The sequence below is a fragment of the Ursus arctos genome, unplaced genomic scaffold (genome assembly GCF_023065955.2).
Source record: "Ursus arctos isolate Adak ecotype North America unplaced genomic scaffold, UrsArc2.0 scaffold_19, whole genome shotgun sequence".
Lineage (NCBI taxonomy): Eukaryota > Metazoa > Chordata > Mammalia > Carnivora > Ursidae > Ursus > Ursus arctos.
Window position 1 is genome coordinate 46,612,385 of NW_026622863.1, and position 128,399 is coordinate 46,740,783.

General features: G+C 52.3%; 8 protein-coding genes and 1 long non-coding RNA gene across 17 annotated transcripts in view; 4 read left to right on the forward strand and 5 right to left on the reverse strand.

Annotated features, from left to right (window-relative positions):
- The window catches only part of CADM4 (cell adhesion molecule 4), a 13,920-nt gene extending 11,016 nt beyond the window's left edge, over positions 1 to 2,904 (reverse strand). For both annotated transcript variants that reach the window (XM_026482149.4, XM_057314432.1), the window contains exon 1: positions 2,812 to 2,904. In XM_026482149.4, coding sequence (XP_026337934.1) covers positions 2,812 to 2,875 — 64 coding nt within the window. In that variant the 5' untranslated portion in view covers positions 2,876 to 2,904. The remainder of the gene's footprint in view (positions 1 to 2,811) is intronic.
- Positions 2,905 to 10,217: 7,313 nt separating this feature from the next.
- PLAUR (plasminogen activator, urokinase receptor) lies at positions 10,218 to 22,810 on the reverse strand. Its single transcript, XM_026482148.4, has 7 exons — positions 22,240 to 22,810; positions 20,505 to 20,615; positions 19,262 to 19,405; positions 14,124 to 14,282; positions 13,392 to 13,526; positions 11,856 to 12,002; positions 10,218 to 10,766 (listed from the first exon to the last, which is right to left on the reverse strand). Exons 1-7 carry the CDS (start codon positions 22,295 to 22,297, stop codon positions 10,513 to 10,515), a joined length of 1,008 nt encoding a protein of 335 aa, XP_026337933.1. The 5' UTR covers positions 22,298 to 22,810; the 3' UTR covers positions 10,218 to 10,512.
- A 6,268-nt stretch (positions 22,811 to 29,078) lies between these two features.
- Positions 29,079 to 43,597, forward strand: LOC125283313 (uncharacterized). Of its 3 annotated transcripts, XM_057314496.1 has the most exons (10): positions 29,079 to 29,295; positions 31,328 to 31,459; positions 32,482 to 32,583; positions 32,864 to 33,010; positions 35,371 to 35,514; positions 37,557 to 37,697; positions 39,256 to 39,387; positions 40,579 to 40,743; positions 40,999 to 41,145; positions 42,819 to 43,597. In XM_057314496.1, the coding sequence occupies exons 1-10, from the start codon at positions 29,250 to 29,252 to the stop codon at positions 43,046 to 43,048; spliced, it is 1,386 nt and encodes a 461-aa protein (XP_057170479.1). In that variant the 5' UTR covers positions 29,079 to 29,249; the 3' UTR covers positions 43,049 to 43,597. The 3 variants fall into 3 exon arrangements, with proteins under 3 accessions (XP_057170479.1, XP_048079958.2, XP_057170480.1); XM_048224001.2 differs by lacking the exon at positions 29,079 to 29,295 and having other exon boundaries at positions 31,352 to 31,459; positions 35,368 to 35,514; XM_057314497.1 differs by lacking the exons at positions 29,079 to 29,295; positions 31,328 to 31,459 and adding an exon at positions 31,662 to 32,294 and having other exon boundaries at positions 35,368 to 35,514.
- Positions 43,598 to 55,926: 12,329 nt separating this feature from the next.
- On the forward strand, positions 55,927 to 57,321 carry IRGC (immunity related GTPase cinema). Its single transcript, XM_026481721.3, has one exon. The coding sequence runs from the start codon at positions 55,927 to 55,929 to the stop codon at positions 57,319 to 57,321; it is 1,395 nt and encodes a 464-aa protein (XP_026337506.1).
- Positions 57,322 to 59,598: 2,277 nt separating this feature from the next.
- Positions 59,599 to 62,507, forward strand: LOC113243244 (interferon-inducible GTPase 5-like). The gene is made up of 3 exons (XM_026481751.3): positions 59,599 to 59,763; positions 60,597 to 61,242; positions 61,852 to 62,507. Exons 1-3 carry the CDS (start codon positions 59,599 to 59,601, stop codon positions 62,505 to 62,507), a joined length of 1,467 nt encoding a protein of 488 aa, XP_026337536.1.
- A 1,556-nt stretch (positions 62,508 to 64,063) lies between these two features.
- On the reverse strand, positions 64,064 to 83,771 carry SMG9 (SMG9 nonsense mediated mRNA decay factor). 5 transcript variants are annotated; one of them, XM_048223955.2, is made up of 14 exons: positions 83,498 to 83,771; positions 80,764 to 81,319; positions 78,285 to 78,359; positions 77,931 to 78,195; positions 77,742 to 77,839; positions 76,002 to 76,114; positions 72,348 to 72,459; positions 70,427 to 70,522; positions 69,908 to 69,993; positions 67,214 to 67,320; positions 66,397 to 66,504; positions 66,097 to 66,225; positions 65,635 to 65,779; positions 64,064 to 64,586 (listed from the first exon to the last, which is right to left on the reverse strand). In XM_048223955.2, exons 2-14 carry the CDS (start codon positions 80,911 to 80,913, stop codon positions 64,508 to 64,510), a joined length of 1,563 nt encoding a protein of 520 aa, XP_048079912.1. In that variant the 5' UTR covers positions 80,914 to 81,319; positions 83,498 to 83,771; the 3' UTR covers positions 64,064 to 64,507. The 5 variants fall into 5 exon arrangements, with proteins under 5 accessions (XP_048079912.1, XP_026337930.1, XP_026337929.1 ...); XM_026482145.4 differs by having other exon boundaries at positions 65,635 to 65,815; positions 83,498 to 83,754; XM_026482144.4 differs by having other exon boundaries at positions 80,764 to 80,919; positions 83,498 to 83,751.
- LOC113243487 (uncharacterized) lies at positions 83,744 to 87,652 on the forward strand. 2 transcript variants are annotated; one of them, XR_003312140.4, is made up of 3 exons: positions 83,744 to 84,034; positions 84,628 to 84,680; positions 85,434 to 87,652. It is a non-coding gene; the product is annotated as an uncharacterized LOC113243487 (long non-coding RNA). The 2 variants fall into 2 exon arrangements; XR_008960152.1 differs by having other exon boundaries at positions 83,744 to 84,680.
- A 4,443-nt stretch (positions 87,653 to 92,095) lies between these two features.
- Positions 92,096 to 107,763, reverse strand: KCNN4 (potassium calcium-activated channel subfamily N member 4). The gene is made up of 10 exons (XM_026482143.4): positions 107,684 to 107,763; positions 104,266 to 104,474; positions 101,158 to 101,253; positions 99,504 to 99,931; positions 97,580 to 97,715; positions 95,357 to 95,467; positions 95,086 to 95,204; positions 94,673 to 94,742; positions 93,311 to 93,478; positions 92,096 to 92,890 (listed from the first exon to the last, which is right to left on the reverse strand). Exons 2-9 carry the CDS (start codon positions 104,422 to 104,424, stop codon positions 93,314 to 93,316), a joined length of 1,284 nt encoding a protein of 427 aa, XP_026337928.1. The 5' UTR covers positions 104,425 to 104,474; positions 107,684 to 107,763; the 3' UTR covers positions 92,096 to 92,890; positions 93,311 to 93,313.
- Positions 107,764 to 118,050: 10,287 nt separating this feature from the next.
- On the reverse strand, positions 118,051 to 122,082 carry LYPD5 (LY6/PLAUR domain containing 5). Its single transcript, XM_026481720.4, has 5 exons — positions 121,990 to 122,082; positions 120,259 to 120,387; positions 119,580 to 119,756; positions 119,208 to 119,354; positions 118,051 to 118,854 (listed from the first exon to the last, which is right to left on the reverse strand). The coding sequence occupies exons 1-5, from the start codon at positions 122,045 to 122,047 to the stop codon at positions 118,595 to 118,597; spliced, it is 771 nt and encodes a 256-aa protein (XP_026337505.2). The 5' UTR covers positions 122,048 to 122,082; the 3' UTR covers positions 118,051 to 118,594.
- Positions 122,083 to 128,399: the final 6,317 nt, after the last annotated feature.

Here is a 128,399-nt window from a genome sequence, read left to right on the forward strand (position 1 = left end):
GGATCAACAAGCCCCCCCCCTTCTACAAAGCCCCCTAACTCTTAACAGTCTCTCGGTCTTGTCTTTGTATCTTGATATCTGTTTCCTCTGCTCCTTTCAGTTCTATCCAATCCCTGGCCTGTGGGTCTCTGGTTCTGCCTGCGTGCATCCGACCAGGCAATGTATCTCCCTCTTTCTCACTTCCTCTTGCCTGCCCACCCTGGGCCCTTCTTTCCTTTGGCATAAATCTCATCATCCTTCTCCGGTATTCTTGGCAGATGTGTAAGCCAGGAAGGAGAGAATTCGCTTTTGAAAGGGCACAAAGCGACCCCATCTCCGTCTCCATTCCTGCTGGCTGGCCAAGGAGAGGGAGGAAGGGGGTGATGAAGAGGAAGATGAGGTGGGGACCATGGGCAACCCCTAAGATCTGGTGGCCAAGGTCATTCAGAAATATCCAATGAGAAGGAAAGCAGACAGGGCCTCTGACACCGTGTGCTCCAGCTCCCTGATGCATGCTGTACAGAAGGGGAAAGCAAGGCTCAGGGAGTGACAGGGCCTGGCATAAAATTACACCAGAGAGGCCTGGTCCCTCAGCTCCCAGTCCAGAGGGCTCCCCATGACACCCAGCTCTCTCCCAACTTGTAAAGCCCTATGCGCTTAATTTAGAGAAAGTTTACAGAAGGGATTAGGGTGCCAGGAAGCAGTGACTTTAAAATGAAACAAGCCTATCGAGCTACCTCCCAGGAATGCTGGAGAAAAGATTCTTGGGCTGGGTAGGCAGTCGTCTTAGTCCACCTTCTGATTCTGAGAAGCCATCCCGTGACAGTCTAAGCTGTCAAGATTCTAGATGTCAGAGGTGTCAAGATGCAGGATCTCCCAGAGGTCAAGATCTCAGAATTTTAAAGATGTCAAGAGGCTAGAATCCTAACACTATCAAGGTTCTAGAATTTTAAAGGTATCAAGATTCTAAAGACTTTGGGATTCTAGGATCCTGAAGATGTCAATGTTTTAAGATACCCTCAAGTTCTTTGTTTACTGGACTCGTTGGTTCTAGGATTCTATGAACCTGGTTTTGGGGCCTAAAGAAGAAAGAAGGAAAAATAAAACCGAATGGCAAGGTAGTTATGGTACCAAAGCGCTCGTCTGGAAAATTGTGGCATGTCTGCTGCAAAGAAAGGAAGAACTGAAAGTTCTGAGCAATGGCAGAAGACTGTAGAATAAAGCAAGGTGCAGGGCGAGAGGTCAGCTTTGCCCTTCGCCTGCCTCAAACCCTGCAGGGGCGGAGTGGGGCGGGGGGGGGGGGGCACGTTGTAACTGCACCCAACTTGCCAGAAACCCCTTGGGAGATCTGAGCTGGAGTTCCCTTTCAGGTCACTGAGTTCAACATCCTCACTTTACAGAAAGGGGAACTGAGGCCCAGAGACAGGAGGGCGGTTGACATCCACCACTGGGGCAAATGGCAGGGGGCGGGATTTAAATAAACCCAGGCCCCCAGCCCTGTGCCATCTGGCTACACGTCTCTCCCAAATCTCTACACAGCTTCCCGTCCTTCTGCCGGCCGCTTCCCAGTCCTCCACTCCTAAGAGCAGCCTTCCCCACTGGGGAGGGGGTGACCTGTGGTAGGTTCGAGGCACACGGGGTGTGAGAGTGTGTGTGTGGGTGACGTTTCCTGACCTTGTCCCCAGCCTCAGGGTCACCCTCTCCTGGAGGTCTCCGGCTTTTCACAGAGTGTGATGAGGCTATGGGGACGGCTCCCTGGATGTCCTGGAGGGGGGCTTCTCTGGAAGTTATGGCCTGGGTGTGTGAATGGTTGGGGAGGGGCAGCGTTTGCGAGGCATTTGCTGAATCCACGTGTGTGCCCACATGCCAAGGTTCCTCACACACTTCCCCACACACATACACATACACACACATTTCCCTCCAAGGCCCTTCAGGGTGCCCTGTCTGACTCAATTCCTCTCCAGGGGCACAGAGGGATGAAGGGATGGAGGAATGAAGGATGGAGATGGGGGAGGTTGTAAGGGTAGAGAGGGGAGGCAGAGAGACAGGGGACAGGGACACCCTGGGACAGAGTGGGGGGGATAAATGGTGGGGGGAATGAGGAAGAGAGGTGACAGAGGGGGCTAGGGAAACAGTCAGGAAAGATAGGAGACCGAGACAAGGGGATGGGACAGATGGGGGACAGAGAAAAAGGGACAGAGAAACAAGGGTGACAGCGAGACAGGGACAGAGAGGGAGAATGGGGGCAGAGAGGGAGGGTAGAAATACAGAGGGACAGAGAAGGGGGAATAGAGAGGATGCTGGGGGGACAGAGTGACCCAGTAAAAAGGGACAGAGACCAAGGGACAGAGGTGGGGGACAAAGACAGGATCGAGAGGTGGGGGACAAGGAGGGAAAGAGAAAGGGGGACAGACAGGGGGACAGGACTTCCAGACTGAGGGACAGAGGACAAGGGTAGGGGGACAAGTAGAGAGACTGAGGGACTCAGAGACAGGAGGACAGAGGGACGCAGAGACCGGACAGAAGGACAGCGGGACCGGCCCGGAGAAGGCGGGCTTGTGTGTGTGTGGGGGTGGTCTCGGTCCCTTTGTCCCCGCCGGGATCAGGGCCTGTGCAGGGTGGGGGGACTGCGGCACAGCGGCCGGGGCCCGCGCCCCCCTCCCCCGCTCGCGGCTCCCGGCTCCCGGCCCGCGCTGCGCTTTGTCCCGGGGAGGGGGCCCAGCCCGGCCCCGCGCGCATTGTTCGGCCTCTGCGGCCCCGCGGCAACCGGGCTGTCACCGCAGCGCTCCCCCCGCCCCGGCCCGGCCGGCCGACCCCGGCCCCCGACCCTACCTGGCCCCGCCGCGGCCGCCCACAGCAGCAGCAGCGGCCACTGGAAGCGCCGGGCCCGGCCCATGGTGCCGCCGCCACCGCCGCCGCCGCCGCCGCCGCCGCCGCTCGCTCCCGGCCCGGCACCTGCACCGCCCGCGCCGCCCGCCCCGCCCCCGAGCCCCGCCCCCTGCCCGCCCGGGGGCGGGGCGCCGGGGCCGGGGAGGGGCCCAGGCCGGGGCGGGGCCCAGGCCGGGACGCCGGGGGCGGGAGACCTGGGGGGCCACGAGACGATGGAGGGGGAATGGTGGGGGTGCGACCCCCAAGAGCTGGGGAGAGGTGGGGGGGCGTGCAGGGGCTGCCGGAGAATGGGGGGGTGCTGGGTGAGGGCAGAGGTTGTGGGTAATGGGTGAAGAGGTGAGTGTGAGGGTGTTGGTGGAAGGGTGCGCGGAAGGTGCAGGTGTTGTGTGAGGGGAAGGGGTGAGGGGAAGGTAACTGTGAGGGGTGTGTGTGAAGGTTTGGGTGTATGCGGAGGGGAGTGTTGTGTGAGGGTGTGAGCATTGAGGGTGGAGGAGTGTTTTGTAGGAAAGGTGAGTGTGAGAGGTGTTCTGTGGACAGGTGAGTGAAGGTGAAGGTGTCACATGACAGGTTGTGAACTGAGCCACCTCGAGATCCGATCCGGGAAGGCAGCGGAGTGATGTCTGGGCAGGCCCAAGAACTCCCAGGGCAGGGCTGGGTGGGGCTGGGGTCAGGCCCCACCCTTCCAGACCCGGGAATCCAGTGTTTCCACATTATGCATCATTCTCCCAAAAGGGGCCCCTGGAAGTGAACCAAATGGAAGGAAGCCTGAGTCCTGAGCCCCAGAGAGGGAGAGGCTCCTGTGGACGCCAGGCAGGCCCTAGCGACCAGCTTCCCCATCCCGCTTCCCTGGTCTTCCTGCCCCAGTCTCTTTGTGTCCCCCACTCTCTGTGTGCCCTTCCCATGTCTCTCCCATCACTGTTGCTGCCTCACTCCTCCAGACTTGGGTCCCTTCTCCCTCCTGGGGAGCAGGTCTCTCTGAGCCCCCTTCTCTGGGACCTTGTAGACCTGGTCCAAGTTTATCACCCTTAGGACCCAGGAAGAGTGAGAAACCATGGAAGGTAGGAGATCTCAACCTCTCCCATGCCCTTTTGACAATCAGGGAAACTGAGATATGCCGACTATGAAAATTCTTGCTCTTTATGTCCGTCACTACCAAAATAGTCTACATCCAGGCCCACCAGGGGACTTCAACTCCACATACCCTTTCTGTCCTCAGTGTCCAGCTCCCAGCATCCTGTCTGTCTTTGGGACCCAAACTCCCATCAACCCCCAAGTTCTTAGGACCTCTAGGATCTTCACTGTCCTTGGAACCAAATCTCCCATCAACCTCTGTGTCCCCAAGATCGCAGCTCCAAGCAACTCCTTTCCTTTCCCATTCTCAGTTTACTCTTCTGTAAACCAGGGAAAGAGGCCTCACATTTTCTGTCTTAGGATAGGTGGAAGAGAGGTGTCTGACCTGGATGTGGGATACTGGGTTAGGGCATAGGTAGCTAATAGTTGTCTTTCCCCCAAGAACCTATAGGTCCCGTTGCCCATGGCTCTAACCAATGTCTCCTGCTCCAGCTGAAAGCACCCTGGGGGGCGTTGGTTTGCTTCTTCTCTGCCCTCTTTGGGACCCACCATTTCTCCCTTCGGAGGACACCAGGAGACTGGTGATCCTGTCCCCATCCCGTCCTACACCAGGGTACTTTAACCATTAGAGTTTTCATGTGGGTGACAGCAAATCCAACCCAAGTGGCTTAAGAGAAAGAGAATTGGGTCACATATAAAAAAGTGTCAGCATGGCCTGTCTGTTTCTCTGTCCTAACGGTAAATGGCTGCCCTCATGTTGCAAGATGTCTGGCAAGTATGCCTGGGGCCACACCTTTCCTTCTCATCTGGAGAGGGGCAGAGAGAAAAAGGCAAGACAGATGGAGAGAGCCAGACTGAAGGAGACTGAGGGGAGAAGAAAGAAAAGGGGAGCAGAAGCTTTAAGAAGCTCCTTCAGCAGAGTGGGGAAATAACTCCCCCCAGAAGCTTCTAGAACCTTCCATTGGGTTTCGTTGGCCCAGATGATGCCACCTGCCTATCACTGAACCAATGTGGATGGCCAGGAGATGAGATTATGCTGATTAAATTAGACCTAAACCACAGGCTTCCCCCACCCTCAGGTGAGAGGTGAAATCAGCTCTTTTAAACAGAAATGATATTGGGGAGCCCACTGCTGGGCCTGCTATGGGGGGGTGGGATGGGCACATCATAAGTTGACCATTCTTGAATTTTTAAAGTGATGGGATAGTGCAGACTTCATTAGTTGTTTACTCAATATCATTCTGAGAAATACTAGAAATTTAAAGATTTTTAAAATTTATTTGTTAGAGAGAGACAGCCACCAAGAGAGGGAACACAAGCAGGGGGAGTGGGAGAGGAAGAAGCAGGCTCCCAGTGGAAGACCCTGACGTGGGGCTCGATCCCAGAACTCCGGGATCACGCCCTGAGCCGAAGGCAGACGCTTAACAACTGAGCCACCCAGGCGCCCCGAAATACTAGAAATTTATATTTGATCTCTGCCCCTTGGTCCTGGCACAGAGCTCCTGAAATCCATATAATCTCCTGGGTGATAAGAGTGTCTTTTATTTTAATGAGATGACTCTGGGTGGGCTTCTGGCCGGCTCCTAGATGACAGCTGGTCACCAGAAGGAGCAAGCCGTGATGAGAAGCTTGGCATTTTCAGCCCTGCCCCCCATTCTCTTGAGAAGGGAGAAGGGTGGACAATGGAGTTAGAGAATAATTATGCCTATGGGACGAAGCCTCCGTAAAATTGCAAAAGTTACAAGGCTTGGGGGACTTCCAGGTTGTTGAGCCTGTGAAGGTGCTGGGAAAGTGCTTCCCCTTGGAGAAGCTCCACACCCCTTCCCACATACCTTGCCCTCCGCCGCACTTCTGTCTGGATGTCCATCCATATCCTTTGTCGTATTCTTCTATAATAAACTGGTAAATGTAAGCAAACTGTTTCCCTGAGTTCTGTGAGCACCCTAGCAAATTAATCCAACCCAAAGTAGGGGCCACAGGAACCTCTGATTTTTAACCGGTGGGTCACAAGTACAGGTGACAGCCTGCACTTGTGATTGGCATCAGAATGGGGAGAGGAGTGTGCTTGTGGGACTGAGCCCTTCGCCTGTGGGATCTGACGTCATCTCCAGGTAGATCGTGTCAGAGTTGAGTCTAGTTGTAGGACACCCAGCCCATGTCACAGAGAATTGCTGGGTGTGGAAAAACTCCCCCACATCTGGTGACCAGAAGTGTTGTGAGTGTGGCAGTGAGGGTAAAGGAGATGCACAGAAGAAAGAGACAGTGCGAAGAACTGGGTCTTTCCATCTTCCGACTGGGTGGGGTTTTTTTCCTAATACACATTCCTCCCCTTTTTCCTTTTTTTTTTAAATTAATTTATTTTATTTTTTAAAAAAGCTTATTTATTTATTTGAGAGATGGATAGAGAGAGAGCACCAGCCGAGGGAGAGGGAGAAGCAGACTCCCCGCTGAGCAGGGAGCCCGATGTGGAACTTGATCCCAGGACCCGAGATCATGACCTGAGCTGAAGGCAGACTCTTAACTGACTGAGCCACCCAGTCGTCCCTATTTGTTTATTTGAGAGAGCGAGAGCGAGAGCGAGAGAGAGAGAGAGAGAGAGCATGAGCAGGAGGGGCAGAGGGAGAGGGAGAGAGAATCTGAAGCAGACTCTGCTTTGAGCGCTAGCCCAATGTGGGGCTTGATTTCACGACCCTGAGATCGGGCCCTGAGCTGAAACCAAGAGTCAGACGCTTAACTGACTACACCACCCAGGCACCCCCCCCCCCACCTTTTCCCTTTTTAAGAGAATCCTGATTTCGTTTAAGCATCTACCTTTCTTTAGTAGCCAGATGATGTGAGAGAAGCCTCAGGAGTGGGGTCTGAATATATTTTGCTCAATATCGTGGTTCCATGCCCCCTTCCAGGGATTGTTGTAGGCATAGGTGTATGAAACAAATCAGGCAATAAAATGTGAGGGCAAGTCGGCTTGGAAGTGTTGGCTTAAGCTCTCTTTGTTTTAAAGAGACCCAAGAAGAGATGGCCTTTTGTTATTGCCTCTAAATGTGGGTGTGATGTCTGGAATTGCAGTGGCCATCTTGGGGCCATGAGGTGGACAAGCCTGAATGGATCCTTTAGGACATAGCGGAAAACATTGAATTAGTCAACTCAGGAACTGCCCTAGCTCATGATCTCTTGTCATTTAGACCATCAATTTCTTCTTTGTTTCAACCATTTTGAGTTGGGTGTCCTGTTGCATACATCCCTGGCCTCTGTGTTCCCTCTGATTCATATAGAACATAGGGAGGCAGCCCTGCTTTCAGATTAAAACACTCCAAGTGACAGTTCACATTTTCAGTTGGTCGCCCGACCTTGTGGTAGGATCCCTCTCACGGAGGTCACTTTCCCAGCTCTGGCTGAGTGGGCCACATACCATGAGAGCTGCAGGAGCAGTGGAGGCCTGTTCAGGACCCAAACAACTGTACCAGCTCCCCGACTTAGCTGTGAACTTCCCTGGCTGTAGCAGAGAGGGTCCAAGGCAGAGGTCTGACCCCAACTAGACCCCGCCAGAGTCTGTCTGCTAGCTCGAGTTTTAGAACCGGGACACAAGGAGTTCTTGGGACTTGACATTTCAAGGGCATATTTGGCTACTCTGTGTGAAGCAAAGGCAGTCAGTCTGTGGGGAGACAGAAAAATAAAGTGGAAGCCCACGAGGGAAACCATACATTCTGAGGGAGAAAGAGAGAGACAGACAGAGACAGAGAGAGAGAGAGAGATTCTGCAAAAGGGAGACAACCTTGATTTCACACAGCTTTTCAATTCTGTTTCTTGTCCCTGGTGAGGCCCAGAGACCTAGCTCTTGCTTGGATTCTAAACCTCCAATAACGTTGTCGTTTTGCTTAAGTCAGCTTAAATGGATTTTATTTCTTGCAACCGAAATCCCTGAACAAAAACTTGGGAGCCATTAACGATGAGGTCCTGATCACAAGCTCTGGTGTAGAACATTATGAGAAATGTACCCTGAGCCTCAATATCTGCTGTAAGACATCGTCAGACATGTATTTCAAACCTCTGATCCTCACCGGGGGGCATGCTGGGAGATGTAATCCTAGCCCCAGATCTCTGCCATGGGGTCTCATGGGAGATGAAGTCCTAGCCTGCATTCCTGCTGTAAGGCATCATGGGAAATGTATTCCTAGCCTCCAGTGTCTGCTGGAGGGCATCGTGGTAGGTTGTAAACCTAGCCTCCAACCTCTGTGGGAGGCAATTATGGCAAAGGGGAAACTACCCTCAATTTTAATTGTAGAGCAGCTCAGGAAGTGCTATCTTGGCCTCATCTCTGCTGTAGGGCATCATGACAGATACAGCCCTAACCAGTTTTTGTTGTAAGATACTAAAGAAGATGAGATCTTTCCTTCCTTCCGTCCTTCCTTCCCTCCTTTCTTTCTTAATTACCTGCCATGTTCCAGGCATTATTCATCTCGGTACTGCGAAGACAGTGGTAGCGAACAAAAAAGGTCTTGCCCTTTATGGAGATTATAGTGGGGCAAGTTAGCAAATTACCAAACAAATGACTATTCCCAGTAACCGTTGCAGCATAGCAAAATGCCCCAAAACTCAGTGGTGTGAAACTATAACCTTTTTATTTTACGATTCAGTGGGTCAAGAATTTGAGTGAGGCACAGCAGGATTGGTACTTATCTGTTCCACAATGAACTGGGGCCCAAATGGGCTCGCTGGGACAGCTGGAGGTGGGTGGGATGGTTCATATGGGGCCATATATCTGAAACCTTGGCTCTGGCTGCTGGCTGGTGTTGTGGATTGAATTGTGTCCCTCTCCCCCACAGTATATTGAAGTTCTAACCCCTAGGACCTATGAATGTGACCTTATTTGGAAATAGGGTCTTTGCAGATGGGATTAAGGTGAGGTCACACTGGATTAGGGTGGGTCCCTAAATCCAGTGAGTGGTGTCCTTGTGAAGAGAGGAGAGATTTGGAGTGGCACAGCCACATTCACTGAGAAGGCCACGAGAGGACAGAGGCAGAGATGGAGTAGCGTGGCTGCCAGCCCAGAAACACCAAGGATTGTCAGCAACCCCCAGAAGCCAGAAAGAGGCCAGGAAGGATCCTTCCCCAGCGACTTTAGAAAGAGCGTGGCACTGCCAACACCTTGATTTCAGACTTCTAACATCCAGAACTCTGAGAGAATACATTTCTGTGGCTGGAAGCCACCCAGTTAGAAAGTTGGTAGTTACAACAGCAGTCCTGGGAAACAAAAACAGCTGGGCTTCCCGACTCTACTGTGTGTTACGACTCTCCTGCTGGGGTTGTGACGTCTAGGGCCGCTCCTTCGCCCACTTGTCTGGTGTCTGGGCTGAGATGGCTGGAACATCTGGGGGCTCTCTCCCCACGTGGCATCCATGCAAGAGTAGTGTGGGCGTCCCCGGAGCACAGCAGTCTCATCATCACAGGAGGATTTTGACATGACAGCTGGCTTCCCCAGAGCCAGTTTCTTAAAGCCTGGGCCCAGAACGGTGGCATGGCATAACTGCCACCACATTTGATTGGTCAAAGCAGCCCCAGAGCTACTCACATTCAAAGCGGTGGAGATACTGGGGCCACCTCTTTAAGCCACCACAGCGACCCTCGGTTGTATGTGATTTGAGGAGGTCCTAAAAAGAAACCCTGTCCCTTCCCTGACCCCCAGTATTATGGAAGATGTCTTATCCTTTTTTTCATTAGCCATAGGGTCCTGGGGAACGTAATTTTGACTCTCGGGGCTTGCTTCAGCAAATCATAGGAAAACATGAATTCTTCAATATTGTGTCCCTAGAGTGCCATTGAAAGGAGAGTTCTGTCCTTTTCTCAGTCAGTCTGAAGGCATCCTAGGAAAAAGAGCCCAGCCTTTCTCTCCTGCCACCAGGGCATCAGGGGAAATGTAGTCCGTCCTGATTCCTCACTACAGGGCCCCCAGGGAGTTCTGGCCATCAGATTATCCCTCCCATACATCTCCGTCTCAGAGCCCCCTAGGAAATGCAGATACCTCTCCTTAGAACAACAAAGTAGTCTTGACCTTTGGAGCTCAGGAGAAGAGATGGAAGGTGAGTGCTTGGGTGAGTGAGTTGGAGCCCAGAAATAGATGTGGAGGTGGCTTAGGATGGAAGCGGAACTGCTCCCCAGGCTGGGGCCCCCAATGCCTGGGTCCTACAATGTGACCCCTAATTCTAGGAGCTGGACAAAATGTGCCCCACCCCATTCATCCTCCCAGAGAGATGCTACAGAGAAGGGAAGATCAGGCCTTGTTCACTAGTACAAAAATCTTTATTTAAAGTATAAAATATTAAATAAAACAAATATTAATTAATAATAACACCAATGGTACAACAATGCTAACATAACAAGACCTCTCCTGCTGGCCTGCAGTTTCTCCAGTTTTCTTCCCCTGGTTCTGCAACTCTGTGAGGCAGCTGGGAAAACTGAGACCTAGAGAGGACAGCACACTGGCCCGAGGTCACACAGCAAGTCTGCAGGGCTGGGAGCTGAGGGGAGGGCAAAGGGCTCCCCTGGATCCAGCCAGGGAAGGGGGAGTGTGGGGGGTCAGGTCCAGAGGAGAGTGCCTCCCCACAGTCTGGCAGTTATAAGCAGGGTGGCTGTGAGGCTGAGGTGGGCAGGACCAGGCCGGGGGGCACTGCCCATGCGGGGCTGGCGGTCCTGGGCTGGGAGGTTACACCCGTTTCCAGTACAGCATGAGACGTTGAGATGAGTCAGGCTGAAGGCTTCAGCCACGTGGAGACTCTGGCACCATGACGGGGTCGCACAGCCTCGTACTGTGTAGCTCGGGTCGCCCAGCCCTGAGGAGAGAGAAGACTGCGTGAGACTCCCAGCTCCTGGCGTCCACCTGCAGTGCTCACTGGGTGACCTGCCACCTTGTGGTGGACACTACCTGAAGAAAGCAGCAGTTTCAAGTGTGGTCCCTCAGACCCTTCCGAGGGAACCGAGAAGTCAAAACTATACTCATAATAATGCTAAAGCATCATTCGACTTTTCCATTCTTATGAGTCTACAGTGGGGGTTTTCCAGAAACCCTGGGACATGTGATCTTGCAGCCGATTGAATGCAGAAGCCGATATGAGGATCCAGCTGTCTTCTATTAAGCCAGACATGAAAGAGATTTGCAAAATGGTAGAAGGAATGCCAGTCTTCTTGTTAAACGTTTTCATTTTGGAAAATGTCATTTTTTTAAAGTAAAAAATGTTATGTTCACATGGAATGAGGTTTTATTTTATATTTTTATTTTAAACTAATTTATTTTAAAATAAATTAATAGGGGTGCCTGGGTGGCTCAGGCAGTTAAGCGACCGACTCTTGGTTTCAGCTCAGGTTATGATCTCAGGGTTGTGAGATCAAGCTGGGCCTTGTGCTCCATGCTGGGCATGAAGCCTGCTTAAGATTCCCTCTCCCTCTCTCTCTGCCCTTCCTTCCTCCACTTGCAGGATCGCTCGCTCTCTCTCTCTCAAAAAATAAATAATAAATTAATAATTACTACATCTCTTAAAATATCTCAGTTTAACTTTAATGCAGTAAATATCTATAGATATAACTGACACAAGAAATAATTTTTAAGAGCACAAAGGAATTTTGAGATGAAAAGGTTTGAGAACCGCTCTAACAGAGAGACCTGCCCAGGACAGTACAGGATGGAAGACCGCCATGTTCTCAGGAAGTCCCACCCCCCTGTGGGAAGTCCCTCCCCCAGAGAAGTCCACATTTCTGTGGCTGGAATGCCCATCTTAATGAAGTCCTAATTCCTGATGACACTTTGGACCCTCCTGAAGGATGTCCTACCTTTTCCACAGAAAGACCCAGCTCCGTGAAGTCGACTTATGGCCGACAACCCTCCACCCACAAGTATCCTCTCGCAGCGTCTTAGAAGGGCTCACCATTAGTGCCTGTGGCTTCCAGACATTGATTCATTGAGCCTCGGCAGGCGGTCAGGGAAGTCTCTTCTGAGGAACATCCATGGGTGCTGTTCCCCTCACAGCTGTAACACTCGAGGCCATTCAGAGGCAGGTTTTGAAGCTCCAGGACTTGGGAGAAGACAAGTGACACAGAAACCAAGGAAATTAGTATGGGGGTGCAGGCAGGTGGGGTGGAGGGCTGTCCTTCCTTGTATTACCTCCCCTAGAACTGTCAACTTGCAGCCAGAGATGTCATGGAGCCACCTTGTGGTCAGGCATTGGAACAGCACTGTCTTGGGGGGGGGGCGCTTTTTTTTTTTTTTTTTTTAAGATTTTATTTATTTTTTTGAGCTAGAGAGTGCCAGAGAGCACAGCACGAGCAGGGCGAGGGGCAGAGGGAGAGGGAGAAGCAGGCTCCCGTCTGATCAGGGAGCCAGATGTGGGACTCAATCCCAGAACCCTGAGATCATGACCTGAGCTGAAGGCAGACGCTTAACCAACTGAGCCACCCAGGCACTGCTTCTAGAGGGTTCTTTATAGAACCTGTGAGAGAAATCCCACCTCACTGCTCCTCCTGAGCCCCTATCTGACCAGGCACTGGGCGAGCAGCTGTGGAAGACAAAACAGTCCCTGTCCTACAGCACTTACCACTTAGAGCTACACTATCCAATATGGTAGCCACTAGTCACCTGTGGTTGTTTACATTTACACTGAAATGAATTCGTATTAAGTAAAATTCAAAGTTCAGTTCACATTTCAAGGGCTCAATAGCCATATGCTATATGGACAGTACAGATATAGAACATTTCTATCACTGTGGAAAGTTCTGTTGGGCAGTACTGATTTATAGAGACAGAATAACACCAAGGAGCGAGATGATGGTGGAGGGGAGGGACAGGGAATGTTTCCCTGAAGACGATACTTTGAAGCTGAGACCTAATAAAAGAGAAGTAGCCAGCCAGGTAAACTCTTGGAGGAGATGTGTTCCTGGTGGAGGGTACTGCATGTGCAAAGGTCCTGAGGCAGGATGGAGTTTGGTGGATGCGGAAACTGAATGTAAAGCGTGAGGCAGACAGGTGCTGGACTACACAGGGCATAGGATGGTCTTTGGATTTTATTCTGAGAGCAAGGAGTTGCTGCAGTGCCTGAGGAAGGAGAGTGACGTGCTCTGGTTTACATTTTTAAGAAAGCACTCTTGCTGCTGTGTTGAGCACTGGCTGTAGGAGGCAGGAGTGGAAGCAGGGGGACCAGCAAGAAGGTTATCACAACAATCTAGGCAGGAGCTCCCGGTGGTATGGGCCAGCAGCGTGGAAGGATTCAAGGAAGTATAAAGCACGGGTCTTGGTAAAGGTTTGATGGGCTCATTCAATTTCCATACAAGCCTTCTTTGAGGAGGGGCTTTCAGAGGCGACGGACACCTAGAGAGGAGGGGTGGCCTGCAAGTGAGGGGCAGAAGCCTGGGTACACCTCCCTGCCCCGACGCCCAGCCTCATGCTGCCTGGTTCCCTTGCCCCTCACCTGGGCCCGCATTGCATTTGGTGGTGTTGCAGCACTGCAGGAAGTGGAAGGTGTGGTTGTTATGGAAGCCGGTGGGGCCTGGGCAGCCCGGAAGTTTGCCACAGCCGCGGGTGTGGTGCTCATCCCTTGGACTGCCTGTCGGGGGCAGAGGAGAGAGGTCAGATTGTTCAGGGGCTGACACTGGCTTTGCCCACCACCACAACAGTCATTTGCCCATTTCCTGCCTCACTGTTCATTATAGGACCTTCATTTTATCTGGAGCAGCCATATATCTAGGCCAAAAAACCCCCAAAAAACCAACCACATTTTCCAGCTTCCATAGGTATAATCATGTGGCTAAGTTCTGGCCAATGTGATATAAATAGAAAAGTGTTATGGGATTTCCAGAAAGGAGAACCCTCACAAAAGGAGGGGTGCCTATTTTTTTGTTCCTTTTCCTCTTTCTCCTTCCTGAAACTTGGACATGAGGTTTGGAGCTCTGGCAGCCATGTTGGACTATGAGGCAATCTTGAGAATGGAAGCAATATACAAGAAATGAGAAGGCATCTGGGCTCCTGGGGCTGTAGAACTGTCCTAGTGGCCCAGGACTTCCTAGCACTAGACTTTTTGTGCGTGAGAGAAGTAACTTTCTACCTTGCTTAAATCCTTGTTATTCTGGGGTCCTTGTTGTTAAGGGCAGCCTTGGGGAGGAGCAAAGCAGGGGGGAGGAGCTGCTGACAGGTTGGAGCTCACCTTCCAGGCTCCGGTGGGTCACCACTTCCACGCACTGTTCTGTAGGGCTGCGGCATTGCAGGCTCTGGTCCCAGCCCCTCTCACAACTCAGATCTGATGAGGCGCAGGAAACACATTCGAGGTAACGGCTTCGGATTCGGGGAAAGGTGGGAGGCCGACCTGTTTGGGGAAGGGCAGGAGGGTGAGACTACATGGGGAGAGTTTCGGAAATCTAGCTCCCTTGAAGACTCACTTTAGCATCAACTCCTCCTTATCTCACCCTTCAGCCAATCATCAAAGCCCTGCCTATCCCACCTCCTGAATCTTTCTGGCATCCATCCCCTCCTTTCCAGCCCCACGACCAGGTCAGAACTCCTTCAATACCAGGTTCCTCCCTGGCCTCCTGGTTTCCATCCTTGCCCCCAGCCCCACCCAGTGCATCCCCGCATGGCCCTAGAAGGATGTTCTAATACTCAAATCTGAGCCTACCTCTGCTCTGCTCAGAACCTCTCCATGGCTCCCCAGTGCCCTCAGAATAAAATCCAAGCTACTTAGCGTGGCATTCAAGGCCCATCAACATCTGGGTCCTGGCCCCCTCTCCTGCCTCATCCCCCTCCACTAGCCCCTCAGACTCTACTTCCCATGACTTCCCACAGTCCCTGAACGTACATGCTGACTGGCATCCAGCCTTTGCCTAGAACACGCTCCCCTGGCTCCCTACTTTCCCTGTCTCCTCCTACTCATTCTTCAGGCAACATCTTCTCAAATTTCACCTCCTCTAAGAAGTCCTCCCTGACCTCCCTCTGGGCTCCCCAATCCCAGCCACACGCACTCTGGATCATTCCCCTGTCTGACTGGACTCTGAGCCCCAGGAGGTAGAGCCAAGGCTGTCCTGATCATTACTGTGTCCCAACACAACCCGGCACAGGGCCAGAGCCAGAGAAGACATTCAGTAAATATTTGCTAAATGAATGAATGAATGAAGAATTGCTTAAAACCCTGCTATTGTTCTCTGTGGTAGCCAACCTCTGAGACGGCCCCCAGTGACCCCTGTTTCCTGGTACACACGCTCAAAGAATAGGGCTGACCTGTGTAGCTAATGGGATATTGCGGAAACGATGGTGTATGACTCCCGCGCTAGATCATAAAAGGCATCGAAACTTCTTCCTGGCTCTCTCTTGGATTACTTGGTCTGGAGGGAGTCCAGCTGTCATGTGGTTAGAAGACTCAAACACCCCATGGTGAGGTCTACGTGGTGAGGAACCGAGGCCTTTGTCCAAGCTAAGGGAGGGGACCATCCATGTGACTAAAACTCCCTTGGGAGCCTTGGGATGACGGCAGCTCCACTGTCATCTTGATTGCAACCTCACGAAAGATCCAGAACCACCTACTTAAGCCACTTGCAGATTCTTCAGAATCTGACCTTCAGAAACTTCATGAAATAACACATGCTCATTTTTGTTTTAAGTTCTGGGACAATCTGTGATGGGGTGATAGATAATTAATGCACTACCCGATTGTGTCAGGGATCCAAGCCTCGCTTGACTGATCTGTGATAATACTGCCTCTCATTACCTGCTGGTCCAAGCCAAGGGGCTGAATTATTTTTCCCTGGAAACACTAGAGTCATTCCTCCGGCCAGGTCTTGGCTCACACCACTCCGGAGCCTGGCATGCCCTCCCCTTCCTGACCCCAAATATCCAAGTTGAGTTGGGGCCAAGTCCTACATAAGGGAGAGGGCTGTCTCAGCCACTCTCTCAGCTGGCAGGCCAGCTGTTGGAATTTGGTGAATCATTTACATCAAGGCCAAATCTTCCCCAACCCCGAAGAAAAATAATTAAAATGCCAATGACCCTTGTCTTCTCACATGAACTTCCATGAAAATGGAAACATGGATTGCCATCACCACCATTATACCGTCCTCGTGTCCCCTAGTGACCTGTTCTTCTTATGTTGCTCTTCTAAATGTGGGTCACCCTCAGGGTTCTGTCTTAGCCCCTTTTCATTTCTCATGGTGCACACCCTCTCCCACGGGAATGTTATCTATTGACCTGGCTTCATTTCCACGTGTCTGCTGGGAACTCACTGCAGGCAGGACTTCCTCCGAGCTCCACACCTGTACACCCAACTGCCTCCTGGAGAGGCCCTCTGGCTGTCCCTCAAACACCTGAGTCTCTACATGCCCCAAAGGAAGCTCTCTATCTTCTCCATCTTCTCTAAATTGGTCCTTCTCTTCTGAATTCCATATCTCTGCGGTGGTCCCATTCAGTTCCCCGGGGCAGAGACCTGGCAGGTTCCTTGATCCTCCACATCTAGGCACCAATCTGGAGACTTCTCCTGGCCTGACTTCTAGTTCTTTAATCCTTTTGCCCCACTGCTTCTGGTCAATATTAAGCACATCTATTGAGTTCTTAATCTCAGTCACTATTCTTTGTTTTCTGTTTGACTCTTTTAAAAAATGGACTCCACCTTTCTGCTAAAGTTTATCCTTTCCTCTATTTTTTTGGACTATATTGATCGTGGCTATTTTAAATGTTCCTGTCTAATAACTCCACTATCTGAATCATTGCAAGTCTGTTTCTACTTTTGGATTTTTCTCTACGTTTCCTGTTAATTGGTCCATTCAGTTTTCTTTGGTGTACCTTGTAAGTTTTGATTAGATGTCAGACATCATAATGAAAATTTGGAAAGGCTCTAAATAATGTTATTTTCTTCCCAAGAAGGTCAGGTTTTCTTCCTGCTGAAGATCAGATGTAGGCATTTTTAGGGCTGGTCTCTTTCAGTTTTGCCCTTACGCCTACGGTATGGTCTCAGAGAAAGCTTGGAGTGGTTACCAAGGCCTCTCTATCCAACTTGGCAACTTTTGTTTCCTCAGCATCATATGCCTGCTGGAATCCTTGTTCAGTTCTGTAGCTTCCCAGATACTATTTTCTGCTGAGTTTCTTGGAGTCTCACCCTGTGCATGTACAGCTTGCCAATGACTTAAAGGAAATCTGCAGATTTGGGGACACCCTTTTCTGTGGTTCCATACATTCCCAGCCTCTACCTCTCATTTTCCAGACACTCTGGGAGCCCTAGACTCTAACCCCTGTCTTCTCAGTCTAGCAATGATCTCTCTTATTTGGGTTATATCTCCCCTTTGCAGCAGTGATTTGGAAAGTGCACTCAAGCATAAAGCCAGCTTCCTGTATTTCTGTGCTTCCCTTATTTCAAAGATCGTAGCAAACTCAAGTTCCTCTCTTCATTAGCTGCTCTCCAGTGACCTCAAGTAATTGTTTATAATTTGCCCGGCTTTTCTGGCTGTCACTGGCAGATTAAGATACGTGTGACTCCATCATGACCAGAACAGCAAACCCACCCCCTTGTCTAATCCACCAGTAAGTTCTCCTCGTCTACCTGCTACATAGTTCTTAAAATCCACCCACTTCTCTCCATGTGCATGGTTGACATTCTAATGCAATCACTCTCTTCTTCATCTGGACCACCTCACCCACCTCCAAGGTGGACTGCCCTCATCTACTTTCCCTCCATCATTGCTTTCGTCTGAGGTCAGAATAATTGGTTTAAAAATGCAAATCTGATCATGACACTCTCTGCTTACAACCCTTTTATGACTAGGGCGTCTGGATGACTCAGTCGGTTAGGTGTCAGACTCTTGGTTTTCGCTCAGGTCATGATCTCATGGTTGTGGGATTGAGCCTCCCCCCCTCAACCCGTTGGCTCCACATTCAGTGGGAAGTCTGCTTGAGATTCTCTCTCTCCCTCTGCCCCTTCCCCCACTCATTGTGTGTGTGTGCTCTCTCTCTCTCAAATAAATAAATCTAAAAAGCAAACAGACAAACAAACAAAACTCAACCCTTTTATGACCTCCCCCTGTTGCCAGTATGGTCTATATTCCTCACCACAACCTAGAAGGCCCCATGTAGTATGACCTTGCCAATTTTGCCAGCTCCTCTTGCCCTGTTTTTTCTTTCCTCCAGCCATACTACTTTCAGCCACCTTTGGGCCTTGGTGTCTGTTGCTTTTCCTAGAAAACCCTTTCCACTGTCTTTTTAACAGTCTGATTCCTGCTCATCCCTCAAGATCCAGCTTAGTTGTTGTTTTCTGTAGGAAAACTTCTTTGACCGGAGTCCAGTATCTCCCCTAGGGTCCCACAGCTCCTACTCTTCATTCATCCCAGCCCTGATCACTCTGTCCTCTGTTTCCCTTATCTCAGCCCTGAATATTCTGGACTGTGCTTCCCGACTACAGCTCTGACCCCTCTAAGACCAGGGGGTCTCATGGTCCTGACCCCTCTGCTTGTGCTTCCCCATCCTGGCTCTGACTGTAATCTGAGCAGTCACTGTCTGGTGATGGGTCTGTCACCCCCACTCCCACCCCACTGACTGTAAGCCCCTGGTAAGGCCCAAAGCTGTCTTGGTCACTTCTGTATCCCCAGTATCACATAAATACAGGATGTGGTTTAAGCAACTATTCCAGTAATCACAAGTAAGGTAAAATGGCCTTAGAAATGGGGCTAATAATCGCTTTATCACTTATTAAGTTACTGAATTGATAGCTGTTGCCTCAAGCTTGCTGGTAAACCCCTGACCACTCCCAACTCTCTCTTTAGAACCCTATGTCTCCAAGATCCATCAGCTAAAGAGGGGGCTCTAGGAGTATTCCAATTGGTCAATGCCTTCTGCATTGACTGATATTGTTAAATCTTCTGAATATTATCTAGGATTCGAAGAATTACTTAGACTCGACTATCAGTGTTTTCCTTAAGCACATCTAACAGAAAGCTAAAGCCAGCGTCCCCTCTCTTGTCACTTCCTTGAAAATAAACATCTGATTCAGTCTCCACCTACAGACGAAAGTTTGAGGTCAGCATGGATGAACGAGAAATGGTGAAAACATAGGTGCTATGCTTACTGATGTCATTGGGACTGGCCTGGCCTTAACCAATTTCCTTCCTCGCCAGGCCCAGAAAGAGGAATCTACAAGCATGACTATGCAACATGGATCCATTGCTTCCCACCCTCTCCTGTGGGAACTGGAGAACCTGAGTCTTTCTAAGTCTTTTTGTTAAACCGGCATTTGAGAGTTGGGGCTGGTGGGGACAGGATCAGGAGAATGATGGTGGCAGGGTCGGGGATGGTGAGGGCTGCCCAACTCACCAGGGATGGGTCGGTTGCACAAGTCAGTCCCGCACAGGGTCTCCGTGAGAGTGATGATCTGCATGCCTGTCCGATAGCTCATGGTCCTGTTCCTCTTCTCCGGGTGGGCACAGCCTCTCTCCACCACCTCCAGCTCTTCACCTCCTGTGAGGAATAGATCTTTGTCACCCCAAAGGCAACCCTGGGCCCAACCAGCGTCTGACACTCTTGGTCCTAAGGTCACCCACTTCTGGGGCTGATCCTTGCCAGGCCTCTTCTCTTGGGTCCAGCCGTCTCCCCTCCTCGCCCTCCCACCACAGGGAGCCTACTCTCTCTTAGTGACCCACTATGGCTGAGGCCATCTGGATCCATCTACCCCTCCCTCCCAGCTTAGTGATTTTAGCAGGGAGATGCCTCTAATAGGACTTTTTTAAAGGAAAATGTTACAGGCTTCCCAAAAAGCATAAGAGAATGATACAATAAATACTGTGCATTCATCACCAAATTTTATAAAATATTAGAAAATTTTGCTGTATTTGTTTCAGATATTTTTTTCGAAGAACTTACATTTAAAAGATAGAGTTAACACCTCCTGCCCACTCCCCAAATCCCATTCCCCTTATGCCCTGTCCGGAAGCAACCACTGGGGTAGGTAATTCTCACACTAGGTACGCATCATAATGTATATTACTATTTCTTTATACATTATTTATGGCATATTGTTAAATACTATTTATATTAAAGCTGTCATACCATGCAACACGCTTTTTTCCCCCTCAACCTGATGTTTTTGAGACGTATCCACTTTAATACCTACAGCTCAAATTCCTTCATTTAAACTGCTGTGGAGCATTCCATTGTGTGATTACACCATCATGTTTCTCCTCCACTGATCGCTAATCCATATCACCAACATCACCACTAAGAACATTCTTATACATGTGTCCCTGGGCACGCGTGTCCAAGGTTCTCGGGGGTTTCTATATTCCTAGAAGTTGAACTGCTGGCTGGAGGGTATGCTAATCTTCATCTGTACTAGAGACTTCCAAATTGCTCTGTGCAGCGGATGCACGAATTTATCCCCATTAACAGGGTAGCTCCACGTCTCGCCCATCCCAGCACTGTCAGATTTTTAAATGCTTGTCCCTCTGGTAGGTATGAAAGAGGGTCCCCTTGTCTTTTTTTGTTTGCATTTCCCTGATTACTGGTGAAATACGTTTTCTTGGTCACTTGCGTTCCCTGTCATGCTGTAGTGGGGGCTCACCTTCCCATATGCGCAAGATCGTGGTCCTGCAGAGGTCCTGGTCACCGGCACACTCTTCCACCTGGCACTTCCCGGTCCTCCAACACAGCATGCACTGTAGGCTCCAGGAGCCTGGGGAGAAAGAGGGAGGAGAGGAGAGATTGTTACAGCTCCGAGCCCTCCTTCATGCCCCAGTACCAGGATCAAGTCTCTAGGCCTTGTGCACTCAGGTTCGCGCTCCCCATTCTGCCCACCTCTCACCTCTCTGCTCCAGCCCTGGGTTCGGGTCAGCAGTACTTCCGGTCTATCTCTAAACCCCTGTTTTCTCTACAGTCCCTAAGCTAAAGTTCTATCTCCTCCCACAATCCTTCCCTAAAGTCCCGCCCTGGCTCATTTTCCCTTGAATTCTGTTACAGTGCCAGGCCTATCCTGAGTCCAATCCCCACCCTCTCCGTCCATCTGAATGTTCTAGCCCAGCTCCAATTTAGGTCCTTTCCCCATTCCACCGGCCCTCGGTCTATTCTATTCTGCTTCGAAAGCTCCCCTAAGGGCGTTCTACCCTCACCCACCTGCAGCTGATCTTCACGTTCTACCCCAGTTCCCAGTGACCCTCACTTACTATCCCCCCCTTTAATGCCCCCAGACTCTGCTCCTTTCCATAGCTTCTCCCCAACGTTCTCTCCCGCCGCCGATCAACCCAGGCCAAAGTTTTAACTTCGCCCATCAGCCCACGGGAAGTTCTAACCCCAACTGCTGTAGCCACCCCGCCAGGTTCTCTCCCCTCACCCCAGCCCCTCCCCCAAGTTTCTCTCCAGGCCCCCAGCTCCTCCCCCGAGATTCTCGCTCCGCCCATTAACTCTCTCTGAGGTTTTAGCCCCGCCCACTCTCCCCTCCTATGGTTATAACTTGGCCCACTAGCCCCGCCCCAACGCCTCCCCTGCTGGGGTCCATTCCCCACCCCAAATTCGCAGTCTTCTGGGGTCATTACTCATTCTTGGCCACGAAAGATCCGGAGACCTTTCCGGGTTATTCATGGTTGAACCGCCCCTCAAGCCCCTGCTCCCCCTTCCCTGCCCCGCCCTGACTCAGTTCCTTCTCAATTTCCTCTCGCAGTTCAACCCTCTCCCGTACATTTCCCGGGAAAGGAGTTGAGAGGGTAGCTAGGGTATAGTGAAAGGGAAGGGTCCTCCAGCGACAAGCCCTGGCTTCCCCAGCCCCTGTCTCTGCGACGTTCGGCCTCTCTGTTTAGATCTTTTGTAAAACGAGGCTTCGTTCTCCGGGTCTTTCAAAGGGGCTGGGTCGGGGCGGGGGCGGTGGGGAGCCCCGACCCAGCGCGGAGAGCTGGGGGACGCCCCTGCGGGGCCAGAATCCCACTTACTCAAGGACGGGATGTAGGTTACCTCTCTGAGCCTGTTTCCTTCTCTGTGAAACAGGGTTAAAATAGCTGTGGCCGTCCAGTCTGAAATCGCAGGGCAGGAGCGTAGAGGAGCGGCTGGAGTACGGAGCGCACTCCTTCCGCGGCCGCTGCGGCGAACTACCTGCGCTCGACTAGTATTTCCTGAGCCCCTCCTGCTGGCCTGGTACTACTGTGCTGTGCGGGGCTGCAGGTGGCTGGAGGATTATTATGTGAGGGGAAGGGCTGGGGACTGAGCCCCCCTCCTCCAGCTCATCCGCCTCTGAGCCCCCCGCCCCTCCCCCTCTTCCCTGCGGTCAGGACCCAGTGCCCAGCGCAGGGGTTTGGACGCCCAGGCCGTACCTGGAATGCAGGTCTGAACCGACAGCAGCAGCAGCGGCAGCAGCAGCGGGCGGCCCATGTCTGGCAGCAGCTCCTGTCCGTGTGGCTTCCCCCACCTCTCAGTCTGGCCCGGGGAAGGAGACAGTTTTGTGCCCCCGGGGCTCCTCCCAGAGATTTTGCGAAAGAGCTAGTCAGCCCCAGAGGCGTGGGTGCTTCCCCCTCCTCCCCCATTCACCCCTCCTCCTCAAAAACTTCCTTTGCCAGGGCGCGGCCAGCCAGGAGGAGGGGGGATAGGCTCTGCTCTGACTCATGTGGCCGTGGTCACAGCTGTCTGCAGGCTGCCGAGGTGCTAACTCAGTGGCCTTTCACAGCTCACTTCCCAGAGCAGGAGTCCCAGCAAGAGGCAGGGCGGGCTGACGGACACCCCGCAGCACCAAGCGAAGTCCCCGTGGCCGCAGCTGGCGTCGCGGACAGACAGCGCCAAGCGATGACTGCCATTATCCGGCACGTCTTCTTAGTGTTGCCCAGGATCGCAGGGACGCAGATGTGCGGCCGGGTTCGTGGGCTCCCAGCAGTCCCGACCCGCCGCCGTGGACTTTAGCCGCGGGTGCTGAGCACGCCCCATGGCCTTCCTGGGCCTTCTTGTGCTACTGTAATTGAAATGAAATAGATTTTGTTTCATGAAAAAAAACAAAAAACAAAAAACCAAACAACCCAACAAATTCCCGTTCTCCTTCCTCCTGCTATGGGACCTTGGGCAAAGGACCTCAGCACTCTGATTAAAGACTTATCCTGATGGAATCAGAGAGGGAGACAAACCATCAGAGACCCTGAACTCTAGGAAACAAACAGGGTTGCTGGAGGGGAGATGGGGCGAATCAGGTAACTGGGTGATGATGGGCATTAAGGAGGGCGCTTGATGTAACGAGCACTGATGTAATTATGTGAACTGGTGAATCCCTGAACTCTACCTCTGAAACTAATAATACACCATATGTTAACTAATTGCATTTAAATAAAATTTAAAAAAGTTGTCCTCATGGGACATTTGTGGCTGATCATTAGCTGTTGTTGGGATTTTTGCTAGTTTTGTTAGGAGGGATAATGGTGGTGTGGTTATGTGGGGAAATGTCTTTATCATTAGAGATGCACACTGGAATATTTGGGGGTGAAATAATATACTGTCTCTAATTTACCTTCAAACACTTCAGCCAAAAAATAGACATTGCTGTTATGAAAATGGTTTTGTGGTTATGCGGGAAATTGTTCTTCGTTTTTACAGACACTCACTGAAATATGTCGAGGTGAATGTCATGGATGTCTGCATTTACTTTAAAATGCTTTAGGAAAAAAGAAAGGCAAAGCACTTGTGTCAGTTACATCAGGGTAACTTACATGCCATTCCTTCTCCTTTTTCTGTGTGTTTGTAAAGGTCCTCATTAAGTTTTTTAAAAAGTAAAATAAAATGTAGAGGTGCCTGGGCGGCTCAGTTGGTTAAGTGTCTGTCTTGACTTCTGCTCAGGTCATGATCTCAGGGTGGTGAGATGGAGTCCCCACTGGGTTCCGTGCTGAGCATGGAGCCTGCTTAAGATTCTCTCTCTCCTGGGGCGCCTGGGTGGCTCAGTCGTTAAGCGTCCGCCTTCGGCTCAGGGCGTGATCCCAGGGTCCTGGGATCGAGCCCCACATCAGGTTCCTCCGCTGGAGGCCTGCTTCTTCCTCTCCCACTCGCCCTGCTTGTGTTCTCTCGCTGGCTCGCTCTCTCTGTCAAATAAATAAATACAATCTTTAAAAAAAAAAAAAAAGATTCTCTCTCTCCTTCTCCCTCTGCCCACCTACCTTCTCGTCACGTATGCTCTCTCTCTCATTTTCTTAAAAAAAAAAAAGTGAAATAAAATGTAAAAGATAAAATCATCTAGTCTCTCAGTCTCTGCATGCTTCTGACCCATCAGAGCAATTTAATGCAGGTGAAAATGCCTGAAACAGTTCCTAGCCCACAAAAAGGGTTCAACAAATTCCTTCAGCGTTTACCAAGAAGCTACTCTGTACCAGGCACTGGTCCAGGAGGAGCTGGGGACACAGCAGGAAACAAATCAAAGTCCCTGCCCTTGACAATGAAGAGTAAATATGTGTTATTTAATCTATGGCTGTCAGGCAGCGATAAGTAAAACAGAGAACAACAAGTCAGGAGGCAGGAAGTACAAGGGTATGAGTGAGGCATGGTTGGTTTTAGGTGGGGTGACGCTGTCTGGCTTCCCCGAGCAGGTGAAAGTTGAGCAGAGGCTGAATGTGGTGAGGGCAGAAGTTGGGTGGATGATCCAGGAAGAGTTCCAGGGAGAGGCAACAGCCAGTGCAAAGGTCCTGAGGTGGGGGTGTCCTGATGAGCTCCAGGAACAGCAGAGTGGCCAGTGTGGCTGGAACAGAATAGGGGAGAGAGAGGACAGCAGGCAGTGAGTAAGTTGTAGCTACCCCTACCACTATAATAATGAGTATAGTATTGTTCTTACTGATTCATTGAAGACTAAAGGTAATAATTTTAAGGTAAAATAAGAAAAGTCCCAAAGAAATTCTCTCTTCCAAGAGGAAGTAGAGCCTAGTGTTTAAGACACGGGGGCTGGCACCTGACTGGGAGGGTTCAAATTCCAGCTACGCACCGCTGTGTGGGCTTGGGCAGGTTACTTAACCTCTCTGTGCCCCCTGCTCCTTCACCAGTGCCTCTCTCCCAGGGCTGGTGTGCTGCGGGCATAAAACAATGCACCCAGGTGCTTGCCACCGTGCCTGGCGTGACGTACGTGCTCCCTAAAAGCCGCAGGCCTAGACTACTCCTTGGTTACCCTGGGCCAACAGATGTCTTCCCTTGCGAGCCTCGGTTCCCTCATCTGGAAAGTGGGGCCCCTCTTGCAGTTGGCGTGAAGACCGACTGAGGTGGGGAAATAGAAAGTCGGGGTGTTGGTCCCGGCGGGCTTGCCATCCAGCTTCCTGGCAGGATGACCTCACTGCTCTGAGGTCATCCCCCTCTATTTGTTTTTTTATTTAAAGAACGAGGGGAATATCTTGGCGCTCGCCCAACCCCACTGCTCTAGTGTCTCAAAACCCGTCTGCTGTTTCCCTCCTATCTGTCCATCCGTCTTTCTTTTTTTTTTAAAGATTTTATTTATTTATTTGACAGAGAGAGAGACAGCCGGCGAGAGAGGGAACACAAGCAGGGGGAGTGGGAGAGGAAGAAGCAGGCTCCCAGCGGAGAAGCCTGATGTGGGACTCGATCACTCGATCACTCGATCCCGGAACGCCGGGATCACGCCCTGAGCCAAAGGCAGACGCTTAACGACTGCGCCACCCAGGCGCCCCTCCAGCCGCCTTTTTTCTGTTTTGGTCTTTTTCTTTGTCTCTGTGTCTGTTTGTCTCTCTCAATCCCTCTCTCTCTTTCTCTGTTCCTCTCCCTCTCCCTGTCTGTGTCTCTGTATCTATTTTTCCTGTCTCTTTCTGTCTCTCTCTCTGCTTCTCTCTTTTCTGTCTCTGTTTTTAGTGTCTCTCCAGGCCTGTCTTTCTGTCTCTCTGTCTCTGCCTCCCTGTGACTCGTTCCCTCTGTCTCTCTCTCAGGTGACACACACCTGTGAGGTCCAGTGACGTGTCTCTCGGGAGGGGGCGGGCAGGAGGCTGGGCCCGTGCACAATCCCAGAAAAGCGGCAGGAATGTCCGCTCTTTCCTCATGACTCACCTGGGCCTCGCCCGGCTCCTACCTGCCTGCTGGGTCCTGAGGGAGGCCCACAGGTTTCGGGGGCTTCCCCGGGCTGAGGAGGGGGAATCTCATGCAGAGTCAGACAGGGAGAGAGATCCAGAGAGACAGAGAGGGAGAGACAGCAAGAGAGAGAGAGGGACAGGTGGGGGAGGGGGCAGAGACCACCAATGAACTGACTCCAGGGCAGTCAGAGAGGGAGAGAGATCTCTCCACCTGAGAGAAGAACAGAGACGGTGAGAAACAGAGGGCCAGAGACAGAGGCAGAGGGAGTTGGAGAGAATGACCCCTGATGGCCCTCAGAGAAAGCAAGTAGAGACACAGAGAAATTGAGCACGTGAGAGCACATCCATCTGGGACCCTCCTTAGCCTCCTGCCACCTGCCTGAGGAGGGGACCGCCTCTGGCCTGGCTGTGGGCGGGGGCGCAACTACCACCATTTCCTCCCCAGCTCCAGGGGACACTGATGTGGCCTTCCCATCCTGGCCCGGCCACCTCCCAGATGCATGGACGTCTTTTCTCAGGGCCTCCCTCCACAAAAAAAAAAGGGGGGGGGGACAAAAGAGGAATCTCCCCCAGGGAGTGAAAGAGCTGGAAACCCGTCAACTCCACACCCCTGTTTCCCCATTTTCCAGGCAGAGAAAATGAAGCCCAAAGGGGAAACTTTAAACGAGGCTCCCCAGCTCACTTTTATTGAGTGCTCGTGCTCTGCCCGGCACTGTTCTGAGTGCTTTCTCTGGATACGCTGGCGCAGTCTCACACTATCCTATTTTTTAAAAGATTTTATTTATTTTTGTGTGAGAGAGACAGAGAGAGCACGGGCGGGGGAGGGAGGGGCAGAGGGAGACGCAGACTCCCCACTAAGCAGGGAGCCCGATGTGGGGCTCCATCCCAGGTCCCCGGGATCATGACCTGAGCCGAATGCAGACGCTTAACCGACTGAGCCCCCCAGGTGCCCAACACAGGAACCTATTTTACAGTTGAGGGAGCTGAGGCTTAGCGAGGCTCGGTCGGCTGAATACTGGCCCCCAAAGAGCTCCAGGTCCCAAGCCCTGGAAACTGCGAGTGGTACCGTATGTGGAAAAAGGGTCTTTGCAGGTGTGATTCAGTCAAGGATCTCAAGACGGGGACAGTATCCTGATGATCTGTGTGGGCCCTCCATGTAATCATAAGTGTCCTTACGGAGGGAGGCAGGGGGCATGTTTGACTACAGACAGAGGGAGGAAAGCAGGGTCAGAGAGACAAGACCTTTGCCACTGGTTTTGAAGGTAGAAGAAGGGGCCAAGAACAGAGGGATGCTGGGAGCGCCGCTCTAGCTACTGGAAAGCGCAAGGTGACCCTGCCACCTAGAGTCTCGGGAGGAAGTGCTGCCCCACTCACACCTTGATTTTGGCCCCTTAAGACTCATTTTCGATTTCGGACGTCCAGTGCTGTAGGAGAATACATTCCTGCTGTTTTAAGCTGCTAAAGGATGCTCATATGTTACAGCGACCGCAAGAAAGGAATACAGGAGGCGAAGCCACTTGCCTGTGATGGCCTGTGGGCATAGAGTCAGGATCCGGACCCAAACAGTCTGGCTCTAGGGCCAACACATGCATAACTATCACCCCGAGTGTTGCAGCTCTGGGGAGACAAGAGCCAGGAGCTAGAAGCCCCCAGGCCCTTTCCACACGCTCCCAAACAGGTCCCCTTGGCCACGCCTCCCTCTGGCTTCATGGGGTGGAGCTAACTTGGGAGAGGAGGGGATCCAGAGGAGAAAGAATTTGTGCAAAGAAGAAAGGTTTCCCCGTCTCTCCAGCCCCTTGCAGCTCAAGTTCCAGCACTAAGCTGCAGTAGCAGAAATCATCATTGCAATTCAAGCGCTGATGTCGCTGATATATAAAGAGCTTTGTTTAAGGGTTGAATGTGTCCTCCTGCACTTCCCCAAACCCCGCCCCCAGACCAAAAAAACCCAATAGAGTGAGAGAGAGATGTTGAAATCCTAATTTCTAGTACTCAGAATGTGACCTTACTTGGAAATAGGGCTGTTGCTGATGTCACTGGTTAAGAGGACGTCACAGTGGGGTAGGGTAGGCCCTTAATCCAATGTGTCTGCTGCCTTCCTGAGAAGATGGCCGTGTAGGGGACGCATGGCTGGCTCAGCCGGTCAAGTGTCTGACATCAGTGACGTGTCTGCCTTCGGCTCAGGTCACGATCTTGGGGTCCTGGGATCGAGCCCCACGTCGGGCTCCCTGGTCAGTGGGGAGTCTGCTTCTCCCTCTGCCCCTCCTGCCCCCTGCCCTTGTGCTCTCGCACGCTCTCCCTCTCTCTCTTGTTCTCAAATAAATAAATAAATAAATAAAATCTTTTAAAAAATAAATTATTAAAACAAGAAAGAAGATGGCCATGTGAAGACAGAGATAGGGAGGAGGCCATGAGGTAGTGAGAGCAGAGACTGAAGTTAGGGAGCTGTTGGCCAAGGAAGCCAAGGATGGCCAGCAAAACCACTAGAACCAAACCCGGACGGGTTTCAGAGACAGACATCCTGCCCACACCTGGGTTCTGGATTCCCAGGCTCCAGACGTGAGACAGCACATTTCTGTGGTTCTGAGCGGCCTGGTCCGGGCGCTTTGCCGCGGCAGCCATGGGAAATGCACGCAGCTCCCATGAATCAACAGAAACAGCACAGGACAGAAGAGGAAGCACGAATGACTCGTATGAAAGTCGCCTACGAAGCTATTTGCGTCAGGGAGCTCGTGCTGGGTTACACCACCTGGAAACGCATGACACCTCAAGGTTCTGGGGGTTGGCAGGGGCCTGGCTGGTCGAGGTTGGCCTCCCTCATAGGTCCTAGCCCGGCTGGCAGGGAGGCCCAGAGCCTCCCCCTGCGTGGTCCTCCCTGCTGCAGGAGGCAAGCTCATTCCCACAGTAGCAGAGGGGTCCCAGCGAGGCGGGGACGGCGATCCAAGCCTGGCTGGGCGTCGAGGGGAGGGGAACAGCTTCCATCTCTGGTTGGCGTGAGCTACCCGGAGTTCAAGGCCATTGGCGTCCTGCCACGCCCCTTTCACCTGCAGGCTGGTGAAAATGCAACAGTGGGATGACACCCAGAGTCGGTGAATCCGGTGAATCCAAGCGGAAGCAGACACGCCCTTAGGCAGCTGGTGGGACTGTGAGCTGGTACCGTCCCAGGAAGGGTGATTCTGCAATTGCTCCCCAAACTGACAGACGTAGGAAAGCCTTTTGATGTGTAAAACCGCTTACCACTTGGGGAACTTGGCACACGTCTCAAGTGATAGCGGCACAAAGCTCTTCATTGCAACATGGCTTGTAACAGCCCGCGATGGGAAAACGCAGAACCCCACGAAGGTACTTTTATCCCCCCGGGGCTGGGAAAGAGGAAGCTGCAACTCAGGTTGCATTGTTTTCAAGCGGAGGATTTTAGGGGCAGAGCAGGGCTTTCCCGTATGCTGCGGTTTGCACCTGCGACGGGGGTGCGGAGGCCCAGAGGCCTGTCTGTGTGCAATGTAACCCCTCCCACGGCCCCTCACCTCCAGGTTTCAAATTAAGGGCAAGGACACGTCCTTTGGTCCTTTGCCTGCCTCCCTACCCTTCATACACTTCACCTCGTGTTTGTGTGGCTCCCAGCCTGTTTGCCCAGCCTGAGTTATCAGCTGACCTTTGAGGAGCTGGGCTTCTAGTCGCAAAGCACCAAGAGCTGCTCCCTCCTCCCAGGCTCCAGACTCCACTCGGGTGGGGGACTTACTTGTTCCCTCTTTGTCCCACTTCGCCTGGACCCAAGAGCTCTGGGTCCACCCGGGAAGGCGGTGGGCCTTCTCCCTAGATGTGTCCCTGCCATAGCACCCCACAGGAAAAGCGACCCCCAGGCTCCCACCTCCTTTAGGCACAAGCTCCTTGATTGTACCCGCTGATCGAGCCCCCCCCCCCCCACGGAAGTCTGGGAAGCCCCGACAGGCCTGCGACTGCCCTTGGACAGGTCCTTTCTCTTGTTTGGGATCTCTCCTCTGAGCCAAGGGGAGAGGCCAGCCCCAGCCTTGCCCGGCGCGCTGCTGAAGGATGGTGACAATACAGGGCACTCCCCGTCCTCGGCGGTCTGCATACATCAACTCATTTAATCCCCACGGTGGGCCTCTGACACAGGTCCTCCTACTTTCCTTGTTGGACGAATGAGGACACTGGGGCTCTGGGAGGTGACTTGACTTGTCCCAGGTCACCGAGCTTGAAGTGGGCGGAACTGGAACTTGAACCCAGGCCATCTGGGTCCAAAGTGCTCATTCTCTTCTGGATGGGGGTGTGGTTTCCTTGGAGTCTGAGCATCACTAGCACGAACGAGTCCTCCAACACGCACACAGCCGCCACGTACCCAGCATCAGCGGTAGGCCCTGGGGCCAGTTCAGTGGACGGATCTACTGAGGACCAAAGCAAGGGAAAGGATAGCCCCAGAGTTATACCTCAAAGGCGAGGCAGGTGGGGAGTCAAAGCAGTGAAGGGGTGACTTTGACGGAGACCAAGCCCTGGGGTGCTTGAGATCAGCTTTATTCCCATTGAACAGATGTGCAAATCAAGGCTGCATGTCTAGTGCACATTTAGTCCGAGGCGGGGGCAGGAGAGAAGTGCAGGCCTCCTCTGGCTGAGGCGGGCCATTTTCCAGGGAAGGGTAGGGGGCTGTCTTCCCTCCTCCTTCTCAGTGAAGCCCGCCAGTCAAGTTTGAGAGGCCTGGGTTCCAATTCTGGTTATGCCAATGTCTTCACTTTGCAGCTTTGCAGTCGGGCCTTCGTGACTCTGACCTTGGTTTCCTTCCCTCTACGATGAGGGTAAATTCAGAGCTCATTTCAGCTATACCAGCTGTTAAGATACTGAAATACTTCCAGTTCTGGTTGGTAAAAATCTGCTATCCCGAGACCCTGAGTTCCCCCCTCCCCACCGGTGGCCTATCTGGGTGGCCCCAGGGCACCCCCATGTTCCAGCAATTCAGAGTGAAACACCAGATCAGTGGAGACCGCCAGCTCACCGTCCAGCTGTTGGGCAGAGCTGTTACTGACACATAGCCTGGCCTGGCCTGACGGACAGCAAGTATTTGGAATACTGTCTCCCTCCCGGGATGAAGGGTGATGGCTTGTAGGACTCTGGTAAGGATTTAGAGGGTTAACATCTCTCTGGAACCATCAGGAGCTTGTTAATAATAGCAATAATAATACCAGCACGCCTATCTGTCTTTCTTTGGCCTCAGAAGTAGCTCAGATTTCTCCCACGTGCCTCTCAGGACTCAGTTTCCCCATCTCCATGCTCCCTAAGCCCCCGCCCCCGGCCAAGTGTCCCAACGGCCAGGATGGCAGGTGGGGCTGCTATCTCCCTAGGCTGTTTGCTCTCCCTCTTCCAGGGCTGCTACCCAAGCCAAGGCCCTTGAATAAAAGGCCAGGTCACCTGTGTCCTGCTTCCTCTCCTCTGGCCTGGATCATGTTCCAGCTCCTCACTGCTCTGGCGCTCTTGGGAGCGCTGGCCGCCCCAGCAGGTAGGCACACTGCGTGTGGTCCCCCGAGAGCAGGACTGAGAGTGAGAGCGAGAGCGAGCTAGCCAGAGAGACCATCCAGGTTCACACGCGTGAATCCAGCTTCAGAGTCTGAGGCCCAGCCCCTCCCCCCTCGGCTTTCTGTCTAGCAGGTGCAGCTGAACTGTGCTTGAGACCGTAGTGCTGGAGTCAGGCTGCCAGGGTTCAAATCTTGGCTCCGCCACTTCTTCGCTAGGTGACCTTAAGCGAGTTGCGGAACCTCTCTGTGCTTCCGTTTTCCCATCTGTGAAATTAGGGTGATGATGACCCTTCTCAAAGAGCTGTTGGGGAGAAAAAAAAAGCTGCTGGGGCCACCCATGGAATTAATACGTTTGAAGAGCTTTTTAAGAGCTTAGAACAGTATCCGGCCATATGTAGCCCTGTCCAAAGGGAATCTTACTGAGAGCCGAGAGCCGTTATTTTTCCTTACTTTGCCTACCTGTCTCCCCTTTGGTTCTAGTTCTGCCCCCGTTGGCCCAGGTTGGGGATCAAGTGACCTGGCACTTGGCCAGGATCTCACTGTGTGATCTTGAGGGAGACTCTGAGCCCATCTGCTCTCAGTTTCCTCGTGGATCCATCTATAAGCGGCAGGTGTATGAGACGAGGTTCGCTGTTTTCAAACTGTGCTTCTTCGAGCCCCGAGGTTTCTCGGAAGAGCCCCAGGTGCCTCTCTGCAGATCAACAAGAAGGCTGCCCGGACGGACACAGCTGTCCCCAGCCTAGCCCAAGAAGGGACATTCCACTTTTATCTGTTCAACTCCCGGCTTGCGAGGGAGGTGTTTGGAGAAAGAGTTCCCTGGTGAGAACTGCAGATGAACTGGAGATCGCCAGCGGCTCCGGCTTAGCGATGCTGATCCCTGCCTCCGAATAGCCCAGCCCTTAGTCCTATTCTTGAATCTTGTGTGTGTGTGTGTGTGTGTGTGTGTGCGCACGCCTGTGTTTTCCTCCTTACATCGCAGGCTCTGATCACTCCTCTCTCCCCACAGGGACCGCCAAGACGTGTCCAGCCTGCTCTCTGCTGGGAAACTGCACCGAGAGAACCTGTCCTCCCGCCAAGGAAGCCTGCTTGTTTAGCCAGATGCAGCTGGGTGGGGGGCCGGATGGGTGCTGGGTGGAGGACCGACAAAGCGGGTGGGCAGGGGTTGGGGTGCGGAGGGGGAGGCATAGAAGAACCACCCTGGGACTGGAGACCACAGGCTTTGTCTCATAGCTCAGTTCGGGGTCCCTGGGATGGGCGTGGGGCTGCGGGGGCTTCCATGCCAGCTGAGGACCTCTGGGGACTGCTACGGACGGGACTGTGGTCCGGGGTGGGTGTAGGGGGGGGGGGACAAGAGTCTCTAATCTCTCCTCCTCAACCTCTATTGCCAGAAAATGGGATTGTCATCAAGAACGGGTCATGTGTCACCCCTGGGGAATGCCAAGAAGGTGTCTACACCCTGACCTATGGCCCCCACTCGAGTCTCTGGGTCAGCACGGCCTGTTGTGAGAACAACTGCAAAGGGGCCACCCGACAAGGTTTGTTGGCAGGACTTGGGGGTCACAGCCCCAGGAAGGGTGCTGTGGGAACTTGGCCTCGATTTCCAGCTCTGCCTGGCTGACCGGGGCAAGGAGAACCTCAGTATTCTCATCTGGAAAATGGGTGGGAAATAAACTTGGCAGGGGGTGCCTTCCAGCACAGGGCTGGCCTGTAGCAGGCACTGGAGCAATCGTAGTGGCACTCACTCACTTACTGGAGGGCTGGGGAGGAGCCCCAAAGTTTTATTTCTCCTTAGCAGAGGAGCTCCCCTGAGGGCTAGCCAAGCAGAGCAAGAAATGGAGGGATGGCAACAGGCCCCGTCTAGGGTGAGGCCGGCGAGGCCCCAGGGTGCAGAATTGACAAGGCATTCGCTTTTAGGCGCTGACTCTGCACTTGCATGACCTTGGGAGGGAGCGTCTCCTTGCTGGCCTGGCTCCAGACCTGGGTCTGAGCGGTGATAAAGATCACGTTTTGTTGCTCGGTGATTTTTCCAAAGAAGGAATTAGTATCTGGCAGGTGTAGCAACGGGGAGGCGGGGGAGACCGGAGACAGCTCCACACTGGGGGCTGCTAGCCACGCTTTCAACCACCGGGGATTTCCCTCCTCCTAAAAACTGTGCCGCTCACCAAATAAGACCGCCAGTTCCAAGCTGAGAGGCAGGCATGCCGTGCGGTATATAAAATGCCGGTACTGATTACAACTGCGTTAGACAAAATTCCTATGTGTACACAGAGATCAAAGGGACTATCTCGGAATGCTCTGAGTAATGGCTTTTGCTGGGGCAGCGCTGCCCGGTAGGAATGCCGTGCGAGCCACACACGTAATGAGCGGTTTTCTAGTCGCCACGTTCAACAGTACAAAGAAACAGGTGAAATTAACTTTGAGAAGGTATTTTATTTAAGGTAACACATTAAACTATCCTTTTGACATGTATGTAATCAACAGAAAATTATTAATGAGATATTTTCTTTTTTTGCTTCAAACTAAGCCTCTGAAATCTAGGGTGTGTTTTATGCTCACAGCACATTCCAAAGGGAACGTACCAGGTTTCTTTTCTTTTTTTCCCCTTTCCTTTCCTTTTCCCTTCCCTTCGCTTCTTTTCTTTTCTTTTTTTATTTTTTAAGATTTTATTTATTTATTTGAGAGAGTGAGCAAGAGAGAGAGAGAACACAAGCAGGGGAGGGGCACTGGGAGAGGGAGAGTGAGGCTCAAGCAGACTCTGTGCTGAGCGCAGGGCCTGATGCAGGGCTCGATCCCACGACCCCAAGATCATGACCTGAGCTGAAATCAAGAGTTGGAGGCTTGGGGTGCCTGGGTGGCACAGCGGTTAAGCCTCTGCCTTTGGCTCAGGGCGTGATCCCGGTGTTATGGGATCAAGCCCCACATCAGGCTCCTCCGCTATGAGCCTGCTTCTTCCTCTCCCACTCCCCCTGCTTGTGTTCCCTCTCTCGCTGGCTGTCTCTATCTGTGTCGAATAAAAAAAAAAAAAAAGAGTTGGAGGCTTAACTGATTGAGCCACCCTGTTACCCTTCTTTAGCCAACTTTTCTGTTTGCCAATGTTGCAATATAAACACACATGAAAACGATTGGTGGCTTAGTTTTGACTCAGAAAAAATATGCTTGAGCAGTTTTCTCTTAAATGTTTCAGATCTCTAAGAAAGCTCTGGAATTGATCAGGTGGTGGAGAGCCCAGAGGCCACAGCTCTGCTTTTTGGCAGAACACCACAATACCTTAAAACCTAAAATAACACGATCACTTTTTCTTTTTTTTCTTTAAAGATTTTTTAAATTTATTTATTTGACAGAGATAGAGACAGCCAGCGAGAGAGGGAACACAAGCAGGGGGAGTGGGAGAGGAAGAAGCAGGCTCATAGCGGAGGAGCCTGATGTGGGGCTCGATCCCAAAACGCCGGGATCACGCCCTGAGCTGAAGGCAGACGCTTAACCGCTGTGCCACCCAGGCGCCCCAACACAATCACTTTTTCATCACTTTTGGAATTCAGTGTGTTCACGGGAGGGCTTTTGTCTGTGCGGTCAGCGCTGTGTTTCCAGAACAGGGTCTGGCACACAGTAGGTGCTCAAGAAATGTTTGTGGCATGAATAAAAGAACCCACAGGATCCAGCCCGAAGGTTCGTTTAGGACAAATGACCAGCGTGGGGCAGCCTCACCTCTGGCTGTTTGCTGCTCTTCAGAACACGTCTTCAGGGGTTGGCAGGAGGTGCTGAGACCAGGCCGGTCCCACTTTGGAGGAAAATGCTCTGGATTGTGCTGGGGGGTGGGGCGGGGTGAGAACAGGGGGCTGCGGGGGAGGGGGGTTCTTAGCCTTCATCCCACCCTGACCTCACCCACTCCCAGCAGAGGCGGCGCCCGAAGCCCAGCTCAACGGAGTGAAATGTCACTACTGTTTCGGGGATAAGTCAGCCTTGTGTGACTCCCGTTTGGTCATGAACTGCACCGGTGATCAGACTGTGTGTCTTACCCTCAATGGGACATGGAGCGGAGGTAGGGGTTCCTTCCCGTCAGGGGGCATCTGGGTGGCAGGCCTCCCTCTCACCTGCATGAATAAGTCTCAAGGTTCATTTGCATGTGCGTTCTGGTTACCCTATTGCAAATCACTCACAAATGCAGCGGCTTAAAGTCATGGCCATCGTCTTATTAACTCTTCTAGCTTCCGTGGGGTGGGAATTGTGGAAGAGCGCAGCTGCACAGTTCTGAGTCTCTCGTGGGATCCCAGGCAGAGGGTGGCCCGAGCTGGAACTGCAGGTCCGGGAGCAACTAGGGGGCTTGCCGAGCATCTCACACGCATAGACTCTGGGCCTTTCCAATGTGGTTGCCCCACATTGGGTAGATTGGGCTTCCCCACATCATGGCTGCCGCCACCTTTCCATGGTGACTGAAGACTTTAAGAGTGAGCATTCCAGCAGACAAAATGGCATCTGCGTGGTCTTTTATGACCTGGCCTTGGAAGTCACACAATGTCATTTTCCTGTGCGTTATTGGTTGAAACAGTCACAGAAGTCCATCTGGTTTCAAGGGGAGGAAGCCTAGACCCTCACCTCTTCACGTGCCCAGGAGTTTGCAGATGTATTTTAAAATCACCATTATGTGTTTGCAAATGGTTGGGGCAGAGGCTGTTTGAGTGAAAGGCTTGGAATAGAACCATACTGACCAGAGTTAAGCCAACAAAGTGACAGAGAGAAACGGTCTGGGCTTCTGCTCCTGGCAGACTGGATCCTCTGAAGGGTCTTCCTGCTACTAACAGTGGCATACAGGGAAGGTGTGTGAGGTTGGGGGTGTGGGGGGGACACAGGTGGTGGGACTAGTCTGCCCCGGGGGACTGCCATTGTTTAAAAATGCTGGAATATGGTGACTAAAAAGAAGCAGATTGATATTTAGTCATTTTTATTATAATTTTTTTTAAAGTGAGCTCTATGCCCAACACGGGGCTTGAACTCAGGACCCGAAGATCAAGAGTCCTAGGCTCTACCAACTGAGCCAGCCAGGCGTCCCTAGTCAGTTATATTATTGTCTTTATTTTTTATTTTTATTTATTTATTTTTTAAAGATTTTATTTATTTATTTGACAGAGAGAGACAGTCAGCAAGAGAGGGAACACAGGCAGGGGGAGTGGGAGAGGAAGAAGCAGGCTCCTAACAGAGAAGCCTGATGTGGGGCTCGATCCCAGAACGCCGGGATCACGCCCTGAGCCAAAGGCAGACGCTTAACGACTGCGCCACCCAGGCGCCCCCAGTCATATTATTGTTTTTAAATGCGCCACAAAGAGTCTACCCCCTCAGAGCCGGCTCCCATTAGTCTCCCCCTCAGTATGCCACTGTTTACCGATGAACTGGATGTTGTACAAAAATACTTTCCCATGCTTTGGGGGCTTATAGGAAGTTAGGGGAATTTCCACGGGTCCCCAGACACAGTGAAAATGTGAGCAGAAATCAGAAGAAGAGCAGTAAGCAAACCTGAAAAGCACAGTGGCCCTGAGAAGAAATGCTGATTGCACCCTGCTTGGGGTGACTAGGTCTTGGGTCCATAGCATGGCTGGAGAGCGGACTCCTAGAGTTCCACCTGTCAGGGACCTTGGAAGGAGACTGAAATGATCCCTGATTGGTAGTGCCTCTTAGTTCTCAGGATAAACAAAGGCAAATCCTCTCCATGAAAAGCCCCCAGGAGCCCCCCACCAACATCAACCAAATACGAGCTCAGTCAGAGCTCATGAAATGCGCAAGAGGACAAGTCACCATGAGTGAGAGCAGAGGCAACAGACAAGAGATGTGGGCTCATGAGGAGCTCAGCTCTTATAATTATCAGCTGCAGAACATAACTGTATGAGAAGTAGTCGAAGGAATAAAATTAGAATCGCAAAAAGGAGCAGGCATCAGGAGGTTGTAAGAAATGACCGGGCAGATTTGAAGATGAATCATATATAGAACTATCAGGAGACATGGGAACTTTCAGACAGAGAAAGTCTGAAAATCAAGGTGGGAAGGCTCTGGCTCTGAGTCTCCCCCTGCTGCTTCCCCCTGTTTCTGCAGGGGGTCCCCAAATCCTGAAGGGCTGTGCTACCCCAAATGTCTGCCACCTGCAAGTGAACACGACCCTGGGCCCGGAAGCATCTGGATTTCATCTCATCAGCAAGCCTGAATGCAACTATGTGGCTACTCCCACCCCACCAGGTGCCTTTGAACCCTGACTCCCAGAGATTCCACCTTCTCTGCCCTTCCCAGATCCCACATGCCCTTCCCAATCCTATGTGTTTCCAGGGTATCCCCTCCCCCTACCAATATGCTCTCAGGGAGCGCAATTACCCATATAAGAGCACACACCCACAGACCCACAAACATCGACATCTGTATCCCAGCGCCCAAAACACACCGACAGAGGAACACACAAGTCTAGACACAAGCATCCTGTCGTGTGCGTGAGATTAGACATACAAGCTCTGTTTCAACAAGAAACCTCATGGTCTTTTTCTTTCTTTTTTCTTTTTTCTTTTTTTTAGAGATTTTATTTATTTATTCGACAGAGATAGAGACAGCCAGCGAGAGAGGGAACACAGGCAGGGGGAGTGGGAGAGGAAGAAGCAGGCTCATAGCGGAGGAGCCTGATGTGGGGCTCGATCCCACAACGCCGGGATCACACCCTGAGCCGAAGGCAGACGCTTAACTGCTGTGCCACCCGGGCGCCCCGGTCTTTTTCTTTCTTTCCTTCTCTTCCTCGCTTGCGAGAGAAGACAGATTTGCCAACAGTCTTCTTTCGGCTTAACAAAGAATACGGACATTAAGTTTTGTCTTCCAGAAAAGAGAGGTGCTAATTGAGATTGTATTTACCAGGGCAACAGTTTTTTAAGTGAGACAACTGAACAGGATCAGAGACGTTTCGGAGGTGAGAAAGGCAATTTTCGAAGCTGGATAGAGCAGCCTTCCCTCAGCTCCAGGGACGTGGAAGCCCCTTTGGTTAGAAACCGTACAGCGAAGACAGATCTGTGATGCAGGGGAGAATCCATTCGCACCTTGGCTTCTTCCTCAGATCACCAGCTGTTGGAGTCCAACTTTTAAAAACTAAACAGTGGATGAAATTAATGATCGCAATGAAGGGGAAAAAAGGTGGACCCAGGAGCTCAAAATGTACGATATGTAAAGGGCCAAACAGGGTAACTAACAACCGGAACACAGGACAGGGAATCTTTGCATATACGGTCCCTACGGGCATGTAACCCATCCAGGCAGGGACTCCTCCCTTGTCGGGTCCGTGCGCACGGACAGGGGAAAGCACACAAACATATAAAAGTACAACACGCACACAGACGTGCGGAAACACTTTACCAACATTCTACAGAGATGTTCACATCTGTAGTCCAACATCTGTATCCAGGCGCCCTAAACCTTGCTGGAAACCCAGACACACCCGGACACAGAAACATGCTCAGACCCACAAAACCAGCCTTATAAGTATCCACATAGACAGGTGCTCTGTTCACACAGAGACGCACCTAGACCCCTTCTCACACAGGGGCCCATGGAGCCGCACGCAAACACCCCCACCCTTCCACAGAGAGTTCCAGAACACACAGAATTCAACATAGGCCCACACAACCACGTGTGAACACAGGGACACAGGCCTGCGTGCTTGGCATGCCGACTTCATCATTGCAGACACACACACACACACACACACACACACACACACACACACACGTGGTTCTCCAGCTGGCTTATCTTCCTCTCTCCCCAGGTCCCCCTGCAGCTACAACTCTGACCAAGGATAAGGTCACCACCTGTCTCACCTGCTCAGGCCTCAATAATTGTGACCCTGTCCTCTGCCCAGCAGATAGGAACTACTGCCTGCAGACATTGGGCATCCTGGGTGAGTGTCCCTGGAGACAGAGTTGGGTGGGGGACGCAGAAAGGGGGCCTGAGGCAGACCAGGACCTCTCCTTGCCAGCCCCCCGCCATGTTTGCTGCCCTGACTCCAGCCATGGAGGCCAGAGGCTGGTTCCAAGGGAGCATGTGAGTTTAAGATCTGATGCCACATTGCTCTCGATATTTATGGCTGAGTGTCAGATCAGCTCAAGGCGTAGAGGCCTAACCAGTCACAGAAGAACAAATACCAGGACTCGTCTTCTATGAGAGACATAGGGTAGTCAAAATAACAGGACGGTGGTAGTTTTAGTTTTGCAAAAGAGAAAGTTCTGGAGATCTGTTGCATCACAGTGTAAATATAGTTAACGCCACTGAATGTACACTTAAAAATCCAAAGAGGGCAAATTTTATATCTTGTGGGGTGTTTTCATTTTTGTTTTTTGGGGTCACGGTTAAAAAAAACTTTGTGGCTTAAAACAACAATTTATTATTTCTCACTATTCTGCAGGTTGACGAGGCTCAGTGTAGGCAGGTCTTGTGCTCCAAGGGTGAGGTCCCCCATGTGGCTGTGTTCTCTGAGAACCTGGCTGGGGCTGGAACGTTCAATACAGCCTCTTCATTCCGGGGCCTCTGTGTGTGTGGTCTGTCTTCAGTCAGTAGCCTTGCTGAGCTTCCTTACAGCATGGTGGCTGGCTTCCCAGAAGGAAGAGGTGGGAACCATGGCTTCTTAAGAGAGAAGCCCGGAACTGGCCCAGTGTCGGTCCCACCACAGTCTCTCGATGAGAGCAAGTCACAAGGCCAGCTCAGATTTGAGGGGTGAGGAAACGGATCCCACCTCTCGATGTGGGAGTGGTAAGGGTAAGATGCAGAAAAGCATGGGGGATGGGAGATCCAGTTGCAGCCATCTTGGTATCTAGGGCAACATTCTGGGCAAGGAGGCCTCTGTCAGACTGCCCCATAAAGGGAAAAACTAGACTCTTCTGTAAACGGGAAGGGGGGTTGAACTGGAAACCAGCTCTTCTCTGTCTTCTAACAACTTAAGTAGGGGTAGTAAGGATAGTGTACGAGGCCCGGTGGTGGGCGTTTCTGGGATCCTTGAGAAGTTTCTGGCTAAGCCCATGAGGTGCTCGTAGATAGGTCGGGAGACATCACATGATCGCCTTTCCTCACAAGCCTGCCCTCTACATCTCTCCAGCCTTAGAGGACGGTAACTCTGTTGTCTGGAGAAGTGGCTCCTGCGTGGCCTCCAAGGACTGTGGATTTGGCAACTCCATCTCTGCGTTCACCTACAGCGTAGACTTGGGCTTCTGGATCAACTCCACCTGTTGCCAAGGCAACTGCCAAGAACTCACTCCTCTCGGTACGCTGCCACCAGAAAGCAGTCGTGGGTGGCCAGGGAAGCGGTGGGGTGACTGTGGAGGAGAGTTTGTCCTAAGTTGAGGAAGGCGGGCAGGCAGCAGCATCCCCATTCCCCAGCCAGGCTGCCCGACTTTACCCTGATCCCAGCTAAGTGGGAAATCCCAAGAAGGTCATCCCCCTGCGGGAGAGCCTGTGAGTGCATGGAGGGCTCTGGAGGTTCTGAGAGTCCTCCTGACTGTCACCCTCTCCTCTACAGAAGTTCTGCCAACCACACACACCCTGAGTGAGTTCCTGTGTCCTACGTGTCCTAGCGGCCAGCCGGGGCCCTGCAATTCCTCCTTCTATATGCAGTGTCCCAGTGGGGAGACGGAGTGTGTCCAGCTGGACCTGGTGCTTGTAGAAGGTAATGTGTGTGTGTGTGTGTGTGTGTGTGTGCGCACGCGTGTGCATGTGTGTACATACACATGGTGCGTGCCCAAGAGTGAGCACGTTGGTTTTGGATTTGGGCGTGCTTGAGTTGGGGTACTGTCCAAAAGGAATAGAATGCAAGCCGCATGTCGAATTTAAAGTTTCCAAGGAACCACATTAAAAGTACAAAGTAACATGAAATTAATTTAATATTTTATTTAACCCAATTTATCCAACAGTTGTAATTTCAACATGCAATCAGCATAAGAAATTATAAACGAGATATCTTACATTCGTTTTTTTCCTACTAAGCCTTTGGAATCTGGTGTGGATTTTATACTCACAGCCCATTTCAGCGCAGACCAGCCGTATCTCTACTGGGCAATAGCCGTGTGTGGCTAGTGGCTACTGTACTGAAAATTCTAGAACAGGGGCACCTGGGTGGGTCAGTCAGTTAAGCGTCCAACTCTTGATTTCAGCTCAGGTCATGACCTCAGGGTCGTGGGATCCAGCCGGTTTGGGCTCTGCACTCAGCAGGGAGGATTCTCTCTCCCTCTCCCTCTGTCCCTCCCCCTGCTCGCACTCTCTCTAAGAAATAAATAAATCTTAAAAAAGAGAGAGAGAGAAAGTTCTAGAACATAGTAAGTGCTATGTATGGCATTTCAGTGAATCTAAGACCATCATGGCTCTGCGAGGAAACATACCCCAGTTCAGGGCAAACCAAGACAAATACAGACTATGCTGTGAGGCGCTTTTTTTTTTTTTTTTTTAATGGAGAAGGTCAAAGCTAAATACAGGAGCGGACAGTTTAATAAATCCCACATGCCCTTCCCCCAACCCCAGTAATTATCCACTCGTGGCCAATCCTGTTTCATCTCTACCCCCGCCCCACATAATTTTGAATGCAACCTCAGATATCATATCACTTGAACCCTAAGTATTTCCATACATTTCTTTAAAAGATAAGGACTTAAAAACAAGCCACAATGGTGGTGAGGTGTTCTTCTTTGGTAAAAATAAGACTGGATCACTTTCACATCCCCCACCAAATCTCAATAAACCGGTTACGTTTGTATATCTATGTTTACATAAAAATGTATTACATTGTACCATCTTCCACCGTATGTGGCTCTCAGGAGGCACAGGAAGAAGTTGAGAAGCCCGGGCACTAAGTCCGTTGGTGGGGTGTGTGAAACAGAGTGACCTCCCGGTGTCACAGTCATGAATACATTCAGTACTATGAATATTGAATACAAGTAAGAGAAAGCCTGCAACATACATGGAAGGTATAAAGAGTAACAATGAAAGGCACAGTGGGACCAGGCCCCAGCTTGGGGATCCCAACGTTTCCAGTGAGTTTTCCGAAGGACGTGGGTCGGAGGGCCTCCTTGGCCCCCAGGGTTGGTCCGTTCCCACGTTTCCTGTTGGACGTGATAGTTTTGTGTTTTATGAAAACTCGGCAGATCCCAAGGCTCTGACCTGGAGAGACAGGCGGCCCCGCAGGGCTGCAGGGAGTTGCGGGGAAATGGGCTTGGTCAGGGGCCGCCAAGGCCCGGGCATAGGGACGGGGGCTGGCCGGGGTGGTGCACGGTGGCAGGTGCGTGTGGGCCCTGGGGACACCTGCCTGAGCACTCGGCCTCATGCGCGTCCTCCCCCGCATCTCCGCAGGCGGCCAGAACGTGAGCGTGAGTGGCTGTGGCTCCCAAGACCTGTGCGGTGCCCCTGCCGCCACTGAGGGGCTGCTGGCGCTGCCTGGCCACCGGCTGACCCGCCGGCCCCACTGCAGCACCAGCCAGAGGGCCATCATGGACTCCAAGTGCCACTCGGGCGCGCCGCGGGGCCTCTACCTCACCCTGTCCGTGATGCTGGTGGCCCTGGGCACCGCCGCCCTCTCCTGAGCAGGCCCCCCTCGACCGCCCTAGCCCCGCAGGCACTCAACCCCGCTTGTGTCCCACGTGGCTAGATGGCATCCTGACTCCCCCTACTTCTGGCATTTCTAGGCCTGGAAACTTCTGGTGAGAAAAGTCGGAAACCAGGGGGGAGCCTCCTCCCTCAGACTACAGGCTTCCCCAAGGCTACTCCTCTTTCTTAACACCAGGGTCCCTATACCTCCTCCCTCAGACTAGGCTGTACTTCCTCAGACCTCAGACTAGAGATGCCTCCATGGGCCCCAAAGACTAAGCCTCCTTCCTCAAACTAGGGGGTCCCCAATACCAGGCTACTTCCTCAGACTAGGGCTGTGTCTCTTTTCCTGAACATTGGGATGCAGCTCCTTCTGTCTCCCTCTTTAGGGTCTAGAAAAGTCTTGGGCAGCCAAGATGGGGTTTGAGGACCAAATACACCCCCTTCCCAGGCTTTTAGAGCACCCCTTCCACCCCCACCACAGTCCCTCTTCTGTCTGGGCTCAGTCTCCCCACTGTCACCAAATCTGAATGAATTGCATCCCACAATGCCTAGTGGTTTGGGTTTCCTTCTTCTCCCATCACAGCCTCAAATGGGGCCCTGATGTGGTCCGCTCTCCCCTCCGCGGGCTCTGGGACCCGAGGAGACCAGCGGATGACAGTGTCTGGGAGCCAGGGCAGGCTTAAGAGCAAATGCTCCGTCTGGAGTGAGTGTCATTTTCGAGCCAGCATTGGACCCAGAGGATTGAGCAGAGAGGTAAAGATGGGGAACTCAGCAGGAGGCGGAATGCCGGGAACCATCTGCTTTCAGCTGCAAGTAATACAAAGTCCAACAAAAAGAACCGAAAGCAATCACTTGGTGCTGATTGGACAAATATTTATTGATCACATGCTATGCATCAAGGACTGTTCTAGACACCGAGGATACATAGCAAAGAAACTTCTCTGCTCTCAGGAGGGTTATGTGTCAGTGGGGGAGACAGATAACAAACAGAGCGCAGGGAAGAGGAATGGGGAGGCCGGCAGGAGAGGTGCGTTTTTACATGAGAGGCCTCAGGAAGGTGAGATCTGAGTGAAGACCCGAAGGGGGTGAGGCAGAGGGCCGTGCAGGTGTGTGGGGTGCGGACGGGGCCATTCCAGGCAGGGGAACTGTAAAGGCAGAGGCCCCGAGGTGGGAGCAGTAAGGAACCGTGACTACACACCTGAACCGGAGGAAGGGAGGTGGGGCCCCCAGGGGCCATTCATTCAGCAGGTCAAGGGAGTCACTGAGAACCTAGCTTGCTGGCCTGCCGTCCTCAGTTTGCATGATGGTGGCTGGAGCTCCAGCGACTGGCCCTCATATGACCACGTCCAAAGCCGGAGGACGTGGCCTCCCATCCTTGTCTTCCCGGAAACCCTGTCCCCTGGCTGACTTTCTTCACGTCCCATTGGCTGAAATGGAGCCAGCCGATCCCTGTCAAGGTGACGGTAATCCTGATTGACTTCCCTTAATCAAGAGTCAGTCTCTGGGGTTGAGAGAGGACCCCGCCTCTCATGAAGTCCATGGTTGGACCCCAGATTCTGCACAAAATAGGGTTCCTTTTTTAAGAAGATTTATTTATTTATTTTAGAGAGAGAAAGCACACAAGCAGGGGGAGGGGCAGAAGGAGAGGGAGAGAATCTCAAGCAGGCTCTGACTCCCCACTGAGCACAGCGACTGGGGCCTCCATCTCACCACCCCGAGGTCATGACCTGAGCTGAAATCAACGGTTGGCCGCTTCCCTGACTGAGCCACCCCGGCTGTGTGGCCAGGGCTGGGACCACGCAGAAGGCACGACGGCCAGTTCCATGGATGCTTCCAGAAGCAGCAGTGGAGGAGGTGTGGTTTTAACCCTCTGACCTGGAGTGCTTCCTCTTGGCAAAGTCAGGTGGCAAAGGAGCCTGGGAAATGCGGTTTTCCAACTCGCAGCCGTCAGCAGGACAGGCTGTGGAAAGGAGGGGCCGCAGGCGAGGAACAATGACACTGGCCCGGTCCCTTCCCCTCTCTCAGGCCCGGTTTCCTCATCTGTAACATGGGAGTAGTGATTGTTCCTGAAAAAGTGAATGTATCTGGATAGCGTTTAGCAGGTAATACGCTTTCAGTGGGTGGCGGTCATGAGGCTGCTTCTTGTCTTAGTCAGCTCGGGCAGCCATAAGCACACACCACGGACTCGGTGACTTACACTCCAGACATTTTCTCACAACTCTGGAGGTTGCGAGTGTGAGGTCAAGGTGCCAGTGTGGTTGGGTTCTGGTGAGGACCCTCCTCCTGGTTTCCGGGTGGACGCCTTCTCTCTGTGTCCTCACGTGGCAGAGACAGGGCCCTCCTTCTGGTCTCTTCCCCTTTCGCGTAAGGACACGAATCCCATCCCACAGCCTCGCATTCCTACCCCTTCTGCATGATCTCTCAGAGGCCCCACTTCCAAATACCATCACGCTGAGGGGCCGGGGCTTTCACCTCTGAATTTTGGGGCCAAACATTCACTTCCTGACACTGCTGAGAGAGAAAAGGGAAGGACGTTCGATTTGTGGTAAGCGCCCTGTCGCTGTTTCCGATCATTTATCTGATTTAATGCCCTGTGCATAGGCATTAGAGACCGTCATTTTGCAGATGAGGAACAGGGACCTCTGAGGGTCCCCCTCAAGGTCACACGTCACGTAGCTGGACGCATCTGTGGCTGCTGAGTCAGGATTCCTGTGGACCGAGGGGTCACCGGGCCCAGTGTTGAAGGATGGGCATGTCCTTGTAAAGACTCTCCACACAGAGTCCGTGAGCCTCACCCACAGTGCACCTGCCGTGCGAGTGGGAAATACACTGTTGTTGTGATAAAGCCACCAAGACGTCGGGCTGTTTGTTCCTGCCGTGACATCACATGGCCCATCCTGACTAGTACAGAGACCACAGAGGGAAGAGAAGGCAGATATGGGGGGCAGAGCTGCGTATCTCAAGACTGCTGCCCTAGACGGGGTCGTGGTTAAGATCTCTGGACTCAGACCCGGGTTTGCAGTGTGGCTTCACAAGTGATCCGTTGTGTGGCCTGGAAAAGTCTCGGAACGTCTCTGAGCCCTGCGTTCCCATTGGGAAGAGGGAGGTAGTAATAGTTTGACCTCCCGTTACTGTCAGGTGTGCCAAGCATAAGGCTTGGCACGTCCTCAACTTTCAACGGATGGACGCTGTCCCCTGCTGGGGTGTTAATCACCACAACAGCTGTACTGTTTATGATTGTGTGACAGGGACAATGGAGACTGCCGGAGAAAGTGCTAGGAAGTGGCAGCCATGGGATTTGAACCCACATCTGCCTGATTCTGGAGGATAAATTTTGCCCCCCGTTAAACACTGAGGAAACATCAGGATGCACACAAGAGTAGAGAAGATAGTATAATGAACCTTCAGGTATCTATCCCCTCTCTATGGCCCCCGCGTCAAAAGTTACCCACATTCTGCCAATTATATCCCCTTTCCCGTCCCCTTCTCCTTCCCTCCCTCCCCCCTCTCCTCCATATCTTCCTCTCTTCTTCTTTTCCTCTCTCCATCTGTCTTCTCTTCCGTCCGCCCTCCCCCCTTCCCTTCCTACTCCTACCCCCTCCTCTCTTCCTTCCTCTTTGTGCCAAGAAGTTTTCAAACAAATCCCAGACATCGCGTTTTCCCCAGAAATACCTCATCGTGCGTCAGAGCGTGCACACATAACCTCTGCATTACGTGTCCTTCCTGGGAGGGAGGACAGACTAAGATAAAGCAGCTGAGAGCTTCCCTGACCTGCTCCCATCCCTGTCCATTAGCAAAAGGCCCTGGATGTCCCGGCCTTTAGGGGAGATCTCCCCTCACTGCTGGGGCTGTGGTCTTCTTCTCAAGTCCTCATAGAAAAATCATATCAGCACTGCGTACCTTGATACGTAGCTGGGATTCACACCAAAGAGAGAGACGGTGGTTAAGAGTGTGGACTCTGGGGGCACCTGGGTGGCTCAGTCGGTTAAGCGTCTGACTCTTGATTTCAGCTCAGGTTATGATCTCAGGATCGTGAGATCGAGCCCCACATTGGGCTCCACACTGAGAGTGGAGCCTGCTTGAGATTCTCTCTCTCCCCCTCTCCCTCTGGTCCTCCCTGCTCTCTCTTTCTCAAACAAACAAACAAACAAACAAACAAAGAGTGAGGACTGTGGTACCAGTCTGTCGGGGTTCAAGTGCCAGCTTTGCCAGTTACTAGTTTTGTGACCTTGGTGAGGACCATATGTGCACAGTAATCAGAGTTCAACACAAGTAAATAAAAGCCTTTAACTACTATGGTTGGGGAGGGGGAGCACCCTTTGGGTCACACGGCCAGATGTGTGTTGGACTCCCAAAGCCCCTTTCTTTCTCCTACCAGCTATGGCCTCCTGTCTGCCTGGCTGGATGCCTGCCTTAAGGTGGGGTGCAGAGGAGCCTGGGGTGGCGAGGAAGGAAAGAGATGTTTCTGTGAGATTGGAGGCCCAGGGGATGGGGCCAGGATATGATCCACGTCGGCTGAGCTGGGAGCCCACGGAGGTGCTCAGGAAATGCTTGCAGGCAGAAACAGCCATCTGGTGACCGTGACCCTGGAGTCTGCAGGGGTGTGTGTGTGGAAGGGTGGAGGGGTGAGGGGTGGGGGTGGGGTGACGGGATACTGGGAGTCTAGCCTGCGCAGAGGGTTTAATTTTATTGTACATTCCTAAATTTCTTTAAGGGCACCAATGTGAGTACGTTATTCAGTTCTTAAAAATTTATTACAAATGACTTAAAACACACAAAAACAAAGAGTAAGCAGTGTCTCTCACCGCTCAGCTGACAGGAAGCATCAAAACAGCTGCAATCCCCAGTGGCCCCTTCCCTGACCACTGCCTTTCCTCCTCCTCTCCGGAGATAAGTGCTACCCCGAGCACCATACTTGTAATTTTGCTACAAATATACATGCTTTGAATTTTCCCCCTTTTCCTTTTCCCTTCTCTCCGTCTTTCCTCCCCATAGACTCTCCCCGGGGACCTCCCCCTCCCAGGGATTTCAAGTTAACAGCCTCCCGGAGCTCCTCCTGTTATTCCCCAAAGTCAAATAATCCCATATAGACATTTGATGCATAAATACGTGTAGATACAAACATACGCATGCGCTGATATCCGTATACGAGTAGACACTTACACACTTACACACATACATATGTATATTGGTATGTAAGGGTGTTTTGGTCTTTAGTAGGATATTAGCCACAGCTCTCCTCTGCATCTTGCTTTGCTCTCTTAACAGCACGTCATGGAAATTCTCCAAGTCTTTTGATTCGTCTTTTTCAGTGGCTGGATAGTAAGGTCTTCACGGCGCATGGAGTGGATGTACCAACATTTATTCAGTCGCGGTCCTACTGAAGGAATCCCTGGTTCCCTTTCTGCCTCTCCCCACTGTCGGAGTCAGTGGTAAACATCCTGTCGACAGCAGTGTTTGTGTTTCTATATGTCTTTAGGAAATATCTGATTTATTTTAAGAGTTTGGATGACATATGCCTTTAATGCATTGAAAGACAATTCTAAAATGTGTAATGACATGGAATCAGGGCACGTGGGGGGCTCAGATGGTTAAGCGTCTGCCTTGGGCTCAGGTCACGATCCCAGGGTCCTGGGATGGAGCCACGCGTTGGGCTCCCTGCTCAGGGGGGAGCCTGCTTCTGTCTCTCCCTCTGCTGCTCCTCTTGCTTGTGCTCTCTCTCTTGTTCTCTCTCTCTCAAATAAATGAGTAAACAAAAGAAAAAAAAAGAAGGGGAATTGAAAGTTAAAAATGAAAAGACACAGTGAATCGGGGTGGGGGTGAGTGGGGTGGTTCAAGGAGCAGCTTCCCCTGCCTTCCCTGGTATCATGGTGTCACGTTTACCCAGATGAGGCCCCCTGGACATCCCTTCCCCCCACAGACTCCAGGAAGCAGTCAATTAAATTACTTCAGCCCTTGAACATCTATGGGATAGATTTTCAGGAGAAGGGATATGGGTTGAAAGGAACGTTTGCTTTTAATTCACTAATAGGTGATGCCAGCTTGGCCTCAAGTGTTTCTTCTTTAGCCTGACCTTCTCGTGGGGGCACCGGACTATGTCTCTGCAAACAGACCTTGACTTCCCAGCCCTTCCTCTTTGCCTACCATCTTCAGGAAACAGACCTGCCCTGTCCCCCTGACACTTCTCAGCAACATCTTGGGGTTCTGACCACTGCCATGCAGAGCCATATTGAAGCCTGATGAAAAAGGCCCTGTATACATACTTTGGCTTCTTTTTTAATGGTTATTTTTTCCCCCACAACACTAAAGTAGTTGAAAAAAATATTAAAAAAATATGAGGGGCATATTAAAATACACATCATTTTTAAAGTATTTTATTTATACCAAGAAAGAATTTAACATAATTTTATTTCAGTGTAAGTCAATTAATATTTATTTAACATCATCATCTGGCCAAGAGAAACTGTCAAGCATGAAAATTCTCTTGACCGAAAGCGAGATAAAGGGTGCCTGGGTGACTCAGTTAAGTGTCCAACTCTTGGTTTCAGCTCAGGTCATGACCTCAGGGTCGTGAGATGGGGCCCCGTGTCAGGCTCCATGCTCAGTGCAGAGTCTTCTTGGGATTCCTTCCCTCTTCCTCTCCCTCCTCCTCTGCTCCCTCCCCCCACTCCTGTGCACACATGCATGGGCTCTCTCTCTCTCTCTCAAAAAGAATTCTAAAGCAAAATGTGATAAGCCAAGATGCAGATTTAAAAATATATATTATTGTTGAGTTTGCTTTCATCAAAGCCAGGGGTACACTTTTTTCCTTTTGCTTCAGGCACCAACATGGCTCTGAATGGTGCTGGCCTTTATTTAAAATTTTGGGGTCTACTTCACTGAAATGTCATGGATTTTTGCATTAATTTTTATTTTTTAAAAAAGCATTACATTACAATATCATTTGTCTTGATAACTGAGTTTTTTGGCACCCCCTTAAATTGTACACCCAAGACCAGTGTCTCACTTTTTGGCCATAGTCCTGGCCCTGGTTCTAACCAAACTGTGTCACTTAGTGCAGAAAGATCCCTGCCTCATCCCTGTGCCCCTCTCATGACCCTTTCCAAAAGGCCCTCGATGCTCTCCCAGGTAACAGGTGTATAGGTCCTCACTGCAGTCTATCACGAGATCTGGGCCCTGATTGCCTCTCAGACCTCATCTCCTAGACCTCTCTCCTCGGTCACTCTGCTCCAAACACATCAGCCACTGTGATCCTCCCCCAGACACATGAGACTCAGTTCTGCCTTAGGACCTTTGCACATCCATGCCCTCTGTCTGGAATGCTCTTCCCCCTGATGTCCACATGGCTTGTGTCCTTACTTCATTCAGACCTCAGCTCAAATAGAATGTCACTTTCTCAGGCCTTCCTGCACCACTCTATCAAAAATAGAACACTTCCCCCCCCAAGTCACTTGGCTATTTAGTGGCCTAAAACAATGCTTTATTTCCCACAAGTCTGTCCCACAAGTGGGAAATTCTAAGCTCAGCTGGTTCTTCCACTCCCATGTGGTAGCAGCTGGGGTGGTTCTTGTGGCTGTGTTTAGCTGGAAGTCAGTGGGGGCCTGAACGTTCTGGGTGGCTTCTGTCTCTCCATGGGGTCTGTCCAGCTAGGTAGCAGGACTTCTCCTTGGTAGCTCAGATTCTGAGAAAGAGACAGCGGACTGCCACCTCTTACACCTGAGCTTGGAAGTCCCAGAAAGTCCTTTCAGGAACATATCGTTGATCAGAGCAAGTCACAAGGCCAGCCCAGGTTCAAAGGGAGAGGGCAGAGACTTCCGCTCTTGGTGGGAAGGGTGATGTGTGCCTGCAGAGATGGGAGAAATGGTTGGCGGCCACAGTTGCAGGCAGCCTACCAGCCTTCTCCTTGCTTTCTTGTTTATTGTTTTTCTTCCATGTGATACTACCTTATTTTTTATTATTATCTTTATCTTTCAAAAAATAGAAGCCCCACGAGGGTAGGGGCCGACTGTGTGTCAGCGCCTACAACTATGTCTAGCCAGTGCATATTGGAATGAATGAATGAATGAATGAATGAATGAGTCCTTAGGGACTAACTTCCAGTTTCCTCTGGATTATGGCGAATGGAGACAAGGTGAAGACCACATGAGTGGATGTTCCTAGGGAAGTGCTTCAGGCTTTTGAGGAGACATGGAGTCCTTGGCTGGGTCAGGCATCCCCTTGGCTCTCACACTTGTCTGGGGACTCTATCCCTACTTTACCCCCGTGGGTTGTCACTGTCAGGGGAGAGTTCTGTGTCCCTCACTGGACTCTTGGGAGTCCTATGCTGGGTCCTTGGCGCACAATGAGCATAGGCTGCGGAAACTGCCGCCTGTAGGAAAGGGTTGTCTCTGTCATTGCTGTTCCAGCCTGGCAGACACAGAGTGGACACTTGGGAATCACCTTCATTGATTCGAAGATGCGCTCCCCCTGCCCCCACATTTTAGCAATTCTGAAATCAGTAAGAGTCACAGCTGATGGCAACTTTACAATCACTGTCAGCCGGGCAGCCATTGCGACGTCGCTGTTGCTGCCTGGATGTGGTCATGGATGTGCTCCTGATGGCACAGAGGACGTGGAGGGTGGGAAAGCCGGGAAGTCCACGGCTCAGAGGCAGAAGCGATTCCACAGAGTCAGACTCTGTGGTTAGGAACAGCTTAGCCAATTTATTTCCCTTGTATTTTCCCAGTTAGATACACACACAAAGTGATAGACGATAAAAAAAAAAAATCTGTATTTTCTATGTACGTCTACAAAGAGTAAGTGTAAAATAAAAATTTTAAGTGATAAGGAAACGTCGTGTCATACTTGCATTGCCAGCAATTTGTCCCCTTGTTAGGGGGATGGGAATGATGCAGCTGACAACCAGTGGCACCTTTGATCTGATTATACAGGGAACCCGCGGAAAGAATGAATGAATAAAGGTGTTCATCTCATTTGTCTCTGTCTCCCTCTCGAATCCAGTCTCAGCTCCTGGGTTTTATGGCTGTCTGGGGATGACAGGTGGGAGAACAGATTTCTAGTCCCAGTAAATGAGCTACCCTCATCTGACGGGCTTCTCACAGCACCTGACACATTGTAAACACCCAGTAAGTGGGTGCTCTGCCTCGTGCGTGGCCGTGTCAGTCGCCCCCAGCCGCCTGTGAGGTCTGTAAGGGCAGGGATGAGTGCGATTCACACCTCCGGACCAGTGCAGGGACTGGCCTAGGGCCAGGGCTAAGCAAATGTCTGTGGAGTGACCAAGTAACTGAATTACTGGGTGAATGAGAGCTCTCTGTCAACTCAGGGTCTTTGCACGGGCTGGTCCCATGGCCTGGACTGCAACTCCCTAGCAGTGCATCAGGCTCACAGATCTCAGCTCAGGTGCCCTCTCTTCCAGGAAGACCCCCAGGCTGGGTCAGGTGCCCCCTTGGCGTTCCCACAGCCCTCTGGAGTCCTCCATCCCATCCTGGGTTGTCACTGTCTGCGGATGGATGGGACTCCTGCATGGGACAGAGCCCAGGGCTGTTGTGGTCATTGCCGCTCAGGATGGGGCCTGGAGAGGTGCTGAATGTGTGATGAATGAAAAGGGAAGAGAAGGCTTGGCAGACAGGGCAGGGCGCAGCCTCTCCCCGGCGGGTGCCCTCAGGAGCTGGCAGAGGTGCCCCTGGCAGCATGCCAGCCTGCACAGGGTGCCCGGCCGCTGTCTTGGCCCTCAGTCACCCCGGGGTTGGGACCATCTTCTTTCCTTCCGACCTGGAGCCCCCGAGGGCAGAGCCTGGGTCTGAGGCACTTCTGGGGGCGCTGGCTCGTGGCTGACTGGGCAGTGGGGATCAGGAGCGGGGGCCGAATGAACGAGGCTGTGAAGGGGGAGGTGGGCTCCAGGAGCCACGGCCCGCGTGCGTTGTCTTCGCGGAGTCTCTCCTGGGCTGCAGGTCTGCGTGCCTGAATGTGCGTGGGCTGCTCACCGGCCTGATTTCTGCTTTTCTGTAGTAACCGTATTGGACGGTCTGGGTCTCTACTTTCCCTCTTGGGCCGGGTGTGCATGTCTGTGAATTTAGGGGAGGGGTCCAGGTCTGTGTGTTTGGGATCTGGAAACCGCTGCAAACGTCTTTTAATCTCTTGGCCTTCAGCTCCTTCCCTGCGTCTCTGTCTCCGCCCTTCAGTCCCATCTCTCTAGCTCCGTATCTTCTTCCCCTCCGTAACCCCCTCCGTAACCCCCTCCGTAACCCCCTCCATAACCCCCTCCGTAACCCCCTCCGTAACCCCCTCCGTAAGCTGAGCCTCTGACCAGTCTTTCCCAGGTTCTCTCTAAGGTGGTTTCTCGCCCACTCTGTCTTCCTGCTGGGCTCTCCCTCTGCTCTTTTTTCTTGGGGAGTCTCTTTCCCCCCCCCAACTCTCCCTTGTCTTGGGGGGCCTTTGCCTCAGCCTCTCTTCTCACTCACATGGCTGCCTACTTCCGCCTTCCCATCTGTCACAGTGCTGCCACCTTCAGTGGTCGTGAGGCGGCAGAGCAGGCCAAGAGACAGAGGGGACCGACGTGTTACACCAGACCGGGCACTGAGCTGGGATTTGGATGGGAGGCTGGGCAGAGAGGAGGTTAAGGTTCTGGGCAAGGAGAGGCCTGGACACCAGATACCGAAATGGGCTGTGGTGCTGTCGCGTGGGCGCCAGGCCTGGCTGGGCAGAGGCGTGCTGAAGGTGACCTTGTGGGTGGTTTCAGACCTGGCCTCTCCCCCCAGCCAGCCCCCATGCAGCCAAATCAGCACCCTCGGAGCTCGTCGCGGGGGGTAGGTGAGTAGATGGTGGGGGAAGGAAACATGAACGCCTTGTTTGCAAAACAGTCGCCTGGAAGGAGGAGAAATAGAGGGTGGGTGGTGAGCAGGGTCAGGCCCTTGGATGCCAGGCTTCGGAGCTGGGACTATGTCCTGGGGGTGACAGAGACCACAGATGGGTTGTGAACATCTTGGCGTTACAAAGATCTCTCTGGGTCCCTTGTGGGGGGACTGAGGGCCCAGCGGGACTGAGAGGGGGGCCCCAGGAGCAGCTGGGGGATGGGGTCCCTGCCCCACTGTGGGACCCCGCCCCCTGACATCACTGTCACATTATTGTGCTAGGGTGGGCTGACCAATAAGCTGCGGCTTGCTGTTATAATGGGTCCTAGCAACGGGTCTGACCTTGGGCTAACAGGAGAGGAGACCCCACCAGCGGGCAAAGTGTGAGGCGAGAGGGAGAGCCTGCAGGGCAGGTGAGTCCCCTGATGGCAGGACTGTCTGGCTGGGCTCTGTGGGTGAAGGGAGGCAGGGGCTTCCAGGACCAACCCTAGCTCCCTCAGCCCTAATCGCACCCCAGGGGCCACTGACCTGCCTGGCCCTGGCTGCTGGAACCTGCCACAGCACCCGCTCTCCTCTCCCTGGACCATATCCTTACACGGCTTAGGGGGACAGGGTGCAGACAGAGTGGGCATAGCAGGGGAGAAATGCCTCCCCCCGGGATGGGGGATCAGACCTGGCAGGAACAATGTAATAAGGACAACTTTCTGTGGGGCATGGACAGGGACAGCCCAAGGACAAGGAGGGAGGCAAAGACATGTAGCTGAACAGAGAGCTTCAGAGGGATGAGGGAGCCCAGGGACGTGGGTTTGAGTCCTGGCTGGGCCTCCGCGCAGGGACGTCACTGGTGTAGTCCGAGCCTCGGTCCCTCTCTGTCTGATGGGGACAGTGGTCCCTCGTTTGAGCTTAGTTTAGCAAACAGGGCGGGTCTGGGTGTTTAAGGAGAAGGGCTCCCATGGCTGGCATGCCCTCATGCCGGGCTCCTTCCTCCAGCTGAACCCCAGCACGCTGGCCTAGGGAGAGACGGGCAGGCTCACGATCGTCACAGGCCTCCCTTGCCCTGTGGGGCAGCAAGGTTGCCTTCCGCGGTGCACTCAGAGAGGGCAGGGGACGGCCTGAAGTCACACAGCAAGGAATGTGATCAGGATACTAATGCTGGGGCTGCTAACACAGACCACCTGCTGCGGGCCGTGCACTATCTCAAACGCTGCATCTGTATCAACTCACTTAATTCTCAACTATTACCCGTAGTTACTGGCCTCATCTTACACATGAGGGGAATGAGGCGGAGACTTGCAAGTCGCTCGCCTCGATCACTCAGCGCGTATGTGGGGGAGCCAGGACTTGACCCTGGGTTTGGCTCCAGGGTCTGGGTCCCCTTCATCACCCCTTCCCCCTGCTCCCCACAGCAGCAGCAGCGGGCGCATAGCGTGCTCTGCCTGGGCCCAGGTGCTGGGCTTAAGCCCTTTCCTCGGCAGGCCTGGCTACACCATTTGTGGGGCCCGGTGCAAAATGAAAACACAGGGCCCTGGTTCAAATACTATTAAGAATTTCAGTCGGTGTCAGCAGAGCGTGAAGCCCAGAGCTGAGCCTTCCAAGCCTGGGGCCCTGTGTGGGTGCATGGGTCACAAGCTGCCATCGAACCATTCCCGCTCTTAGGTTACCCCGAAGACTCCTGAGCACCTCAGGAGGCAGGTCAGTCACTATGCCCTTTACACAGAGGAACAGGCTCAGAGAGGTACCGCCCTCTGGCCCAGGTCACACAGCAAGTCAGTGGCAGGGATGGGATGTGAGCCTGGGCCTGTAAGACTCCAAAGCCCCCTAGCTCGTGTCAGATACGTACCTGGGTGTTTTGAGAAGGGGCGGGCTGGAGGGACTTCCCTTTTATCCATAGTGTCTCTCTCTTCCTGCCCCGCGCCAAGGCCCAGGAGAAGTGAACGGCTCCCTTCTACCCCCGCAGACGCTGAGGACCACCCGTCCCGTGACTCTCCCCAGCCCCCGCGCCCTCTGAACCACTGGTCACCATGGCTACTTCGAAGTTGCCAGCAGTGCCCGGGGAGGAGGAGACCACCATCCTCATGGCCAAGGAAGAGCTGGAGGCCCTGCGCACTGCCTTCGAGTCAGGCGACCTCCCCCAGGCGGCCTCTCGCCTCCGGGAGCTGCTGGCCTCCTCCGAGAGCATCCGCCTGGAGGTGGGTGTCACAGGGGAGTCGGGCGCCGGCAAGTCCTCCCTCATCAACGCCCTCCGTGGCCTGGGGGCCGAGGACCCCGGTGCGGCCCTCACGGGCGTCGTCGAAACCACGATGCAGCCCTCGCCCTACCCGCACCCCCAGTTTCCTGACGTGACCCTGTGGGACCTGCCAGGGGCCGGGTCTCCGGGCTGCCCAGCCGATAAGTACCTGAAGCAGGTGGACTTCGGCCGCTACGACTTCTTCCTGCTGGTCTCCCCCCGCCGCTGCGGGGCCGTGGAGACCCGCCTGGCCTCGGAGATCCTGCGCCAGGGCAAGAAGTTCTATTTCGTGCGCACCAAGGTGGATGAGGACCTGGCAGCCACGCGCACCCAGCGGCCCTCGGGCTTCAGCGAGGCAGCCGTCCTGCAGGAGATCCGCGACCACTGTGCCGAGCGGCTGCGGGTGGCCGGCATGAGCGACCCCCGCATCTTCCTCGTGTCCAACCTGTCGCCGGCCCGCTACGACTTCCCGCTGCTCATGTCCACCTGGGAGCACGACCTGCCCGCCCACCGGCGCCACGCCGGCCTGCTCTCGCTGCCCGATATCTCGCTGGAGGCGCTGCAGAAGAAGAAGGACATGCTGCAGGAGCAGGTGCTCAAGACGGCCCTGGTGTCGGGCGTCATCCAGGCCCTGCCCGTGCCGGGGCTGGCGGCCGCCTACGACGATGCCCTGCTCATCCGCTCCCTGCGCGGCTACCACCGCAGCTTTGGCCTGGATGAAGACTCGCTGGCCAAGCTGGCCGAGCAGGTGGGCAAGCAGGCGGGGGACCTGCGCTCCGTCATCCGGTCCCCGCTGGCCAACGAGGTGTCGCCGGAAACCGTCCTGCGGCTCTACTCGCAGTCATCGGATGGTGCCATGCGGGTGGCCCGCGCCTTTGAGAAGGGCATCCCCGTGTTCGGCACCCTGGTGGCCGGCGGCATCAGCTTTGGCACCGTCTACACCATGCTCCAGGGCTGCCTCAATGAGATGGCCGAGGACGCCCAGCGGGTCCGCATCAAGGCCCTGGAGGAGGACGAGCCGCAGTCTGAGGTCAGCCTGGAGGCGGCCGGTGACAATGGTGTGGAGAAGCGGGGCTCCGGGGAGGGAGGCTGCGAGGAGGCACCGCTCTCGGCCCGCCGGAAGCTCGGCCTCCTGCTCAAGTATATTCTCGACAGCTGGAAGAAGAGAGACCTGTCCGAAGAGAAATGAACGTGCGGCCCCCACCCCTGCCTCACCCACAAACCAAGCCTTACCAGAACCAGCTAAACAAAGCCAGTGTAGTGACAATGTGTGCTGCGTTGCTGAGCGAGCCGAGCCTGCCGTCTTGGCGGGGCGGGGGAGGGCGGGACGGGGAGCGGCGGGTGGGGGGGGCATCTGAGGAGGCCTGTGGGCCCGAGTCCCCCACTGAACCGGGATGGGACTTGCTCTGAGTGGGGAGAGCTTCAGGGTATTGATGGCGGGCCAAGGGTGCCTTGGGGGGCTCTCTCTCCCTGGTCCCCTGGTAGCCAAGGGAGACTTGTGGGGCCACAGGACAGCCCGGCCTGGATCCAAGATAGGAGTCAACTGCCAAACTGGGCGGGTAACTTAGTGGAGATTGGGGTTGGTTATGGTACTTATTTTTGCTGCCCTCTCAGGTCCCTTCCTGGCAGCCCAGGGTCCCACAGGCCACCTCTGGAGGGGGGAGGGGCAGCCAATTGGTGCCCAGGATCGGCACAATGGTGCCTAGCAACCGGTTAAACAGGGTGGGGGACGCGGGACCTCCTGGCCAGCCCTGCTGCCAGCGAGCGATGGTCAGTGTGGGGGGCCAGGGAAGGGGAGGCCCGAGGGCTTTGGGCTGGCCTCCGCGTGGAGCCTGGGGTGGCGGGGAGGCCGGTGGGCTCTTTCTCCACACACCAAAGGAGAGAGGGGGCAGAAGGCGAATCCCGCCACCTAGAACACGTCCTTTTGGAGAGCGAGCAGATGTTTGTGCGGGAATGTGCGCGTCTGTGATTGGGAGAAGCATGGGTAAATGTCTGGGATTTTGATGCCGTGGGTCTGAGGTGGTGAGCAGTCTACTGACTGGGCTTTCACCTGCTGTGTCCGCATGTCTCTGTGGGTGCGAGAATGCTGGGGTGGTACTGAAGGCCATGGAGCCGAGCCAGGGCGATGGGGGTGGGACTCCTGAGAGCTGCATGTGGCTGCAGGTGTCACTGGGCGTGGGCAACACGGGGTGAGGGGATCTGTGTCTGTGAAGCCAAACCCCGGGCACTCCCTCTTGCTCTGTCCTTGGCTCTCTGGTGGGAATGCAGAAGTGAACCTGACCCCCTCCTCGCTCGAGCCTGACCTCACATGCCAAGTCAAGGGTCACATACATTTAAAAGATTAAAAAACTATCTGATTAGGGTCTTTGGACAGGACAGGGGCTGCCCCCAGGGCTTCTGTGGGCTTGCACAGGGGCTCAGGGAAGGGTTGGATTTAGGTGCAGAGAAAGGTGAGTTTCCAGGAACTCACAAGAAGGCTCTGGAAGCTGTGTACAAGGCCAGTGGTGGAGCAGGGACTGCAGGGAAGGGGAGGCGGCCTCACCCCTAGGTGCTCACAAATACCGCCTATGGATATTCCCAGATCTGGGGGGTGGTTCTAGCCTCATCTGGGGGCCTCAGACGGCCTTGAACCTAGGAAACAGTTCCAGACAAAGAGGGGCTGCTTTCAGCTGGAGGATTAAAGGGGGTGCCAGTCCTCTCTGCCGAAGAGCTCTGTGCTTTGCAACAGGATTCTCTTTTTGGAAGGCCTTCCCATTGGCTCTGTCAGGACTACTTTTGGGTTCACGTGGACCTTTCTGCACCAAAGAGGGTGGGGGATAATGGTAGGGAAATCCCAGACCCCCAGATACGAGGACGGGATGGTCCACTCCAAATGTGTTCTCAAAAACCCAGCCCACATCTCTGTACCTTCGCACCCTCGGACATCATCCAAAACACAGGACCCATGGCTAGGATGGAACGGTCAGGCATGAATAGTGACGTTCCCCACACACTGCCTAAGGTTCCGACCAACTGGTCGCCCTGTCCTGTCCTTTCTGCCTGCATCTCTCCCTTTCCCATCCCCCATCTCCACCCCATCAGCCCCTGTTCCAGCACAGGCCTCACCCTCTACACCAGCTCCTGCCCCTGCCCCTTGCCTCATCTCCCAGGCTCTAGTGTATTCCCCAAAGGCCAAAGGGGGCTCCTTCAACATCCACCACGCACCTCTCCCTTCCCTGCTCAAAACCCTTCCACGGCTACCCACAGAGAAAGCTCAAGCTCCGCCTGATGCTCCAAGCCCTTCCCAAGCTGGCCTCATCAGCAGAAAGACCCTGAGGCTTCCTAAAACAGAGCTGGAGGGCCCTGGGGAGTCATCGCTCCATTTCACAGGTGAGCAACCGAACAGATGGGGGAAATAAAGGCTGCAGAGGGGACATGACCCACCGTGTCACCCAAGTCCCCGGCATGGCTGGGACTCGTTGCAGTCATGCATTCCGTGTCGGCGCTGGTGCCCCAGGCCATCGCACCCATGAGGACTCGGAGGCTCAGAGGCCGGGCGGGGCTTGTGGAGGTGCGCCTCCCGGTTCCCGGAGCAGACGTGGGTACTCGGAAGTCAGCAGCCGTGGCGGCAGTGTCTTCACAAGTGTACCAGGCCCGTCCCGTCGAGTCTCTCTCCCTGGTGCTGGAACTGCAGGGCCCAAACAGGTCCTGCCTGGCCCATGGCAGGTGCTCAGTGGCGCAAGGATGGGGTGGGGAGGTTGTGTGGCAAAAGGATCGGAGGGGGCTGGTCCGTGTCCTGGCTCTGGTGCAGGCTGGAAGACATTTAGTGAGCGACTCGGTTTCCTACTCTGTGCAATGGGGACTCAATGAAATGATGCTTGTGGTTGGAACAGTGGCTGGCCCCGAGTACACAGTGAGCCAACATCGACTGCTAGGAGCCATGATGATGGGCCAGCTCTTCATTACTGCCCTCTATTGCTGATCGCGGAGCCTGGCGCACAGTAGATGCCATACAAAGTTATTTAAGAATTTGAATTCTAGGGGCCCCTGGCTGGCTAGGGCAGTGGAACGTGCGACTCTTGATGTCAGGGTTGTGAGTTCAAGCCCCATGTTGGGTATGGAGGGTACTTAAAACTAACCCCCCCCCCAAAAAAAGAATTTGAATTCTATGATCCTAAGATCCAGTTTCTATTCCCAACAGTCCACGCACTAGCTGGGGGCCTTGGGCAACTGATTTCTCCTCTCACTGCCAATGTGGATAGTAAGGGAATCTCCCTTTCTGGCTGTTAGGAGGATTTTCTGAGATATTCCAGTAGGACAACCTGGCAGCGATGAATAAAAGTGAACCGAACCCAAGCATTTAGCACAGGGCCCAGCACATGGTCGCACTCTCAGTACGGTTGCTGGTGGTGCCTCGAATACTCGGGGCATGCTGAGGAGTGTAGAGAAGAGAGGGCGACTACTCCCCTGCCTGTCCTGTTGAAGGGCATCAATCCTGAAGACGGAGTCCTGGACGTCAGGGAGCCCATGGAGAGCAGAGTCTTTCAGTCAAGCCTCAGCCAGTCCCAGGTCCTGGATCTGTGGAAGGACACCAGCGCTCTGAAGGGAGCCTTCGAGGCGGGGGACCTGCCAGCAGCGGCCCCCAAGCTGCAGGCCACACTGCATTCGCTGGAGAATGCCAGGCTGGACATCGGCATCACCGGCGGCACGGGCTCAGGCAAGTCGACCTTTGTCAATGCCATCAGGGGGCTGGGAGACGAGGACCCCAAATCAGCCTACACGGGCGTGGTGGAAATGACGGTGGAGCCCACGCCATATGCACACCCTAAGTACCCCAACGTCGTCATCTGGGACCTGCCGGGCATTGGCGCGCCCGCCTTCCAGGCTGACAAATACCTCCAGCGGGTGTTGCCGGCCCGTTACGACTTCTTCATCATCATCACCTCGGAGAGCTTCACCGCCCACCATGCCCAGCTGGCCCGCGAGATCCTGCAGCAGGGCAAGCGCTTCTACCTCATCCGCTCCAAGGTGGATGTGGACATTGCCGCCTCCCGCAGCCGGCGCCCCAGCACCTTCTCAGAGGAGCGAGTGCTCGGCCAGATCCGGGATGACTGTTGGCGGCGGCTGGAGGGTGAGGTGCAGGCTCGGGGGTGGGGGTGGGGGTGGGCAGGTGGATTCTGGAGGGATCGCCTGCTCCTTCCCCTTCGTCTTCCAGCCGAGGCCCGCAAGGGGGAAAGGGTTTGTCCAATATCAGACTGTGGGGCTGAACTCGGGATGCTCACAGCTGCCATTCCTTTCCCGGGAGCTGGCGCTTCTCAGTCACAGGTGACAGAGACCAATCACCTGCATTAAGGAAACAGGACATGTGCTGGCTCGTGTATTTGCCAAGTTAGAGCAGTGCAAATGCCACGTGCCCACGGGATGCTGGCACCTGTGGCTGAGGCCAGCTAACATTTATTAAGGGATTACCACAGGCACCATTTTCATTCGCTCACTTCACCACCACAGCATCCCTAGGAGGGAGGGACAATTATCCCCTTGTTTGATTTGGTAACTTGCCCAAGGCCAAGCGGGTGGTAGGGAGCAAGGCTGGGGTGGGAACTCAGGCAGCCTGCCTCCGGGGCCGACACTCTCCAGCCTCGTGCTGTGCGCTCCTGGCAAGCGCTCGTGCCTCGGCAGCTGTCAGGACACCGCGGTCTGCTCCTGCGCCCAGACCGCGGGGTGCTCTTGTCTCCCGCAGCGGGGGGCCTGAAGGACCCCAAGGTCTTCCTGCTCTCCATGTTTGAGTTGGGCAAGTACGACTTCCACCTGCTGGAGGAGTTGATGGTGAGGGAACTCGAGAGCCACAAGCGGCACGCGCTTCTGCTGGCCATGCCCAACATCTCGAAGCCCATCCTAGAGAAGAAGGCCGCCTCGCTGCGGCAGCACATCTGGCTGGTGGCCGCGGTGGCCTGTGGCGTCAACCCGAGCCCCGTGCCAGGCGTACAGGATGTGGCGTGTGACCTGTACGTGCTCATCAACTCCCTGGAAGGCTACCGCCGCAGCTTCGGCCTGGACCAGGACTCCCTTGTCATGCTGGCGGGGCAGACGGGCCAACCCCTGCACAAGATCCTGGAGGCGGTCCAGGGCCTGAAGACCAAGGTAACCGAGGCACTGGTGGTGGAACTACTGGGCCAGGCCTCCAGGGATGCCTCTGCTTTCACCCAGGAGCTCCTCAACGTGCCCATCCTCGGCACCCTGGCCACCTGCGGCATCTCCTTCGCCACCAGCTACCACATGCTCCGCACGTCTCTGGACGAGGCGGTCAACGATGCCCAGCGAGTGCTGCTTCAGGCCTTCCTCGACAGCTCTGACCACAAGCTCCCAGAGAAACCCAATCAAGGATCCCAGCCCTGAACCTAGGCCGGCTGGAGGTAGCAGCAAAGGACTAGGATACCGGTTCTATTGTCCCCAGGCTGAGTGGTGTCAGGGGATGGAAAGAAACTCAAGCTCCAACTCTCCCAGACTAAGCCCGCGTGCTGTTTGTGCTTTTGAGTCCTGGATCTTATGCCCTCTCTGGCCATTGCCCCCACCTTCTCTGCCCTGAACCCCCACGTCAACCACCAGTCCCCTTGGGATGTAGAGGGAGCGGGCAGGACATAGGACACGTAAGTTTTGACAAGGTAGGGAGAAACTCCGCTGTCTAGCTAGAAAGGGCACCTTGGAAGGTGTTTGTGTAGGTCAGGGCAGTGGGGAAAGGGTTCAGAAGCATTTCCCTAAGAGGGCTGTGAATGTCCCAGCTCAGAAGGGCCTTGAGGACCATCAAGGGAAGTTCTTGCCTAATGTCTTCTCAGTCAGCAAGTGGCAGGGCCAGAGCCTGCCCTGGGTCTCGTGCCTCCCAGACCCTACTCCTGGCCTGAGTGTTTTCTTCACCACCCCCAGGATTCCCCCAAGGACACCGGGACTGTATGGGTATGCCCAAGAGCAGGAGGAAGGCAGGGAGACCAGAGGGGTATGGGGTAGCGGGCAGACAGACTCAGCTGGTGACTGGAACCAACCGTGTCAGTGAGCAGCAGGATTTGAAGGTCAGGACTAAGGAGGGATGGGTGGGATGGCCAGACCAATTTGGAGACATACTTCGGGAAACACCAAGCTAAGATGTAGCATATGTAAACTGAGCAGATGATAGGTCCTATATTGAAGTGTATGGTGTATTTGATTGAGGGTCGGTTCTGGATTTAAAGGTAGAGTCGACTTTTAAACAAGAGTAGATGAGGTCTGTGGGGAAAGGAAGCCACTGTAGTTAACCAACAGTAAGCACTGTGGGTAAGGGTAAGGTAGGAGTATTTGCATAAGGGTAGAAGCTGTTTCAACTCAGTGTTAAGTACTATATTGAACTAGGATGTGTCCTATTTTTTTTTTTTAAGATTTTATTTATTTGACAGAGAGAGACAGGCAGCGAAAGAGGGAACACAAGCAGGGGGAGTGGGAGAGGGAGAAGCAGGCTTCCAGCAAAGGAGCCTGATGTGGGGCTCGATCCCAGAACGCCGGGATCACGCCCTGAGCCAAAGGCAGACGCTTAATGACTGTGCTACCCAGGCGCCCCGAATATGTCCTATTTTTAAACCATGTACTAAATAAGGCACTGCACTGAACTAGCATTCAAAGGCAGGCACTGTCTTCAACTCAACACTGAGGACACGAGGGTAGGAACTGCATTTAGCCAAAGGAGGGCACTGTATTCTCCTATCAGTAAGAATACCGCTTTCTAGGGGCTTCCTCCTTAGCAGACTGGTCTCCATCTGCTCCCGACAACCCTACGACCTACAGTGGATGTGTCCCCATGGGAAGTTCACTCAGTCTCCAATGGTGGCTGCAGCTAATCTGCCCCCAAAGGCTGGGACCCCAATTTGCCACGCTCCCCAGGACAGCATGCCGGGGAGAGGGGAAGAAGAGAAGCACCAGGAACAGGCTTGTATGACTGTTTTTATTCGAACCACCAGATCTGCCCCAACGAAGAGCTCCCCAGACCCTGCTGCACCTTACAGGAAAGGGCTCAGAGTCAGGGAGGAGGGACCTGTTGCTCTTGTCCCTGCAGAGGGAGGTCAAGATGGAACCTGGGATTCTTGGTGACCATTCAGACTACTCCCACTGCCTGTCCCTGCGGGGAACTGAGGATGGGCCGCCCTGTCCCAGGTTGGGGTTGGGATCTCGAAGTTGCCCCCTGAACAATACTCCACTGAGGGTGGGGGGCCTGGCCCTGGACACCTCATGTCTCTGGGCGAGAATGTCACGGTCCCTCATCCATCAGGCCTGCTGCCACTCTCCACCCCACCAGGGGGGTAGGACACGTGTGCTCCCTCACCATCATGGGGACCCAGAAGGGGGTTCTCTGCATGACGCTGCTTCCCTTGGCCTCAGGCCAGCAGGCGGCTGTACTCTGCCAGCGCAGAGGACTTTTTCACACCATCCCAGATCCGGGCAGCGTAGTGGAACCTGCGGGAGGAGGTCGGTAGTCAGTTGCCCTGGCCGCGGTCCACCAGCCTTGCACTGACCCTGGCCAGGTGGGAAAACAGGTCCTGCGTACGACCCGTACAACCCGAGACATCGGGACGCAGGTAAGATGGTCCGGACACAGGGAAGACGGCAATGCTGATGGGAATGGCCCGGGTTCTCAGACCTCAGCCAGGGTGAGCCAAGCTGAAGGTGCCTGGTCTGGAACCTAGGCCTCAAGCCCCAGCTCCGAGTCTAAACTTCTTCCCACTCCACTCAGTGTTGGCCTTTGTCGGTTGGGGTTCTATCTCTCTCTCCAGAGTCTTATAATGACCAGTCTAACAGCGCGTGACCCTCGCCTCCCTGGGCTCTGCCGTAGACAGTGAGAGGAACAGCGCTCCTGGCCCCCTTGCCCTGCACCCCCTGAATGGCTATGCTGCTGTGTGTGCTCCGCTTCTGACCACAGCTAACTGCAGACCCAGGGGAGCCATGCCAGAGGCTGCACTGTGTCTCCTGGAAATGAGATGATGCGACCTGGATCTGGCAGACCTGCTGTGGACTCCGGACACAGACAGTCATGTGAAGCTGGGGCTGGGGAGGCTCAGGGCTTGAGTCGGCAGAGGAGGGAAGGTGGAGGGGGACAGTGAGATGTGCCATCCAGTGAGAGCTGGAGAACACAGCTGCTGTGGGGACGTTCCAGTGTCCCCTCCTGAGAGGCCACACTTTCTGCCCTCAGGGCTCAGAATAAACACTCCTCAAGCTTGACTGGGCTCACTGTTCCTACTCCTCACTATCACATGACACCTGGTCACAGGTGTGTGATGGTGCTATGTGACATTTCCTTCCTCTGAGCCTAGACTTCCCCACCAGTAAAACTGGCAAGAAGACTTCAACCCTAACTGGCTACTCAGGGGGACTCAAGATCACATGAAACAGCCTGCTGCCCGGCATGGGAGCGATCATCGACGTTTCAGAGGAGGAAACTGGGATGTGGAGAGATCACTGAGACCTTCCTCTGGCTCACGCTGACCCCTCTGCCAAGAGCTCTTACCAGTTCTTCTCAGTGAGGATTGTGTGTGACAGCTGCGGCCGGGCCATGGACATCACTTGGCTCCGGAGCTTGCTCACCAAGGACTGGAAACTGGGGTGGCCCCGGTACCCAGGGAGCAGGGAGAAGAGGGGGCTGGAACCGGGTCCTGGAACGTTGAGGTGGGGAGGATAAGGGGGACGGCCTGCCAAGAGAGGGCCTTTCCTTTTTTCCGGTCACCCAGCATCCTGGGCTGGAATATCAGTTGTACCGCCCTGTTCAGACCCAGCCCAGTTCTTCCTGTACTTCCACAACTTGGAAACACGCTCCTAAGAAAAGGTACAAATACCTTAGGGACAAGCTGGAGTCTCCCCTCAGACCACCGTGGGTCCCTACCACCCCAGACCAGGGCATCCTGTGTCTCCCTCCAGACCAAGGAAGAACTGATATCCCTATGGACCAGACTCCCTTGAGGAGGAACCATACCTGCTCTTGGTGGGTTCTCACTCTCTGCTTCACTGTCCATGAAGGGCACCAGGAACAAGTTGACCTCAGAGTCCAGGAAGTCAGGTGGGAGCCCAGGGAAGACATTGCACTGTAACATGGACAGAGTACCTGGAGGAGAAAACCCATCAGCCTGCAGGTACTATGCTGAAGGGCAGGGGACGTACATGCACAATCGTCAAGCTAGGGTCAGGAGGCCAGTCCGGACGTCTGGGCCAAGGGACCGGGTCAGGAATCAAGAGGCCGCTGGTCAGCCTGGGGGGGCGGTTCAGGGACCCTCACCCTTGTAACGCAAGTGGGAATGAGCCATGAGCTGATCAATCATCAGGTGCATCTGTCTTAGCTTTCGAGGACAGAAGTCTTCTCGGCGAGCTTTGTTCTGCAGGAAGACTGAGGGGTGGGAAGAGAGATGCAGTCCTGTGAGGCCGCTGGGGCTTGGCTGTGTGGACTTCCCCTCTCGTGCCAAAGATCTGCCGTTACCCCTGGGTTCAGAGCACTCGCAAACAGTTATGTGACAGGCCCTGTGTTGGGTGATGCTGGGGACCCAGATGTGAGTCAGATGTGGTTTCTGCCCCCAAGGAGTCCCCAGTTTGATGGAAAAGACAGAAGAGGAAGATAGGCACAGGATTAGGAGCAAGACAGGAAGGTACCAGGGGCTTGGTGAGACAGAGGAAGTAGGGAAGTCCCCACCTGAGGTGGCATACATGAAATTGATCTTTGTAGAAGACCGGTGCGTGGATAGGCACAGCAGAGCAAGGACACAGCAGCAAAGGATCAGCCTGTGTGCGGCTGAGGGAGGGTGGGCAGGCGACCTGGGGCCACTCAGGTTACTGCAACACTCCCTCCCTGAGCCTGTGCTGGAGATGCCAGGGTCAGAGAGATGGGCAGATGTGGGTCCCGTTCACAAAAGGCTGTCATTCTGATCAAGGAGCCAGACCCAGGCTCGGGGTTTGTGCCCTTGGTGGCCAGGTGGGACCCTTAAGGAAGGAGCAGCCACTCTACTCATTCTTCCTCCCAGCTCCCCGCTTCCCCAGTGCTCCTGATTTTTACCCCCCATTCCTCCTCTGCCCACCCCTCCAGCCCCCAGAATGTCTCTCACCCAGGTGGGGGTAGTACTCAGTGCCTTCATCGGAGCCTGAGGAGCTGCTGGACTCATGGCTGGGGGACGGGGTGGAGGGCTTCACCATCTCTGCTGTCTGGAGGAACCTGGGGTTTGGGGTGAGAGGTTGGTGCACTCGCACCCCCATCCCACAGCCTAGGGACAGGGCTCCCTTTGGGGATCTGATAAAAACTACAACCACACTCAGATAAAGGCTGCATCCACACCCTATTTCTCACACAATTTTAGGGAATTCAGAGACCACTCTCTCAGACACCAATCCGTGGACCCATGCCAGATGTACGCATTTTCAAATGAGCTTATGCTATTAAAAAAAAACTTCTACAAAAAAACCCCAACAAAAAATACTTCCATTTTTTGAAGCATTTCTAAGACCACAGCAAAACTGAGTGAAGTACAGGTACTTCCATAGACACCCAGCCCCCACCCCCACATAGCCTCCCCCACTATCGACATTCTGATGGGCCTCGACACATTATCATCACCCGAAGTCCATGGTTTACATTAGGGCTCCCTCTTGGAGTTGTAGATCTATGAGTTTCGACAAAAATGTCATGTAACCACCACACAGTATTATAATGAATGGTTTCGCTGCCCTAAAAATCCTCTGTGCGCCACCTATTCACCCCTCCCTCCCCTCCCAACCCCTGATCTTTTCACTTGGCTCCACAGTTTCGCCTTTTCCAGAATGTCATCTGGTTGGAATCATACAGTAGCCCCTCCAAATTGGCTTCTTTCCCTTAGTAATAGGCACTGACGAATATGTACTGTCTCCATGTCTTTTCATGGTTTGCTGTAACATTCCATTGTCTGGACGAACCACGGTTTGTTAATTTACCTACTGAAAGACACCTTGATTGCTTCCTAGTTTTGACAATTATGAATAAAGCTGCTTTAGTTATTTGAGAGAGAGAACACGCGTGTGAGCATGCAGAAATGGGGAGGGGGGAGAGAGAATTGTAAGCAGACTCCACGCTCAGCACAGAGCCCAATGCAGGGCTCGATCCCACGACCCTGAGACCATGACCCGAGCCAAAATCAAGAGTCGGACGCTCAACCGACTGAGCCACCCAGGAGCCCCGTGAATAAAGCTGCTTTATAAACATCCACGTGCAGGTTTCTGTGTGGACCTAAATGTCGATTGATGCTATTTTAAAATAATTATTTTCCAAATATGTAAATAAAATAAACCCGCTATCTGACGTAGGGGATAACAGGACCGAATAAAAAGCTATGGATATTCTCTTCACACAGACACACGTACAAGTACGTCATCCAGTTTCAAGGGGCTCGCCTGCTAAGAAGCCCACCGCTAGGCCCCAATCAGAATGCACTCTCCACAGGGCAGTCTGTTTTGTTCATATCTGTGTCCTCAGTGCCCAGAACAGTGAATGGCAGCCATAAACATTCAGTACATTTGTCATGTGAATGAATTCAAATACACAATGGTGGGGGGGGGGGGGTTCAGAAATAAGACACTCAGATCTGGTCACAATGGCTGGCTCTCCCAGAAAGTCATTTTTACTGTTGGCCAGACCCACAGTTCACCCCCACCCCCAGGGTTACTAAAATAAATGTTAAGCTTCCATTCATCAGTTGCTTACCAGGTACTATGCTATGCTGAATACTTTGAATTCTTTAACTCATTTAATCTGTGTAAAACAATCTGCCTGTGAGGAGCTAAGGAGAAAGAAGCCACTTACCTAATAAGAGCTGGGGTTCAAACCCAGGGCGGGCTGCCTCACTTTGGAGACATCAGCTTCCCTTGCCTCAGCTCTCCCCTGCCCATGAGCTCCTGTTCCTTCCTTCTGTCTGGGCCCTGTGCCCCAGGCGGCTGGCCTCCACACAGCTACGCCCTGGGGCCTGAGGCCAAGAGGAATCCTTGTGCCTCAGGTTCTAAGCCAGTTCTCTTGGGGCGAGGGGGCATTTCTAGAACCTCCAGCTGCTTCAGGCAGGACTCCTGCCAGATCCCGACTCCCTCCCTTTCCCTGCCTGCCAGGGTACCAGTGGAATGGTACACACGCCTGGGGGAGATGGTCAAGATGGGCAAGCCAGATCCTGATGATGCTATTCACTCAACCTGTATTATCTACCCTGTGCCCAGCACTGTGTGAGGCCTGGAGCTCCTGGGGCTTACATTCTAATGCAGGAGACAGACCACAGAGAGATCTGCAATGTCCCATCAGGGAGCGACACATGCAAATGAAGGAAAACACAGCAGGGTAAGAAGCGCGGGAGGAAGGGGGGTTGTAGTGGGAAGGGCTGAAGTGGTCCAAAGGATGTGACAGCCTGAGGTTCGCAGGGAGAGTATTTCCGGCTGAGGGATGGAGTGCAGAGGTCCTAAGCTACATGACGGATACCATGAGGTCACCAGGGCTTTAATGGAAGGAGTGAGGGAAAGCGGTGAGAGAAGGTCAGTGAGGTGACTGGGGCTGTACGGTGTAGGACCTTGTAGGCCATGCTTGGGAAGGACTTTGGATTTTATTCTGAGTGATGTTCAAAGTCAGTGGAGAGTTGTAAGCGTGTGTATGTATGCTGGGTGGTGGTGACCCACTCCAACTCACATTTTAAAGGGGTCCCTGTGGCTGCTATGTGGAATGTGAGACCTGGCCAAGCGGCTGAGTCTCTGGTCCCCATCTCTTGCCTGGCTCCCCCTCCCCACCTGCTCCTCACCTGTATAAACTGAGGTCTGTGAACCAGTCCTGGACAACGATCACCACATGGCAGACCGTGAAGAGGAAAGCAGCAATCTGGAGTGACTGAGAGTGGGCAGGAAGGGACGACAGAGTTGAAGGGCCCCTCTGCCCAAACTGGGGTCCCTGTTCCCAGGAATTAGCTGAGGGGGCAGCAGGGCAAGGGTCTCAGAGCCTTTAAGCACCTACTGCGTGCCCAGACTATGCTGGCATTTGCTTTATGGCTATCCCTAAGGTAGGCAAGGTAGGAATGATCACCCCAACTTACACGGGCAGATAACGAGGCTTGAAGGGGGAGGGGGCAGGAAATGACTTTTCTGAGGAGCACAGCCAGAAGTTAAGCCAGACAGGACTCTCAATGCTATTCTTCCCTATAGTTCTTGGGGCACCCGGGGCTCTTCATGAAGCAGAAACTAGGTCAACCCATATCCGACTCCCCATCACAAATCTTGAGGGGAAGGGTGAGACCTCTCCCCCAGGGCTGGCTCGGCCCCCTCACCTGCATCTCAACATAGGTGTGGGGCAGGTTGTACTCTGGAGGCAGCTTGCGGTCATTGTTGATAAGGTGGTCCAAGATGGAGGGGCTCAGGATGGGCTGCAGCAAGGAAGAGAAGGTGTCAGGAAAGGGGCCGGTGGTCAGGACCCTAAGGGTCACAGTCATCTAAGTTCCACACACTGAAGGCAAATACCCCGCCTCTCTCAGGACAAAATGAGGTCAGAAACATGGGTAAGTGCTAGTCAGCCAGAGGAGGTGACAAAGAATGTTTCAAAGCAAATACGCTTCCCCCAGCTCTTTTACAAATCATCACTGCTCTCAAGTGCCTCATGCTCAAGAGAACTCTCCTAGTGCTAATAAATGTAATATTGACTTGAGTGAGTCACGGCCCTTCAAGAGCCTTTTCTTCTCTTAGTTGTCTCAAATGCTTTCAAAACTTCACTAAGATAATTACTTTGGTCAAAAAACAATGATTAGTGTGAAAATTGGTGAGGATTTTAAAACTGCATCAGTGGGCGTAAAAGAATCAGTGGTGAGCTCATCACCTTTCCTCAAAGGAACATTCCATTTAAAAACTGCAGGAGTTCAATCAGCTTGGCAGTCTTCTCGACTGCTTACTGCAATGAATGGAATTCTTAGGTAAGAGGCTTTCCCAACTGCTCGCTTTCTAAAATTCCCAACGCTGCACGCTCTGTTCTGTCTTAACTCCCGTTTTGCTCCACGCGGGTCTCGGACCCAGCTCACAGCAGTTCAGCTGTTCTCCAGGTCCCGGTGGGCCCTGCACAGGAACTGGCTCACAGATCTCACGCCACCTTTGTAGGTTTTCCACTCTGTGTCATCAATGCCTACGGTGACGAGAACTTTGTTCCATCAACATGCAGTGAGCACCAACTATGGGCCAGACCCTGACCAACAGAGCTGCTCCCGAAGAGCTCCAGGCCGATGGGGAGTGGGGACAGCACCCTTGAAGCAGGCCGTGATAAAGCAGTGCTGCGGCGGAAGGTGCACACGGCACTGGTGGGTGCTCAGAGGAGGGGAAGGCTTCTGGGAGGAGGCAACACCCCAGCAGAGTCTTCTGGGAGAAAGCATTAGCCAAGCAAAAAGGCAAGGGGAGAGAGGGTGTTCTCATGTACTTCATGTCTGGCGCTGTCATTAGGACTTTACTTGTATTCACTCACTGAAGCCTCACAAAACCCTACAAGGTAGGCAATAATATTCTTCCCACTTCAGAAAACTGAAGAATAGGCAGTTTCAGATAAAGGGAAGAGGATGAGGACACCCCGGCAGGGAGAGAGATCATGGCGATGCCTTGTGGTGTGTGCGGTGGAGCCGGAGACTACACCAGAGAGGGGACGCTAGAGTCTGAAGGAGGCAAGCCCCACAAGCCTTGAACACCATGCTAAGGAATGGGGACTCTGCCTGAGGGCAAGGGAGAAGATGAGGAAAACTGCCAGACACATGACAGGTCAGTTCTAACGACAGTGATGGGCCTGAATGCTAACTGCGTGCCAGCTCCTATGGCAAGCACTCTGCCTGGACTGTTCTGCCTGGACTGAATCCCTGCAATGAACCTGTGAGGCTGAGAACAATTATCATCCCCATTTATAGACAAAGAAACTGAGGTCTGGACAGGGGGTGTGCACAAAAACTTGCCTCAAGTCACCCAACTGGTAAGAATTAAAGGCAGAATCTGGACATACACAGACTGACTCCAGGGCCCACACATTTAACCACTCGCTAGAAGATTCTTTAGGCTACTATGTACAGGATGGATGGGAGGGGAGGGAGGCAAAATTGAATGGGCCAAGAAAAGACACAACTTGGCTGAAACCATGTGGAATCCAAGCAGGATTCTAGCTTAAAAACATTCAGGGACAGAGCTGAATGCGGCATGTAGCAGAATGGGGCATGTGGAGGTTGGCACCTGTGTGTCCAGGAAAACAATCCGCTCTTGGGTAATAAAGAAGTCAATGCCACTGGTCTGGTTGCCCCCTCGTTCCTTCATTTCGGCACTCTGGGCCCGGAAAACATATGCCCTGTGGAGAGGAGCAGGTGGGGTGCATTAGACATCTCGTTCTCAGCCTTTGACACCTCCGGAGTATGACCCTGTGAAAGGAGCACGTGAGGCATGGTTCCCTGCCTGCCCACAAAGTCTTCCATCAGTGGCCCCTGCTGTCTGGGGGCCTACACTTTATTCCACATGACTTTACCCTTACTCCTAAGTAGAGGTGTCAACTCATTTAATGAAGTCAGTAGACTGAGGTGGTCAAGAGTAGGGCCTTTGCTAGACTGCTGGGCTTCAAATCCCAGGTCTGCCTCTTCCTGGCTGTGTGGCTTTGGGCAAGTCCTTAGTCTCTTTCTCCTCTGTTTTTCCTCATCTATAAATGGGGATAACAATAGTCTCAAAACTCTTGGGGTTACTATGAGGCTATTATATGTAAAGCCTTTAGGAACGTGCCTGATCCGCACTGATGCATAACTGCTAGCTATTAATTACCAAGCGAACTTGCCAGAGGCCAGGCACTGGAGATACAGCACTGAGTACTCCCCACCTCCAGAGCGAGAGGCTGTCTGGCTGTAGAACTTGGTTCCCAGTTCTTCCCCTGTGAGGAGAGTCTCCCTCAATTCTACCTGTGCTGGATGGGGAGAAGACAGCAAAGCAGGCAGAGCTGAGCCTTGCCCTAAACCAACTGAGCTCAACTTGGTCCCATTCTGTGGCTCTGAAAAAGAGATTTCCTTTTTCAATCTGTAAAAAAAAATCTGTAGAACCTAGCTCTCAAAAAAGGTAATCCCCACCTCCCTGAGACGCTTATTCTGCTGTCTGACACACAGCAAGCTCCCCCTGCTTAACAAACACTGTACAGAAGCCCTCCTATGTACCAGATACCAGGATGTGGCAGTGAATAAGGACAGTCTCTGCTTCCATGGGGCTTCTTCTTTTTTTTAAAGATTTTATTTATTTGAGAAAGCACGCATGAGAGAGAGCATGAACCAGAAGGAGGGGCAGAGGGAGAGGAAGAAGCAGACTCCCCACTGAGCAGGGAGCCTGATGTGGGGCTCAATCCCAGGACCCTGGGATCATGACCCAAGCCAAAGGCAGATGCTTAACCAACTGAACCACCCAGGTGCCCCGCTTCCATGGGGCTTCTGGTCTACCTTACAAACCAAGAGAAATCAGTAACTTCAAGTGGCAGGAAGAAGAGGTGTGTAGCACTCTGAGTGGGGATAACTCAGTTGGCAGAGCTGGGAAGGGATGCCATAAAAGAGGCGAATGACCACACTGAGAATGAGAGAAGAGTATATTAAGCAACTTTAATTAAGTTAAAGGGGAGGTGCAGGGGGGATGGAGGATGGAAGCAAAGATTGTCCAAGGCAGAAGGCAGGTGGTGTATATGAGGAATCAAAGACCGATGTGGTGAGAGCAGAGAACAAGTGGGCCTGGGAGCAAGAAGAGGGTACGCAGGCCTTTGTGGGACATGGTAAGGAGCTGGGGCTTTGGCTAATGAGACTGGAGAAGCCCTGAACACATTTAAGTAGAGGAGTGGACTGGATGTGGGTTTTGAAAAGCTCCCCCTTGTGTTATGCCGTGAGGGCTGTAGGGTGGAAAGAGTGGATGACAACTTACACGCCCAACACCTCAGGCCTCCCTTATCCTTTTTTTTTTTTTTTAAAGATTTTTTATTTATTTGAGAGAGAGAGAATGTGCGCATGTGTGCACAAGTTGGGGGACGGGCAGAGGGAGAAGCAGACTCCCGCTCAGCTGGGAGCCAGACATGAGGCTCAATCCCGGGACCCTGAGATCACGACCAGAGCTGAAGGCAGACGCTTAACCAACTAAGCCACTCAGGCGCCCCTCCCTTAAGCTCTCTAACCTGATCGCCTATGACTTCCCGTCTTGCTCACTCTGCTCCAGCTCCATGGCCTCCACACTGTGCTGCACACACACCAGGCAAGCTCTTGCCTCAGAGGCCAGCTTTCACCATTCCCTGACTAGAAAGCTCTTCCTCCTCCAAGTCTGCTTTCTCTCAATGTCCCCCTTAGTGAGGCCTCCCCTGACCACTCGATTTAGAAGTGTAATCTAGCACCCATACTGCTTCCCTATAATCCCTTCCTGTGTGGTTATCATCTTCTAACAGGTCAAATAACTTATTTACTTTGGCCGCCAGCGACAAAGATTTTGCTAGTTTTGTTTGCTGTTATATCAAAAAGACCAGCTAGGCCAGTAGGATTCTCTCTAGCTGAGGAGTCTGAACTCAGAGCTGGGGGGAAATTTCACTAGTTGGGGGAAGCTGAGATGGAAGGAATGCTTCTGAGAGAAGCTGGAGCTGCTCCCAAGGGGAGCCAAGGTGAGCTTAAGTTACAAGTGAGTAAGTTACAAGTTACAGGAGAAGAAACGGCGTGGACCTGGGAGGTAGGGCAACCCCATGGCTCTGGTTCTAGCGGATGTATTTTCTCACAGCAGTGGTTCTTAACCTGTGCTGGGTCTCTATAAGATCTGGTGGAAACTACAGACCCTCTCCCTAGAAAAAAAGCCTGAGTGCAGATATGTGTAAAATTCTGCATTTACTCTTAGGAGGTTCATGGACCCCCTGATGCCCATCCATGGAATGCAAGGTAGTATCACCTGTTTTATAAACAAAACAAAACCAAACCCTATATTTTTTAGACAATCCCAAGTGGCTACTACCCTTTTTTCTTCCCCAGTTTGAGTCTTCCTTCATCGGACTGTGTATATCCCCCCCTCCCTGGTACCTGCCTTTTCCTCTTCCCTTCCCTGCCCTCAGTTTTGGTCCCTAGTTCTTTTTTTTTTTTTTAAGATTTTATTTTTTATTTATTTGAAGAGATAGAGACAGCCAGCGAGAGAGGGAACACAAGCAGGGGGAGTGGGAGAGGAAGAAGCAGGCTCGTAGCGGAGGAGCCTGATGTGGGGCTCGATCCCATAACGCCGGGATCACGCCCTGAGCTGAAGGCAGATGCTTAATGACTGCGCCACCCAGGCGCCCCGGTCCCTAGTTCTTAAGCTCCCTCTTCCCCCAAATCCTCTCCTGTGACTTCATACTTTACTTCATAATGATCTCCATCCTTCCTCAAAAATGCAAGACTGAAGCTGGTCTAGAACCCATGCCCTCCATCCGGGTCTCTTTCCCTGTTCTATTTACCAGGCCTTATCAACCAACATCCTGCGAGAATTTGCTCTGTGTAAGGTTCTTGTTAACGTTTGCCTTCCTGATCTTATCCTTCAAAAGCCCACTTTAAAATGAAGTGAGATACTGGGAAGTGACGTGACCTGCGCAAGGTCAACTAGCTGGTGAGTGGCAGGGCTGAGACTGAGGTCAGCCTAAATTCAAAGCTGGGGCAAGGCAGGAAGGGAGGGAGGGAGAAACAGGATTGGTTACCTTGGAGTCACACAAAGATTTAATCCAGCTCCTAATTATCCTCATCTGACAAAGGCACTGAGGCCACAGGAGGTGAAACATTTTCCCAAAGTCCTTTGGTGACACCACTTGTCACACCCAGGTGCACCCTTTCCTGTCCCAGGTCTCCCCTCCCCTCCCTCCTGGCCTTCCACATCCCTTACCTCTGGTCCTCCTCAGGAGTGTTGGCTGACAACAATGACATGACCATGGACTTGCCTGTCCCCTGGAGGCCTAGGACACCAACCACCAACACGTCAGTCTGATCCAACAGGTACTGTGGGAAGATGAAGGAATGTGACCCTCATAAATGTGTCAGTTGCTGGAGTGGGAGTGAGACTGGGGTGGGGTGGGGCAGAAGCAGAGACTTTCATGGCTGGCCTGCCTGCCCCATCAGATAAGAGGCAAAACTTCGATGGCTTCAATCCCCTGAGTTGGGCAAAGGGGCTGTGTATGAATGTGGTGGCACAAGGAATAACTGCTGTGAGAGCTCCCAAGTACAGAAGAGCCGGGCATGGTCAAGCAGCAAACAGGAAATCAGTGCGGCTGGAACACGGTGGGAAAAAGGGGAACCTGACTTTGCTGAAGATAACGGGAAAGGCACAGGAATGAAGGACAGGTGGGTGAAGACAGGACTTGTAACTGAGGGCTACTGGAGCAGACTCCTGGAGGGCTTTTGGCTTCTGGCAGGTTGGGAGAACATACGGAAGCATGAAAAAGGGAAGAGAGTGCGGGACGGGAAGGTCAGTCTGTCCCGGCTCCTGTCTGTTGGATAAGAGTCCTGGAGAATCCTGAGACCTTCACCTCTGGCCCACTAGTTAGTTATCTGATGCCTTCCACCACCAGGGGGTGTGAGAGACACTCCTCAAGAAAAACCGAGAAGTCCTCAACTGGCTTAGAATCACCTGGAGTTTAAAAAAAAAAAAAAAGGCAGCAGCAGCAGCAGCAGCAGCAGCAGCAGCAGCTAATCTTGGGCCTAACCCTAGACACATTAAAGCAGAATACCTAGGGCTAGCCCTGTTCAATAAGGCAGATGCTGTCCACATGTGGCCATTTAAACTTAAGTTAATTAAGACTAAATGAAGCTAAAAATTCAGCTCCTTAGAGATACTAGCCACATGTGGGGATATGTGGGTAAGTGCCCATGAGCCACAGATAAAGACAGTGGCTACCACACTAGATGGTGCAAATACACCCCCAACACTGCAGAGCGTCCTACTTGAAGAGCAGGCCCGGACACTGGCTTTTGTTTTTGTTTTAAAGCCCCCCAGTTGATATCAGTAAGACAGTGGACACAGGCAGCAGGCCAGGAAAAGATGGGCCTGGCATGTTTTAATGAGTCCAAGCTGTTGAAGAAGGAAAAAGGACACATCTGGGAGAATTTGGGCAGGGATGGGATGGGACGGGTCTAGGGGCGAAAAGCAGCAGAAGAGGAGAAATGAAGCCTGGGAGACTGGAGGGGGGTAGGGCAGGAACGTGAGGTCTGAACCAGAGCAGAGGCCACTGCGATGGATGGGAAACCTCTGGGGAGTAAGATTCAAACCAGTTAACACTGGTACAGCACGGGTTTCACCCAATTAGGAAGGGAACTGGCGCAGGGTCCAGGAGGCTGCCCTGCTGTGGGATGGCATCTCGGTGGTAGGTGGAGTCCCTCCTTGCCGACCAACAGCAAACTATTTCAGTATTTTAACAACCAGCACAGCTGATCTAGTGGAAGCCACCGCCATTCAGCCCTGGCTAGGTGAGGACTTTGATTCCTTCTCTCTCATCGTCGCAGCTACCTGAAAGCTATCCAGTCTGGTATTGCCAGCCAAGAGGATGGCAGTGGGGAGGTGGGGTGGACGTGGTGAGATGTGGGACCTGGGGGAGCTCAAGCACCGAGACACAACCTCCCCACTCAGTACCTCAATGGCGCTATCACACCAATTCATCTGGTCGTCTACCAACTTGATGCTGTGCTTCATGCGTTCTGGGGGCAGCAGTTTGGCCTGGCCCACGACCGCTGGAGATGAGGAAAGCAGGAGACAGGATGCAGTGAGGCTCCATGCGAGGGGGTCCAGCCCCCAACCAGATCCTGCCCGGCCCCAACTCACGGTCCATGGCTGCCGGGGCGGCAGTGCCCATGCCTCGGTTCTGGATCTGGTACACAGGCTGTGTGGGCCTCTGCCCCTCCTTTTCTCCCTTGGGTGGTGCGGGGGCTGCAGGGGGTGCAGGGGCAGTGCCCTCGGGGGTGGAGGCATTTGCTGCAGCCGCAGGCCCTTTTCCCTCTTCCCGCGGTTTCATGAGGACGATAGGCTTCTCCAAAGGGGCTGGGGCCGGTGGGGCAGCAGGGGCTGCTGGAGGTGGTGGCTGCTTTGACTACGGGAGAGAGAAGGTTCCAGTCAGTGGGAGAGATCCTTGCTCTAACTGCTCCCAGCCTCCCCTTCAGAAGATTCTTCCCTGCTCACCCGCTCTGCTGGAGGTTTTGAGAGGATGATGGGGGTTTTCTGCATGACCGACGAGCTTGTCTCTTCGCTGCCATCCTGTGGTGAGGGAGGGCAGTTACTCAGGAACGGCTCCCCTGGCTCTCCTGGACACTCCCGAAGGCCTTCATGTGCCAGGTACAATTCTAAATGCCTTCATATGTTAACTTTTCAATTGCACCAACAACCCCGGGAGATATATACTATCATCCTCATTTCACAAATGAAGAAACTGAGGTCCAGGGAGGTTAACTGCCTTGCCCAAGGTCACACAGCCAATAAGCAATGGAGTCAGGATTTGAACCCTGGCAGCCTGGCTCCAGAAATGCATTTAGCTGCCTCTGCCAGAAAAGCAGGGAAGCTAGGGCTCTGGAGCTAGCTCTGGGTTCAACCTTGGCCCTGCCTTTTGTTGGCTGTGTGAACTTGGATAAGGAACCAGCCTCACTTCAGCCTGCTGCCTCATTTGGCCAACAGGGACAGAACTTTCTTCACAGGGCTCCCACAAGGCTGAAAGTGGATGAGCTTGTGACCGGTCCACGTGGCAGGTGCTCACTACCTGACAGCTGCTATCCTGCTCGCTCCTCAGCTCCACTCCTGTGCTTGCCAAGCCAGTGGCCTGAGTCCCACACCTTGCCCTCCTCATGCTTCTTTCGACTCAACCCTGATCTGCTTAATAAGAAGGGGGAGAGATCCGAGTTTGAGTCTTGTTCTTTTCTGGTTCCCTGAGGAACCTCAGGAGAGCCATGAGCCTTCACCGGCTCCGTTTCTTCATCATACATTGGGGATACTGGCCTATGGTGAAGAACAAACAAAAGGGCATGGAAGTGCTCTGGAAAGAACAATTGTGACAGAACTACAGGAGAGGCTGTGCACCTTCAGAAGCCCGGGGAGGAAGGGAGGCTACGTGGGACCAAGGCTGCGAGGGCAGAGACAAGATGGTGGGCAGGAGATGTATTCAGGAGGCACAGTGTATGCACAGGTGCCTGACTGGTGTGGGGAGGGGTGTCCAGGATGAGGCCCGATGGGCTGTCATGGATACTGGGAGGAAGGTGCTGAGATCAGCAGGGGACACGGAGGATGTGGAGTCCAATGGCCAGTCAGAAGGCTGCCAGGGCTCCATGGTGAAGTCGGAGACAAAGACAAGAGACTTTGGAGCTGCTTATCCAGGGACTGAAGCTGACAGTATAGGAAGTTGGTAACGTTCCCCAGGATACATGTGGAAGGAGGAGAGACCCTTTGTTCTCACCTGTGCTGCACCCAAGGGAAGGAACAAGCAAGAGCTGAGCTCACTGTGAATAAATTATTCTTCATGTTGGCAGTTTTATGGTTCAGAAACTGGTCCCATTGTTACCGTCTTCCACCCTGCCAAACCTCTCTCAGAGGTGGAGGAAGAACCCGAGCAGGGGGCAGGTTCTGCCAGTGAGTCACCTAAGCACATGAGGGGAGCAGGGCAGGACCAGCGCCCACGCTGAGGCTCCTGATTCCCAGCCCAGGACGCTGTAGCGGACAGAACAGGCTGTGCTTGGGCTCGGCTGGATCTGGGCTTGAGTTCTGGGCCCAAAGCCTGCTGACTCTGTGACTTTGGGTAAGTCCCTTCTCCACTGAGACTCATTTTCTTCATTTGTGAAAATCAAATCTATCCTAGGTTCTACTTCACGGGGTAGCTCTAAGGGTTCAGGAAGACCCCCAAGGATGTTAAAGCACTCTGCACAGTGCCAGCGTGCCCCTCAACAGATAGTAACAGCTGCTATCGTTATGGGTCGCCTGGGTGGCTCAGGGGGTTAAGCAACCGACTCCAGATTTCGGCTCAGGTCATAATCTCGGTGTCATGAGATCAAGCCTTGCATCAGGCTCCATGCTCAGTGCAGATTCTGCTTCTCCCCCCCCCCCCCCGCCGCTTGCATGCGTGCTCTCTCTCTCTCTCAAATAAATAAATAAAATCTTAAAAAAAAAACCCAATAACAGCTGCTGTTGTTATCATACGACTCTTTAAAACATGAGCTTAAACTCTCAGCTCAAACTCCAATGTCAATTTCATTTGGTGAGATCCAAAGTCCTTTCCCAGGCCTCTCAGGTCCAATGTGATCTGGCCTGAGTTACGTCTCCCAATATGATCTTCTATCACCTTCCCTTCTTCTTCAGCCTCTGCAGCCACACTGGCTTCCTGGCTACTCCCTGAATACACCACACATAGGGCTCAGGGCCTTCACACTTGCTGTTCTGTCCGTCCCAGAATGCTCTTCCCTCACATGTTGTCATGGTGTATTTCCTCACCTCTTCAGGGAGGCCCTCTCTGTCCACTTCATCTGACAGCCCCCTTTGTCACTCTCTGCCCTTACGCCACAAGGCCAGTTTTGTTCACAGAGCCCCAGCATCCAGATTAGTGCCTGGCACATGGCAGGTACTTAAAAAACATTTGTGCAACAAGCAGATGTGGATGTTGCCCTTGGGCCCACTCACTCACCCGTCTCTCTCTCTCCCACGGGGCAATGTAGTCCCTCTCTCGACCACCAGGCCCAGAGAGGTTCTGAGGACCGCCAGGGCCAGGCTCCTTCCACCGTCGCCGCCTCTCTATCCCATAGAGCCCAGGCTGACTATGGCCAGACTCAGACATGGTTGCCTACAGAGAGAAAGAGGTTGATTTCAGGGTGAAGAGACGCTCTCCAATCTATCTGGCTCACTGTGGACTGTAAGAAGGCACTTTGTTTCCAGAGAGCTCTGTGGCTGTGGCAGGGACTGCCAACTGGCTCTCAAGATCTATTCTTCCTTCACTTCTTCCAAAAAATATAAAACCCTCAGTTCTGAACAGGGCACACGGCTGTCGAGAACCCACTTCCCAGCATAATTTGCAGGTAGGTGGCCATGTGACTAAGTTCTTTCTGGCCAACAATATGACACCAGAGGTGTGTTTTGTCAGCTTTCAGAAACTTTCCTTCACAGACACTGGCACACGCCTTTTGCCCTCCTCCTGGCTGGAAGGAATGTGGTGTGCAGGCTGGAGCTCAAGCAGCCAAGTTGGGCTGGAAGGAAGGAGAGAAGACACTCTAGAAAAAGATTCAGGGGTCCCCTATTAACCTTACGTTGTCTACTTCAGGATACAGTAAGGAACAAATACACTTCTATCTCTTACTTACAGCCAAAACTATTTCCAACTATTAATCATTTTGCCCCAACATAAGTACAACTCACAGAGGAAGGGTCACATAAAAATGGGACATCTTCTTTCCCAAAGAGCAGCAAAGCATTTCCTTACAAATTAGTAACATGATGCTCAGTCCGACAACTACTGTTTTGATTACTGAATACTAGCACACGCGGGGCACTCAAGGGCCTATTTTCATCTGGCGTCCCATCTGGCGTCAGTCTGTTTACCTTCCATTTCTGATGGTCTGCCATCCCTCATACACCAAGGTCTCACCAGTAGTTAATCTAAGATGTTATAAAATGTATTGCTACCTATATGATCCACTCCCTACCATTTAACTAGCTTTATAGGTCCCTCTAGGGAGTTTCCCCAGCTGTTTACACTTCATTCTAGGGAAGTGTCTGAGTACTTAACAGTCTGTTTGCAGGACTGTAAGGCCATTTACTATATAGCTCAGAGGTCAAGTTGGCAAACTGTAGCCTACAGACCAAATCAGGGCTGCCTTCTGTTTTTGTAAATAAAGTTTTATTGGAACATAGCCACATCCATCAATTTATAAATTGTCTACAGCTGCCTTCTTGATATGGCAGAATTGAGTAGTTGAGACAGAGACAGTATGGCCTGCAGAATCTCAAACAATTTCCCTCTGGCCCTTTGCAGAAGGTTTGCTGACCCTTGCTTAGCTCTTAAGTGCCTGTGAAATCATTCTATGCATCCCCCGCTCCCACCCAAGCAAACAGTGACTAACGGGTCCCTGTGCGAGATTCTTTCTCCAGAACTGCAGTAAGTGTTTACAGGATGTGGGAGGGGAGTAATTTTGCTAGCCAGACAGGGGCTTGTCTAGCTCCTCATTGCTCCAAGTGACCTCTCCGCAGCCACAAATGGAGCTGCAGACTGCCTTCTGAGACAAGAGGGCAAGGCCTGTTTACACATGCTTCTGGAAAACTATCCACTCAGCACTTAAATGACTGTTTACAGTCTCTGAGGGAGATTCCCCTCAGAAATTGGGACTCCTCCCTCCCTTGCCATTAGGTGTTGGTTTACACCATTCTGGAGACAGCCCCCACCCCCCCAACTCCAGCGCCTAAGTGTCTCTTTTCTGTCCTCAACGGGGATTCCGCCCCAGCGCTCAAGCGTCTGTTTACACACCCAGAGGACCCCCTTCCCACGAAGTAAGTGTCCCTTTGCATGTTATTCTGGGAACTTCCACAGTATCTGCATCTACCTGACAGCTCTATAGGGGAGCACCCCAGAATCTGAGTCCACCTACATGCAATCTGGGGACCCCTGGTGTTTCCAGGCTCCTTTGAGGAGTCTCCCAAAACACCTGAAGCCAGTCTGTTTATATTTACAGGACTCCGACGGTGACCTCGCAGACGTGTGGAATCTAACTAGGCCTTCTTTGGGCAGCTTCCTCAGCACCTGCACATCTCTTCACATGATCCTTGTGGGGACTCCCCCAGAACCTAAGTGTCTATTTGCAAACTCCTACTTCCTAACTCCATATTTATGCCCACCCCCAGAACGTAAGAGTTGATTCACACTATTTTTCAAAGGACTCTCTGACACTTGAACACGTGTATTTACAAGTTTGTATATGGGGCACCCCTAGAACTTAGGAGTCTATAGATTCAGAGGGCATCCCCCATAATTGGGCACCTGCTCACAAGCCTCCTATGGGGAAACCCTACAACTTAAGTTTCTTTTTACACAGTACTTGGAGGGCCTCCGGGGCATATAGGTCCTGTCGACCCTCTGCGCTTTCCCAAAACTTAAGTTTCCCTTTACACGCTACCGTTGGGACCCTGGCAATACTTAGGCCCTCCCAGAACCGAAGTTCCTATTTACACATTTTTTTTACCGGTCCCCACCCCACGCCCGCCAACCCGGTATTTTAAGTATTGCTCTTCGCTCCCTACTCAGTTACACACACCCGCCGGGCGTCGGAGCGACCGTTTAACGGTCGAAAAGGGGGCGGGGCCCCCCGAAACGTGCCCCCGCGCCCCGCCCCCTGCCGGCGCGCGAGCCTCGCGCGGGCTTGCGGGCCCCTTACCTAAGGCAGCTGCTGATTGGCTCTTGGGGCGCAGCGCTACGCGCGCTTTCCGTGACGGGGCTGGTGGGGGGAGGTTCCACCACAAGCCACGGGCCTGCTAATGGCGTCTGGGGGACAAGGAGCGTGGGGGAGACCGAGAGAGCAGGTACCGGTCACTCCGGAACCGGTCTAGGCACTCCGGAAGCGCCAAGGCCGAAAGAGGAAGAGGAGGAGGAGGTGGCGCGGGACCGAGCCGAGAGCAGTACCCGCCGGGTGCTGACCTTGCGCATGCGCCGAGGGCTGGGCGCGCGAGGACAGAGCGTCAGCGCGGGGCTGAGCATGCGTTGATGGAGGTGGTTGGCCTCAGCACGCATGCGGATGACGGAGAAGGAGGAGGGAGAACGCTGCGGTTCCGCCTTAGTGCGCGTGCGCGTCTCTGGGGGCTTCTGTGGGAGTATAACCCAGAGGGAGAGAGGGCGGTTACCGAGACAGCGGGTTCGAGTCGCGACTCCTCAGTGGGGTGGGGCGGCATGGACGAATTTCAGGGTCCTGGGCCGAGTAAGTGCTGAGAACACAGATGAATGAATCAGACCTGGCGTGAGCGCTGGGAGACATCCCGCTCTGTGGAGGGAGACAGATCAAATCACTTAGGGAGAGGGCCCAGGTCCGGTTGGACCTTGAAGCACGGCCAAGAGCACTCCAGGCAGAGGGAAAAGTCTAGACTGTTTTGGGTTCAGAGTTTCCCCAGGCTAGGAGGCGAGGCCGCAAAGATGGGCACCTTAGATCCTGAAGAGCCTCGAGGGGCAGGTTCTCTCCTGAAGGCATGGGAGACGGAGACTGGGGGGACCAGGACCACGTATTAAGTCCCTCGGCGGCCGCAATGCAGGAGGAACCCAGGACTAAGGGTCGAAAATCCAAGACGCCTGTGGCGGAGCCCTGTGCTCGCCTGAGGGGACTACCGGGCGGAGAGCGCGGCCCCGGAGAGCGCATGCGCAGCGCCTTGTCTAAGGCAGGCAGGCGGTTACCTTTGGGAAGGAAATCTCCTTGGAGCGGAGGGTGATTCATATACATGTATATCCGCGAATGGGGGGAATTTACCATTTTCCATTGGAAATCTTATTTAAAGTGTTTTTTTATTTCTATTTGAACAGGAAATACATATATATTCTGACAATTCAAGCAGCCAATGGGGTACACAATAAAAGTAAGTCTCCTACTCTGGTTCCCATATTCCGTTCCTAAAGCACCGGCTCCCAGTTTCCTTCTGGAACCACTGTTAGAGCATTGGCGTTAAGAGCTTGAGTTCACATAAATGACACATAAATGTGGGTTCACATAAATGGCAGCCGACCTTAGCCAAGTTCCTTGATCCTCTCTGCCCCCGTTTCTAAAAGAAGTTGGCAGCACCTTGTGATGTTACCGGCGGGGTTAAATGGATGAAAGTTCTCAGAACAGTGCCTGGTGCATAGTAGCACTATGTGTTGCCATGTTTTGTGCGTTACAATGGTAATGATAGTGATTGATTCCGAGCTGCCTTCTCCCCTCCAAGCCTCGAATGTTGACATTTTCTCAGTACCTGTGCCAGGTGGACCTGTCTCCAGGCTGCCACAGGCTGGGTGAAAACACCACTCACACAGACCTAAGTTGAGAGCCCTGTTTATGGATTCTCCAAAGGCTGTGGGTGTTACCCAGAGACACACATGACAATCAGGCCCTCTGTATTATGTCTGTCAGTGTCCCTCTTTAGCATCTTTATCTCCGGTCATTATCAGTTTCTCTTAACTAAATTTATCAATCCTTGCTCACCCTCTATGCCAGTTTCACAATTCTGAGCACCCTCAGTTGGAAACGACTTAAAAAGGAAAAAGAAGGGGACTGACATTGACATTGGGCCCACTGTGTACCAGGCTGTGTTTTATTTACATCACTACAACCTTTTCTCCTCTCCATTTAACAGATGCAGAAAATGAGTCTGAAAGAGGAGGTTCTTAGAGAAGTCCCCTAGCCAGGAAGCAGCGGGGCCTGGATTCACATGCAAGCCTGTCTCACCAAGGAGCGAGCCCACATTTTTTCCCCTGGCGACGGGCAGCCTGCCTAGTGGTGAGTCAGTGGTGCAAACAAACACCCAGAGACCTGCCTTTTCTCATATTAGTGACATTGTTGTGTGGAGGTACCATGCTTTAACCATTTCCCTGTTGATAAACATTTAGACCGTTTCTGAACTTTAGCTCTCCCATTTGCTGCAGTTAATATCCTTGTACATCTGATCACATGTATATGGTAGTATCAGTGATATCTTGTTTGAAGTAGAATTGCTGGGTCCAGGGTACAAGCTTGGGAATGTTGAGAGCCATTGCCAAATGATCTATTCATTTCTTCGTTCACTTCTCTGTTCATTTTATTCATCTATTGAATGAATTATGGAAGTCTGGTCAGCTCCCAAGCGTGGCTGTAGGCTAGAGATCCTACAGTGAATTGCCTGTCCTCTGGCAACAGATATTCTAGTAGAGCAGATGATGTCAGGTAGAAGATACTTGGAAGGAAGAGTCAGGGTAAGGAAGTTTTGAGTGACAGAAGTCAAAGAGTGACAGGTGGTTGGAGAGGGCTCTCTGAGGAGGTGACATTTGACCAAAGGCCTGAAAAAAGATAAGGAAATGAGCCATCTGAAGATGCTGAAAAACAGTCAGTGGAAAGACCCCTGGGAGAAGCAGGAGTGGAGCTGGCTGTTCAAAGATTGTCAAGGTGCCCAGGTGACTAGAGCAGAGCGAGGGGAAGAGAGGAAGCATTGTTTAGGAATGGAGCTATGGAGAGAGGCCAGGTTACATAGGGTCTTGTAGGCCATGGTAAGGGCTTTGGAAGTTACTTCCCAAGTGTAACAGGAAGCCATTGGAGGGCCATGAGCAAGGACCAGCATGTTGGGATGTATGTTTTATAAAAATTTCTGTAGTGAACACCCCGTATTAACGACAGTGGTTGCTTATGGAGATGAGGGTCATAGACCCGTGGATCAGAGTTGTGGGGACAGCTGTTTAAGACTTCTGCATTAATGAGCCATGTGACTGTTTTTGCACAAAAATGTGAAATCAGCACTGTTTACTGTGGGGAGAATGGCCTGCAGCTGGGCAGGCGTGGACACAGGTGATGAGGAAACCCATGTCCCTGCCTGGTTGGGAGATGATGGTGACTCAGGAAGAGGGTTGTGTGAGAGGAAGCATGAATCAGGGATGACTTAAAAGTTATCCTTAAGGTTCTGGGCTTGACCAACTGGATGAAGAGTGATGCTTTTTTATGAAGATGCATTAAGAATCATCTTGATGGGAAATTGACAAGCTTTGAACTTACTCTGAGATACTCACTAGATACCAAGTAACGAGTGACAGTTTTGGGGAGAACCCAGGGTTTGTAGATACACAGTTTTTACTGACTTTATGAAATTTTATTTTATTAAAAAAATTTTTTTTTGCATTATGAAATTTTAAAAGCAAACACAAAGGTAATGTGGTATAAAGAATTCTCACATACCTATCACTCAGTATTGATAGTCACCTACGTTTTACTTCTTTTGCTCTATTTTCCCCTCCCACACGTAAGCACACTTTTTACTTGGAATTTCTTTACTTTTTTAAAAGCAAATCTCACATGTCCTGTCATTTTATTAGCAGCTATACAAGTGTGCTCCATTTGGAGCTTTTAGTCTATAGATGGTACTTAAAGCCCTGGGATTGGCCGAAACCATCCAGGCTGAGTGAGTAGACAGAGCAGAGGCTAGGCCCTGGGGCCTCCCACATCTAGGAATCAGGGGAAGGACCAGCATCCCAGAAGGGGGCTGACAGGGAATAGGAACATCAGCAGAGGGGGTGACCTGGAGCCAAGGGAACAAAGAGTTCCAAAGAGATGGTGATCAGCTGGGGATCAGAGGCCTGGGGAAGTTGTTAGAGGTAGGCGTGGGGTCCACCATGAAGAAAACATGGCTTTTGGGGCAGCTGGGTGGCTCAGTTGGCTAAGTGTCTGCCTTCAACTCAGGTCATGATCCCAGGGTCCTGGCTCCCTACTGGGGCAGGGGGAGTCCGCTTCTCCCTCTCCCTCTGCCCCCCTCCCCTGCTTGTGCTTTCTCTTTCTCGCTCAGTGTCTCTCTCAAATAAGTAAATAAATAAATATTTATAAAAAAAGAAAAAAGTGGCTTTTTCCTTTTTTTAACCCCCCAGTCTAACTGTTAATGGAAACTTCTCAATATCGTAATACAGATTCTGTGAGGAAAGGTTTGTAAGTATTTTTCTTCAACTCTTTTTTGGTGAGATGGAGCTTACATGTGGTAAAGTGCATAAGGGGCACAGACCTTAAGGGTACAGGTCAGTGAATTTTTGTAAATCTATATACTGCTGTAAACTACTAACCAGGTCAGGATAGAGGTCATTTGCAGCACCCCAGAAATTTGTTTGGTGCTGTTTTCCTGTCCATTGCCCCGCCCCACATTGATCTGATTTCGGCATAGACAAGTTGTGGCTGCTCTTGAACTTCATATAAATGAAATCTTACAGCAGGTCTCCTGTGCTTCTCGTCTCTTTTGCTCTTTATGTCTGTGAGAATCTTCCATGTTGTTGTATGAAATGGCGATTGGTTTTGTAAGAACTTACTTTTGAGGATTTCCATGTCCTGGTTATTTTACAATATCTAAAATCTGAATTTGAATTCCAGATGATTTGCAGTTCGGTGAGTACGTAGTGAACTTTAAACATAATGTAGGACCTAAGGTGCTTAAAGTGCTAATGGTGTGTTTTTAAGCTAGGAGAAGTTCCATCATGTCCGTACGCTTTGGAACTGGGTCCTGAAGGAAGTGGGGGGGGTTGCTGACAGAGAGGTGGAGAGAGGAATCGGACTTGATTCGAAGATGGGCCCATTCACCTTGGTAAAAGAAAGGAAAGCTGTGCCATCTGACCTCCCCTCCCAATTGTAAAAACCACTCTCTCGTGTCTTCTGTGATGGCAGCTATTCCACACAGCATAGAAGCTCAAGATGGGTCTTTGCACTACAGCCTGGTGTTGATGTAAATGGTAGGGCTTCCTTTATGAACCATAATGAAGAACTGGGTAAACTCTGGCGATGTTCTAAGTGGATGGGGCAAGAGGGAGAGGACAGTGGCGGGTGGGTACAACAAGGAATGTTGGGGAAGAGGAGCCCCCTGGCAGGAGCAGCTGTGATACTGTGATTTAAACTAATATATTTGGTGTTCATCTCATTTCTGGCTCATAGCACCTAAAACCATTGGAATTTTCTGTGATGAGAGTGGTCTCTGTGTCTTTTGTGATGTTAATGAGGTGGCTTTTGGAAAGTACCTAGGTAACCTAGGGCTGGGGACTTATTGCCAGGGACCCAACCTTGTGATTAGAGGTTAGAATTTCCGGTCTGACCCTTGGCCTTCAGGGAAGGGAGGGGGAAGGGTTGGAGGTTGAATCAATTGCCATGGCCAATGATTTAATTAATGATGACTGTGTAATGAAGCCTCCATCAAAACCCAAAAGGATAGGGTTTGCGAGAGCTTCCAGGTTGGTGGGCACGTGGACATGTGGGGAGAGTGGTGCTCCTGGAGAGGGCATGGTAGCTCCCACCCTTCCCCATACCTTGCCTGGGTGTCTTTTCCATCTGGCTCTCCCTGAGTTTTATCCTGGTTTATAATAATTACTGATACATAGTATACAGTGAATCCAGTAAGTAAAATGTTTCTCTAAATTCTGTGAGCTGCTCTAGCAAATTAATCCAACCCAAGGGGGCATTCGTTGGAATCTGCAATCTGTAGCCGGTTGGTCAGAAGCACAGGTGTTAACCTGGACTTGCCACTGGCGTCTGAAGGTTAGAGGGGGGCAGTCTTGTAGGACTGAGCTCTTAACCTGTGGAATCTGACTCTGTCTCCAGGTGGACAGTGTAGAATTAAGTTGACGTGTAGGACACCCAGCCTGTGTGTGAGAATTGCTTGGTGTGGGGGGAAAAACCCACACACTGGAATTGGGTGCAGAATCATTAGCAGCCAGGACGGGGTCGGGGGAGCTGGAGGAGGGGTGGTGCCAGAGCCCGAAGAGCCCCCCCCCCCCCGCTCCCGTGAGACCTGTGTGTGTATTAACGCGATGGAATACTATTCTGCAGTGAAAAAGAGCGAGCAGCCTGGATGGCTCTCATGGCCACTGTGCGGAGCCCAGGAAGCCGGTACACACTAGCATATAGAGTAGGGTTCAGAGTTGGGCAGAAGAGGTCAGGATGGTGGTTACTGGGGATGGAGGAGGGTAAGGAGGGACATGAGAGCTTTTAGGGGGCCGGAAACTTCTAGCTCGGTCTGTGTGGTGGTTGCTCAGGTGAATAAATTCATAAAAATTCATTGAGACTGCATTTAAAATGTGTGTGCTTTACATAAAATGGATCCCAGTAAAAGAAAAAAAAACAAGCTGAGCTAGGAGCTAGACATTGACAGAAGGGCGGGTGGGAGCCACAGAAGAGTTTTGAGCCAGGGCCAGACCCAGTCATATCTGAATGTTGGGAGAGTCCTCAGGGTCTGGGGAGGCGGGTGCGTGAGAGAGGCCAGGGTCTGCCACAGCCTCAGTTCCTGATTGGCTCTTTAACCCTGGTAAGCCCCCACCCCACCCCTCTCCGGGCCCTCTTTTCCCCATCCAGTCCTCTCGTGGGAGTGGAGGCAAAGCAAGCAGGGAAGAAGCCCAAAGTACCGTGAGACTGAGCCCCTTGACAACTCTCTGGTTCATGCCTACGGCCTGAGCCCTGGTGCAGGGCCTTCAGGAAGTGCTGATTTTGTGAGGGGAAGTGCAGAAGCTGCTGGAAGGGGGGCCTCAGGACTGATGCCCCACTTTGGGAATAGGTGCAGGTAGGTGGGGGCAGATGCACGATACTTCAGAGCAGAAGATCTCTCATGTGTTCTCTTAGTTTCTTAGTGAATTCAGAGCCCCTTCTAACCAGTTCCTGCCTTGTCTCAGCAGAAGCCACTGTGGTAGAAGGTGAGGAGTTTGGGCCACCCAGGTATTCAGTGTTTTCATTCCGTGATCTTCACTGAGGCCCTGCATATGCCAGCCCTTGACATTGAAGACAGTAGAGAACAAAAATGAAAATATGGTGCAGTCATCTCTGCGCTTCTGAATGGGCCTGCTGGCTAAGGGCTGGGGCTCTGGAGTCAGGCTGCCTGAGTCAGATCCCAGCTCCCCCCCACCTCTGCTGTGACTGTGGGCAGGTTTCTTGATTCTCTCTCTGCCTTGGTTACCTTGTGTGTAGAACGAGGCCACAATACCCACTTCGCCTCCTTTTTGGAGATTTTGTGAGGTCCTTTATATATAAAGGACTTAGCATGGTGCTGGGCTCAAAAAATATTGTGATAGAGGAGCGCCTGGGTGGCTTGGTCGGTTAAGCGTCTGCCTTCGGCTCAGGTCATGATCCCAGGGTCCTGGGATCGAGCCCCATATCGGGCTTCCTGCTCAGTGGGGAGCCTGTTCCTCCTCCTCCTCCCTCTGCTGCTCCCCCTGCTTGTGCTTTCTCTGTGTCAAGTAAAGAAATCTTAAAAAAAAATATGGTGGTAGAGACAGATTCACAGGGCCGTGAGGGCTTCAGAAAGGGCTTCCTAGAGAAGGGGACATCCAAGCTGAGGCCTGAAGGAGTGTGCCGGAGCAGTAGGGTGTGACTAGGAGGACTGAGTCTGGTAGGGGATCTGGCAACACTGCGAGGAGAGCTTCCTGCAGAGGGAGGGTGTTGGAAATGTCATCAGAGATCCCATCTAGTTCCTGTCTCCTTTACGCCCAGGTGGGCCGGCGTCCAGAGGAAGGGCAGTCTGTGGCAGTGGGTGGTGCAAGCCCCAGTTTAGCTCTCAGGGCCGAGGCATGAGGCTATCTGTGGATTTGGAGGGAAATCCAAAGATAGCTCAGCAGAAAAGGATGACTCTCAGCCCGGGCTTCCCCGCAAATCGAAGGAAGCAAGGATGAATCAGCCTCTCAAAGTAGAATGAAGCCACTGTGGGAAGTGAAACCTCAGTTAGAGGTCCAAGGCCACTCTGCCTCTGACTCACCCCAGACAGGGCAGAAGGAGGGCTTAGCCGCAGGGCAGGCTGGGTGTGAATCAGGGGCCTGCAGCCAGATTCCCAGCCTCCAGGCCTGGCACCTCTTGAAACCTCAGTTTCTGTATCTTTACGATGAGGTGGAGCAGGTGGAAAGTGGTCATGCTGATTTACAGAAAGGGAGCACACAGTAGGACCTCCAGAAGTGCCAGCCCCTTCCCCTTTCCTGTCTGAGTCTTACCAGATAATGAAATGAGTATGTGGAGTGGTTTGGGGTTCTTGTTAGTCTCCTGATGGATGAGTAGTCATCTAGGTTCTGGTGAGATGACTCGGGGGAGGGGGGAGGGCAGGAGAAGAAAGAGCAGCTGTGCATTGTGTTTGAAAATCAATAGCAATAATAAAGATGATCAGCTATCTCTCTCGCATGTTTGGTTCTTACTAAATATCCGACCCTCTGTGCCACTCTCTGTTTCCTTCTTCACAGCAGTTCCATGGGAAGGTGGGCCCATTTTAGAGGTGAGGTAAAGTGTTCAGAGAGGTGAAGCCACTTGCCCAAAGTCACACAGCCAGTAGATGGCAGAGCTAGGCTTTGGACCATGAGCCAAATCCTGGATTTGAAGCCCTTGCTTTTAGGGTGAAGGCTATTGAGGGCATCGTGGCCTACGGAGCTGGGAGGGGACTTAGAGGAGGTGTCTGCTTTATAGATCGGGAAATGGACAGGACAAGGGCCTTCCACTGGACGACCTGCCTGTTGGGAGTGTACATATGTTTAGAAAGAAACACCAGCTTTTCTGGCTTTGTTGAACGTTTATTACAAAGTTGAGAGCAGAGACTGGTGAGCTGTGCCCCCTGCCCACCTCCCCACCAGATATTCTCTGCAGCTCTGGAAAACTGTGTCCTCCTTGCTCTTCCACCAGGGGGCGCTGCCTCCTGCCACCTCTCAGCCTCAGGCCTGGTTCCTTTAGCTCCGCTATCCAGTGGTAGCTAAGGCACCCCAGGATCCTGGACTCTGGGCCCCCAGTCCCCTCCTCCTCTGGGACCCAGGAGTCTCAGCCCCCAGGCACCTCCACTTCTAACTGAAAGCTGGAGGTCATCCATAGCAGCATAGTAAGGATGTTTTGTCCAGGCTATGTGGGGTAGTAGTGACTATTTTCCCATTTGGGGCAGGGGTTTGGGTGTGTGTGTGTGGCCACAGTCTTTCTCCTTGAGCCAGTGTCTCCTCCAGCAGCAGTCAGTGAGTGAGCCCACCCTAGGGTGGGGCCCCTTTGGTCCTTGCACTTGAGGTGCTTTATTCGTAGGGCTGGGTGAGGAGTAGCAGGGACAATGTCCTCCACCTCAATCCTGGGGAAAGTCGCTTGATTCTTCCTCCATGCATCCTGGGGAGAGAAGCAGAGAGATGGATAGATAGGCCAGAAACCAGAGGGAGAGCAAGAGCAGGGACACTGAGGTGAAGACAGACAGACATCAGTGGACGAAAGAGGAAGAGGGTGGGTGTACCTGCTACCAAGAGACTGGGCATTCGGACAGAGACTGGGAATATGCCCAGGGACAGGCAGACAGACCACGCAAAGAAAGGGAGAGGGTATTGAGGGTCAGCAAAGGGGAGAAGGGCTGTCTCCTTCCTCCCCTGCCACTCCAGTCCCAAACTTAGAGTCCTTTCCTCCAGACAGGCAGAGCAGAAGAGAAAGAACAGCATTGTCTCCAAGGCCATCCCCTCCTCACTTAGCCGTATGGGGTGCTATCCACAGGCACCCTTTCTCCAGGATGTTTTTCTGCCCGAGTCCCAGCTGCCTCACCAGCTACGTGGCCTCCTGGCTTGGTTCTGGAAGCTGTCTCGATCCCAGGGCAGTGCTAAGCAGCTCAGTCAGGGTGTCCAGCTTCCCTGCCAGTGCATCCATCCGCTTCTCCAGGGCCTGATGTGAGCTGCTTAGACCCAACTGCAAGTCACACAGGATCATGTGCATCTGGGCAGAGAGGGGGTCGGAGGTATCAGCAGGCTGAGGTTGACTTTCTCCTTATCCCAGCTGCTTGGCTCAGTGCTTTTCACACATGGTTTAAATCCTCTTAAAAGTGTGGGGAGTGAGAATTCCGTTCCTGGTTTTACAAATCTGGAAACGGGCCTGGAGCAGTTAAATGACGTGCCCAAGGCAGCACCTAGAGTAAGGCCTAGTTCAAAGAGCCTAGGTGCTCACTAAGTGTTTGTGGAACTGATGAATGACTTTAAAATGCCCTTTCATTACCTTCTCAAACTAGGATTCACAGCTTCATCCTTGAGGGTGTGTGAGCTTTCTGTGAGAATTCTTGAATTCTCAGTTTGGGGCTAGATAATCTTCCTGCCAATTTGGGCAGATCTAGGCCCCCACCTCCCCACTGAGATCTGCCTTGCAGTGTAGGGGCCTGCATCTGTGACTGTGCTTGCCATGGCATTGGTGCCAAGGGCCACTGTTTGAATTGTCTCGGGCTAATGAGAAAAAGCAAAGGCCTCTTGATAAGCAAAAGGCGCTGTGAGCCAAGTGGACGGGTGTGACATCACCGTCCCCAAGCCCTGGCTCAATCAAGTGGTCCCAGCAGAAGGGCAAGCTGAGTCAGCTTCAGCTGGGCAAGCCTGCCCAGCACGGAGGCCCCTACTGCCCTGGGCCCCTCTTTGCAATAACAGCAGAGATTGACTTTTACCGAAACAATGTGCCCCATCTGTGTCAGTATGATTAATTTGCATTTTACTGGTTTTGCCATTTGTGTTTGAACTTGGTTTGTATATTTGCTTTGGTTTTATTGTTGTCTAAAAGTCATAGTTGGAAGGAATTTTATATCCGTCCACATTAACTCGACAATAAAAATAATGTAAAACAAAACACTGGAGTTCTTTGTGCAATTCCTCCCTCCCTCCCTCCCTCCCTCCCTCCCTCCCTCCCTCCCTCCCTCCCTTCCTTCCTTCCTTCCTTTCCTCCTTCCTTCCTTTCTTAAGTTTAAAAGGAATCGGTCCCCGCCATGAGTTGAGGAAATCATCACATCATTCATTCAACCACAAACCTTTGTCGAGTGCGCATGTGTGTGTGTGCCAGACCCCTGCCAGTGTTCGCTATGCTGGGGCCAGATGTCCCTACCAGCTGCCCCGGCCTCCCTTCTCTTTCAGACCTCCTCCCGCAGGGTCCCGGTACCTTGGAGATGTCCACCATGGAGTTCACTTGTTCGCGGAGCTTTCTGTGTTTCAGCCGCACCTGGCGGAACCTGTGGGAAGAAGCAGGAGGTCAGAAGTGACCCCAGCTTGGGGAGGGGAGAAGGGGAGGAGAGACTCACATAGACGCGGTCCAGTGAGGAAGCCTTGCCCGAGCTGAAGCACCCCTGAGCCCACCTCTTAGGTAGAGCCCCAGTTAGCCTGACCCACACACAGAGAGGCTTGGACCCACAGACACAGACGTACAACACAGATCTTCAGAGACGGAGTCACTGTGAGGTCCAGTGGACATCTGTTCCCTGAGCCCACACGTGGGTGTCCTGACCTGGGCACACACTCGCATTCGCTCACGCACACCAGGCAGAAAGGAGGAGATGTGCACAGAGAGGCCCTCACCTGTTGATGGCGGCTAGCAGCCTGCGCTGGTGCCTGCGGGCAGCTCCACGGTCCTTCCTGCGTGTGTGTTTGTAAAACATCCAGGCCTCTTGCAGCACTCGGGCAGCTGATTCCTTCATCTGGGGGTGGGCACAGTGTCAGTGGAGGCAGACCCCTAGGGCTCTGGGAGGAGGAGGGGACGGTGTCTGGACTCCCTGGTCTCAGGGAGGAGGGGGAGGGACTCCTGGGCTGAGGGAGGCGTGTGCTGTGGGTGCCGCATGCCCAGCCTCACCTCTTTGGCGTACTGGATGTCCATCATGAAGTTGTGCACGTGCTTCTCTGCCTTATTAAACTCCAGCTTCCGGGCCACCACGGCCACCAGCAGGGCTGTGCAGCAGACCCCCTGTGGGCACAGCAGACACTATGACAGAGGGCTGTGGGACTCCTGTGCCACAGACTTCCTCCCTGAACCCTCCCAACAGCCACAGAAGGCAGGCAAGACCACCCCTGGTTGACAGATGAGCAGGCCCAGAGAGGGGAACTAGGGTCCCACAGCCCTGAGGGTAGAGCTAGAATCAGAGGCATGTGTCTGAGTCCCACTTGCGTGTGTAGTGTTTATACTACCAGAATGCCCTCTTTCGTTAAAGGTATGATTGGAGAAGGGGAGAAGGGCTGATTCTGGGTGAGAGGCAGAGCTTGGGCTCCTGCAGGAGCCCTTCCTCCCCACTGCTCACACCCAGTTGGCCGTCACCAAAGGTGTCCCTCCTCCTCCTTCCACCTCTGGGGCTTCTGCCCAGTTCTGGCCCTGTCCCTTCCCTCCTGGACCATCTCCTGACCCGGACCCCAGGGAGATCTAACAATTATGACCCTGCCCCGTTACCCTAATCTAGGCTCCCACTGCCCCAAACTTCTTACCCTTGCTTTCAGAGCCTCCCAAGGTCTAGGCCTCTCCTCCAGACAACTCAGCCTGGCCTCATTCTCCCTCAGCTGCCCAAGCATCTTGGCCTGAACACTCCCCCACTTCTCCCAAGGCCTCTGATCCATCAGCTGCTCGGTGGCACCTGCTAGTCTTCCTTGAGTTACGGTGAATTTTCTTCTGAAGTCTTCCCCTTCCCCAAGCTGTGTCTCAGCTCATGAAAACTGAACAGTTTACTAGTTACAAACACTGTCTCCAGGACCGCTTGTGTTCCAAGCCCAGGTCTGAGCACGTTATTCACTTTCTTCCCTGTAAAAGGGGCATGCCCTCACAGTATCACTCTGGATTCCTTAAGTTAACACCCAGGAAGTGTTCAGAGCAGAGGCTGGCACGGAGTATGTACTCGATAAAGTTAGTTATGATTATTCCGTTGTGCCGGGGAACCTCCCTGCCAGGAGTTGGGCTGTGAGGTCAAGCACAGATCACCTGATCTCTCTAGGTCTGTTTCTCCTGTCAAATGAGGGAGGAGGTTCCAGGCAGCCCTGAGGATCCCTGGCCCTTGGAGAGTGTTTCCCTGGCTGAATCTCTGCCCCTCTTTCTTGATCCCAAAGACTCACATCTGTGGGAAGGGGATCACACTTCCCTGTCACCCCATCCATCACTAGTGGAAATGTAGCATGTCCTTTCTGGGACAACATCAGGGCTGGGGGCTGGCAGCCTGAGTCCCTGGGGTGGGGGGGAGCCAGATCTCATGGGGAGGTAAAGCCAAGGCCTTGGGTGCTGGGTCCTGGATGAGGATAGGGGCTAGGTCGGGGGAACTGGATGCCTGGGTCTAGGAAGGGAAGGTGGTAGATGTCTGGATTCAGGAGGCTTGACTCTGGGTAGGCTCTGCCTCATCCTTGACATGAGCTGGAGTCGGGGCAGCTGGATGCTTGGGACTGGTTACAAATAACAGCCTTCCCACCCCCACCCCTTGACCTATTTACTGAGTATTTCCTATGTGCTGGGTGCTGAGACCCTTCACGTGGTTTAATTAATCTCAGGAACCCCATGAGGAGTACACTAGTATCAGCATCCCCCTTTTATAGATGAGGAAACTGGGAGATTATAGCTTGATCCCAGCTTGGAAGTGGCAGAAGCAGGATTTGAAGCCAGGCAGCCTGACCCCACAGGCATGCTTTTGATGAAGCCTTAATGGAGGCTGGTGACTGGGTTCCTGGGTCCTGGAGGAGCCTAGAGCTAGGAAAACGGGCCTGTATCCTAGACAGTTGAGAAGGTAGTGGGAGTGAGGGGCAAGATATCTGAGCCTTCATGAGGCTCAGGGCTGGATTCCTGGATTCTGGAAGGCAATGGGGCTGGGAAGTCAGGGGCCTGTGTTCCTGAGGACGGTGAGGCCTAGGGTCTTAGGTTCCAAAGAAAACGAGGACTTAGGAGATGGATTCCTGGATTTTGAAAGGAAATGGGGCTGTGGGGTGTCCAGACACCCAAGTTTCTTGGGGGTGGTGTCCTTGAGTGCGTTTGTTGGCTCCATGATTTCCTTGGGCCCAGGGGATGAGCAGTGGGGGGTATGGGTGGGGTCCTTGAGGGGTCTGTACTCACCATGACTCCAGTGCAGAGACAGACAATCTTGCCCCACATGGTGCCTGGCACCACATCTCCATAGCCAATGGTCAGGAATGTGATGGGGATCAGCCACAGTGTGTCTGAAAGGTGTCCGGTGGCATTAACGGCCTGCCTGTGGGGAAGGATGGCTTAGTTCTCAAACCCTACCCCAGGGGTTCCTGTGATGTCTAATCTCTCCTTCCTAACGCACCTACAGTCCCCAGGAGCACTCAGAGAAAAAGTCAGTCCGTTCTGGGCTTTGGAGAGCCTGCCTGGCTTCCTCTCTGCTGTGTGAGCTGGGCAGGATAGGCTCAGCCACTCTGGGCTGTGGCATTCGAACCTGGTTCCAGCCAATTCCAAAGCCTGTTTGGTTTTAGCCTGGCTACCAGGACTGCTGGCTCTCAGAGTGCGTGGTTGAGGGGTTGAGAGGGGGCAGAAACCCAGCCCAAAGTCCAGTTGTCACACTCTGGCAGGGATTGCATCCACCCAGAGGGAAGGGGCGCCTTTTTCTCTTAATTTCTTTTTCTTTTTTAAAGATTTTATTACTTTTTTAAAGTAATCTCTACACCCAACATGGGGCTCAAACTCACAACCCCAAGATCAAGAGTCGCACACTCCACCAATTGGGCCAGGCAGGGGTGCCTTTTTCTAATGTCCATAAAGATGCTCTATGGCCCACAGGGGTCCTGTCAAGACTAAAAAGGCAGGACCCTGCCCTCCCTTCCCTCACTTCATAGAAGGGCATTGAGTTCCAGCCATGGAAGGGATGGAAAATCCTGATATGTCTAAACTTGACCCCACAGACCCCTTGCATCAGGGTCAGCAGGGAAAGCTTCATTCGTGAGGCTCCAGACACGTCAGACCCGCTACACTAGTGTCTGGAGGTGGGGACTGAATTTGCACTGTTAAGCCCGACTCCCCTCATCCAGAAGTACATTCAAGTTTGAGGACTTCTGCCTTGGGGTTTAGAAATTTGACCCCCCTGCCCACCCTCGTATTTTTCAGAGGAGAAACATGGTGGGAGGAAAACTGAGATCCTACAAGATGAATGAGTTTAAAATTGTGAAAGACTGGAAATGCCGGGGAGACTTCCAAGATGGTGAAATGTGACACCCATTTTACAGATGTAGAAACAGAGGGTCAGAGAGAAGGATCTAAAGCCAGTTCTTGTCATTCCCCACTTCCCCTCAAGAATCCTTTGCCAGATATACTAAACCAGAGGTTCCCAAACTTGAGCCGGGGTCAGAATCCCCTGTGAAAACAGTTTGCTGGACCCCCAGCTGCCAGAGTTTTGGATTTGGTAGGGCCTGAGAATTTGGATTTGCAGCAAGTTCCCAGGTGATGCTTCCAGTCCTGGAACCACACTTTAAGACCCACTGGCTAAGATTACCATCACTTTCTTTATCTGTAAGAGAGAGAACTTGAGGCCCAGCCTCCGGTCTGTCCAGCAGGCAGCCTGGAATCCTGTAACCATTCCCTGCAGGAAATGCCCTTCCGGAGCAGCCCCAAATCACCACCGTCCCAGGATCATGGGGAGCACCTACAGTGCATCTGTGCTAATTCAGAAGAGGTGTCAACGTCCTCCAGGAGGCAGTTGCAACCTTTGGCCAGGCCCCAGTACCTGGGTTTAGAGAAAGAACAGGTGCCCCGAACCCTGAGGCAGGACGGGGGTGGAAGCGGGAAGGGAAGGGCCTGCTAGGGTCTGTGTGTGTCTTTGGAGACTGGTGGCTGCCAGCGGAGGAAGGGCCAGAGCTGGGCCCTTGGTTCCAGCCACCCCAGTGGATGAGTGTGGACAAACAGCTTTCTCCTCTGCTTTGCCCCAAAGGGGCCCAAGCGGTTCCACCTTCCAGGGCAGCTGTGGCTGTGAGCGGCTCCTCCAGGTGCGCTAGGTACCCCCACCGCTCACCCCCAGCACCCTCACCTCTCGGCCACCGACAGCACCCAGGCGGTGGTGAGCCAGAGGCCAAGCGTGAGGCAGAGCAGCAGGCGACCGGGGTGCGTGTTCATGTACAGCTTGGCCACGAACCAGTGGCGGAAGCGGACCTGGTTGAGGGCGCCGATGCTGCGGTACGACGCGTTGAGCAAGACGCCGCTGCGCAGGAGGACGGCGCGGGGCACCAGGTAGAGGCGCAGCAGCATGGCCAGGGACAGCAGTGCCTCCCCCTCATCCAGGAAGCCCGGCCAGGACTGCGTCGCCGCGGGCCGGGACCCCAAGCCCTGGGCGCACGGCGGACCCCGCACCGGCGCTGGGTGCAGCCCGCACACAGCCAGCTCCAGCACGATCTGCGCCGCCTGCCGCCCGGTCAGCGCCACGCGCCAGTCCCGGAGCCCGTTGTCGGTCATGAACAACTGCGGGGAGGGGACAGATGGGGGAGGGGGTCACACGAAGGTCAGGCGGCCGCCGCCTGCCAGAGCCGGGAGATAAGGGGGGCGTGCCCATCGGGGGCCGGGGCGGTTAGGGCGGGCAGGGTTGGGGAAGGTGGAGAGGAGTGGGGCCAGGACCTTGAGGAGGACGTCTCTGCACTTTGTTCCTCACCCCCTCCGCCTCAGTTTCAGCCCACTTCCAGAATATCCTGTGTACTCCACATTGTTCTATATAGTGAAGATACAGGTGCACAGAGCAGAAAGCCCTGCCTTCCTGAAGCTTACAGCCCACATGCACAGAGCCATCTCCTCCTCCTGTTTCTGGGGGTGGGGGTAGTAACTAACTGAAAACCGCATGGCATTGGCAATGACAATAGCGAACGATTACAGGGCACTTTGAATGGGCCAGGCACTGCTCTGTCTATCTCCTTTACGTGTTATGACTCAGGAAATGCTCACAACACAGTGAAATTGTAAGTATTTTTACCCCCATTTTACAGATGCAGAAACTGAGGCCCAGGTCTCTCAGGTGTAGCTGCACAGCTGAGCTACAAATCCAGGCCACTTAACTGTTTGAATGACTGCTATGAACGATGATGTGTACTTTTTACTGAGCAGGCACCGCAGGGGGAATTACTGCACATGATGGGAAACCCCCATTTTATATACGAAGGTTTTGGGGGATGGGGTGAAGGGGGAAGGGGTAAAGGCAACAGGATCTAGGGATGTGGGGGATGGGATGAAGGGAGAGCTCCAGTGGAGAGTTGAGTGTCTGGGTGAGACATGACATGGGAGGGGGGTGATTGGCACAGAGATGGGGAGCTCGGGAGTAGGGAAGGACCTTCAGGCGCATAACGTGGATTTCAGGTTGCTTGGGACTGGAATAGGTGAGGCCTCAGGGATGGAGGACAGAGATCTGGGGGGCTGGGCCTGGAGTGAAGCTGCCTGGGGGTGGGAACTCTCAGCATCCATGGGCATCCACTGGGAGACAGGGCTGCAGGTGGAGCACGGGACTGGATTGCTCCAGGAGGCTCAGTCTGTCTATCTGTGGTTATTCTCATCTCGGTGGGTGAGGGTGTGGACCAATCTCAGGGTGGAGAAACCTCATTACTCAGACCAGGAGGAGGAGAAGGGTGGAAAGTGTGAGCTGACAGGGAGTGGTGGGGGCTGGGGGGAGCAAGGAAGGGGCCCAGGGGTGGGGCCTGCCCTACCTGGACCTCTTTGGCGTGAAAGGCCACGATAAGACAAAGGAGCAAGAAGGTGGAAATGCTGATCATGCATTTAACCAGGAACAGGTAGAGCGCCCACTGTTGGGAGGGACAGAAAAAGGGGTCAGTCCCCTCCACCTTCCTCCCATAATGCTATCCCTTCTCAATTCCCAATTTCCTGGCCTCCTCCACCCATCCCCCTGTCTCTCCCCACCTCAAACCTGGTCCCACCCCGTGCCTCAGTTTTGGGGAACTCTCAAAACGATCATCTAGTCCCTAGGGAGAGTGCCCTCTTCCTTCCCAGCCTGATAGCCAGTGTGTTCCCTCCTCTTCAGCCATTCTCCTATGATCCACACCTGAGGGGAGACCTTGTGACTCACAGCCCTTTTTAATTCCCTCATCCCCTTCCCCACCAAAAACAGTTCCTTGGTTAGGGGGTGGGGAAGTGGGGAGGTCTAGAAACAGACATCTGGCCTCTAGAAAGTCCCCCCTCCCTTCCCTGACCACACAGCTGGTTCAGCCCTAGAAAGCAACCTGCCCTAGAAGGTCCTAACACCTTCCCAATTCCCCAAGCAGCCTAGAATGATCACCCGATACCCAAGGAGTGAGTGACACCCTCCCACCCCCCACCCAATCCAGGGCACTGGGTCCCTGAGACCCCAGCCCCAGCTCTGAGGAAGGTCCCTGAGTCCTTGCCCCTGTGTCTCCTTCCCCTTGCCCTCTCTCCTGGCTCTAAGCCCAGGGCAGATCTGGCCGGAAGCACATGGCCTCCAGAAACCACAGAGAGATTTTTTGCCCTCTCTTTGTGTGGCAATACCTTGGAGAGATCTAGAATTCTGGAAGGGGAGGTTTAGGGGGGACTGGGACTGCTGGATTCCCTAGGAGGAGTGTTGTCAGGGAGAGGGATCCACCTGGGCTCCCATCCTGAGTTTAGCACCTGTTTCTCTGCAGATGTCTGCCAGCTCCCCTGGCCCCGCCAGGGCCCCACCTCTGTGCAGGGGAAGAGGGCCAGTTTCCTGCCCCAGGGGACCTGCCCCCCCACCCCTCCCTGAACAATGGTGCTGTTGTTCATAGCCCTCCCCTACCCCTTCATTCTTCTAAGGCTCCCTGGTTCTCCTGTCTTTCTTTAGTTTGTCCCAAACTCCACTTCACCAGACATACCCTCTGTCCACACTGCACCCACTTCTCTCTACTTGGCTGGTTCCTCTTCCCCCAAATCCCTGACTCGGTCTCTGAAATTTCCCTGTCTCTGGGGATGCTTCTGTTTCCATCTCTATTTATGTCTGAGGGTCTCTGTTTCTGTCAGACTTTCCATCTCTCTGTGTGTATCTCAACTTGGGGAGCTCTTTCTCTGCGGCTGTACTTCTGTCTCTTCCTGCATCGTCTCCATCTCTGTGTGTCTCTGTCTCCAGTCACAGTCTCTCCCCACCCCTCCCCCCCTGCTGCTGCTATCTCCATCTTGTTCCCCTGCACTCCCCCAGTTGGGCACCTGCCTCTCTTCCAGCCCCTCCCCCCGGGGAGCAGGTGTCTGGGTCCCTGCAAAATGAGCTCCTAAGACTGAGAATGAGGTGGGGAGGAGGCATGGATGTTGTTGAGGCACAAGTAGAAAGGGGGCTGAGGAGGACCCTTAGGGTCATGCAGCTCAACCCTCACCCCCAGTTTACAGATGGGGAAACTGAGGCTCAGAAAGCTGCAGCAGCTTCCCCAGAGTCCAGCTGCTGGAGGCAGCATCCTGGCAGATGGCAGAGGGAAGGAAGAAATGAGAGGTGAGAAGGGGGAGAGAGGGAGTGGGGTAGGAAAGACCCCCTGTCCCTTCCCATCTGCCGGGAGCTCACGTCCCCACCTCCCCTGCTGGGCGGGGTGCTGAAGCGTGGGAGCGGCGGGTAGGCCCTGGCCATGCTTCCTGTTGGCATGGGCTTCGGTGGCCCCACCCCCTCTGTGCCCGCTGCCCTGGCCTCGGCTGCCCGGCCAGAGGAAGCTGGCCTGCCCTGACCCTCCATGTGGCTCCTGGTCACTTCAGAACTGCCCTCCTCCGCCGCCCCCAAATACAAGCCTGAGCCTCCTTCCTCCAGGAATGCCCCCCAACCCAGTCCTCACGTCAATGCCGCCCCCCCCCCCCCAGACAGCCCAATTCCACATCCCTTACCCTAGACAGTTCTCCAAGCCCCTCCTTTCCGGTTAAGCAACTCTGTTCTGTCCTTAATCCACTGATTCTGACCCCTGTCCTCCATCTGCCCCATTGCTGCCCAGACGGAGGCTGGAATGTGCCGAGAGCCTGTTCAGACCTGTCCTGGCCCCACCTGTCCTTTTCCTCCCCACTCACACTATCCTCGGTCAGGCCCCCTTCCCCCAAAGACGCTCTAAACCTCCTTCAGACCTAGAGGCCTGGGGTCCCAGCCCCCTCCCCCGGGACCTAGGAGTCCAAGCCACTGTGCACCTACTTCTCCACTATACCCCAGACTAAATAACATGCAGACCCTGGGGAGGCTGGGAATGATGGACGTGGGAGGGGCAGGGGCTTGTTTTCCGTTTCCCACCCCCACCCCAGCTAGGTTTTTTGGTCTCTGCCTTTTTGGTCTCTGCCCTTTGCTGCTGAGGCACTGCGTAAACCTGAGTTTAGATAAGGACCAAGGAGCTGCCGCCTACTTGGAAGAAGTTAGTCTTTCTCCCCACGCTCCCTTCACTGAACCTGGGGCTACCTCTCCCCTGATCTGTTCTTGGGAGATTGGAGGATCTGATCAGCCATCCCCTGGCCTCCAGGGGTCCCGGACCTGCAGATGTCCCAATGCAAACCTTCAAAGACTGAAACACCGTGACCCCTGTTCCCTTCCTTTTGCAGAAAGAGCCCTGAGCATTTACCTCCCTTGCGTCCCAGGAGTCCAGACCCTCAGCTCCCTCCTCCTTCAGACCCAGGAGCGCAGACCCCCAGCTCCTCCACCCTCAGATTTAGGGGTTCAGGCCCCCAGGTCCTTCCCCCTCAGACTTAGGACTCCAGGTCCCCAGCCCCTCCTCCCTCACACTTAGGGATCCCGACCTTCCGCTCCCTCCTCCCTCAGACCCAGGAGTCTCAGCCCCCAGCCTCCCATTGCCCAGGATAAGAGCCCCACTCACCGGGCACCCTCCGAACCATAGCATCTCGGCGTGTAGTACCATGAGTCCGATGCCAATTCCCGCCAGCGCTAGTGCCCAGCCAGCCAGCCACTTCTCCTGCTCCAGCAGCCGCTTTCGCCGCTGTAGGGCCCCCAGGCCTGGCACCAGCTCCCCGCCCATGGCCCCTGCGGTCTTGGGGCTCAGCCAGCTTCCTGCCCAGGGTCCCCCACCTCGCAGCACACAAAGGGCAGCCACTGTGGCTTGCAGGTCCTCGGCCTGCTCTGCTCCTCGCTCTGGGGCTCTTGCTTTGAGGCACAGAGAGAGTCTGTGCCCTCTGGGGGTGGTGACGGCTGGGCAGGGCAGGGAGGGGCTGGCGTGGCCCTTGGGCAGAGGGGAGGCTCCCCAACCTCCCTTCTCAGCCTAAGGAGGGACTGGGGTGTGTCTTGGGGCAGAGCAAGGAAGAGGCGTGCATCCACGTGGATAAAGACACATACTGGCACACAATAGATTGTGTCACACACAACGGTCTGCACTTGGTAATACACACCTAAACTCAGCCACACCCAGACACCACAAGACACCGGGTGATAAACCCTCACACACAGCATGGCCGGAGACGGAACCGAACACACATGAGGCACACAACACAACCGACAGTGAGTGACTCACAGCTCCCGATGAGCTCGGCAACCCACAGCCACACCCAGACACCACACAGATGGTGTGACACACGCCGGCACTCAGCACGGCAGGCAGTGCCCCGTGGCGCCCATGACCACCCAAACTGTCCACACACAGGCACAAAAACTGCAATCGAAACTGGTACAACGTCCTTTTGCACAAGCAGCCACCCCCAGACTCTACTGCTACATTAACACAACACATACCAATGGTTCCTCAGACACACAACATGTTACTTAGTGACACCCACGTGCCACACTCAACACAGCTGTGTGGACTGTATGCTAACAGCGTCCCAAACGTGATACAGCTGTGGAGTGGCGCCTGACATGTGCAGACACACAACATTTGGGGACACACACCATGGCAGTCCTCAAGCACCCAGCACACAGCGAAATGCACACGGAGACACATCGTGGCACATGGCAAGTCAAATATATATGCTCGGAGAATGATTCACAGCACATACAGACTCACCATGACATACAACATGCCCCAGCACCCAGAGCCATTCACACGTTTGGTCAGAGCAGTGTGAACGGACACCTGTAGACACCCACAATGCACAGCGACACATACGGAAACCCAAACGGCACAAAGTAAGACAGTCTGATATATTTTGGTGCATCACAGAGGACACGACCTAGAATGGTACCCCAGGGGGCGGGGGGGGGGCCACAAGGTACATGGACCCTGATGCCCAAATGCAACATCTTCTCTGACTGATAAGCCACACCTGAACCACGCCCACCATGCCTGGCACACGATATACTCCAACATGCGTGGCCACACAAACAGCATATGCAGAGTAATGCACAAACACAGAATGACACAAAACACACTGCCACAGTATTTCCCAACACAGCCTTTTCTGAACACCACGTATCACATAAATCAGGTGTGACCCACTGACACAGCCAACACCTAGGCCTGCAACAACACCACGCACAACACCCGGGATACCCTCCGGTGTGGTGTAATACACAGCCACACAAACACAACATGCTCTGAGTGTGGGCACCCAGGCTGTGTTCTCCGCAGGCAAAGGAGAGGCCCCCCAAATGGACTCACCCCTGGGCATGACACAGAGGGTCACATCTCTGAACAATAGCTCGCCTTTGCACAAACAATACACATTCAGAGACACAACACACTGTGATGTACAAAACAGCAAATGCAATGCAGGGTGATGCACCGCGACTCCCAGAGTGACACGCAATGTGCAATGTCACCGCGTGCAGCAGCACAGGGGTAACACATGGGTCTGTGTGCCATACGTCGGGACACAGATCCAAACCCAGGGGAGACACCGGCCTGGTAACACAAAACACCTCCCACACTGACCTCTGAGACACAGCCACTCTAGAGGGAGCTCACAGACACAACCCCTCTCCCTCCCATGTCGTATGTCATGCAGGAACATGGACCCGCCAGCCACAGGGAAACGAGACACTCACGCACAGACATGTCTGGCAACACACCAACACAGCCCATGCAGACACACCCAGAGACACCAAACCGCACACACAGACACGCCCAGTGACAAAAACACAACCCGTGCTGGTGCCCCGCCCGCTCCATGGCACACATGTGATTCCCACTCTGGGTGAGACACGGCGGGAGAGTGACGGAGACACACCCGGGCACACCCAGACACCACGCACGTGCCCGCTGGGAGAAAACGCTGCCGCCGGGCACTCCTGAGGCTGCAGCTGGGGGCCCCCCTGCTACCCGCCAGCCTTGTGGCCTGGCACCAGTCTCTCTGCACCTCTCCTCCTCCCTCTTCTGTTCTCGGGCCTTACCTCGGACTCCTCCCTCAGTCTCTCCTGCTCTGGAAGCCTCGGGGTCTGTGCTCTCTTTAGCTCTTTCTCTGCCTTTCCCTGTCTCTCTTCTTCTCTCCCCTGTTTCTTGACCTGTTTCTCTTCCGGCTCTGTCTCTCAGTATCTCTGACTCTCTCCGTCCATGTGTCTCTTTCCATTTCTCTCTCTCTGGCTCTGTGTTTCTCAGCCTCTTTGTGTCTCTGTGTCTCTCTTAGCTTCTCTGTCTCTGTCTCCATCTTTGTGTCCCCCTGTTTTTCTATTTCATCCTCTCTCCCTGTCACCATTCCTCTGTCTCCATCTCTGTGCTCTCTCTCTGTCCCTGCCTCTTGCTGACTCTAGGTCTCTCTGTCTCTGCCTGTGACTCAGTTTCTCTCTCTCCCTGTCCGCCTGCCTCCAGACTTCCCTTTGGGCCTCTCTCTGTCTCTCTGTCTCTGGTTCTGCCTCTCTCTCTGGACCTCTCCATGCTTGTCTCTGCCTCAGTTGCTCTCTTCCATCCACCAGCGCAGCTGGGGGCAGCCTTGCCCTTTCTAGTTCCACCAGCCCCACTCAGGGGCAAGAGGCCAGAGACACAGGCTGCGGCCGCCCGAGTCAGAGGCCTCGGAACGGAGACCTCCAGCCCCAGCCCCTGCACCGCCCGTGCCTCAGTGCCGGGGCCCTAGTGAAAACTGTTGGGGTGGGGGGAACAGAGAGACCCCAGGGGTGCAGCCAGGCAGGGAGAGAGACGGAGTGGGGAGAGAACTTGAAAAAATCAAAGAGGTGGAGAGAAGAGGCGTGGAGGTGAAGGGAAAGCAGACGCCCGGATCAGGACATGGAAGTTAGAGCAGACAGAAGTTTTGTCTCCAAAGAGACCACAACTAAGAGAGAAAAACGGAGCGAAGTCTGGCCATGGGAGAGGCCAGGGTGGGCAGCAATGGGGTCACAGTGGGAAAGGCACTTGCCTCCAAACGGAAGTTCTGGGATGTGGGGGTCAGTCGGTAGGACACACCGCTCCAGAGCCAGCTCCCTCCAGCCCAGGGAGGGGCTGAGCCAGGGGGTGGGGGTGACTCAGGGCCCCAGAGCTTCCTGTGACTCAGCCCTTGGTCCCAACCCTGAAGGGGGGAGTGGAGAGGGAGAGGGGTCTCTGTAAAAGAGAGGGAGGAGGAACACCAGAGGACCTTGCTGCCTAGGTTGCCCCCTCAGAGGAGGGGGTGGGCGGCTGCATGGGATTTTGAGGGGAGGAGGGGACTGGGGGTGTGGACTCCTAGGTCTGAGGGAGGAGGGGCTGGAGACCTGGACTCCTGGGTCTGAGGGAGGAGGGGCTGGGGGCCTGGACCCCTGGGTCTGAGGGAGGAGGGGCTGGGGGCCTGGACCCCTGGGTCTGAGGGAGGAGGGGCTGGGGGCGTGGACCGCTGGGTCTGAGGGAGGAGGGGCTGGGGGCCTGGACCCCTGGGTCTGAGGGAATAGGGGGCTAGGGGTGTGGACTGCTGCGTCTGAGGGAAGAGGGGATTTGGGCCTGGACTCCTGGGTCTGAGGGAGGTGGGGGTTGGGGCCTGGACTCCTGGGTCTGAGGGAGGAGAGGGTATGGGGCTGGACTCTGGTTCTGAGGGAGGAGGGGCTGGGGGTGTGAGGGAGGAAGGGGCTGGATCACATACTCCTGGTCCAGGAAGGCTAGAAGAACTGATTCCAACGTCCCTGGGACTTTTCCTTGGCCTCATCCCAGCTGCCCCACCTTCATCCCAGCCCCATCTCCGGGCCTGGAAAGGACCCAGGTGCCTTGGGGCCCAGCCGGAAGGGGCGAAGGACAAAGGGTTGTTTAACTGGGCAGGGTGGTGGAGGGGAGTGAAGAGGGTGTCTCAGGCGGAAAGGTCACTCGTCGCCCCGGGCTTGTGCAGGGAAAGGCGGGGCTGAGCCCGGAGGAAGACATCCTTCATGAAAGTCAGAGGCTTGTGGAGGCAAATCCACCACGGCTGGTCTCTTTTGATTTAGGCATTTGGAGGTTTCAAGGCATGGGTTACTGCCATCTAGTGGTGGCTTTGGGAACTGCAGGCACCTGCTTGTCCAGGCTAGTTTCCCGTCAGCGTATATTGAGCACCTACTGAGTGCCATGTCCTGCTCTAAGTGTTGAGGGTGTAGTAAAAACAAAACAGACAAAATCCCTGCCCTCATGGAGCTTCCAGGCTAAAGGAAGTTTTGTAGTTCCATCAACTCTCTCACTCTGAGTCTTTGGTTCTCTCTCTCTGTATCTCACTCGCCTTGCTTCTATTTCTATATACTGGTCTTTGTCTTCAAGTGCATGCCTTTTCCTTTTCTCCTTTTTCTTTCTCTCTGTTTTTGTTTACTTTATCCTTTATATATCTCTGTTCCCCACCAATTAAAATTATGTAATTATTATTTTTTATTAAGTTCAATTAGCCAACATGTAAGTACATCATTAAAAATATGTATATTATTTAAAGTCATATATGAATTAAATTATAAGTAGTGTATAATTAAATAATTATATCTCACAGTCTGGGAGTCCACAGACCTTGGTTCATTGACTATTTTTGTGTGGAATATAACACACATACAGCCTGGGTTAGGGATTTACCAGTGTTCATGTCTAGCTCTGTGATCTTAGCTGTGTGTCCTGCAGAATAGGGATGATACCCATGTCACAGGAATGCTTGAGAATTAGATGAATATCCACAGTCCTCAACACAGGACCTAGTATATTTTGTTTTTGTTTTTTTAGAGGGGGGTGGGGCAGAGGAAGAGAGAGAATCTTAAGCAAGCTCCATGCCCAGCGTGGAGGGGACTCCATCTCAGGACCCCGAGATCATGACCTGAGCTGAAATCAAGAGTCGGACGCTTAACTGACTGAGCCGCCCAGGCGCCCCCTGGAGCTGGTGTATTATAAGAACTTGGGGTACGTTTTCTCTAAGGCTGGCTGCCAATAACCCCTCCTGTCTGTGCTGGCATGTGGCTTCAATCTGGCTGGCTTGTGACTTGTTTGTTGCAGAAATGATGCTGGGCCAGCTCAAGGTCCAGTTGTTCAGAGAACTAGAAGCTTCCGCTTTGTTCTCTTAGAACTCTAAGACGACCATGCTGTGAGCAAGCTCATGGAGAGGCCATGCAGAGGAGAATCAAGGCACTCTGGCCCAAAGCCTCAGTCTAGCCCCAGCTGAATGCAGCAGCATGAGTAACCTCTGGAGAGGCGAGCAGAAATGCCCAGTCAACCCTCAGAATCACGAGAAATAATGTACTTTTTGTTTTAAGACACTAGATTTGGGGCACCTGGATGGCTCAGTCAGTTAAGGGTCTGCCTTTGGCTCAGGTCATGATCTCAGGGTCCTGGGATCCAGCCCCACATCGGACTCCCCGCTCAGCGGGAGGTCTGCTTCTCTCTCTGCCCCTCCCTGGCTCGTGCTCTCCCTCTCATTCAAATGAGTAAATAAAATCTTTAAAAAAAAGACACTAGATTTTGTAGTGATTTGTTATACAATGATAATAAATATCATGCTCTTCTGTTCATTTTCGTGTTTGAAGTTTACATAATAAAAACTATATGTATTTATATGAATATGCATATAGTTGGCCCTTGAGAAATGGGGGGTTAGAGGTACAGACACCCCACACAGTTGAAAACTCCATGTATAACTTTTGACTCCCCCCAGACTTAACTACTGGCAGCCTACTGTTGACTGGAAGCCTTACTGATAACATAAACAGTTGATTAGCGTGTATTTTGTGCATTATTTGTGTTATATACTGTATTCTTACAATAAAGTCAGCTAGAGGAAAGAAAATGTGAAGAAAACCATAGGAAGAGAAGATGCATTTATAGTACTGTATTTATTGAAAAAAATCTGTGTATAAGTGAATCTGTACAGGTCAAACCCATGTTGTTCAAGGATCAACTGTGTATATATAATGGAATAGATAATGGAAATTGGAAATTGTACCTTATAAATTGCAGATAGTATCATTTTGCTTTTCTTTTTATCTCTGGGTCTTTTTTTTTTTAATTTATTCATTCGACACAGAGAGAGAGAGAGCCAGCGAGAGAGGGAACACAAGCAGGGGGAGTGGGAGAGGAAGAAGCAGGCTCCCAGTGGAGGAGCCTGACGTGGGGCTCGATCCCGGAACGCCAGGATCACACCCTGGGCCGAAGGCAGACGCTTAACGACTGAACGACCCAGGTGCCCCATTTCTGGGTCTTTCTTGACTCTTTCCTCCTTTTTCAAAAAAGATTTTACTTACCTATTTGAGAGAGAGAGAGAGAGAGAGAGAGAGGGAGAGAGAGAATGAGTGGGCTGAGGGGCAGAGGGAGAAGCAGGCTCCCCGCTGAGCAGGGACCCTGGTATCATGACCTGAGCTGAAGGCAGACGCTTAACCAACTGAACCGCCCCGGTGCCCCTTTCTTGACTCTTTAAATCCCTGTCTTTCATACTTTCCTCTCTCTTTCTCCTGTAAGTCTATTCCTATCTTGCCAAAACCCTTCCTGCCACTTTCCTCTCCATTTACTTTGCTCTACCACATTGGCCTTCCTGGTGATCCTCAAACCTGCCATGCACTTCTCTGCCTCAAGTTCTTGACACTTGCTTGTCCCTCTGCCTGAGTGCTTTGCCCTCCAATCTCCTCACGAATCATTGTCTTACTTCATCCAGTTCTTTGCTCAAATATAGTCTCTTTCTTGACCACCTCTTTAAAAACGGTCTCCTCCTGCTCCATAAAGAATCCTGTATCCTATTTAATTGCTTTGTCTTCATAGCACTTAGGATTGTCTAAATAATCCTGTTTTCTTATTTGTCTAATTGTTTGGGGCAAGGATTTGTCATCCTCAGTGTTCAGAGCAGCGCCTGGCAATAGGAGATGCCGGATGGATATTTGTGAAGGAATGCTCTTATTCAATGGTAGTTTTGGCTGTCCTTTGACTCTACCCTCTTATCCTGTTCCACACTGTCCTGGAGGTGGGAAGGATGTCATTTCTTCATTTCCCCGTCCTTTGTCCCTCCACCCCAATTAGTTGAAGTTGCTGTCTGTGGTTCTGAGACCTAATGCTACAGATCTGTCCTTGGTGCTGATTAGGGCTTCCACTTCCATTACGCTGGAGAGGTCAAACAAATCTTGGGAAAGGAGTGATGTGTGTGTGATCCATCCAGACACTGGAACTTCTGGATCACTGAGAGAAGGCGGACATCTGAGTTCCCGAGGGAGGGAGTGCCTGGGTCACTGTGTGTTCAGTAGGTACCTGTCCTAACTATTTCTGTGCTTATCTATTCAGGTATACATACATTCATGTATATACTCTTTATTTTGGAAAACTTCAAACATACAGAAATGAAAAGAAGAGTATAATAAACCGCCGTGTACCCACTTAATAACTACCAACTCATGGCTAATTGCATTTCACCTCCACCCACTTCCTCACTTCCTCTCTTATTTTAATGCAAATCCCAGACATGATATCATTTAATTATATGTCGTATTTTGAAATTTGTTTCTTTTCATTGAGGTATGGCTCACACATTGTAAGGTTTGCAAATCTTAAGTGTACAGATTGATGCAGCTCTACCTGTGTATGGACATGTGTGACCAGCACCTGATCAAGCCATAGGGCATCTCCACTGTCACAGCAAGGTCTTTTGTACCCACTCCAACTGACACACCAGGGATGGTCACTATTCTGACCTCTATCGACAAAGATTAAAAAGCCACAATATGGGAGTCCAAAGACCTGGGCTCTGGCCTTAACTTCGCTATTGGAATTCTTTTTTTTTTGTATGAAATGTACTGTACGTGCAGAAAGTACATAACATCCAGAGGTCTATTTTGGACAAATAATTATATTGTGAACCCCCATGAAATCACCCTGGACACCCAGAGAGAATATTGCTTCTCCCCAGAATCTTCCTGGGTGCCCCTTTATGACAACATTCCCTTCCCAATTTCCAGAGGAGACCACTATCCCCACTTATAAGAAACTTTACTCCTCCTAACCCACAGCCCTCACACACTGTGCTTTGTTAGTCTCTCCTTCTCCCTCTGACCCTTCAATACTGTGTGGCCCCTGGCCCCCTGACCATGAGTGAGAGATGACCTCCTCTCTCTTCTCCCTGTCTCCAGTCTCACTCCCCCTGGTCTGTCCCTTGCATGGTCTGAGGGAGAGCTTCCCATCACTGGGCTTCCACCATGTCTTTCCCCTGCTCTAAGCCCTTCCATGGATCCCCATTGGCTGTAAGGAAGAGTTCAGGGGACTTTATCTTCACCTGACATTTTAGGCCCTTCAGGGACTCTGCCATCCTCTTCATCCTCATCTTCCTTCCTCATGCTGTATACACAAACCAAGCCTTTGTGAGTACTGTCCTTCCTACCTGGAATGCCTTTCCTCCTACTGCTTTACCAATTCCTATTAGTTATTTAGACGTCTTTTCAGAGATTAATTCCTGTCAACAGCCTTCTCTGGTCTTCCGCTTTGGAGCTCCATTAGGCCCTCATACCTCATGCTTTACCACTTGTGAGCCTCTGGGTTTATCACTGTCTCCTTCCAGACCAGGAAGGCAGGGTTGGATCTGACTCATTACTGGGTCCTTGGCATCATCCAGCTCAGAACAGATTATAAATGTTTGCTGACTCTCCCTCCCTGCAGCTCTGTGTCTTAACTTGCTCCTGCCTTTGTCCTGCTGTCTTCTTGCAATTTAGCAAACATTTCCTGAGGCCTTGGCTTGGGCTGGTCCCTCTGCCTGAATGTTGTTCCCCACTCTGTCCACATGATGACCTTCTACTCATCCTTCAGGACCCAGCAGAGGTTCTGTCCTCTCTGATGCCACCTTGATGCTCCATTGCCTCAACCCTCAATCAGAGGTTTCTTCTTTACCTGTTAGCCCTTCAGGCCCAACCACTCCCCTATCTACCCCCCTGATCTATCTGGGGTCTATGGCCATTTGGGGGCTAGCCTGCATCCCCCATCAGACCAAGAAGTCCTCAAGGGTAGGATTCACCAGGATTGCCCAGCACAGAGGAATGAATAACAAATATTTGTGGACTCTTTCCTGAGATTATTTCTATTTCTGTGTTCTCTGTCATTGAATTGGCTAGTCCCTCTCCCTGGAATGCTGTTCCCTTCTCTGTCCCTATGGAATGCTTTAAGACCTGTTACCAGGTTCTCCTCCCTCTGGCACCAGCTTCATTATATCCCTCTCCAGCTCTGTCTCCTCTTATACATGCATGTCCCTCCACCATAGGCTTGTGGCTGTCTGAGTGTGGATCTGCCTCCCTCACATCAGACTCAGAGCTCCTCCAGGCCTGGGAGTCACCTCCGTGGCCCCCGTGCCCAGTGCGTGGCCAGGAACAGAGGACCACAATGAATGATGGATACCGAGGTGTATAACTCTAGGTTTGGTAAATTAATGCTGTTCCCTTGCCACCTTTCAGCTTCATTTTCAAGACCCGTGTCTGAAGTTGTCATTTGTATGTAAATGGACACTTGGAGGATCAAGGGCTCTCCTTTCTTCTCCCACCTTACATAAACTCCCTCCCTAGGACTGCAGAATGTCTTCTCCTTCACTGTGTTCCACACAGTGTTGTTTCTGACCAGGGACCTCTTAATACGGTGAATGAAGTGTGGCAATGGGCTCGTGCCCATGGATTTCACTGGTCTTACCTCATATCTCATCACCTAAAAGAAGCTCACCTGATAAAACAATGGGATGCCTGGGTTATTGTTGCCCTCTGGGAGTTAACACCCTGAAAGGATGGGGCTCCGCCTTCTAGGGTACAGCATAAGCTTTGAGGTGATGACCATTTTATAGTGCTGTCTCCCCACAGGCAGAATGCATGGGTATCAAGGGGTGGCAGGGGGTCCTCTCGCTATTACACCTACTACCCACTTGGAAATTTTTGCCTCCTGTTCCCATGACCTTGAGTTCTGCTTGTTTGGAGGTCTTTGTTCCCAAGGAAAGAATGCTTCCACTAGAGGACACACCAGTGGTTCCTCTGAATTGAAGGTGAGACTGTCACCCAGGCATTTGGGGCTCCTCCTCATGCCACTGAACCAACAGGCATGTCTGGAACCCCAGGCATTCTCTGGAACTCTTCTTAGAGATTTCATGTCCAAAAGTAAAAAAAAAAAAAAAGAAAAGAAAAAAGACAGGACCACTAAGGATTTAGACCTTTCAGGAATGAGTGTTTGGGTCACCTCCCTAGTTAAAAGACACTCTCCAGCTGAGGGCAAAGGAAACTTGGAATGAGTAATGAAAGAAGGAAAGCATACATATCAACTATGGCCTTGTGACCAGTTGCAGAAATGCAAACTGTAGATATGCATATTTTCTTCTTCACTTATTTTTTCCCCTCCATCCCTCCCTCTCTTCCTTTCTTCCTTTTTTATCTTTCCATCTGTCTATCATCTATCTACTAACTTCTTTTAATCTTGCCTCTTCTTTCCCTTTATTATTTCATATAAGGATTCATAGTGGTGGTGGTCCTGACATTCATAAATGAAAATTTTGTCAATCGCATCCATGCTACTTCTGCCTTTTCCTTCTCATCAAGACCAGGTATTTCTTAGGCCCTGCAATTAGGAAATAGCAATAATTAGTTGTTGGGTGAGTAGTAAAAAAGGGTTAGATGACCAAAGATCAAGAAGACAGAGATGTGTGTGAAGGGATAGGCAAAATGAATGATGTGCAAATTTAAGTCCATTCAGTCAGAATGCAGATAGTAACAATACTAAATATCATTTGGATATTTCACACAATAGAGACAAGAGAGATCACATTTCCTGGATTTATTCACTCAGTCACTCCTTTTCATTTAACACGTTACCTAACATGCAAGGGTTCATGTCATGATATGGTTAACTGAAGTCTTCTTTATCCCCTTTGCTCATTAGTTGTAACCAAATGAATAACTTTAAGAAAGGGGGTATGTTTTATTTCTCTCCACCCCCCATTTGCCATTTCTGCACCAAGAAAGCATTTAAAAATGTTTTCAACCTTTTATGGAAAATAATAAACATATAGAAAGGACACAAATCTCAGCAAAGAGCAGGGTGAGTGGATTCTTGGATCAAGAAACACAAGACCAGATCCCAGAAATCCCCTTGTCCCCTCTTTCAGCCACTGAGTTTCCTGACTTCTTTTTTTAAAAAAAGATTTTAATTAATTAAATTAGAGAGAGAGAGTGAGCATGCACACATGTGAATGGGGGAAGGGCAGAGGGAGAGGGAGAGAATCTCATGCAGACTCCACACTGAGCACGGAGCCTGACCCGGGGCTTGATTCCAGGACCCTGAGATCATGACCTGAGCCGAAGACAGACCCTTAACTGACTGAGCCACCCAGGTGCCCCAGACCCAGGGATCTTATTAAAATGTACGCAAGAGGACACACTGTATGACTCCATTTATATGCCGTACGATATTAGGCAAAATTGATGTACGATAGAAGTCAGAATAATGACTCCCTCCTGGTGGGAAGTGCCTGTGAAAGGCTATGTGGGAGGCTTTGTGGACAGGGACCAGAAATGTTCTATATCTTGATCTAGTGGAGGTTACTCAGGTGTATACATATGGAAAAATGGCACATTGTGCATTTTACTGTATGTGTTTCATGTTTCAATGAAAAAGTTATATGTAATTACATATACATATAATTATATACATATATTATAACATTATGTACACACTATGTAAGATATAATAATATACTATACATATATTATTATATGATATATATTTATGTGAAACATGGCAGCTCCCTGCTATAATTCTCCAATGGATTCTCTTATCAGTATGGGATCAGCCAGAAAAACAGAACTAGCTGGAGATATATATTAAGATACGAGATTTATGGCAAGGCTTACGTGATTGTGTGGGCTGGCCAGGTGAGTTGAAAATCCATAGGGCAGGCTGTATGGAGAGGCAGGCTGGAACTCTCCAGCATGGGCTGAAGGTGCTGTCCGCAGGCAGATTTCTTTTTCAGGCAAGCCTCAGTCTGCTTTTAAGGTGTTTTCAGCTGACTGACCCAGGCCCACCCAGATGATCTTGGATAATCTCCCTTGTTCGTAGTCACCTGACCATGAACTATAATATCTACATCTACAAAATACCTTCGTACTTACACTGAGACTAGTGTTTGAGTGGCTAACTGAGATTGTAGCCTAGCCAAGTGGACACATCAGACTGACCATCCCAGCTTCAAACCACATTTGCAGTAAAATCCAAAGTCTGCTTCCCACACTAGAAAGGTCAGTTTTCTTGGGGCACCTGGGTGGCTCAGCTGGTTAAGCATCTGCCTTTCAGCTTGGGTCATGATTATGGGGTCCTGGGATCGAGCCCCACATCAGGCTCCCTGCTCAGCGGGGAGTGTGCTTCTCCCTCTCCCTCTGCAGCTCCCCCTGCTTGTGTTCTCTCTGTCAAATAAATAAATGAATAAATCAGTCAGTCAGTCAGTTTCTTGAAGGTTGGGACTTTTGCCTGTTTCGTTCACTGCTGAATGCCTAGAAACTAGGACAGTGCTTGGATACGGTAGGTGTTGAGTAAATGTGATGAATGAATGGATATTGACATTCAGCTTCTCCTTCTATGTCAAGACATGTAGACATTTAGAATGCTTCTCCCCTTGACCTCACAGGAAGGTAGGAGTGTCTCTGAGCTGACTTCCTCTTCATTAAGGAACTTAGAAGATGTGGGGATCCATCCCTGCCCTGCCACTTACTCTGAAAATCACTGCCTCTCACCGTGTCTTGGGCAACTTGTCTGCCAAATGGGGATGCAACTCCCTTTCTTGTGTGCCTCTCTGGGTCATTGGGAGGACCAAGTGGGGGACAGGATGTGAAATGACCTTGTAAAGCACGTGGACAAGAGGTCACGCTGCGGGATTCCATGTTTATGTACACATCTGCCCGCCCCGTGTTCCTACCTCTGGATCTGTGTCCAGGCTGTCTCCTCTGCTTGGAATGCCCTTCCTCCTGCTTCTCTTTGCCAAAGACCTCTTTACCCGTTAGGAGTTTGCGTAAGATTCACTTCTTCCAGAATGTCTCCCCCAGTCTCCACAGGTTGGAGAATTTTTCCTGGTTCAGCTTCGCCTCAAGTGCTTTTCTGTCCAATTCATCAACACCTGTGTGTTTGTGAGGTCGAGTTGCCTAGCGGTTGATGGCGCCGGGAGTAACACTCCTGGCTCTCCATTCACTAGATACATGAGCTCGAGCACATGCCTTCACCTCTCATTTGCTCATGGGCATTGTGATAATAGCCCGACTCACGCTGGGTGGCCCTTGCGTCCCAGGTAGTCCGTGTTCATCTCATTAAATTCTGAACACAAGCACTGTGAAGTAGGGCTTGTCATTAGTATAGGTTTTATTTTCACCTGTGCCTTATAGGTGAGGAAACAGGTGCAGAGAGGTTGAGTAACTAGCCACGGGCTAGATGGTAGAGCTGGGATTTGGACCCATGCAGGCTGGCTCCAGAGTCTGGGCTCCTGGTTCCTAGGATATGCTGCCTCTTGAACCTCTCATGATGATACGAATAAAGACATTATTGTAGTTCCATGCTGGCTCCAGAGGGAGGAAACCGGGTCGTGGGGTGCCAGGGCTTCACTGGTGTTCAGTAATAGCCGTTGTCAGGATTGCTCTTCATGTGGGCCAGGATGGGGCTGTTTCTCCCCACCCTGGGATAATGGGGACCGTTCCCAATTTCTCCCAGGCCTGCTGATCAGGTGTGGGCAGGGCAGGGAAAGGGAAGTTGGGGGGGGGTGGTGGCAGAGAGAGACAGGAGTGCAACTCTTGTGTGATATCATTTCCCAGTAAACCACATTACAAAGGCTGAAGTTTCTAGAAGTGGGTGCATGTCTGCCCCCAGCATCCTGCTCATGAAGAGGCTGGAGGGGCTAAGCGAGGGACGTGAGGGGTCCTCCCAGAGTACCCAGCAGCAGGGGGACCATGAGGAGCAGGGCCTTGAGGAGGGGCGCCTGGGCAGGGGCTGGGGCCGAGGCAGTGGTGAAGGGCTGGGCCACGGAGTCCCTGTTGCAGAGGTGCCCGTCACAGCAGGAGCCCTGCAGGTCGATGTTTGTCCAGGGGCTGGAGGTGCCCTTGATGATGCAGGAGGGCCGGTGGCAGGTTCGGATATACACAGGGACTGAGAAGTTGCCTGGGGGGCGGGGGTGCAGTGAGAAGGGTGTCAGAACTGAGGGAGGCAGCTGCGCCTGAACCTCCACCTCAGAGGCCAGGGCCACGACTGGGTCCTCAGACTTACTGCCAGTCCCTCTCCTCAGACTAGAGCCCTGCCTCCTCCCTCAGAGCAGGGGCATGGCTTCCTCCTTCAGACCAGGACATGGCTCTGCCTCCTGTCTCAGACCAGGGCCATGCTTCTTCCTCAAAGGAGAGCCATGGCTCTTCCCTCCGGCCACGCCGACTCCTTCAGACCAGGGCCATGTCTCCCCGTCAGGCCTGCCCTGCCTTCACACCCTTTGGGCAGGCTCTGCCCCGCTCCCAGCCCCTCACCGACGGTCATTTGGCCGTTGCCCTGGAAGCAGACGCTTTGGTCGTGGTGACACTGGACCTGTCGAGACTTCTCCGGGGTGCAGTCCTCTGGCTGGATCCCCAAGCAGGCGTAGCACTTCAAGCCGCTGAGGGTCGGCGGGTTGGGCGCTAGCAAGAGAGCGTAGACGCACACTCAGGTAATGGTTGCGCGGTACGGTCGTGTGAGCTGCGCACTGCATCGGGCGCCCGCCTAGCCTGACTGACCCGAAGGCCCCAATCCTAGCTCGAGGGAGGAGGCGCCCAAGTGGAGGCCACGCCCCTTCTTTGCCAAGGCCCGGGGTGGGGGGGAACCCTGCCAGCCCACCCCGTGCCCCGCCCCGCCCTCCGGCTCACCGGGGCTCAGATTGGGGATCGAGTCGTGGGTCATGAGGTCGGAGTTGCACAAGTCAGTCGCGCAGCCGCGCACCACCGAGTAGTCTGGCGGCAGCGCGTGGTCGTCGGACAGCATCCGGCCCGTAGGCGGGCCTGTCCAGCAGCCCTTCTGGACCAAGGTCACTGAGGCGCGGTACCCTGGGGGCAGGAGGGGACCGGGGCCTGGTGCGCTGCCTCGTTCCAGCCTGCTTCCTCCTCTCCTTCTTACCTCCCCGCTTGGCCTCCCTAGTCTCCAACCTCTCCCTCCCCCTCCGCTCTTTTCCGGCACTCACCTCGCCTCTCCCTCCTACCCGTCCCTCTCCCCCTCTCCCTGCAAGCTCCTCTTCCCCTACTTCCCCTACTCCTCCTCCCCTCACCAGCTTCTTCCCACCTCCTCCCCTCCTCCGCTCTTCCCCTCCCTCCTCCGCCCGACAGCACGCCCCTCATCCTCCCTGGTCTTTCTCCCTCCCCTCCTTGCGCCTCCCTCCCTCTACCTCCGCTCTCTGTCCTTAGCTCTGCCTATCTCATCACCCCAATCCCCCTAACCCCTTGGCTCTTCTCCTCTGCTCCCTCCCTCCTAATCTCTCATCCCTGTCTCTGCCCCCACCCCTTTTGTCTTCTGCTCCCGCTTCTCCTTTTCCTGCTATTTCCTGTCCCTCACCAGTGTCCAGGGACAAGACAGCCTCAGAGCATCCCTGGGGACAGGAGACATTGTGTAATTTCATGCCGCTGAGGTCAAAGGGCCCGAAGTAGATGTGTTGAAAGTTGTAGCATTGCCGGGCCTGGGCGTCTGAGGAGAGAAGCAGGGTGGATGGGGTGAGAGGAGCTGTGTGTGTGGGGAGGGTGGGGTGGGGAGGGGTGGGGATGAGCCTGTTCCAGGAACTCCCCCAGAGCCCCCCCAGCAAATGACAGTCTCACCAGCCAGGCTGCTCTGCTCTGAGGGGAACCAGGCCTTGCTGCCTAGAGAGAGCTAGGTTCCGCTGCTGGAGTTGGTCACAGCAGTGTCTACCTCCTGGCAAAGTAATGGCCTCTGTGCACCTGCCAGTCCAGTTTCCCTAACCCAGCTGTTCAGGATCTCCACCCTCTTCCAGGAAGCCCTCTAAGATTAAATAAAAGAGGAAGTGATTCACTCTTGCTCCGCCTGTCCCTCTCCCAACCAAACCCAGGATGTCCAGTAGCACTAAAAGGCCGTGGGTAGAAAACAGACTCCAGCACAGGCAATGGGATGTGCAATCTTGTACTACAAATGTACACACACAGCCAGCCCCAGCGGCACACACACAAAACAGTTAAAACACTGACATAAACACAAAATAACAAAATTGACACAGGCTCATGCAAATCTCACACACATGCACAGAGCAACCGGAGCGTCCCCGCAGAGTTCTGTATTCACACGTGAAATAAGTCCCACCCGGACCCTCAATGGAAACTCCCCCACCCAAGACACAGGCAAGATCATACCAACAGACAGAAAAACGTGTGGATACAGAAACAAAAACAACACGCAGAGAGACCCAGGGACAGAGGAAGTCAGACCCAGAGAGAGACAAATATGGCCTCAAGAATCTTAGACACAAATAAAATGAGAGACCACAATTATGCCAAGTTAGAGATACGAAAAAAAGAGACCCACAAAAACATACAATTTTGAACCATAGACAGATCCAAGACACAGGGAGACATGGGGGCACAGATACACAGAGAGACAGACACACTTCAGTCCCCAAACACATGTGCCCAGGGATGAAACCAGACCTGATGATCACAGGATGCACAAACACAAAGAGAGACACAGATATGCAAAATCACACACACATCTCTTTTACAGAGGAAGTGAAATGTGGAGAAAGACCCAGAAGCATTTGTTCAAACACTTGTTCACGTATGAAATCTGGTACAGACAAACACACACATGCACAGAGACCCACCGGGCACCCACATGTGGACACACACAGCAATCAGACTCAGGCTTAGTTTCCTCTCCCCGCTTGCCCCTGTCTTTGGAGACACTTTGGTCCTGATAGGAGTATGTCTCTATCTTTTCCCAAACTGGGGGAAGGGGTTGCCTGAGAATGAGGCCAAAGTTCCCTGCCAGTTCTGGAAAGAGCCCCCAGGGTTCCCTGGAAGTACCCTTGAACAAGGGCGTGGGCAGGATGAGAGGCTGCAGTGGGGGAAAGAGAGACGCCAGAGATGACTGATGGGAGAACAGAGAAGACACATGAGAAGGACACAGTCTCCAAGTGGCTCCTCCACCAAGACCCAGGATCCAGGTCCCCCCAGTCCTTCCTCCCTCAGACCCAGGAGCCTAGGCCTCCCCAGTTCTTCCTCCCTTAGACCCAGGAGTCCACCTCCCCCCTCCCCCCAGCACTGGGCTCAGAAGTCTGGGTACCTGTCAGGCAGAACACAGCCCCAAAGAGGCAGAGCAGGATGGTTCTGGGGACTCCCATTGCCAGCTTGTGGAGCTGAGCTGAGACACTGAGGACAGCTCCTCCTGCTCTGATTTCTGTCTGGCTGGTTCTCCCTGCTGAGCCCCAGGCATCCCGGCTCTCCAGCCTGCTCAGGATTCCTCCACCCCCGCCCTTCCTGGTCTCCTCCTAGGTAATCATGATGGGGCCATGATGAGTCCTTGGTGCCCAGGAGGGAGAGAGATTGGGGTCTGGATTTCTGGGTATGAGAGAAGGGGGAGCTAGAGGCCTATAACCCTTAATTTGGGAGGTTTATTATTTGCAGTCTCTCTTTCTACCCCGTTCCCCACACTGTGTTCTAGTCTGAGGTTGGTACACATGGTCTCTTGATTTCGCTTCTCTTTCTCTACTGGAACGCACATTATGCATAAACACCACACACACACACATCCGCCAATGCTGGGGCCATGTCTCCAGACCCAGAGACACAAACATCACCTCCTCCTAGAAGCCTCTTCTGATCCTGATCTCCCCCGCTCATCCACCCACTCTCAGCCTCAGGCACCTCCCTGTCTCCCAGCCATGGTCACCCTGGGTTGGACTGCTGTCTGTCTCCCCTATCAGGCTGAGAACTCCCCAGAGGCCTCAGGGATGTTTGCAATGTTGAATGAATGAATGAACCAATGAATGTACAGAGAAGCAGAGAGAGAAAGACAGACAGACAGATGGAGAGGCAGTTACACATGGGATACAGAAAGTCTCATGCAGTGTGGGCAGGTGTAAATGTAGACACCCAGACAAACCCAGACATGAAGACGGACACCCTGATGAACAGGACATGCCCCTAATAAATGTTTATTAGATTAGTAAATGAATGAATAAAAAAGCATTGGAGAAGATGGAAACACAGGCAGACAAGCAGAGGGACACAGTATCCCCCGAGGACACAGACAGATGCGTGTGAACACTCAGACACAAGGCAGTGGGGACATGCAGACCGATGCCCCTGCAGGCTGCGGGACCTGGGGCAGAGACCCCGTCAGCACCTCCTGACCTGCCTGACTTCTGCCCCTTGGTGGAGCTGTCGTCTGCGCTCACGCCCCTACTGTGCTGTGCAGGGTGGGCACCAGGCATGTGCAGACCTAGGGTCACAGACCCACAGATGGATGGGACAGAGTTGGCATAATGACAGTGACCAGGATGGCCTTAATAGTCCCCTGAACTTGACTAAATTTTACACAGCTTTCTTCCTGACTACAGGCCCCTGACCTCCCTTTCCTCAGGGCACGTGTTTTAGAAAACTCGGGGATTCATGTTCTTCCTCTGTCTCTTTGAAATGTAGGCAAATCTTCTCCCAGCCTCTTAGCAGTTTTGCAACCCTGGGATGTCTTTCTCAGGGACCTGGGAGCCATCCCTTTGAAAAGTCAGCATGGAGGAAGATAGCACCCCCCCCCCCAATCTCCCAGGCTCTGTGGGAGGGTAGGAACTGAACTTGAATAAGGGACGATTAGCAAACACAGATGACCTTATCACAGAGAAAAACACTTGCAAACTCAGAAATAACTCAGGGTGCTGGACACATTCCATGGACCAGCCCCTCTTCTATCATCAGCCAGCTCTGTTCCACTAGCCCATCTGGGGTTTAAAAACCTTCCCCTATTTTGTTTTGGTGGAGTTGAGCTCAGTGTCTGTCCTCTACCGTCTTAGGTGGTTTTTTGTTTGTTTGTTTGTTTGTTTGTTTGTTTGTTTTTAAGTAGCACCACACCCAGCACAGAGCCCAGTGTGGGGCTTGAACTCACGATCTTGAGATCAAGACTTGAGCCAAGATCAAGAGTCAGGCTTAACCAACTGAGCCATACAGGCACCCCTGCCATTGTCTTGAATAAAGTCTCCAGTGCCTGTTTAACTTTGGTGGAATGTTTTCTGTGACAGCAGACACCCAGGCACTGTGGACAGTCACCAGATTCTGAACTCTCATAGACATGGTCACCCTCTTGCCAAATCACTGCCCCTCCAATCAGGCATCACTTCCCCAAACCTGTTTTGCATCCACATTATTCTTCCTGCTGCTCCTGTTCCTGCCCCGGCTCTGTGTTGGGTACTGGCCACACAGGAGCAGGGTGGAGCTAAGGGCCGCGGGAGAGCAGAGACTGGCCAAGGGAGGAGGCTGGGTTTTCTGAAGCCCCTGTGGAAGGTAGAGGCTTTGGAGGTGCTCACAGTGGTTTACAGTTTCAGAGACTGAGGCTTGAAGAATTGTCCGACCAGCCGGTTTAGTGTGTGAGTGTTTGCATGTGTATGAGAGAGTGTGTGTAAGTGACTGCGTGAGTGTGTGGCTGTGTGTTTGTGATTTTGATTCTGGTCACCTTTCGGTACCTTTGGAGGCTGTGAGCTATTAGGTGGGAAGCTCTCCATTGCAGGAGGTAATCAAGTGGAGGCCAGGTGATCTAGGTCTAGGGATTTGGGCAGGGCTCTTATATCCATAGGGGGCTATACAACATGAACTCTGAGCTCCCTGTGAACCCAGGGATTCTTTTTTTTTTTCAGTAATTAAACTTTAGTAACCAAATAATTAATTATTTAAGAGATTGGGGGGAAATTGAGGATGTTTGGTGGTAGACATTAAGGTGCTATTTTTTTTAAAGCTTGCAGCAATTTCTTTTTCTTTTTTTTTAATGTAAGATTTTATTTGTTTATTTGTGTGTGTGTGTGTGAGAGAGAGAGAGAGAACAGAAGCAGCAGCAGGCAGAGGGAGAAACAGGCTCCCTGCCGAGCAAGGAGCCTAATGTGGGACTCGATCCCAGGACCCTGAGATCATGACCTGAGCTGAAGTCAGATGCTTAACCGACTGAGCCACCCAGGTGTCCCTAAGGTGCTATTTTAAAAACTTTTTACTGTTAGAAATTTTCACACACGCACAAACCTACAGAGAACAGCATGCTTGCCACCAAGACTCAACAATTTTTAACATATCACTATCTCGTGTTACCCTTTCTTCATTTGCTGCTTGTAAGGGCATTGAATTGGATTCCTGCATTATTTTGCTCAAGATATTAATTTCACTTAAAACACCATTTAAGAGTAGGTGATTTTCAAAGTGCACCTTTGGCTTATCTTTATGAATGTCATGAGCAGTTTCTAAAAGCGTGTCACTTGCTACCTCAAATCGAATTCCTAATGCTGTGATGCCACCAAATCAGTTTTCTCTTTGCATACTGAATAGTTTCAAATTTATTTTCAATAAATGTATTTTCATAGAACTACCCTACGGTCCAACAATTGTGCTACTAGGTATTTACCCAAAGGATGCAAAAATACAGACTCAAAGGGATACACACACTCTGATGTTTATAGCAGCATTATTAACAATGGCCAAACTATAGAAAGAGCCTAAGTATGACTGATGAATGGGTAAAGAAGATCCGGTATATATACACAACGGAATATTATTCAGCCGTCAAAAAGAATGAAATCTTGCCATTTGCAATGACATGGATGGAGCTAGGGTGTATTATGCTCAGTGAAATAAGTCAGTCAGAGAAAGACAAGTACCACATGATCTCACTCATATGTGGAAAACAGATGAGGGGCACCTGGTGGCTCAGTCGTTAAGCGTCTGCCTTCGGCCCAGGGCCTGATCCCAGGGTCCTGGGATCGAGCCCTGCATCGGGCTCCCTGCTCTGCTGGGAGCCTGCTTCTTCCTCTCCCACTCCCCCTGCTTGTGTTCCCTCTCTTGCTGGCTGTCTCTCTCTCTGTCAAATAAATAAAATCTTAAAAAAAAAAAAAAAGAAAACAGATGAACATAGGGGGAGGGGGAAAAGAGAAAGGAGAGAGGGATACAAACCATAAGAGACTCTTAACGATAGAGAACAAACCAATATTGCACTGTATCTTAACTTACAAAATTTAAATAAAAAATAAATGTATTTTCAGTATACTTCACATTTATTAGAAGTTGAAAAGTAGTTGCAGAGTGCTTGAATGATATTTAAAAATTCAGCAGTATAGGGGTGCGTGGCTGGCTCAGTTGGTAGAGCATGCAACTCTTGATCTCAGTGTTGTAAGTTCAAGCCCCACGTTGCCTGTAGAGATTACTTTCAAAATAAAATCTTTTAAAAAATTTAGTAGTATAGAAGAAATTTTTGCTGCATTATTCATTGTCCAGTTGGATTTGTTCCTCCGAGGAGAAAGAAGGAGGAAAGTCTGGAGGTGGTACCTAGAGTCTCCGCCCTAGCCCCAACCTACTAGCAGAGCCTCTGTCTGGATGTCTTCAACTCCCTGGTGTCTGAGTGTCTGTAGGTTCTGTTGAATGCCTTAGAACGTTTTCAAGGATCTTCTATTGTTTTCCATAAGCTTCCATGCACCTTTCCATTTTCATGCATATATGCAAATACCTGGCCTTTCAAATGATTTTCCCCCCAGATTTGGTTTGTGTAAGCAGTTTCATAAATGTGCTATCATCTTTCTCCCCGAAGTGGACAAAATTCCCCAACATGTTTACATATAGGAATAGGTGCTGTCCTGAACTCTGCCCATCTAGCAATAATTATTAACTGATTCATTAACTACGAGCAGGCTTTGTAGCCGAAATAATTGAGAAATACTTAGTATTACTTATTCAAAATGATTCCATTGATCAAATGTGCTATGATTGTAATGATTATTTAAATGTCATCCCCTAGATAATGTGTAACACCACATGTGACCTATCTTTTTTTTTTTTAAGATTTATTTATGTGTTTGAGAATGAGAGAGAGAGAGAGAGAATGTGGCCCAGGTGCCCTTACACATTCTCTCTTTCAAGTGTATTTTTCCCATCTCCAGAGAAACAAAGGTTAATTACAGGATCCTTTGAGATGAAATAAAGTTACCCAAATCTGATAATATATTCCCCAGTTGGAAGAACTGGTGTGAAGTGATATTTGTGTCTACCACTATGTCTTTCAAAAGTTAAAATTTCTTGGGGTGCCTGGGTGGCTCAGTCCGTTAAGCTTATGTCAGGTCTTGATCTCAGGTTCCTGAGTTCAAGCCCTTTGTTGGGGTCCACGTGGAGTGTGGAGCCTACTTTAAAAAAAAAAGTTAAAATTTCTTATTTAACGTGAGTAATTTTTGGGCAACTGTCTCAGGTCCCCTCTCTTTTTGGGACCTTTGTACTATCACTCAATAAACTTTTCTTTGCTGCCCATCAAAAATAAATAAATAAAGTGAATAATTTTTAAGAGTTTAAGCGTTGAATATTCAAACACTGACATTTTAAGAACTTAAATGTAGGAGTCTGATATCTGAATTAGATGGATTGGCAAAAAGTGTATTAATGAGGGATGCCTGGGTAGCTTGGTCAGTTAAGCAAAGCATCTGCCTTCGGTTCAGGTCATGATCCCGGGGTCCTGGGATCGAGTCCCATGTCGGGCTCCTTGCTCGGCAGGGAGTCTGCTTCTCCCTCTGTTTGCTGCTCCCCCTGCTTGTGCTCTGTCTCTCTCAAATAAATAAATAAAATATTTTTTAAAAAGCATATTAATGAAAGGATTCTTCATTTTCCCTCTCCCACTCATTTCTTGAAATTTTTCCTTCACAGTTTACATGGAGGTAGAAGGTAAATTTATGTCAATCATTAATGATTCTGGATTCAGCTACATTCTGCTGAAATAACCATTGCTACCTGCTACCCTATTTTTTGCAAAAATTTATTCAATTATCCAAGTAGTTTTGTTAGCTATTAAAGCAATGAGCTTTCCATTTTCCAATCCTGATTATTTTTCCTTCTTGATAGATGTCAAAGAGGGTTAACATTTTACCCTAGAATCTTAACATCTTAAAATAATATGTAGATGACAAGTGATTAAACTTTAATAATAATTTCTATACTGATGAAATTGTTAAAGCTTATAATAAACAACTGCTATAATAATATAATTAATAGGCTGTTGAGTAATATTCTTCAACTTCCACCTACGTGGAAATTTCCACCCACATTCTTTGTGGATTACTATGGGTAATTGAGTATTAATTATTATATAGTGATTCATGCCAAATGAAAGGATGTGTGGACTTATATTTAGAACTCAATAATTCTAGTCTGGTACAGTAAATAATTAGAAAATATGAACTGCAATATGAAATATTAAATGTAGCCACAGCACAGACACCAAGAATGATTTTTTTTTCTTATTAAACTTTTGTTTTAATGAGTCTCAAAATTCTGTGACAGATTTTTGGTCAAGTTGTTTCCACTTAAAAGTACTGATCTTGGGGCGCCTGCGTGGCTCAGTTGGTTAAGAGTCTGCCTTTGGCTCAGATCAGGATCTCGGAGTCCCAGGATCAAGTCCCACATTGGGCTCCCTGCTCAGCAGGGAGTCTGCTTCTCCATCTCCCTCTGCTGCTCTCACCCTCTCTCTCT

Coding starts and splice junctions, on each gene's coding strand:
- LOC113243244 (XM_026481751.3), top strand. CDS start 59,599: ATGCATTCCGTGTCGGCGCTGGTGCCCCAGGCCATCGCACCCATGAGG. Junction 59,764..60,596: donor TGTCTTCACAAGTGTACCAG/GCCCGTCCCGTC, acceptor GTCCTGTTGAAG/GGCATCAATCCTGAAGACGG. Junction 61,243..61,851: donor CTGTTGGCGGCGGCTGGAGG/GTGAGGTGCAGG, acceptor TGTCTCCCGCAG/CGGGGGGCCTGAAGGACCCC.
- KCNN4 (XM_026482143.4), bottom strand. CDS start 104,424: ATGGGCGGGGAGCTGGTGCCAGGCCTGGGGGCCCTACAGCGGCGAAAG. Junction 101,254..104,265: donor TATGGTTCGGAGGGTGCCCG/GTGAGTGGGGCT, acceptor CCCTCCCAACAG/TGGGCGCTCTACCTGTTCCT. Junction 93,479..94,672: donor CCATGGTGGACATCTCCAAG/GTACCGGGACCC, acceptor CTCTCTGCCCAG/ATGCACATGATCCTGTGTGA.
- PLAUR (XM_026482148.4), bottom strand. CDS start 22,297: ATGGGCCGCCCGCTGCTGCTGCCGCTGCTGCTGCTGTCGGTTCAGACC. Junction 19,406..20,504: donor GATCTTGCGCATATGGGAAG/GTGAGCCCCCAC, acceptor TATTCCTCACAG/GAGGTGAAGAGCTGGAGGTG. Junction 14,283..19,261: donor GTGCAACCGACCCATCCCTG/GTGAGTTGGGCA, acceptor TTCCCCAAACAG/GTCGGCCTCCCACCTTTCCC.
- SMG9 (XM_026482145.4), bottom strand. CDS start 80,913: ATGTCTGAGTCTGGCCATAGTCAGCCTGGGCTCTATGGGATAGAGAGG. Junction 78,360..80,763: donor CGTGGGAGAGAGAGAGACGG/GTGAGTGAGTGG, acceptor CCCTCACCACAG/GATGGCAGCGAAGAGACAAG. Junction 69,994..70,426: donor ACACCTATGTTGAGATGCAG/GTGAGGGGGCCG, acceptor GCCCACTCTCAG/TCACTCCAGATTGCTGCTTT.
- LOC125283313 (XM_057314496.1), top strand. CDS start 29,250: ATGGCTTGTAACAGCCCGCGATGGGAAAACGCAGAACCCCACGAAG. Junction 31,460..32,481: donor AGCGCTGGCCGCCCCAGCAG/GTAGGCACACTG, acceptor CTCTCCCCACAG/GGACCGCCAAGACGTGTCCA. Junction 35,515..37,556: donor CAATGGGACATGGAGCGGAG/GTAGGGGTTCCT, acceptor CTGTTTCTGCAG/GGGGTCCCCAAATCCTGAAG.
- LYPD5 (XM_026481720.4), bottom strand. CDS start 122,047: ATGGGAGTCCCCAGAACCATCCTGCTCTGCCTCTTTGGGGCTGTGTTC. Junction 119,757..120,258: donor TGTCTTGTCCCTGGACACTG/GTGAGGGACAGG, acceptor TCCTGCCCCCAG/GGTACCGCGCCTCAGTGACC. Junction 118,855..119,207: donor CAACGGCCAAATGACCGTCG/GTGAGGGGCTGG, acceptor CCCGCCCCCCAG/GCAACTTCTCAGTCCCTGTG.
- IRGC (XM_026481721.3), top strand. CDS start 55,927: ATGGCTACTTCGAAGTTGCCAGCAGTGCCCGGGGAGGAGGAGACCACC.